Source organism: Solanum pennellii, chromosome 8, assembly GCF_001406875.1.
Source record: "Solanum pennellii chromosome 8, SPENNV200".
NCBI classification, from domain to species: Eukaryota; Viridiplantae; Streptophyta; class Magnoliopsida; order Solanales; family Solanaceae; genus Solanum; species Solanum pennellii.
This window is the reverse complement of record NC_028644.1, coordinates 66,116,032-66,223,287: the sequence shown is the minus strand read 5'-3', so window position 1 is coordinate 66,223,287 and position 107,256 is coordinate 66,116,032. Positions and strand designations below refer to the sequence as shown.

The 107,256-nt window shown below is 33.1% G+C and overlaps 11 protein-coding genes and 2 non-coding genes across 16 annotated transcripts; 5 read left to right on the top strand and 8 right to left on the bottom strand.

Annotated features, from left to right (window-relative positions):
* Positions 1-1,726: 1,726 nt before the first annotated feature.
* Positions 1,727-3,662, top strand: LOC107028663 (light-harvesting complex-like protein 3 isotype 2, chloroplastic). Its single transcript, XM_015229824.2, has 3 exons — positions 1,727-2,286; positions 2,934-3,071; positions 3,180-3,662. The coding sequence occupies exons 1-3, from the start codon at positions 1,875-1,877 to the stop codon at positions 3,428-3,430; spliced, it is 801 nt and encodes a 266-aa protein (XP_015085310.1). The 5' UTR covers positions 1,727-1,874; the 3' UTR covers positions 3,431-3,662.
* A 4,581-nt stretch (positions 3,663-8,243) lies between these two features.
* LOC107029042 lies at positions 8,244-9,625 on the top strand. Its single transcript, XM_015230338.2, has 4 exons — positions 8,244-8,442; positions 8,515-8,775; positions 8,920-9,096; positions 9,401-9,625. The coding sequence occupies exons 1-4, from the start codon at positions 8,428-8,430 to the stop codon at positions 9,461-9,463; spliced, it is 516 nt and encodes a 171-aa protein (XP_015085824.1). The 5' UTR covers positions 8,244-8,427; the 3' UTR covers positions 9,464-9,625.
* LOC107027861 (subtilisin-like protease SBT2.6) lies at positions 9,617-14,620 on the bottom strand. The gene is made up of 9 exons (XM_027919170.1): positions 13,824-14,620; positions 13,580-13,730; positions 13,062-13,474; positions 12,799-12,894; positions 12,635-12,704; positions 12,239-12,521; positions 11,528-11,862; positions 10,984-11,251; positions 9,617-10,411 (listed from the first exon to the last, which is right to left on the bottom strand). Exons 1-9 carry the CDS (start codon positions 13,970-13,972, stop codon positions 9,720-9,722), a joined length of 2,457 nt encoding a protein of 818 aa, XP_027774971.1. The 5' UTR covers positions 13,973-14,620; the 3' UTR covers positions 9,617-9,719.
* An 85-nt stretch (positions 14,621-14,705) lies between these two features.
* LOC107029041 lies at positions 14,706-45,513 on the bottom strand. 2 transcript variants are annotated; one of them, XM_027919169.1, is made up of 35 exons: positions 45,361-45,513; positions 44,284-44,377; positions 43,232-43,326; positions 42,579-43,099; positions 42,267-42,477; positions 41,862-42,167; positions 41,130-41,283; positions 40,884-41,021; positions 38,585-38,666; positions 37,547-37,797; positions 37,348-37,461; positions 36,803-37,065; positions 34,858-35,106; positions 34,620-34,775; positions 33,736-33,876; positions 33,392-33,631; positions 32,328-32,455; positions 31,442-31,565; positions 27,100-27,261; positions 26,826-26,973; positions 26,584-26,684; positions 25,729-25,881; positions 25,273-25,320; positions 24,793-24,900; positions 23,856-23,930; positions 22,558-22,608; positions 21,552-21,695; positions 21,330-21,457; positions 18,580-18,667; positions 18,050-18,109; positions 17,728-17,980; positions 16,789-16,940; positions 16,611-16,681; positions 15,750-15,906; positions 14,706-15,241 (listed from the first exon to the last, which is right to left on the bottom strand). In XM_027919169.1, exons 1-35 carry the CDS (start codon positions 45,511-45,513, stop codon positions 15,071-15,073), a joined length of 5,490 nt encoding a protein of 1,829 aa, XP_027774970.1. In that variant the 3' UTR covers positions 14,706-15,070. The 2 variants fall into 2 exon arrangements, with proteins under 2 accessions (XP_027774970.1, XP_015085822.1); XM_015230336.2 differs by having other exon boundaries at positions 44,284-44,367; positions 45,361-45,481.
* An 873-nt stretch (positions 45,514-46,386) lies between these two features.
* On the top strand, positions 46,387-51,955 carry LOC107026852 ((S)-ureidoglycine aminohydrolase). Its single transcript, XM_015227947.2, has 13 exons — positions 46,387-46,659; positions 46,748-46,876; positions 48,105-48,192; positions 48,278-48,354; positions 49,090-49,129; positions 49,326-49,392; positions 50,035-50,120; positions 50,280-50,361; positions 50,582-50,638; positions 50,952-50,990; positions 51,267-51,337; positions 51,526-51,579; positions 51,657-51,955. Exons 1-13 carry the CDS (start codon positions 46,602-46,604, stop codon positions 51,724-51,726), a joined length of 918 nt encoding a protein of 305 aa, XP_015083433.1. The 5' UTR covers positions 46,387-46,601; the 3' UTR covers positions 51,727-51,955.
* Positions 51,956-52,205: 250 nt separating this feature from the next.
* Positions 52,206-54,221, bottom strand: LOC107026805 (deoxyhypusine hydroxylase). 2 transcript variants are annotated; one of them, XM_015227893.2, is made up of 2 exons: positions 54,039-54,221; positions 52,206-53,638 (listed from the first exon to the last, which is right to left on the bottom strand). In XM_015227893.2, the coding sequence occupies exon 2, from the start codon at positions 53,481-53,483 to the stop codon at positions 52,479-52,481; it is 1,005 nt and encodes a 334-aa protein (XP_015083379.1). In that variant the 5' UTR covers positions 53,484-53,638; positions 54,039-54,221; the 3' UTR covers positions 52,206-52,478. The 2 variants fall into 2 exon arrangements, with proteins under 2 accessions (XP_015083379.1, XP_015083381.1); XM_015227895.2 differs by having other exon boundaries at positions 52,206-53,543.
* Positions 54,222-64,443: 10,222 nt separating this feature from the next.
* Positions 64,444-67,137, top strand: LOC107028122 (cationic amino acid transporter 6, chloroplastic-like). Its single transcript, XM_015229172.1, has 5 exons — positions 64,444-64,801; positions 65,081-65,303; positions 65,427-65,757; positions 65,885-66,113; positions 66,533-67,137. The coding sequence occupies exons 1-5, from the start codon at positions 64,444-64,446 to the stop codon at positions 67,105-67,107; spliced, it is 1,716 nt and encodes a 571-aa protein (XP_015084658.1). The 3' UTR covers positions 67,108-67,137.
* Positions 67,138-68,212: 1,075 nt separating this feature from the next.
* LOC107027860 (cationic amino acid transporter 6, chloroplastic-like) lies at positions 68,213-71,432 on the bottom strand. The gene is made up of 5 exons (XM_015228909.2): positions 71,075-71,432; positions 70,573-70,795; positions 70,118-70,448; positions 69,762-69,990; positions 68,213-68,867 (listed from the first exon to the last, which is right to left on the bottom strand). Exons 1-5 carry the CDS (start codon positions 71,430-71,432, stop codon positions 68,296-68,298), a joined length of 1,713 nt encoding a protein of 570 aa, XP_015084395.1. The 3' UTR covers positions 68,213-68,295.
* A 7,120-nt stretch (positions 71,433-78,552) lies between these two features.
* Positions 78,553-78,624, top strand: TRNAW-CCA. Its single transcript has one exon. It is a non-coding gene; the product is annotated as a tRNA-Trp (tRNA).
* A 930-nt stretch (positions 78,625-79,554) lies between these two features.
* On the bottom strand, positions 79,555-86,179 carry LOC107026862 (DNA repair endonuclease UVH1). Its single transcript, XM_015227968.2, has 11 exons — positions 85,529-86,179; positions 85,026-85,330; positions 84,020-84,234; positions 83,560-83,636; positions 83,175-83,339; positions 82,533-82,881; positions 82,089-82,456; positions 80,828-80,938; positions 80,486-80,746; positions 80,176-80,399; positions 79,555-80,072 (listed from the first exon to the last, which is right to left on the bottom strand). The coding sequence occupies exons 1-11, from the start codon at positions 86,102-86,104 to the stop codon at positions 79,862-79,864; spliced, it is 2,862 nt and encodes a 953-aa protein (XP_015083454.1). The 5' UTR covers positions 86,105-86,179; the 3' UTR covers positions 79,555-79,861.
* Positions 86,180-86,620: 441 nt separating this feature from the next.
* LOC107026709 lies at positions 86,621-91,746 on the bottom strand. The gene is made up of 5 exons (XM_015227783.2): positions 91,184-91,746; positions 90,151-90,249; positions 89,745-89,789; positions 88,206-88,343; positions 86,621-87,164 (listed from the first exon to the last, which is right to left on the bottom strand). The coding sequence occupies exons 1-5, from the start codon at positions 91,577-91,579 to the stop codon at positions 86,811-86,813; spliced, it is 1,032 nt and encodes a 343-aa protein (XP_015083269.1). The 5' UTR covers positions 91,580-91,746; the 3' UTR covers positions 86,621-86,810.
* Positions 91,747-96,340: 4,594 nt separating this feature from the next.
* Positions 96,341-96,412, bottom strand: TRNAG-UCC. Its single transcript has one exon. It is a non-coding gene; the product is annotated as a tRNA-Gly (tRNA).
* A 3,174-nt stretch (positions 96,413-99,586) lies between these two features.
* Positions 99,587-103,398, bottom strand: LOC107026625 (serine/threonine-protein kinase SAPK3-like). Of its 2 annotated transcripts, XM_015227666.2 has the most exons (9): positions 102,587-103,394; positions 102,007-102,081; positions 101,160-101,261; positions 101,005-101,058; positions 100,831-100,923; positions 100,654-100,746; positions 100,386-100,490; positions 100,172-100,270; positions 99,587-100,062 (listed from the first exon to the last, which is right to left on the bottom strand). In XM_015227666.2, exons 1-9 carry the CDS (start codon positions 102,707-102,709, stop codon positions 99,787-99,789), a joined length of 1,020 nt encoding a protein of 339 aa, XP_015083152.1. In that variant the 5' UTR covers positions 102,710-103,394; the 3' UTR covers positions 99,587-99,786. The 2 variants fall into 2 exon arrangements, with proteins under 2 accessions (XP_015083152.1, XP_027775063.1); XM_027919262.1 differs by lacking the exon at positions 100,654-100,746 and having other exon boundaries at positions 102,587-103,398.
* Positions 103,399-107,256: the final 3,858 nt, after the last annotated feature.

Below are 107,256 nucleotides of genomic sequence, written 5' to 3'. Positions count from 1 at the left end.
ATGATTATAATATAACATAATAATCAGAGATCTAATGAGAGTAAATAATATACATTGGCATTACTTAATATTAGAGTCGTCAATATCGGCTAGTCCACCTCATTTAATATTAGAGTCGTCAATATCGGCTAGTCCACCTCATCCGGGTTAATTTATACAGACTTCGATATTTTACAGGTCAGGCCGAGCTAGCCTATTTTTTGTGTGCGCCAGAAAACGGCCAACCCAACCCACAAGTACGTGGGCTACAGGCTTGTCGGGTCAGTCCATTTTATTTAAAAATTATATTATATTTAGAATTATTAAATTAAACTATAAATTATAATTTAAAAATATTATCATAAATATCGACAAGACAATATTGCATGATGCTAATGTTACTACTTTTTAATCAAATCCACAAATAAAATTATCTTTGTAATATTTATTAACTCTTTTTTTTTAAGAAAAGTATATATATCTAAATAGAAATATTAGCTTATTTGTTTTGAGTTTATACTCTCTTTAATTTTAAATTTTAATATTATGTTATATTTTTTAATTAATTTTATTGGCCCACGGGCCGGCCCTTCAGATATTTCTCAAGCCCTACAAATCAACAGGCTTATTCAGGCCGAGCTAAAAACCCACTTTCTCAAATGGACTCCAAAATCGTAGCTCAACCCTATTAAATCCCGAGCTAGACCAGACCGACCCATCAGACCTAATCCATATTAACGGCTCTACTTAAGCATTAGTATGGTTGTTGATTAGCATAACAAGATAGGTTAATAATAGACACCGATGACTGAGTTCAAGTCATATATTAATAATGTAAATGATCTTAGTAATATTTTTATAATTCGATTAACCATAGTAGATTATTTTAGGGTTTAAAATTTTTTTCATCAGACATGATGTTAAGAGTTAGACGATGTACGTTAACTTTAACTTGATTAGTATAATAAAATTATACATGTTAAGTGACAAAATTTAGACTTAAATTTTATTTAGCAACACAAAGTTAGTCTTCAAGGCAAATGTAAGTCACAAATAGGTTAAGAAAAGTATAAAACTACAAATTAAATAAGTAATCTACAACAACATCAATATATTTCGAGTAATTCTACAAGGAATGTTGAAAAAAGGGAGTGTTTACATAACCTTACTCTTTATCTTATAAAAGTTGAGAAATTGTTTTCGATATATCCTAGAAAAAATAACACTAAAACAACCATGTTAAGCATAATGGAGACGATAACATTAACAATAAATAACTAATCTAAAAGACATAGTACACAGATATGTTGTTTAATTTAGCATTAACTATCCGTTATGTTAATCAACTTTGGAGGTGCATTTATGTAGAAATGAACAATTATGTGATATAACGTAGTACACAAATTGTCACACAAAATTCATATATCTACTATTTCCTCTGTCTATTTTTATTTGTCATATTGCGTTTTTCGAAAGTTAATTTGACCAATTTTCAAAATTAAATTAGATTATATGAATTTGATATTTTAATCAAAAATTTAGATGATAAAAAACTATATGAAAAGTACTACAAATTGTATTTTTTTTTTATATCAATATAATGACTCAAAATGTTAGTTAAAGTTTTTTTTAAATTGACTCTATAAATAGAAATTATGACAATTAAAAGCAGATAGGGAGAATAATATGTATAAAATTCGAGGTGAAGTTAATGAACATGTTTATGTATTACTACATCATTTTGGAATGTTTAATTTAAGACTTTTTTATATGTAAGTAACAGCCAAGAAATCATTTGCTTATTTCTGCGGCTAAGGATTGTTGAAAGATCATTTTGCCATGACCTGAAAGCTCTTATTTTTCATTGCTTAAGCTTTCTTCAATCAGCCACAAGAATGTCAATGGCCTTATTCTCATCTCCCCCACTTCACTTCCCTACTCTTACCCCTTCAAAACATCACTTAACCCCCAAACCTTATCCTTCTATAAGTTTCAAGAAACCCCATCTCTCTTTCTTGGTTTCTCCGAAGGCCACTGATAATGGGTCAGGTGGTGTAGTTTCCTCTTCTTCTGTTACTGTAGAGCAGGAAGTACCTGAAGAAAAAGCTCAGGATGGTGCTGTGGAAGTTGAGGAGTCAAATGAGGCTTCTGTAGGCTCTAATGGGTCACCGCCGGTGGCTTCCACCGGAGCTCCGGTACCGGAGACTGTGAAGATGTTTCAAGATACGAGATGGGTTGGTGGGACTTGGGATTTGAAGCAATTTCAGAAAGATGGAGAAACCCATTGGGATTCTGTTATTGATGCTGGTAATTGATTAAACCTTTTTTCCACTAATTTTGATTTGTGTTCTTTTGATATGCTTCTCTTTTACCTCAATTATGTGATTTATGATTAACAAATTGTACTTCAGTTTGGCTATACAAAGAAGAAAAATGCATTGTTAAGAAGGGGTTGCTGTAGTTTTGTCTAAGTCCATAAGCAGGGGGAGCTGATGAACATTGGAAAAAACTCGGAGGAACCTAGAGATAAAGCTCTCTATTCCCTCCGTCCCAATTTAAGTGTCTTAATTTGAATGGCTATAGAGTTTACGAAATAAATAAAGACTTTTGAATCTTGTGGTGTTAAATTAGAGACGTGTGTATGAATTAAGCCAGCAAACTATGGTTACATATTGCTGTTTTTCCTTGCATTTCAATTTGAATTGAGGTGTTATGGTCTTATGGTCAGGCAGCAGTTAACATTCGACTCAAAAGCTGTAATACACCGTAAAGCTTTCAACTTTTTGTTCCTTCTTCCTCGTTTCAAGTTATAATAGAGGTGTCTCCTAATCATACATCGTGTTAGCTCGAGTGGAAAACATCAGCCGTATGACCTACTCTAGGCATCTTTTTTGGGGCATTATTCATATGATATTGCTTGATTTAATAACGATCGAATTACTATTCATTTGCAGAGGTTAGGAGAAGGAAATGGTTGGAAGATAACCCAGAGTCATCAAGTAATGAAGAACCTGTGCTTTTCGACACTTCCATTATTCCTTGGTGGGCATGGATGAAGAGATTCCATCTCCCTGAAGCTGAACTTCTCAATGGTTTGCTCATACCCTATTTCCAGAAGTTTTTTTCCAGTTCTCAAATACATACCTCTAGATACATCTTTACTGAACTGAACTAATAAAGCATGTGTAAATCTTATGCAGGTCGTGCTGCAATGGTTGGTTTCTTTATGGCCTATTTTGTGGATAGCTTGACTGGGGTAGGCCTTGTTGACCAAATGGGGAACTTCTTTTGCAAAACACTGTTGTTTGTAGCTGTGGCCGGTGTGCTTCTGATACGGAAGAATGAGGATATAGAAACACTCAAAAAGTTGGTGGACGAGTCTACTTTTTATGACAAGCAATGGAAAGCGTCTTGGCAAGACGAGAACTCAAGTAGTTCAAAGGACTCTTGAACACATTTTCTCACTTAAGCTTTGATTTTCATATATTTGGAAGATTGCGATTAGGTGATGACACAATGCTAGTCAAAAGAGAGCCTAAAATCTGTATTCACCATTTTGTTTAGTTCTAATTGTATCTTCTTTCCTTTCTTATTTTGTTGTTTGACAGTAAAATCGGTTCTGTTTTTTTCTGTAGTAAACAATCTCTTAGCTGATCTATGATATTATTTTGTCAGATTGCTTAGTCATGCTTCAAACTGGAGCCTTTTAGTAGATACTGTAACTCTATTCTTCTTATTGTTTGAGGCATTACTCAGGTTCGGAACAAGATAGGTTCATATTTGCAAAAGGTAAGTCTGCAGTTGACTCTCCCAAGCACTAGCAATTGCTTTAGAATCATCTTCTTCATCAATTAAAACTGGCTTTGTTGTATGGATGGAGTGTTGGCCAATCAATAACTCTTGGGTTCAAAAGATGCAAGTGGCAGAAATGAGGATGGTGAGATGAACGTGTTGGCATACTAGGACTGATGGGATTAGGAATGAGGATATTCAGAACAAAGGTGAGAGTGACCTCTGTGGTGGACAAGTTGAAGGAAGGAAGACTGAGATGGTTTGTGAATGTGAAGAGGAGATGTGCGGATGCCCTAATGAGGAAGTGTGAGATGTTGGATATAGTGGGGTCGAGGAGAGGCAGAGGTAGGCTGGAGAAGTATTGGGGGAAGTGATTAAAACCGACTTTGTTGTATGGATGTAGTGTTGGTCAATCAATAACTCGGGTTCAAAAGATGCAAGTGGCAGAAATCAGGATGGTGAGATGAACGTGTTGACATACTAGGACTGATGGAATTAGGAATAAGGATATCCGAAACAAAGGTGAGAGTGACCTTTGTGGTGGACAAGTTGAAGGAAGGAAGACTGAGATGGTTTGTGAATGTGAAAAGGAGATGTACGGATACCCCAATGAGGAGGTGTGAGATGTTGGATATAGTGGGGTCGAGGAGAGGCAGAGGTAGGCTGGAGAAGTATTGGGGGAAGTGATTAGACACGATATGGTGCATCTTTAGTTTATCGAGGACATGACTTTAGATAAAGAGGGTATGACAGTCAAAGAATAACATAGAAGGTTAATAGATAGTTAAGAGTTGTCCTATTACCAACTTATTCATATGAATTTGGCTGGTTATAGTAACTAGCACCATGTTGGTGCACTATTAGCCTAATCATGTAGTCTTTGATCAATATCATCAATGGTTTACTATGAATTATAGAATACGAAAATTTGTGAAATCTGAGTTTATCTACTTTAGTGCTTGTTTGAACTTGAAAATATCTTTAATTTTTTTTGGGACGAACTGAGTCCATGCTAAAGTCTTAGCGGACGTCCACTAAAATTTTGGTCATTTTGTTTTGAAATTTCGGATCATAAAAAATTCATAGACTATAGCACATGAAAATCAACAAAATCTATGTTTACCTGCTTTGAGGTTTGTTTGAATTTGAAAATGCCTCCATTTTCCCTCAGGACGAACGTGATCCATTGCTAAGGTCTTAACTGACGTCCATACAAAAATTGATCATTTTATTTCGGGAATTTCAGATCATTAAAAAATCCATGGATAATTGCACACGAAAATCGATAAAATCTGCATTTACCTGCTTTGAAACTCGTTTGAACTTAAAAATGCCCCAATTTTTCCCGCAGAACGAACTAGATCCATTGCTAAGGTCTTAATAGATGTCCATGAAAAATTTCCGTCATTTTGTTTTGGAACTTATGGATCACAAAAATCTATGGAATATAGCACACAAAAATCGACAAAATCTGCGTTTACCTACTTTGGAACTCGTTTGAGATGAATTTAATCCATTGCTAAGGTCTTAACAAACGTCCATAAAAAAATTTGGCCATTTTATTTTAGAATTTCCGGATTACAAAAAAAATCATAGATTATAGTACACAAAAATTGGAAAAATCCGCATTTTACTTGTTTTGGAGCTCATTTAAACTTGAAAATGCCCCTGTTTTCCTCGCAGGATCAACTATGTCAATTGCTAAGGTCTTAACAGGCATCAATGAAAAATTTTGACCATTTTATTTCAAAAATACGAATCACAAAAAATTCATGTTAATATCACGCAAAAATCGGTAAAATCTGTGTTTACCTGCTTTGGGCTTGTTTGAACTTGGAAATGCCCCGATTTTCCCTTTAAGACAACTGGATCTATTACTAAGGTCTTAACGGACGTCCAAAGGAAAATTCGACCATTTTGTTCGAAATTTTGGATCACAAAAAATTCATGGACTATAGCAGATGAAAATCAATAAAATCTGTTTACCTACTTTGAAGCTCGTTTGAACTTGAAAATACCTTCATTTTTTCCACGAGATGAACTGGGTCCATTGCTAAGATCTTAATGGACGTATATGAAAATTTCCGGCCATTATGTTTTAGATATTCCGAAGCTCAAAAATTTATGAACGATAGCACATGAAAATCGGAAAAATTTGTATTTACCTACTTTAGAGCTTGTTTGAATTTAAAAATACTCCTATTTAACCCCGCGGGACGAACTGGTCCATTGCTAATGTCTTAACAGACGTCTATTAAAAATTTCAGTCATTTTGTTTCAGGAATTTCGAATAACAAAAATCCATGGACTGCACACAAAAATCGGCAAAATATGCATTTTTCTGTTTTGGGGTTCGTTTGAATTTGAAAATGTTTTGTCTACCCACAGGACAAACTGGGTCCATTGCTAATGTCTTAGCGGACGTCCATGAAAATTTTTGGCCATTTTATTTTGGAAATTTAGGATCACAAAAAATCCATAGATTATAGATCACGAAAATCAATAAAGTATGCGTTTACCTGCTTTATGACTCATTTGAACTTGAAAATGCCCTCATTTTCCATGGGACAAACTAGAACCATTGCTAAGGTCTGAGCGGACGTGCAAAGAAAATTTTGACCATTTTTTTGGGAATTCTGGATTACAAAAAATTCATGGACTATAGCACATGATAATTTCGGCAAAATCTGCGATTACCTGCTTTGGAGCTCGTTTGAACTTGAAAATGCCTCATTTTCCCCGCGGGACGAATTGAGTCTGTTGCTAAGGTCTTAACGGCCATCCATGAAAATTTTTGGCCATTTTGTTTCGAAAATTTTGAATCACAAAAAATCTATAGCACACGAAAATTAACAAAATCTGCGTCTACTTACTTTGGGGCTCGTTTGAACTTGAAAATACCCCATTTTCTCCGCGGGATGAACTAGGTCCCTTGCTAAGGTTTTAACGAACGTCCATGAAAAATTTCAGACATTTTTTTTCGAAAATTCTTGATCATAAAAAATCCATGAACTATAGCACACAAAAATCAACAAAATCTGCGTTTACTTGCTTTGGGGCTCGTTTGAACTTGAAAATGCCTTTGTTTTCCTTGCGGGATGAACTGGATCCATAGCTAAGGTCTTAACGGACATCAATACAAAATTTCGACCATTTTCTTTCGGAAATTCCAAATCACAAAAATCCATGGAGTATAGCACATGATTCTTCGTGCAACCTTTTTTCCATTTCATTACTTTGATTTGCTTGAGCCGTTGGTCTTTCGAAAAAATTCCCCTACCTCATTGAGATAGTGATAAAGACTGCTTGCATTATATCTTTTTCAAATCCCATTTTATAGAATTTCATTGAATACGCTCCTGTTATTTCTTCATCAATTATAAATCACAAGTTTGGATGCTGATAAAGATTTTGATGGCTAAGTTAACATTTGAGGAAGTTGGTAATATATAAAAGGATGTTCAACGGATATAAATTCTCTATAAAGGAAATGATTGTACCGGTGGTATCCATTTCAAGTTAATGTATCGGAACATCAAATCAATTTCAATATTATATCAATACATGACAATCGATCCCAATTAGCCTGTCGAAATGCAAACACCCTATTCTTAGCACTCTATAGAAGATTGCTCACCAACCATAGGCTGGTATAGTGGGGTCTAATAGATGACCAAAGTTTCCCTATTTGTGTTTTGCTGCAAATGAGGTCTGTTTGCAATAAATTACTAACAAATTTTAAAGTTAGGAAATTGATTGCCGTCACAAACAAAATATAATTAAATAGAGATTTTATTGATAAAAAATATTAGTGAGTATAACTTTGTTATCTATTTACTCTTTCACTCCTACATTTTATTTGTAATTCAAGAGATATTAATAACGTATATCTTGAAGGTATAATAATATGGAGGAACTTGTGAAATAATTTGTGAATATTCAATTTTTTATGAGAAATTTGATTAATTATCCACTTCTCAAGTTACCTGTCCATGTTCATTGTAGATTGTTACCTATAATTACCTGTTAATTATCATTCGACAAAATTTTAACTAATTTTTTTTATTTTGTTGCTATATGCTACATCGGAGTTCGTATTGAAACTCAAATTATATTTGAATCGCGTATTATATAGTGACTCCCATGTGATTCATCAAATTTAACGATTTAAATGTCCCTATTAACTAACCATATAGACACCATTTTCTACTTTATCATCAACCAAATGATAAAGACAAATGAAGAAAGAAAAAGTAAACATAAAGCAATAACAAAATTGTAGTACATCCTTTTCAAAATAGAATTCATTGTTTACTTCTTAAAATTATGTATCTTAATCATAATTTAGATTTCATATTTGGAAGGACCTTTCCTTAATTATTTTAATATTATTCGGTTACGATATTAACAATGAATTAAGACTTAATTATCTTTTTTTCTTTAGGCCTGCATTTCACTTTCTATATAAACTATCAACCAACATTTTTTCCTTTTCCATTTTTCTACCTTTTATTCCAAATTTTTTCACCTATACTTCTTTCACTCCCCTCGATATCCGGAGATGTGGAGAGAGCAGCTGTGAGAATCGGAGAAACAATTACTCGTGGAGGAAAAAGACCCCTTGATTCTGACAAACGATATCAATAAAAACGAAAAATGCCAACAAGAATGGTTAGTGCTATGATCATCCTTAGTTTTTTGTTGAAAAAATGATCTTAATACTTTCTTTTTGGATTGTTTTAGGTAACATATATGAGAGAAAGGACTGTATATGTAGCTGTTCTTGTAGAGGGGCCAACAAGAAAGAGAAGCAATTCAACAAACAACAAATTTCATCACTTTCAACATCAACATCTTCATGTTAAACATGTTGCAAATGGTAGAGGATACAATAGAAAAGCTCAACTTCTTGATTACTCGAGAAATCTTCGAGCTTCGAATCATCATCAATCAAAGCCATCAACACCATCAGTTCCACAGCAAGTCCAAAGACAGAATTCTCAGGTTCTAAGTTTCTTATCTTACTAATATATATATGCATTCGCTATAGGATTTAACTAATATACACTGACAACATAAAGAATTTTAACGTGTTGTCCATGATAAAAGTATTCTTACTGTCCTCAGAATTATTATTATTTTTTTCAGATTGTTGCAGTGAAAAACAAGCCAAAATATGTTAGTGTACCAGCTTGTATGGGGAACTGGAAATTTGTTATGCCAAGGTTCCTTAGATCATTCATGACTCAGAATAAGAAATCCAAGAAAAAGAAGAATATGGCTTCTAAAACAAATAAAATAAAAGCCATGGTGAAAAGTTTTCAGGTAATTCACTTACTGTAAAGTTAGTTATACTCCTTCCGTTTCAATCTGTTTGTCTAGTTTTGATGACTTGGCACGATGTTTAAACTAAAGATACGTAGAATGTACTAAATAAAATGTTTTTTAATCTTATGGTCTTAAACATGCTACGTGGAAAGTTAAAGTTAAAGAGTTATCAAAAAGGGAAAGAGAACGGAATAAAAAGGAAAGTAAGACAAACAAATTGAAACGTTGAGAAGTAATATACAACTCTGGCTTTTCCAGACATCACTGTTTTATAAGAAAACACTTACTTTTTTTCTCTCAGGTTCAAAGAAAGCCTGGCCTATTCTCCAAAGTTTTTGCTACACTACGGAAGAGTCATCGATGAACAAAGGATCACACCTGAGTCTAAGAATCAAGGCATTCGAAGGTTAATCGATTAAACAAACTGAAGATTTGATAATTGCTATCAAATCTTACTTTCATGTCTCCTTTGATCACTTCTTTTTCTTTCACCGATTTATTGGAGCTTAGAAGAAGGTTACCTGAATGAGTTTCTCTTATTTAAGTAAACTGCATTACAGTCTGATTACAGTGTATGCTAGAAGGCAAAACTTTATTTTATGAAGATATATACAAGAGCATCATGAATGTAAAGTGCTGCTTACAAACACAGCCAAAGGCACTCGAACAGTATGGTTTTGGTTACCTTGGAACACGATTTCACCAAATGAGTAAGTGTTGGTTGTTTGAGTTGCATTTAGGACAAAGGTAATATGTTTTGAAGCCTTTGCAATGATGTTAAACACTCGTGGCCTTACAGTAACACTCACGCCCAGAGGCTCTTGCACGAGCACTTGGTACGTTTCATCTACACCAGCGACATTAGTCACCCTCCTGATCACATTTCTTGAGCCTACCAAGTTTGAAATTGTCACACTTGGCGTGTTTAAATCCGAGCACCATGCTTTTTTCTTACTCGGGCATCCAACTCCAACTGCTCGTCTTACAGACATTTCATCGACTCCTGGAACTGAACATAAAAACAGCACATAGTGTTTAAAACTTGCCTTAAAAATAAGTCCAGGGTCAATGGCTCGAGATGGATTGACAAGCCCAGATCCAAAATCAAAAGGAGTAGCAGGAGTTAGCTGGTTTGTTTGTTGAGCTAAAATAGGGGTACTAGAGTAGCCATTCGTTACGTCTGCAGTTGTCATCATCGCAGACGTAATGGCTGCAGGACTCCACCCAGGGTGCTTCTGTTTTATTAGAGCAGCAATTCCAGCAATGTGTGGAGTAGCCATGCTTGTTCCAGATAAAAGTGCAAAATTCTGTCCTGGAAACAGGATGTCTTTTCAAATTACAATTCTTGTAATAAGAAATAATAACAACAAACAACAACATACCCAATGTAATCCCACTAGTGGGGTCTGGGGAGTGGGGAGGATAGAGTGTGCAAACCTTACCCTACCTCGTGGAAGTAGAAGGATTGTTCTCGAAAGACCCTCGGCTCAAGTGCAACAAATCAAAGTAGTTATGAAAAAGGAGATGTAGCAGTGGATAAAACAGGTCAAATAATACGGAAAGCAGTACATGGCATCCAGAAAAAGAACAGTAACAATAACGAAATAATGTGGTAATTGAAACACAAAAGACAGCAGATGGTAACAACTATCAAAAGCAAGAAACTACATGTATAAGGTTAATACTACGACATACACGATGCTTCCAGACTCCCACCAAACGTAATCCCGCTGAAAAACGAGACAAAACTCAATTACCTACCAACTTTCTACCCTAATCCTTAACCTCCATACCTTCAGATACCAAAATATAAGGTTGATGTTGGATAATTCATGAGTAGCCTTGTTCAAGTGTGTAAAATAAGCTGAATTTGTATAATCATACCTTTGATGTGTTGATCTCCTTCACTATTAGGGCTCCAAGATGCCCATATCGAGGATCCTGGAGCCATGATGTTTGGTTTAAGGACATCAGCAGTGTCTAAGAGTGCATTGTTCACATCAGGACCTCTAGATGAATACGATGCCACAAACGGATCCTGACTGTTATAACTAGCTTGTCTCCCGTCTAAAATTTTTGCTGTAGCTCTGAAAGTAATAGCCCTTCCACTTCTACTTCTTAGTGTGTTCGAGTTATAGTATTCGCGCAAAGCCTGCACCAGACAACAAGGAATATCAGGATTAGTAGACAATTGACAGCCTTATCAAGATATATTCTAGGCCCTTGAAAACTATTGCTTTGAATATCTATAGATTAAGTTGAACTTCTCAAAGTCGTGGAGTTCTTGCAGATTGAACCAAGAAATGTACAGTATTTACTATTTATGGTTTCAGATGAAACCAGTTTTGTGACATCACAATTTCTATTTTTCATCCATAAAGAGAACCATTCATGGTGATCCTGGTGGTTACGGATATGAGATTAATACCGTAGAGGCTTCCATGCTGTTCAGGATTAGACCAGGTACTGTCAAAGTCATTGTAGCTCCCTTAATTTTTTCAGAACTAATATCAGGGTCCATTGTCAGTACAAAGCCAGCTGCCCCGACTTTTTGTATTGTATCAGCAACAGTGGCTATGCTTGCTGCCTCTGATTCAAAATCAAATGTATATGTGCATATTACTATCTTCCCCTGCACTAATGTTCGAATGAATGGTTCTGTCTCCTGGCAGCTCTCAACTGTCAATAGAGCAGAAGAAGTGTTCCCTTTACAAACATCAGATGCAGCAGCAAGTGGGAAATGCACTTCCGAAAGGGTTGGGGCTGCAAAATAAGATGTCAAGGCCACATTTTCACGCGACGAAAAAAAGAGAAGCAGTCACTATAATATAGATAATGCAGACATCAACTGTTATTTGTTAATAAAGTAATGTGTTAATGATTAAAAACACACATCAACTATCAATTGTTCCCTTTTCTACCTGAAATATCACCATCACTTGGGTAGAAAAAAGGAACAAGTGACAGTTGAGATGTGTTTTGATAAATAGCTGGTGATAGTTATGGTAGGAAGCTCGACTTGCACACCTGATGGTTAAGGTTCAAATTGAAATACCTGGATACTTTTGGTGTGTTTTGACCCTTCGCTCTAAAGAAAATAACTGAAATTTAACAGCAAGAAAGAGGTAAGGGACTTAACGCGAAAGTCCACTGCCAGAGAAGCTTTGTCCATTGCCTAGAACAATTGAATTATTATATCTACGATCCGTAGTGGAGGCAGCAACACTTGTGATCCAGGGACTGAAGGAAAGAATGGAAGTTGAAGAAGGACCGCCATTTCCAGCAGCTTGAACAACCAACACACCAGCTCTTGTTGCAAATAAAAGCTGCATTTCCAGAACATTGAGGAAAGCAGAAGGGCCAGTAGGAACACTTGCTGGCCCTACAGAAAGGCTAAGTATATCCACTCCATCTTCTACTGCCTAAATGATAAAAATATTGCCAAGATAACCTTTGAGTATTAGCTACTTTAACAAGTAAAAAGCTTTAAAAAAGGGAAAGATGCATAAATATGTAATCTACTATAATTTCCAACCTGATCTACTGCAGCCACAACATCTGACATAAAACCTCCGAAAGAATACATGGCCTTATACACTGCAATCCTGTTAGAAGACGCAGCACGGTTTTTCTTAATCAAGATCAAACTTCACATGTAGAATTCTTGATAAAAAGAGAGAAAAATAATATTCATATTACCCTGCTCCTGGAGCCATACCACTTGCGTAACCATAGTTGAAATGGTTGACAATGACAGGAACCAGATGATTTCCTGCTGCAGTTGATGCTGTATGGCTGCTATGTCGAAACATCTTTCATAGATTATGAACATGTAATATCATACAAAAATACTAAATGAAACAAAATAATAATAGTCAAAAAGGTCAATCATAATTCAGTTTCAGTGGTTACTAAACAATACTGCCAAGTATGTTTTTCATACTAAATATTAAGTCACTTACCTTCCATGTCCATCAGCATCAAAAGGGGAAGCATAGTCACGAGAGGCATTAAATTCGCCAGCAGCAGTTGCAGCTCTTGCAAAATATTGTGCTCCAACTATCTTGCTATTGCAGGCTGTTTCGGGGAATCTATCTCCAGTCACACACTTCCCTTTGAATTTTCCACTTTTCACAATTGTACCACGGCCAGCACCATTTGATGCTTGAGCCAAAAAGCTAGGATGGAACGGATTGATTCCAGTATCAATCATACCAATCACAACGCCTGCCCCTGAAGTCGTAGGGCCACCTAACTTAGGCCAGACATCAACAGGAAGTCCTAAAAAGTCAGGTGTATGCGTTGTCAGCTTCTTCATCTTTACATCTTCATAAATGGCTCTAACACCTTCTACATTCCGCAGAACATCAAGGGCCTGCAGCAATATAATACTTACAATTCTTTCAGCATTTAGCTAGTCAACAGAAAAAAAATACTAAAATCTTTGCAGATATCAGTACTGATGAAGTCAAATGCCTACCTCATCAGATGTCAAATGAATGGCAAATCCATTTATCAAATGAGTATAGCTGTAAACTTTGGTATAAACACTTTTTTCTAGAAGAGATCCTAGAAGCATGTCATGTTGTCTTCTCATCCTCTCTTTGTAGATATCAACATCTTCAAAATTCCTGCAAAATAGATTAGCACAATAACAATAATAAATCAGAGTGCATGCTTAATGGCTAACTAAATCAGGTTAAGGAAGAGGCAAGTGTTTTTACTTTGATTCTGTAGATACAAAAGGGTCATCTTTCATTAGAACCATGAAGATTTTTGCATTTGCCAGTAAGGGCACCCATGTAGTCATAAAAGAGAGGGCAATGAAGGTTAAAATGGTTGCCATTACTAGAATATATGGTGTATTAGACATTTGAAAGAGAGGTAAAGTAGTCACTTTTAAAAGACTTGTTTTGCATGCATGATTTTTTCATTTCCAAACCACTCCCCTGTCCATTTGGTTTTGCATCCCTTCTTCATGCTTTGATTGGGTTATGATTTGGGATTTCTCTACTTTTATCTTTATTTTCTGGCATCATGCACACATGGGGTAAGGGGGTTGCACTTTCTATCAAAGATGACTCTGTTTGGGATATCCAAACCCGAGACCACTGATTAAAGTGACATTATTTCTTCCAACTTTCATATCTTTCTTTGTTTGGCTTGTCTAAACCTTTTGCCTTTTTTGTCTTGCACTCAGTTGCTTTCCTATCTTTTTTATTTCATACAACGTTCTCACACCAATCTTCTTTCTAAGACTCGACTTCATTCTTCATGGAGACATTCAATTCCTCTTTTGTGCTCGGCTGCTCGCTAGTCGCTATGCCCTTGTACCTATAGTTGGAGTATAGGTAGTCACATTTGCCTGAAGTAGACTTTGCTCAAGTCACTTGCAAACTTGACCCCAAAGACCATAGGTAAACATAAATATGAACATGAGAAATCAGGTAGATTGAGTAATCTCTTAAATAGAGTAGACAATTATCTCCAGTAAGTGGTAACAAAATTAAAGGACTAACAAGAGACCTGCTCTTGTTTTATGGTGGCTGTACAGTGTACAGAGAGAAACAAAGGAAGAAATTTCGAATCATCAGCCCTAACCATACTTCAAAACAAGAAGCAAGTACTTGCAAATTTCATTGAATTATCAAAACTTTTAGTAGTAAATTGTATAAAACCTGCTGGAGAAATAAACACAACACAACTCAATGAGGGAAAAATCTAATCCTAATACTCAATAAGAAACACAAGGATGATGGATTGTTCCCTCAACTTCAGATCACTTGCAGAGATCTTCTATAACACAAAATTGGAGCCCCTCAAGAACAATATCACCACATACAGAGGGGTACATGTACGTGTATTTGCTAATATAACATATGTGACCTGTAATTATACAGTAAATATGAGGATGATAGAAACAATTAGCTATCTTGCACTCCAAAGGAAAGCAGGGAGTTTGTAGTGAAATTCAGCAGCTACTGGATCTTTGCTGCCTAGTGTATTCCCAAAGTGCAATGGCACCACTGACATGAACGTTGAGTGATCGAACTATTCCCAACTGTGGGATTTCTATGCAAGCATCTAAGATGTGAATGATGTCCACAGGTATACCCTCTTTTTCTCGGCCAAGGACTAAGACCTACAAATATTCAATCAATAATCAGACTAATTTCAAAAGAAATCATGAATAACATCAATATATCAATTTATTTTACAAATCATGAATAACATCAATAACAATTTAATTTACGAATCATGATAAAAAAAAACAGTAATAAAATCATTTCGTGAAAGAGAATTTTCAAAAAGTAGAGTTGTGCCTTCACTAAAGATTGGTATGATTGTCAACCTAGTGATACACACACGTTTCCAAGTTTGGGCATTAGGACACTTTTTTCCTAACCATAAATTATATAAACCAAATGGTAAGCATATTATAAACATTAGAAAATATTGATATTTGGTATAGACAGTTCAAATAAACAGAAAATAGAAGGATCCATTAATTCGCAAGTCCTCCTATTTATGCACATGGCACATGGCCATTCATTTGCAACAAGAGTGAAGATCTACAATCAAACTGGTGTAGATATAATAATTTTCACTCAAGGAAAGAAGAAACACCATGTTGACCGTATGAAACTCACCGTCCTCTTAGGGAACTCGTATTGGTCAAGAGAAATGCTGTTTGCTGTTTGCTCCAGACCTAAGATGGAGAAACCTTCGTGCTTCTTCCTCTCCAAGAAAACTTTCATACTAATAACTGGGACTTCAATAATGGGGACCCATTTCTCTGCAGTTACACTACACATACAACAAATACTTCCAGTCAACTACAAAGGGGGCCATAATCAAGATAATCTATTTAACACCAAGCATTTCCTCTCCAACTTAGAAAAAACACTCTCTCTATCCAGGTACTTTCCCATTCATTCGTAATGCTGATCTAAAATTCCTATTCACAAAAACAAAATTTTACATCGAGGATTTGCAAGTTGTGAAATCCTAACCCCCTTAAAGTTCACTAAAATCACCTTTGGTGTAAATATGCAGCAACTTTCACTAAAATCATAAGTCAAAGTGCGCAGGCACATTCCAGTAAATTTTGCACAAAGAAGCAAAATATTAAGAGACTTCAAAAGAATTTGTGGGTTAGTTCATTATATCAGGCAATGCAGTTATTCTTTCAAACCACATCATCTTTATTCTATTTGAGGATGTCATCAGATCCTCATTATATTTATCCATGATTTGTTTGTTTAATTTATTGCTCATCCCAAAAACCCTATTTCTTAATTCTAGTTCATTTTAAATCCAGCCAAAAATAGGATTTTTATTTTCTATTTAAAAATGTTATGTCATAACATGAATGAGATAGGAAATTTATAAATTTCCCTGCAACCTGGCTTGCTTCAGATTTATTTGCATCTGCAATGTGAAAAATCAAAGCAAAGCCCAAGCACATGCAATTTAAACAAAGCAAAAGATGAATGTAATACTATCAAAACCTGATCAATTGGAATTGCTTGTCTTTCACTACGTTTTTGTCTGCAATGGCCAGTGCAGATGCTCTAAATACCTGTTACAAGTCAATCAGAAAGAACAATAAACCTTCTGAAACTAAAAAACATGCACACACTAACACCCAAATCCACAAGGCATAGAAACAACAGCGTGATTGTACACCTCACAAGTACGTGCCAATCCTGCAAGATTAGGTATCCGATCAATTAGTGATGCTACGAGGATAATATCCTGTTGACTTGCATTCGACTTCTCAAAAGCTACAGTTTTCGAGTACAACACTCTCTCAAGAAGCTGATCTTCCTTCTCTATGTCTGCATTGACAGAGAAGCACCAAGTAGGACAATCAATGAAATAAAAATCTTGAAAATACATGAGATACAAATTATGGAAAGCGATGGAAATACCCTTCTCATAAATTTCACCACATGACTACTATATCATACAAGTTCATATAGTTACTCAACCTATTACTGCGGCACATCACTCCTGAAGTCGATAGCATCACATCCAATTTAAGGTGAACTTGCATCTATATAATTATTCAAAGACTAGCAATAGAGTTTGAACTTTATTTGTTAGTGACAAGCAGATACAAGAGATAAAAATGGCATTAAGACAGCCTTTCTGTGACATCAATAGGAGCAGATAAATTTTACATAAAGGTGCGGCCTAGTGGTCATTGAAAATGTTGAGAATCATGAGTCCCAGCGGAGACAAAAAACACGAGGTGATTATTCCTTGGACAGAGTTATCTGGTGCCTAATGTTGGTGGGATGTATCCCGTGGAATTAGTCGAGGTACGTGAAAGCCGGCCAAAACACCACACTCATCAATTTTTTAAATTTTTTTACATAAACAGAAACTAGTGAAGATATAAAAATGCTTTTCCTCGAGAGAATGGATGGGGATCCGGGGGAAATTCCAGGCTAGCACATTACGTACATGATGCAAGTCACAAGCAATTATTCTGGCAATGAACTTATTGGTCTAACGAATTATTTGCACGGACAGTTTATATAATGCTTCCTCTGTGTAATTCACCTTCTCATACCAAATTGTGATGCAAATCATTACGAAATCAGTATTTTATTCAGTTACCTAGTAATGAATTTAATTGTCCTTCATTCTCCAACAAGACGGCAGAAGAAAAACTTTGCATTTCATGTTTGGAAACAGTAATCTTCCTCTGAAAATCTAGTGATATATCTTGCACCGGCAGAACTACTGTTTGCCCTTCAGTAAGATTTTCAGACTTCTCTTTGCCCTTTCCATCATTGTCAACAAGCAAGCTCTCATTCTTGATAGCTGCTGCATCTTTGGCCATTGAGCATCTGAGATCCTCCCTAGTCTCCTGGAAATAAAGGGAAGTGAGCAACAAAACCACGAAATACAACAAAATAGTGAAAGTGAGCAGACTTACATTTAGAAAATTAGTTACTTGGTCCATGAGGGTTGCTGGTACACATTCGAATTCAAGTTCCTACATATATCACCAGTGAGATAAGGACATGTTTTCAGAAATTAGAAATAGTATGTGGGCAAAGACAACTGGGAAATAAGGTCACTATGCCTGACTTGGCATACTTGCTTTCACTGAGCTAAAGTGTGAAACGTATGTTTGACAACAGTTAATAAAAGGGATTATTTTATTATTGTTATGATTAAGCTTTGTAAGGAACTACACCAATTTTATGCTCATATTAGCAGTTGTACCACAAGGATCAACAAATTTAAGTTCCAGTGCTTCTGAAACTGCAAGGGTAAAATACATATGGTTCACATTAAGAAGTTAGGAAGGCAATCAAAGGGACAACTTTCCTAGCATAAAGATATTAGTTGACATCAAGCTATTAGGCAATAATAAATTAAAAAAAAAATCTTCCTAATGTTACAATGCATCTGCCGAAGGATAGAATATTCTAAGACTAGCTCAATCTGCAAATCCTTCACCTCAACTCGAGTACTGAAAATTCCAGCCGGTGTGACTGACTTCTTTGGATCAAAAGCATCAAGGTAACCTTCCATTGATGCTCTTAACCTGTGGCAGAAAGAAACAAATGATTAGTTCAAGTCTATGCACATTCTAACCATAGTCTATGCACATTATATAGATACACTACATTTTCTGCACAGGGGTAATGCCATAAATCATAATTATATTAATTTATAACTTGATGTAGGCATGACACAAATTCGTGATATTGGAAACTTCCATCTTAACATCAAGATTTGGAGTGCTTTAGAAAAGTTGAACCTCTCTAGAATTCTTCAAGTTAAAAATTCCATGTATCAGTTCAATTCGTCTTCCTCCTTGGTTTGATTTCTATTAGTTGTACTTGGTTTGTAATTAATAGGTCTACATGTACTTTTTTAGGTTGACTAATTACATCTTTTTATTTTGGGATACTACATATTCTTTTTTTTTCTTTGGAACTGGTAGCATTTAGAACTATGCTGGAGACACCTCCAAAAAGCATTGCAATTAAAAATTACAGAAGTACTTAGAAGAACCTATAAAATTGACTAATTGGATTTCCTCTTCTGTATTTTGTTCTTTACACCAAAAGCCTAAGGAAGTAATAACTTTTCCACTTAATATTCTGTATTGTACACTCTTTCGCTTAAAACACCCTTAGATTTTTTTCCTTCCAATACATATTCTCCCCACCCCCAAACTTGTCCAGTTTTACCAAAAGAACACTTAAACTTTGCAGGGATCATGTGAACCCCAGTAACTGTCCGAAATGGTAGAAATACCACCTTTTGTGACCAACACCAGTTTTAACAGCAGCAGTGTATGCCATGAACCAATCATTTTTGTCACACAGTTTATATTTTTTTAATACTATTTTACTTCCATTTTTCAATTTTTACGACATCTCTTTTATTGATTATATATTTTTCTACTTTTTAGTTTTTTTCATCTTGTTTTCTATTCTTCCTAACTTATATACCTTCTTACTAGTAAAGATGAATATTTCAACGACTAAACAAGCATCTCAGCGGAAAATAGAAAAGTTAAACATCCTCAAACAAAATAGCCAAGAAATGACACTTTGGAAAGAATCCATCTTGAAAACATACTCCTCTTATCAACTCCAACTCAGTTCTTTTAGCCCTATTTAGATTCGCACTCAAAGCAATTTTGCTTCAAACTCTTGAAGAAGCTGTCAGCTGCTCAGCAAGCATATTATCATTTGGATTCAGAAAATGAAGCTCTTAACGTGATTTAGATCCCAAAATTCTTTCACATATTCATTGCAAAATCAATTAATCAAGGGAGAATTGATGCAAGATTATATGTATCGCTTTAATTAATTTTAGAGAACATCTTTGTACTACTTATGCAAACAGAGAACCACAAGAACCCCCAAATCCTTCTGTCTCACTGGAAAACTACAAAAATATTACTGCTGACGTTGTGGTGTATCAGTGAAAATAGTTGTTCTCAATTATGAAAATCATACATTCTTTTTTGTTTTTCAAAAATGAACAGAAAAATGGAGAAGAATTTGTGGAGATGGAGGTGGATGGAACTGGGTTGGAGAAAATATCAGTTGGTTTAAATGAAGAAGATGAGAAAAGAAAGAAAAATATATAGGAAAATAAGAAAAAAGCAGAAATGGAAAAATATTTAAATTTGAGCAGATAGTCTAGTGACCGTCTTTCCTATAAATAGTAACCTGTTCTATTGTGCCATTCTTCCATTGAGTGATTACATGTAACATTACGTTTCAGTTTGGTGATAAAGGATGAGATTCTACTGATTTGATGGTGATGAATAGTTAAGCCCATACTTCTGTTTTGTTCCGTGTTTGATATATACTTCTTTCTCAACCCTTGTTAGCCCATACTTCTGTTTTGCTCCGTGTTTGATATATACTTCTTTCTAAACCCTTTTTTGTCATAATATTTGTACATAAAATACTTTTGTGAGACGGGTTTTTTTTGGTCTCTGCTAGAAGGAACACTAAGGCCTCATTTGTTTCCATTAAGATTAAGAGGTCTGAATCTGAATACACATCTGAATACTAAGATTTGCATTAAGATTTGGGTGTTTTGATCTGAATACACATCTGAATATTAAGATGTGGTCTCTAAATCAGAACACTAAATAATTAATGTTGTTTGTTTTCAATATTCGAATGTGAAAGTGAAAGTGAACATTAAATTAATAAAATATTATAAAATTTTCATTTCAACAAAATATATCACTTTTGTTAAAAAAACAAGTTTTAAAAGTTTTAAATAATCATGATTTGGAGTACTATTTTTTTATTCAAAAACCTTGATAAACAATAGACACCAAAAATATTATTGCAACCATTGTTCTTGACACACAAGACAAGAAAATTATTAATATAAAAAGAAATACTTAAAAGGATTTGTGAAAACTTACCGATTGGGGAAAAATGGTTTTTGATTGAAAAAAGTGAGAAAAAAAGTTTTTAGTTAAGAGATGAAAACACACGCCCAAAGCAGAAAAGTTATGATTTATTATTTGATAATTTATCGAATGAGTCTGAATGTTGTTAAGAGTCTCCTGCAGATCTGATTCGTGCAGACCTCTTCAGAACCATTAAGAGGTTTTTAAAAAATAAAACAAATGAATTTAATGGGCTGAATCTGAATGATTCAGAAAGGTAAAAAACAAAAGAAAAGAAATATTATCTTAGACAAGCCCATACAATAAAACTTACCGTGCACAGTCAGGGTTATCTTGCAAATACGATCTCAAATCTTGAAAGCACTTTTCCTCTAAAGTCATGGTTGCATAGAAACTAGAATGTGATGGCAACAATTTTTGCAGAATCTGATGCACTAATAACTACAAAGGAAAAACAAAACATCCCACTTAAAAAAACAGTGACAATCAATATGCTCAGCGAAGACCACAAAGTCCACAACACAAAGGAACTAACCTGGGTGAAACCACGTAGAGTATGATGGTGTGAGGTCAACAAGGGAATTATACAAGGTAGTAGTTCTCTCAGATGTCTGGACTTGTATTCTTCAGTTGAGTGAAGGATGATATTTGCAGCTATAAACACATAGGAAGATAAAGCCTGCAACCGTAAGAAAACATAAGGTGATGTTTTCCGTCATCGCTAGTGGATAGGCAACAATTTAATTAGAACAATTGAAGGTAGTAGTAAACTACATATCTTATCATTTGGTCAGTAGTCACATGATAACAAAGTAAAATTAATATTCTTTGACTTCTACCTCAGTCTACTAAAAGAAGATAACTATAGTTGACCTCCCCTACCAAAAAATGGACATGCATGACAATTTGACAAATCATTTAGTCAGTGCATTTTCAAATCCCTTACCCTATGAGGGCAGAGTACTTCTTTCACATTAAATTAAAGTGATTTGAAGTTGTGCTAATTTATCAAAATAAGCAAACAAAAATATTAACATGCTGGTCCCCTCCACTGCCTCTATAACTTTTCACATCAGTACAATTTGGATATAAAGTTTGCACTAACTTTCATTGTTAGTTTATTGAAGAAAAAAAAATCCTGTTTTGAAGAACAGTCACAATGAATGTTGTAGCAGCACTATACATTATATTCTCCAGTGGAAGAATGAAGAACTCTGATGTCCAGCAGAGATAAGCATTTGCAATTTTGATGTCTTGTTGCCTAATCAAAGGATGTTGTAACTTGTACTCCCTTCTAAGTACAAGCTTTTCCAAATTTGACCACAAAAGACAGATTAAAAATCAATAATTGTGACGGCATTTTTTAAGTGACGAAAGTCATAAGGGGGAGGCTAAAAATGTGACGATTTATCTATTATTCTTCAGTGTATTTCATCCTTGTGTGGGTATCATACTAGCCTATGCTGTACCATTCTAATTTATTTGTAAGTATGAAGTATTAACATCTTATATGTTAGAAAGTAGAATGAGAAAAAGCTCACCTGAGGTCGCATATTATAATCTCGCAGCAATGGTACTAATTCTTGCCCAACCTGCAAAAGAAAAATGCATAATACTGAAACACTCATCTATCAAATAAAGGAAAGATTCTTGGTAACGAGAAAAGGAAAACTCATGTAGGATAGTTAAGTAGTTAACAACTTGCTTAGTATTCGCGACAAGGCTTTTCATATAGGATTTTGGGGGTACATAAACTAAGTTTCTCAATTCTTGGATTCCTAATTATTATGACATAATCAGTAAGAATATTATACACAATATTCTTTCTGATTTTCTTTACTTTCAACAATAACATAATCATTATGAATTTGTTCTACAGAAACAATCATCGGTAACTCGGGAAACAACTCCTTAGTATATAGAGATGGATAATGCTATAGAGGTATCAAAGACTTGTGGAAAGCTCATCTCATACTAAATCCATACTGCATGTGCAGCAAAAGTCCAAACTCATATATTGATTTTGTGGTCATCTCATCAACTCATGAGCGCGCTTGATGTTTTTCATATGCCCAACAAGTGAAAATTCTTTTTGATTATGAGTGAACATAATAGAGGGTGGACACATCACATGGGAGCCCTCACATTAGGGAAACCAAGAGTAGAGTGAAACTTACTCTGGGACCATTTTGAATTGTGTGACCAGTCATCTGATAGCATCCATGGTGGCATCTTTATCGAAGGACTTGAATGACGTTTGGAAGTTAAGGAGATGCAAGATGTTGAGCTTCAATGGGAGATCAAGACGATGCTTATCATGGAAGAAGAGCCTACGAATTAGCTCAGGAATTGTTGCGATGAGTGGGCCAAGGGTTATACATATTTCATGGTCCAAGGTCAAGCCAGAGAGGAGGAAGATTGGGGCCCACATGGAGCCCCAAAGAGCTTATTTTCATGCCCAAAGTGCTGAAAAATCAAGCCCCAAAAGGATGAAATTCATGCCCAAAAGATGGCTGAATTGCACGCCCACACAATGTATTGGCACTTACTTTTCCTTGCACTTGTATATAAATAGGAACATTTGAAGCATTAGCATAACTATTCTACCAGGACATTCACACATATTCAGAACGTCACAGATGTGGAAAGAGAAAAACCAGAAACAAAAACATGAAGGGAACACACACAAATGGACTGGAGGAAAAAGGTGAATATCGCATAATAAGGAAAATAATCTAATGTCACACAAGATATCATAATGTCAAATGGCACAACATGGAAAAGTCCAATCTTACGAATAGAACAACCTAAAAAATGAATTTCTCAGAGAATTCCATACCAGCAAAGGGAAGTTCAAGTAGATATTGATCGCAAATGTTTCCAAATACTGTCGAACCGAAGGGAAATTGTTCCTCTACATGGAAAAGAACAGTAAGAGTCATTAGAATCAGCAATAGAGCTGCTTGATATAGGAGACCAATCATTTGAGCACATATGGACACTAATATTGACTTTCATGTACAAACAAACATGCACATAACTGCATATATTGCATGAAGCAGCAGATGCTAATGAAATTCTTGAGAATTTTGAACCAAAACTACCTAAATCAAATTACCTGTTCTTCTATAGTTTTCACCCCTTTTCGTGGGGGTAAGGGGATAGGGGGGGGGGGCTTGGGGAGGGCGAATTCTCTGTTAATTAACAACTTGAATCACTTCTTTGTTCTTCGAAGCATTTCCTATATACTCCACACAACACTTAATCGGATAGTCATCCAAATCTTCTTATAAAATTTACCATCATAGCTTGACTTCCAGCACCCTATTAATAATGTATATATTGCAAAATATTATTACCAAGAACAATTGTCATTATTATTATTCATCTGGTAGCTATACCACAATGTTGGTATCCGGTGGCAGTTTGTCTATTTCTTAATATAAGATGTGCATAAAATTCAGGAAATACCCCGAAAAATGAAATGTCCAAGACAAAGTAGGATAGAACCATGAAGAATAGCTAGCAAATCCCAAATTTTCAGCGGAACAGAAACAGTTGCAATTAGAAAGGGCAACAGAAGAACTCTATGAATAATATCTAGCACAAACATCTCCAAACCTAGTGTTAAAAAATCCAGTAATATTCTTATCTTAAGACAGGTCAGCAAAATTGGGCTCCTTTTTTTCCTTTCTTCTTTCGGGAGGCAATAACAGTCGATCAGGATTCAAATATATAAAAGAGCAATAAATAGATTGTCAAGCAGAAGTTCTTACATAGAGAGATACATGCAAGTTATGGGTAACTTGCTGGACTATATCTTGATCAATAAACTGTGACAAAATGCATACCATCTGCCATGCACGAACTTTGCGCCTATGAATCTGCCCAGGAAGACGAAAGATAAGGGCTAAACTTTCTGACAGAAAGATAATAGCATTATAGTAACAACACTAAGGAAGTTCTGGAATAATTACATATTTGAGCAAAAACCAAAAAAGGATAAGGGCTAATATTCAAAACTGGTAAAGAAAAGCTTGCAAATTTAGAGATGGAAACAGAATTAAGGTGCAGTTTGCATATTTGTTACTCTCAGATTTACTGAAAAGCATCCACTAACTCAGATAAATATCAATAGAGCGTTTAGTGAACTCCTTGAACTAGAAATCTTTATTACCAGAGGGGCAGAACACACGCATCCAAGAAAAATCACAAGAACTAGAATAGTGATAGGAAAAAACAAAAGAAGTACTTACTGCACTGTACTTTTTACACAACTCTTTAGCAAGATCTTTGTCGTTCACCTGCATAAACAATCTAGAAGTTGGTACCTCCACAGATAAGCTACGTGAAGCATAGTCAACAATCAATGTACGAAATTCACGTGCACTTGCTAGTTGCGTACATTGTTGTGTAGTATTAAACATGACATATTTAAGCATAAATGTGTAATTTCTTATCTATTTAACGATATGCAAGTACACGAGCGGTTACCGTCTATAAGTTGACATATACTCGAATTAGGTATGTCATTGCAAGTTTATACACTAACCAAAAAAATAGTGTAACAGTAGCTAAAAAAAATAATACCCAAAATTTTAAACCCAAACAATTTCTGGAAGTTTGCTTCTTTTTCCCTTTATTGTATTGACTATTGAGTTGGGAGTTGGAAGTTGGAGTTCAAGAAGGATGACGAGAGAAGAATTCAATACCACATAATTGAGAAGTTCGAGTAGGAACATCTTGCCAGATACTAGAGCATCACTACCGTTTCTATCTTCATTGTGAGTACTGGCTATTTCTGCAAGTCTGGAGAACATAACTGCCACTGAGACACGTGCATACAGCTCTGTGTTGATAAATTCCTGGTACAAAGCCAGTACAGGATCACTCCCATCAGAAACTAGTTGAATGTTAGGACAATTTCCAGGTGCAGGGTGGGCGGGGGAGCCAAAATTAACTAAACATTATTTACTGTTCACAGAAGCCAAAGAAGAATAACTTTGGAATAAACTATACTACTTTTTATCCAACAGATTGAGCTAAGAAAAGAAAACATAGATAGAAATAAAATGGAAAGCATGAAGCGCTAGTCGCTTATAAAATGCATTTGATTAACAACTTACTGAAACCATGAGGTTCTCCAATTTAAAAAGATTTAGTCGACTAAATTTTATCTTCATATGCAAAAAGAAACTTGAAATAGAAAATTAAGGAATAATTTGTATAAAAGCCTTTTGTTAATTTGTCAAAGAAACTCCAAGTCCATAAACTGCATTTCTCATTCATAACATGGCTTGCCTAAAAGCACAGCAAGAATGCTGATCAAACAGAAATGGTAACGCATTGGAGCTCAGTTTAATTTTGGTTAAAATAAAGATGGCTGGTGCCATAACAATGATCAAAATATCAGCAGACCTGACAAAATTAGGGGCAATAAGGTCAGCTTTCTTCTAGCGTTTAAGAACAATATAATGACATCAATCAGTGAGCTGCCTTCATTCTTTTGTACCAGAGAGGTTCATGCATGTAGAGGGTGATCTCAAAATAGAGATGGTATGACTTACTTCAGTCAGCTCAGGATCTGGGCTTTTAGCCAGAACTGATACTTCAATTTTGGCATCACGATTTTCAGACAATTCTGCTTCAAAATCCTCATCAAATGCAACTGAAGAGGGATGAAGTTGCACGTGCAAAAAAGAACAAGTTCACTGTCATCGGAAGATACTGAAATGACATTAAGGAAACTACTCTACATATTTACAGTCAATAATATGATAACTGACATAATATGACATTAAGGACATACCTGAACCATATTGTGTTAATAACTTCAGTTCTTTCATATAGAACTTTATAATACTTGGATAAGCATGCCAAAGTCCAGTTAAATGCAAGGCGGCTAACCGAATGGTTCGTGGACTTTTAGTGCCCTCCTCAAGTATTTTCTCCACAAACTGCAGAAGTGGAGAATGTAGTTACTTTTCCAAAAAAATCTGGTAAGCAAATGAGCTAAGTAATTTATCAGCACAGAATCACTAAAAACATAGCACAAACACATAGAAGGGAGGGAGACTACCCACCCACTTCAAAGGTCCAGGTGCATTCTCATATTTATGCATCTTCTCATTGCCAAAAACAGAATAGTGCATCACAGAAGACATAAGTGCAGCAATTGGAGCAATTCTCCTTTTTTTGCAGCTGACATGTAAAATCCAAGAAGAGCGCACCAGCTTCCACATCATCTGCGTAGAGACCATAGTTAGTGAATATTCAACAGGTGATTCACCTGACATCACATGAAATGCCCACCTTCTATTAACAGAAAGTCAACTGATTTATCATTTTGGAAAGGGGCAAGGGGTAAGGATAAGGGACGAGCAAAATGAAAATTTATCTAGTTCCCTGTTCCAACAACAAAATTGAATGATATAAAGGATCACAATGAATCTTATTATAAAGTCTTGACACAATAGTTATCTCCATAAACACCACACCCAGTTCAATATCTCTTTTAATACAAAAATACCTAATCTGTCACAACAACACTTACACTCAGACACAAACAAGTCAGGGTTGGCTACATGAATCTCCACTTCTCCTTTGATAGAAGTTCTCTACCATGTCTAAAACCTATCGAGCCCTATCTTTAGCTAAGTCTGCATTGATATGAAGAAATATTATTTTATGTCATTAGAAAGATCCGTACAGGTCTGCCAACAAACATACGTTGGTGTAGATTGCATCTGGAAAATTGTCTACCCCAGCTGTTACGACTATCCTACTAGTCAGAAATCAGTGGCGCTCAAATTGTATCTTTAAAACTCAAGCAGCTAGATTCAGTCTACACTTAACGACAAGTTCTATGGCTTGGTGGTTAGACCAACAATGTTATATGGGATGGAGTGTTGGTCAGTCAAAAACTCTCATGTTCATAATATGAAAGTAAATGAGGATGTTCGGTGGATATGTGGGCATACTAGGAGTGATAGAATCAGAAATGAAGACATAGGTGAAAAGGTAGGGGTAGCTGCGTTGGAAGACAAGATGCGGAGGGGAGACTGAGCTGGTTTGGGCGTGTGACGAGGAGAGACACAATGTCCCAGTGTGGAGGTGTGAGAAGTTGACTATGGAAGGGTTCAGGAGAGGTAGAGGTAGGCTAAAGAAGTATTCGAGAAATGTGATTAGACAAGACATGATGCAATTGCAGCTTACCGAGGACATGAACTAAGATAGGAGGTTGTGAAGGACAAGAATTAAGGTAGAAGGCTGGTAGGTAGTGGAGTGTTACCTTGCTTATCCTCCCATACCAGTAGTAGTAGTAGTAGTATTTCCCGTGTAGGTTCTTGTCCTTCGATTTTTATTACTATCTACTATCTCTTGTACTTCAATTATCACATTATTATGAAATCTGGAATAGTGTGGTTGAGAAATGTGAAATGAAGTTAGCAAGATGGAAATCACAATATCTCTCCAGGGGTGGTAGGTTAACCTTGATTAATTTTGTGCTTGATTCCCTACCAACCTATGTGATGTCAGTATTCCCAATTCCCGAAAGTGTAATCACTAGGTCAGATAAAATCAGAAGAAATTTTTTTGGCAAGAAAACAGTGAGAGGAAAGGCTACAACTTGGTTAGATGGGATGTTGTGATAGTGGGAAAGAAGCATGGAGGTCGTGGAATAAGGAATTTGATGAATCAAAGCAAAGCCCTAATGATGAAATGGTTGTGGAAGTTCAATAATGAAGAGCAGCCCTACTGGAAGGAAGTCATTAAAGCAAAATACGAAGAGGAAGATAACTGAATGACCAAAGAAGTGACTACACCATATAAGGTTAGTGTATGGATATCCATTAGATCTCTGTGGTCTGAGTTTAAGGCTAACACAAAGATAAAAGTGAGGAATGGAGAGAAAAAAAGAATTTTGAAAAGATGCTTGACATGAGGCAGGTAGGCTAGAGGTCTTGTATCCTAATATATATTCTCCAGTATCTCACCAACAGAAGACCATAGTAGATCACTGGACTCCTCAAGGGTGAAAGATCTTTAGAAGACAATTAAATGATCGAGAGATTCAAAGGATAGCAGATTTTTTCAACACCATTAGGCAATTTAATGGACTGGAAGGAGGTCAAGACATTTTGTGGTGGAAAGGCAATCGAAAGGGAAACTTTAAGGTGGGTTGTGCATACAACTGATTGACCAAACTAATCAACCTCATAGTCACTGGCGATGGAGAGTAATCTGGAAGTCAAAAATTCCGCTCAACGTGGTATGTGTTGTCTGGTTGTTAGCCAAGGAGGTTGTACTGACTCATGACAATTTAAAGAGAAGGGGATGCCATTATGTTCTAGATGTTTCTTTTGTAGGGAAAATGCTGAGACAGTTAATCATGGCTTTCTACACTGCAAGATCACTGGCCAACTATGGTGGTTATTCCTGAATCTTAAGGGTATGTCATAGACCATGCCTGCCAAGATCACAGAAGCAATCCCGAGTTAGGAGGAAGTAGGAAAGCAATCCAAGAATAGAGACAGATGGAGAATTGTCTCAGCTAGTATATAGTGGGCAATATGGAAGAAAGAAATTCCAGAGCTTCTGATAGTGTTGAGAATAGTTTGCAAAAAATCAAACTAAATTGTCTTATGCTACTATGTTTTTGTGTAATCAATTATACTCGAATGATACTATCCATAATTGATGTACTAGACTCACTTTAGTAAAAGAAAGTAGGATTTGAAGTACATGTTGTAAATACTGACCAGTACAGTTTTAGTACTGACTTTTAAGGAATAGACAAACTTACCAATTTCAAAAAAAAACTATCACATATTATGATATAGTTATAGTTCCTTCTTTTTCTAAAATCCTTCCTTTATTTTTTTTTTTTTTTTTGAGATTGTTCTTTTCCAAAAAAGCTTTGTCAAGCTTCCTGTAGTATTTGCCATGATTTCTTCACTTCCATTATTTCTTTTAGAGAAAACACATAAAATTCCCCCTAAACTTGGCAGCAAAATTTACTTTTAATACTTTAGCTTTCCATATAATTATTTACCCCCCTATTAATTTTTAATCCACCCTTCGTTTATAAGACCAGTCTCACAATGGCAAGAGCATCCCACACGCGTCATGTCATCGACACATCAGTACGACGCCACTGCCACATTGATAATTATTTAAATTTTGAGTTTTTTATTCCTTTTTTAGTTTCTTAATTCACAATTTTAGAAAGAAAAAAAGAAAAAGAGCCCAAGATTATAAAAAAGGAAAATAAAAAGTAAAAAATTCTCAAAAAAGATCAAACTCCACGGATCCAAAATTCTCAAAACCATTTTCACAAAAAACATCAAGCGTTAAGGCACATTACCAAAGTAAATACATAGTTACAACTAAAATTTAATTTGAGATGAAAAAATTATGAACTTTCAAATCAAGAAACACCTTCATAAGTAGTGATCTTGAAGTAAGAATAAGTTGCTGATTTTTTTTATTTTTTTTGTTGTTCATCACATCTAAGAATAAGTGAGAATAATTTGAAATTATTCTCATTTAGTGATAGAAAAGAAATAAGGTTATGAGTGTACCGAAGAAGGAGAAAGAGGTTCATCGAAGATGAATAAGAAGAAAGGTATGAGGTAGATGGTTGCTGAGACAAAGGAGTTCGAAAAAAGGAGAAAGAAGGGTGCGCATGGAGGGTTCGAGGAAGGAGAAGTAGGATGAGGGTGAAGGATTTCGAAGAAAAAAAAAAAGAAAAAGGGGAATTCTAAAAAGAAAATACGGAAGTAGTGCAGGTGGTGGCTGAGGGCGGCAAGGGGTGGTGGGGTGTGAGGAAGAAAAGGGGCTAGGGTTGTTGGTGGATAGGGGTGGTGGGGTGTGAGGAAGATGAAGGAAAAAAATCTTATTTGTCACATCAGTCATTAAGGGGGTATTTAATTCACTTGAAAGTTGTTTAGGGGGTATTTGAATGCCCGTATAGTTGAAGTATTAAAGTAAGTTTCACAGCCAAGTTCGGAGGAATTTGATGTATTACCTCTTTCTTTTTTTATTTGTACTAATATGCTTTTCCTTAAGCCGAGGGTCTACTGGAAACAACGTCTCCACCTCCCAAGGAAGAGGTAAGGTCCGTACACACTACCCTCCCTAGACCCCCACTTGAGGAATTACGCTGGGGTTGTTATCGAATTCAAACTCTGGTCTCAATATCTTCCCTCCAGTTTCCTAAACTGCCAGGTTAGGCGCACATTTGGCATATATCATTAAACGACTAAGAGACTAGAACTCATTTAACTTATTCTCTGTCTTGAAGAGATTTATGTTGATTAATGAGTTGCACAACATGAATAAATTAACTTTAATTGATGAGTAAAAACAACATACAACTTGAAAAAAAGGAAAGTACAATATCAAAACCACAGTTAAGCATACCTGGATGTCAATCCCATGACAAGCAGAAACCATTGAACCTTCCGTTCCCAAAGCTAACCGCTCCATGATTAATCTGACAGATCTCAGCATGGGTAAAACAGAAGCGTCTCCAGCATTCTCAAGGCTGCAACCATATCAATCAGACCTTACTAGCAGTAATTGTATGAAGCTGATACAAGCAAAATATTTAGTAATGGGCTCTGATCCTAGATCTCGGTTAAAAATTTAATGACAATTTCAATATGTTGACGGATTCTAAAGAAGCTCAAAAATTACACTTCGTGTTTAATAAATTTTTCGGCTACTAAGCTTTACAATCAAAACCGTACAAATAAACCTACAATTTCGCAACCAAAATGAATCAAACTCTAATTATTCTTACCAAAAACAAAAAGAGTCAAGGTTTCCCACAGTAGCCTAGTTTAAACTTCAACACTAAAGGAAAAAAAATACTACAAGGTCCTGCAGGTGGGGAGGCTGGTGCATGTAGGTTGGATTAGATGAATAAAAATATTGACATGGGTTGACAATTAGCAGAAGGAGGACATAATAACTGTAAGGCTAGGGAGCAGGATACACGAGGGACTAGGAATACTGAAGGATGTCAAAAGCTTTGGTTACTGAATTAATGAGGTCGGCACAAAAGTTTTATTGGCAATTGAAAATTTTATTATTACGGGAAATCTTAATGCAAAGGGTCGCACAACTCATCTTATTTATAGTTTAGATAATAACTAACCTCACCATTTCAATCTGTTTGTGGTAGAAGTAGACTCTGATAAGGAAGAGAATTATGAATACAAAACTCATAATTAAAAGGCAAAGTAGAATTAACCCAAATAATTTCTACTAAGTGATTGCTAAGCAGATACATATTGTTGCATACCTGTCAACAAGATCATCAAAAGTCCATATAAGTGTTGCATCTGAGAAGTAAGAATTATGTTTTCTCAAATGCACTCCACTCTTAAGTGCATGATTGGGAATTGATAGTAGCAACTCGATGCATATCCACTGAAATCATAAAAGAAGACCACATTATCATGGAAGCACATCAATTTCAACAACCACGAGTGTAATCCCTAGAATAAAAGAGCAATGCTGGTTAGTCAAACCAGAACAAGTAAAAGAAGAAAAAACTCTAACAAAGTTACAGATCCTCTAAAATAATAAATAGAATCAAAGCAAGTACTGGGACTAAAAGTTATACTTAACATCTCAATGGAGAAAATTATACCTAACAATTACCTGCTTATATTACTATACTCAAACTGCTTGCCAAAACAAACAATCTTTCTCTTTTCTTTTGACATCCCAATATTTCAAACAAAAGGTAGTAAACTAAAATTATTTTAAGCCTTTTTTTATAGGTTATTATTTCTCCTCTTTGTCGTAATCCATACCTCAACCAATACAACTTGATCCACTTGAAACTTGCATCTTAGGTAGCAAAATGAACACAGATAATATTCAAGATAGTTATCTGTAATACATTAGTTATTAATTCTCTGTGCACTTTGCCTATTTTCTCCTAGCCTCAAATTTAAGACATCTGTTCTGCTTTGTGTATTCCAATTGAAACACCGATATACCAGCTTTTCCAGATGTGCTATATCATTCTTTATCTCTACCATGGGTTTTCATTTGACTACTTCTAGAGGCAATGCAAAAGCTAGCTTGCAAGCTCGAGCTACAGGGAGATGTTTAGGACAATTAAATGTTCTTTACTTTCATTTTCAGGTGATGAAGCATCAGAGATGTTAAATATTACTAGTGCTTCTATACCATGATCTATTTTAAACAACCCTTTTGCACAATGAGATCACCACCCTCCCTTCAGTCTTTTGCAAACATTATTAAAATGAATTTTACACGTGCAATACACAAGATATAATCTCCTTGTTAATATATACCTTTATGCATGTACCAAGTAAAGGCAAAGAAGATCACCTTCCAGTTCAATAGAACTGCTCGTCGAGCTCGTGCCAAATTTCCCACTGCAATTATGTTGTTGATGTTCTGTAGCAATGTCCTGAGTAAGGAATCCAAGACTGGTTTACCATCAGCTTTTAATGAAGTTAACTCGTCATCTTCTGTGACATGATGTAACAGCAGATGGAACATGGACAGTAATCCTTCCAAAGCACCTGCTGCTGCTTCATATGCTGCTAAGAATATTTCTGCCTCGAGCTGGTTTAGGAATCAAAAAAGGACAATGGAAGCAAGATATTCAAATCAATTGGCTATTATATCTTAATGTATGCCTAAGCACATCCAGGATTTCCAAATCTTACCTCTGAACTACATGCCGGAGATGTACTACTAATCTTCCAGCAAAAGTTCCACAGATAGGTAACAACAGACGCAAGTGAAGCATCAGTGCCAAACTGTGCGGACCAACTGGAGATGGAAGCAACCGCTTTTATAGACGTCACCTATCCAAAGGTTTGTTAGAACACAAAGTCAGTCGCTTACAAATCTGATAGCTGAAAAGAAAAGATACACAAACTAGGCAAATATGGAATAAGGAGAAAGGATTGGTTGATCCTTCACATGTTTATGGAGAAGCAATAAGAAACGTGTCTTTATGTGAAGAAACATATTGAGCCATTTATAGCAACAATTTCACATACACCCTATTTATCAAAAGATCAAACACTTGGGATGTTTAACAGAGAGAATTATGTAACCCCCATATCTAACAAAGAATTAAAAGACAACAATTATGAATATACCTGAGAGAGAGAAATGAATATATCCCCGAGAAATTTCAAATTAAGTTTTATGACGAACTACATTACAAAACAATAGAAAAGAATTCTGAAAGAAGATTGAGGATTAAGAAAACAAAGGTTAAGAAGAGAGCAGATCATGCAATATCCTTATATAAATACGGTACATTTCAATTCAAATGGTTGTCTTCTTCATTAGTGAATGCATCTAAAGAGTCTGACCAGAAAATATTACTGATTTCCATCATGACTACAGACACTAATAGCTCCATATCTCACATACATATCAAAAAGTTAGATACTGAGACCCTAACTGCTAGAGGTTATTAGTTTAATAAGATATATTTAATTCAAAATATAAATATGATAGAGATTCCACATCAACATCAAAGGTCTGCATGAATGCAGTATACATGCCCATAACAGTATGTCATAAAGGATCATACAGCCTGCAAAACTGAACTGGTCAATGAAGACGACAACCGACGCTGACTTGGACCCCCCAGTCTGCCTCGGATGGAGCCAGAAAAATCTCCACCCTCGTCCATGTGTTTTGACCAAAAAATGCTGCATGACATTCCAGCATATGAGACTAGAGCATCCTGTAGGCATGCAGCTCAGGATTTGAGAGAAATCTTATAAAGGCCATTAATGAAATAACAGAGAAGATTCCTGGTAACTAACCAATATAGAGAAAAATAATTTAGAGAACACCAAAAAAATGGTCGAGCTTTTCATCATTGAATATTGGTCAACTTTGTCAGAAATGCTAAGGCTTGTCTTCGAACTTCCTGTTTTCAAGCAGTCAACCAGTCTCCCTTGGAGTACTTGTAACTCATGGATGAAGCTCAAAAGAAGGATGAGCAATTTTACTGGTACACACTTCAAATTGTGGCTACGATCACATACATTAGCAGCATGATCTTGAATAAACTGCACATGTTGCTACAAGTATTACAAGCCTGTAACTGGGACTAATACTATAACATAATTCAAAGGTCAAATACTCTTTTTCAAAAAAAAATACAAATACAATCTACACATCAAACAGGCACCTATGCAGCTATGCTAACATGGCAAATTTAGAGAAAGACATCACAGGATCAAATCTCATTTACTTGGTAATTCCTGTGAATTTCTCAAAAACGATTAGACACTTCAAAACAACTGACACGCATTTACTTGGTAAATCCTGTGAATTTCTCAAAAACAATCACACACTTCAAAACAACTGATACAATGTATTACGGTGAAACAGATGAAATATGTTTAGGTCACAGCTAGATAAGGCTTGCAGGAAGCCTAGAGTGAAAGAAGAAAAGAAGAAATTAAAATGGGATCTCCTAAACCAAAATTCCAACTCTCAATTTTCCTCAACTGTTTCTTTATCCACCATCCCATTTCATTTCCTAAAAGGATAAAGACAAGCAAGCAAATGACCACAACATATTAGCAAGTTTTGAAATAAAAATATGCTATTAGTGATCTACCGTTACTCAAGTTTACAACCCTATAACAACTTGGAACATAAACTATTACACAATTCACAGGCCAATAAGCTCGACACATCTTACAGGAACTTATGGATAAGCCAACAAATTTAGAGAACGCCATCACAAGACCAACTTTCATTTACTTGGTCATCTCTAAGAATACTCTTAACACAACTAACACTTTTTTTGGTTGAGTTCTAACACAACCAGACACTTAACACCAACTGATGCAATGTTATATGATGAAAGAGAACAGACCTGCTTAGGACACATCTAGATAAGGTGAAAAAGCAGTCTAGAATGAATGAAAACAGAAAAGTAGAAATAGGATATCCTCAACCACAACTCCAGCTCCCAGTTTTCCATCCCTGAACTTTTTGTTTACTTCCCATCCAAATACTCTCCCAAAAAAAAGAAGAAGATAAAGACGGGAACGCACATGAACACACAAAAAAGCAAGCATTGAGTTGAATTATGATATAAGCCATTTACAGTTACTGTTGCATTTCACAAAAGAAGATAGGATCATAAATCAAATTCGACGACGGTACAAGTTAAAACATAAATGATAAATGAGAGAAGGTCGCCTCAAACTGCTTGCCATATCATAGATAAACCAGCAAACGCAACGATTACACACTGATGATAGGAGGTGTTAGAAGAGTACCGAGTACGAGGTAAAATCGCATAAAAGGCAGTTTGTGTCAAAACATTTACAATCTCTTGAATCCATGTGAACTAACAAAGAACAAAACATAAATGAAGCAAATGATCTATATAGAGATACTAACAAATTGGAATTGAAGTTCAGTCGTATTGGTACACTTGTACAAGTCAGGTGTTTCACAAGATTCCTTTAGTTAGTGCAGAGATTTATATCAGCAGTGAAGACAAAGTGAACCTTCAGTATTAGAGAAAAGTCAATGTCTATTTAAAAGACATATAATTGAGTACTGCGATTAAACTAGTCCAAATGAATCAGAATGGCGTAGAGGATTCAGATAAAACCCAAGTAATTTGCAATTGAGGCTTAATTGTTGTTGTGTGTTTCATAATCCGCCAAAATAGTGCAAAGAACTGTAAATTATTATGGAGTTGCCTGGTCATTGTTTCTAGGAAGCAAAGAAAAAGCAAACCTTGAATATTGGATTCAAGTCTTCCTCTTCCTTGATAACAAGAAAAAGCACCCTTGTCCATCTTTTTGCCTCAGCTTCCCAAGAATCCAAATCTTCGTCATCATAGTTAACAAAAATATCAATTGCATGACAGGAACTAATCAACTTTCTTTGGTAACCAATGAGAGATTCCAAAAGCTTGAGATTTGTTTGTAGACAGTCAGATGTAGAAGGTTTCTTTACGCTCATCCCAAGCCATTCTTGTACCTTTAATCTCAAAGAACCTATAATTGGCAAAGGACAAGAACCCTTCTTATCAATATATGCATTTGGAAAAAAAGGATTTTTTTTATCAATATCTGCAAATAGATGAACCACAGGTAAGCTTGAAAAAGGTAAGGTAAGGCTTGGCTCATTGCATGTAATTCTCCATTAAATTTATTCATTAATAAAAGGTCACTCAGGGTAAATACCTGAGTGATATTAGCTTAATAAAGAAAGATGAACCAAAAATATTCATAAAGAGATAACAGCATGCTAAAAGGATGTGAGTGTCATTGGCAAACCTCCATTATCAGTAATTTCTCGCGGCAAGCTTGAAATGAAAAGTAAAAGTGTTTCAAGAGGAACATCGGTAGGAATCACCACAGAAACAGCAGCAGCTAGAATGTTCTCACAAACTGAAAGAAACAAGATGGATTTCCATAACTGTGAATTCAAATACTGATGTTGAAATGTTCAGTATTACAAGAAATCTATATGTACCTTGGTGCCGATAAGAGGGATTGAAATGTTGTTTACAGCTTTCAATAATATATCGGAGAGTGTCAAGCAAGTCTACTTTATCACTTGGGTAAGACTCCTTATCTTGCAAAATGACTGGTGATATATCGCTGCATTGTCCAATACCACAAGCCGCTGAAGAAATGCACTTTGTAAGACACATTAATCCAGCTCGTCCAAAAGACTGCCTCTTAGCAACGGAAGCCAAACGTTTCAAAAAAGCAACCCCATTCCTGCCATCAAATGGAACTTCAATATTAAATTGCCTTAATAAAACCAGTCCAATGATGGTTTTCTCAATAAAAATCAAGTGGAAGTCTATGTAGCTCGGTGATGTAGATTTAGAAGAGATGTGATTCGGCCATTGAAATTAAGAAAACATGAACTTCTATATCCAAGGCTGGTCATTTTGTATATAGTGTAGATACACATACAACACCATCCCAGTGTATTCCCACAAAGTGGGGTCTGAGAAGGGTGGAGTGTACGCAAACCTTATCTCTACCTTAGAGATGAGGTCGAGAGGTTGTTTACGATAAACCCTCGGGCCTTGGCTCAAGACAAAAACAGACTAAAGAAGATGTAATGGAAGTACAAGAGACTATAAATACCTACAGATATTTTTTTATTTAGAAAAATGAAATGGAATTGAACCCTATGTGAACTAAGTAGCCTACAGATATTGCGAACTGGCTGAACTCTTTTATCCCCTTTATAGTCTCTTTCATAAGTAATCCCATATGTTTTGATCACCTCGTCAAGACACCATCCATGGAGACTTTCCTATACTTCACTTTAGTTACTTGCACAAAGTATTCTCCTCAACTGAAAACTTCCATTACTATTTCCCTAGAAGGTTTAGTTTAAAAGTTGGCTGTCATACAAGCAATCCCTTTAATAAGACTGACTCTCTTCCAACTCATTAACTAGCATTCTATCGCCACTAGATCCATCTCAATAAAACTTATAGGATACTAATACGTATAATTCTAAGTAAGAACGTATCAATATGTAGCATACCTTTCATCCAGATAACTACTGTACCGGGAAAAAAATTGGCCAGCAGCCTCAATTGTCCAGGTAGAATAAACTCCTCTTATACCTATGAAACATATGCACAAATAGAAGAATCAGCACATTCATGATACATGTATTCCAGCATTGTGTGTGTGAAAGGCTATAGAATGTTGTTAAATCTTCATTTAAGATAATGAAATAAATTAATTATCCACGCACCAAAAGAAAAGAAACATAGGACTTCTCGCCTTTCTTTTTTCTCAAGGAGCTTAGGAAGTCCATCACTATGTCAGGTACGATTACATCAATGAATATGTTGATCTTCTTCATCAGAAGTTAGGCTTCAACTCATTGACTAGTTTCCATCTAGGGCATGAACTGATGGTTAGCCATAGGTTTGGTTTTGGACTCTTGGCATCTGCTTTTCTCTTTGGGATGAGGGCAATGAATGTGCATTGAAGGACTTCGCCATATGACAGTTGTGATAAAAGTGATTGAGTGCACCAAGAGCCTCAGGTTTGACATTGTCCTAATTATTTTTTGATAGAAGGTCATTGTGAAACCAGCTGGGTCAGGTGCTTCATCAGGGGTACAAGATGTGATTACAGCTAGCACTTCTTCTTCACTGAAGGTAGTTTCCTCACCCTCCTTTCCATCAATAGCTAACACCCTCCTCCCCTTGAAGCTTGTTGTAGGTCTCCAAATTTTCATCCTCTCTGTAAAGGTTTTGATAGAAAGTAAGAACTTCTTCCTTAATGAGCTATTTATCTACAATAATCTCCTTCTAGTTTATTGACGTTTTTCTATCACAAGTTTGAGTTAACAAGCTTCTGGAAGAATTTAGTATTTCTGTCCCTGCTTTAAACCACAAGCATCTAGACTTTTGCCTCCATATTATATCTTTTGATCTAAGCTGCTGGAATGGCATCTCCTTTTTGGCATGACATTCTGTTATGTTTGGGAATGTGATACTCAATCTGTTCTCCACACTTAAGTCCTCGAGAACTTGCCCTATTCCCATCATCCACCTTGAATGATGCATTCTCATTAAACTCTTCCCTTCATGATATTTTCTCCATGATCTGCACTTGTAAGGAAGTGTAGTATTTTGAGTCCTCCATCCACCTTCCAGGACCCCTTATTATTCCAAGATCAGCCCCACCACATGAAGTATAAACTAATGATAAGTGCCTTTGTTTCATTTTGGTACATAAAAAATGGACAGTTTGAGTATTAATTTTCTAGGAGAGAAAGGAGTAGCCTGACTCAAATATTTTCCTTCATACATCAAAACCAGAGGCTCGCCAATAGTTATTCATTTAAAAGCTTTTGATATGCCAGTTTCATACTACTAAGCTTTAGCCCAAATATGTCAAAAAATTCCAAAATCAGGCAACCCAAATCCAAGGTAGCAGAGGTCATTTGTCTTCCATTTGCATCAGGGTGGAGCTTTTTTGAAAGAGGGGGGGAGGGGGGCACTATCCACCAAGTCTAGAAGGTTGTGATTGGTCCAAAGAGCGAAGGGTCACAGACAGATTTCTCGGTTATTAAAAAAAGAAAAAACATTCAGCAGCTCTAAAGGGGAGAAGGTCACGGGGGATTATAGATCAAAAAACTCAGGTTACATTTCTCGGGCTCTAAATGAAGGAAATTTCCATCTGTCCATGTCTAGAAGACTTCAACTATCCGTCGAATAGCATTGAATTGGGAATATGTGCGTACATTGGTAACATTATGGCTTAGGGAGGCTAGTTGGTGCAACTTTATTAGCCTCCCTAAAGCAATGCTGAGTAGAGATTCTATGTATGACAATTAAATCCTTGATCTCTTTGACAACATCTTCGATCCTCCAAGGAGTAGCCCAAATATCATTTATCGAGTTCTGAAGGAGCAATGAATCTACCTCAAGTATAGTGTAGAACCCATTGTCCGTGCACCATTCAAATCAAAAAGTAGTGCCTCTGCCTCAGCTTGGTCACTTGTTACCTGACCCAGAGGTATGCTAAAAAACATGATGACTTTACCATGCATCAGGGCAGAGCTTGCATGGAAAGTAAGGATTTCAGAAGAACCCATTAGCTTTGGTTCAAACCTTGTATATGTGTTAAAATTCACTTAATATGAACATATAATAAATTTCAGAACTCATAAACATCAAATTCAGAACCCATAAACTTTGAATCCTGAATTTTCTATTATTTGCTTCATACCCCCACACTTGTAAAACGCCACTTTAGCAACAAACGAAAATATGGACCACATAGACCTACATGTGCTATAAGTGATATAGAGATAAACATACCAAAATCTTTGTTGTGCACAGGATCATTCAATCCTTCTACAAGTGAACCAGTTAAGAAATTTTGTGGAACCAACTTCGCACAGTGGTTGTACTTTGTCCACTCTGTACTCAGAAACGACTGCATGACCAAGCACCGAACTACAATGAAAAAGAAAGGAACAAAAAATGTATCAGAATATTAAAGGCAAATCCTTACATGATCTAGTCTCTACCAAATATATCAGTCTATTAGTTTTTCCCCCCTACCTTGAGGATTATCATGACAAAAACCACGTTCCCACAATACAGCTAACCACTCAAAAATTTCTTGCGAACTATCCATCCAAGTGCGGTACACATTTCCATTGATAGTGTTTACTGAATTTTCTGGAGACGAAGAAGAATGAAGCAACAAGGTCATCTGCAGGGAAAAATAATCATACAGTACAGTGTCTGTTAGTATGTGATAGTCATGGTACATCCCATATGACTGGAATTGATAAAGCTCAGCAGCAAAGCAAATTACACAAAAAAGGAAACCTATAAGGAAATGCATAAAGTCAAAAGGAAAAATGATCTGGAATAGTAATGCACGTAAGACCATCTACTGACCTATATTCAGATTTCCCAAATCACAAACTTTTTACTTTATCGGTTTGAGTTTTTAAAATCTCAAAACTCTAGGCAAGAGAAACACCTAAAATTAATTCCTTTATTTCTAGTCAATAAATTAATAAAGCAATCTAACATGAGAGTTCAAGGAAATTCCTTCATCACAGTATCGTATACAAAATACATTGCTAACTGCTTTTTGATGACCAACATTCTAGTCAAGCAAGACACCTACAATTAATTCCTTTATTTCTTATCAATAAATTAATGAAGAACCCTAACATGAGCGTTCAGGGAAATTTCTTTACATTAATTGTTTTTTGATAACCAAAGGATGTTTCACAGGTAGCAAAGAGGGTGAAAGTATTTGACACATATGATCAAAACCTGGTGATTCCATGCTGCTTCGACCAAGTGAGTGCCATACTCTTCGAGCATTTCATAAAGAAGAAAAAATGCCTCCCATTTCTGGTAGCAACTGGAGAGGAAATCACTTGTCTTGCAAATTTTCCCAACCCCCAGGGACATAGCTTCCTCCTCAGCCCACCTTTCCCTTTTAGTCATACCACGATGGGCTAAACTTCTCTCGTCTATGGTTTTAACACTACTTTGATACTGGTTTTTCTCGTCTAAATTTATGGTTCTCTTCAAAATATATAAAGATTGCTTCCTCACCGAGCTCTCCTTATCAACCTAAGAAGATAACAGATATTAGACAACAGAAAACAAGATATTTGTAGCAAGTGCTACTATCAAACAATGGAAACACATTATAGTAGATACACAACATACCAAGCCTTTTTTCATTTCATCCCAGAATTGTTTCTCAGCTCTCAAATTAAATATTTCTGTCGTGCTACTCATATAACTATATTGGCATTCATCAGTATAAGTAAAGAAAGACAGGTACAGAGAAAGTATAGCATACGCATCTCTTCTCTCCAGGGGCCCCAAAGAAAACAATGTCTTGCAACTCTTCCATAGCTCCTCTAAAATACTTTTCCTAAAACAACAATTAACCTAGTGGCGTAAGTCCAGAATTCAGACACTTATACGTCAACCAGTAATCATCATTTCATGTCAATGGAAAAGCAAGAATCTTACCGAGAAAGTATATAGTTCTGTCCATTAATTGAGACTTCAAAAGCAGAATGAAAATCAAGTGCTCTGAATATGGAGGGAAGGAAAAAAGTAATTGCAGAAGATCGATGCTCCACGCTTTGTGGAAGCATTTTAATGGTAATATTGCAAAGATCCCAGACCAACTTTGCAGAAAATTTATCTGTGCAGCATTCATCTACGAAATCTGATCGAGATACTGATCTCACTGTATATAAACTTTGCTGAGAAGCATCTAGTATCAATGTTAAAATATGACAAGAAACAGGCAGCGGGAAATAATCAGGATTGCATTGCACAAGGTTGTTATGCAGTGTGCACTGTGGCTCCAAATGCTGGTCTTCTAAATTTTTAGAATTCAGGCACAACTTATAAGCATCCAACTCTTCGCTTTGAATCTCACCCATAGATAGTCCGACCAATCTTAACAAAAACGGGATAATGGTTCCTTCAACAACCCCCCAACTATTTGTATCAGCGACAACACTGAAGGTCATACCTGCAACCTAGATCCATCGTCACGTTTTATGGGAGAACATCAGACCAAAATTTTCGCAAAAATAAATCACGTCACACATAATATAAAGTCCACAGATTTTTAAAACTGCATCCTCATTCAATTGAATAAACATATTTACCTTGTTAAATAATTCACGGTCATTGGAATGAACCAGCTTCATCAGGGGAAGAAATATTTTCCAAATCAACAACTCCATATATCTAGTCTCAGCTCCTGTAGAAAAAGTATAAAGGCAGTAAAAAGTTTTGGGCCAAATGAAAATATTTGAAGCCTATAACTAGAACACAACAAAAGATATCTGGCTGACAAACTAAAATTTCCAAGCCTCACAGACCACAATATTAAAAGATCAGGAGGAACGAATATGATCCTTAGATAGGCAAGCTCCATAATGATGTGACATATATGAACAGCCAAAAGCAAATCCTAAATTTCTGTATGGCAAGCCCAAGTAGACATTTTAAATAATTTTATTTTGATATGCATTATGTTTTATATGTAAATGATTCAAGTGCAGCAGTATTTAAAGTGGTTAACTAATGACCACTCAGCTAAGGTGAATTTACCAAGCTGACTAAGGGTCAATAATGCTTGTCAGTTGTCCCACTAGTCCACTACTATCTAGCACTTGAAGTTTGACAATTGTAAGCTTCTTGAGCGTGTGCCTAACCCATTAACTATTTCCTATATTCAAATGGATTTAGTTAAATAGTGTCAAACCAAAGTCTGTCTGACATGGAACAATGTGACACGACGAATCCCATATTATTTATGAAAGGAACCAAAATGTATGCAAAAGAAAGCCATACATTTTAATCGGGAAAGGGAAAAACGAAATGAAATGAAATGTCAAAGTAGCTATTCAATTATACTTGTCCACATGATCTCTTTCGCTGTTTTTCTTTTTTTAATAAATCCGGTTTATTTTTTTTATTTCTTCAATCTTATATTGAAAGAAATTTAAATTTAAAGCATCAAGTAAGAAATAGTTATAATTCAATTTTTGAATAGGGACAGATTAGTGAGAAATATGGGGTTCAGATTAGAATTATTAAAAGTGGGGGTAAAAAATTGCTGAATTATAACTATTTCTTACTTAAACGGAAGTGATCACTAAAGTAGAGTGATGAATAAGTCTGATGCAAAACAAAATTGAGGAATGTGACTGACCTGACTTCTTCAGAAGATGACAGGTTGCACTAACAAACGAAACAATACAATTGCGCTGTTCAAAACCCAAATCTTTGCTCCCATCTATTATACCCTACACCAAAAGCAGCAAACACTAAAGAATACTTAACAATCAAAATATTTCTCACTCCAAATCCCACATCAATGTAAATAAAGTACACAGAAAAAGAATGAGAAAATGATATCAAAACTTCACGTCTCAATGGTCAAAGATAACAATAAAGCCTTTTTTTTTTATATAAATGTAACAGAACAATAAAGCATATTTTAAACAATGATAAAGGATTTATTTCCAAGAAAAAAGGATATGCTAATCTGATTCTAGTGAAGCTTTAAGATTGATATATTTCTAACAAAGCATATAGAAGATATGTGAATCTTTCCTTATCGCAGAGATAAGATTCACATTCCTTTTTTCCTCTTTTTAACATTTTTACATTATGATACGAGAACAATTTACTAAACAAAAAACTATTTCTTAAAAGAAACAATCCAAACGGGGGATGCACAAAGCGGATGCAAGTCCAATTCAACCTCTCTATGTATTTTCTTTAGATAATAAAAATTCACACCAAGTTCATCCATACTATTACAAAGGAGAATTGGGTTCTGCACCCACAAATTTAAAATCCTGCAACTGCCTCTGTTAGTTTTTCTAAAATATTGTGCAGCAAAATAGCTAGTATAATATATAATATACGTATAATCCATGTATAGTATATGCATAACCTTGCATAATGAACGTATAATTTTTTTGAAACAGGTAACTTCATATATTACTACAATAATACATAGGCAACACTGAACCATATTTACACAACCTATAATTATGTATACTGATGAGGAAAAGCAAACAGTGAATCCAGGTGGCTATTTGTGTAAAAATCCCTACTTTCATTCTACCATCTTTGTTTAAGCTCAGTTTATATCAGAATTCTCTATAGACAGTCTAAAAATGAAAGCTTTATCACATAAAACAAGAAGACTATAAAAAAAAATATTCCTTTTTAGCCAATTACAAGCTAAAATAATAGTGTCGCAAAAGAACCAGCATACCTTGCTGAAACTGGGGAAATTTTCCAGTAGACTAGAGAAAATTGATGACGGAGCAGAGTTTGTTGAAGCCAATATACAGTCCAGCATCGCCGGAATTGCTGCCGGAGGTACTTGCCGGAAACTTCTTAGCAGTGAATCAACTATTGGGTCCATTGAGTTTAATCGGCGAGTCCAATTCCGGCGAACGGAATTTTAACGGCTAACTTTTTTCGTGACTATAAACCCTAAACCCAGAAGAGCGCCAGCAGCAGGGGTTTAGGAAGACGTTTTGAATTTTTGAAATGTGTCCTCCTACTATTTTGTATTTGCATATGTATGCTATAACTTTAGGAAAATGTCCAAATATACCTCAAGGTTTGTAAATTGTCATATATATACGTCATCTTTTTACTTTTTTTCTCAGAAGAACCCCTACTTTTATTTTTATCTCAAATATGCCTCTTCTTTAAATATTTTCTACCTTGGAGAAATTGGACAAGTCAATATAATATTAGCGTGTAGATACAAATTATCTTTTATAAAAGTTTCAAAAATGATTAAGGAAAGTAGATATTTAGATAATAAGACTTATCTCAAATTTTATCACGAGTTATTGAGCATTACACGAGAGTTATAATTAACTAAAACAATTGAATATAAAGAAGTAGAAGTAGAAATGAAATTGTCTACTAATATCAAACTTCTTAAATAAGACGACGTATAATTTCATTCTATAAAGATACTTACAGAAGATTGTAGATATTTATTGAAAGTTAACAATATATAGATAAAGTGTGCGTTTTTAAATAAAAAAAAGGTTATAGATTATTTCTTTTACTTGATCACACAATTTCATATCCATTTATTTCAACTACATTAAATGATCATACAGTGTAGCTTATGTTCTTAGAATTTCTTAGTAATTGTATTCATTGTATCAAAATTAATTAAAAAATGAAGATAAGAGAATTAAATCATTTCATTAAAAAGGAATAAGATAGAGGGACCTTTTGTGAATTTTATGAGTATCACATGTAGCTTGTAAAGATTCAGTATATTCCCAAAAAAAATTGAAACTTTTTTGGGATTAAATAGTAGTTGGCAGCTTATTCATCTTGACACGAGCCACCAATCAAGTTTTGAGAAACCCCATAAACATAATCAGAGCTGAAACAAGAAGAAGACAAAATCCAAAACAATCAATAAGAACCCTTCAAAATCTGGATTTGTTGAGTCTACTTTGGGCAGTAATAGTATCAAAGATGCAATCTTTTTCACCATTTTCATATCTTTCGTTCTTCTTTCTCTTTACAGCTCTGAGTAATCCCATTTTTCACTCTTATTTTGGCATTTTAGGTGATTAAAGTTCAGTATGCTTATGTTTCTCTATATGTTAATGTTCTTTCAGGTTTTGTAAAAACTGTCTTGACCCAAGATGGGTTTTGCTCTGCACCATTAAGAATTGATGCTGATTCCAATTCTCAGCCGCTTTACTGGAAAGTTACTAACCCCACACTTTCCCCTTCTCATCTTCAAGGTCAGTTGCCTTGGTTTGGCTCTATCATATAGTATTGAAACAAGAGAAAAATGACTAAAGACATGAAGTTCATTTCTTTTGATTGTTGAGTGTCATCAAGTTCATGTCTTTTAACCATTAGCATTTTTTAAAATATTGTTCTTTCGTACTAGTAGTCGTAGTTTTACTCTGGGAGTTTCTTGTTATTCCATTTCTATTACTATTTAATGTTTCTTGCACTTTGATTGTGGTATTATTTTGTTGTAGTGACGGTTACTTATTAGTATGCTTTGTCATTCTTTCTTTAGCATTTTGTCTTGGCTTCTTCACTCCCATTTTCTTTTTTATCTAACGGCTTTGTAATGCTTTTACTTGTGATGGGGTCTATCTGAAACAGCCTCTCTACCCCTAAGGTAGGGGTAAGGTTTGCGTATGCACTACTCTTCCTTGACCTCACATGTGGGACTCCACTAGGTATGTAGTTGTTGTTGTATTTCTTGAAATATTGGATAGGTGCTTATTTCTTATAAACTGAACAATATCTAGTCATTCGAAAGCTGATTACAAGTTGCTTATATTAGACTAATGTGGATCTTATTTATCAAGTTCATGTCTTGTAACCATAGCATTTCTTGAAAAACTGAATAAGTATTTAATGCTTATACAATGATTAATATGAAGCTAGTTACTGCCCCCAGGGCACTGATGTAGTGGTAAGAGTGCAATTCTTATACACTCAACAGTATCAAGTTACTTACTTCCTCGGGGTTTTGGTCTAGTGACAAGAGTGCAACTTGTGATGTGTGGGTTAGGCGCATCTCGTGGGTTTAAACCCTGCTGCAGACAAAAACATGTTATTTGAATGGAGAAGGGTAGAGGAGCAAGCTCATTTTGCATCGAGCTTCAAATACATTAGCCACTAATCCTAGGGATTTCTCAGTTATTAAAAATAAAATAAACATGTTATCAGAATAGGCCATGTGAAGGTTCCTATATTGAATGATAACTTTTTGGGAAATATGTCAATGTATATAACTAAATTTTATTTGCTAATGGTGTGCCAGGAAGAGGTTGTTGGATGCTATTACTCTGCTTGTTGATTTGGACCATGCTGTTCTATTCTCTTAGCAACCACACAATATATTTTCAAGTAGTGCTCTTGCAAATGTTATTGTGACGATGATGGTGTAGATGAAACTGAATTTGGTCTGTTGATTTTGTTATTCATTTATTCGTTGTTTGCTTGCAGACTTGCCGGGTTTTACTCGAAGTGTGTATAAGAAGGACCATGCTTTCATTACTCCTGAAAGCCAAGTATTTAGCCCTCTACCTGATTGGTATGCTCGACTAACCATGTCCATTATCTGGTTGATAGACTGATAAATCTTTGGTTGATTGCTCATCTAAAAAATGATGTGGCAGGACAAATACTTTAGGCGCCTATCTAATCACACCAGCTATGGGCTCGCATTTTGTCATGTACTTGGCAAAGATGCAAGGTACTTCTTAATGCTCCAATGTTGCAGTCATCTAAGCTTTAATGCCATGTATATATGTTATTCAGTGATTTGCTTTCCGATTAAGTCCAAAAGAGTCTGTGAGGATGGTGGGTGCTTCTCTATTTTTTACCTTCTTAAAATGAAAGGAGTTTTATGGAGGGGCTGAGCGAAAAAAATTAAAAGGGGAACTAGGAATTTGAGTGCATCCATATTGTCCAATTGTCGAGTAGGGGAATCCTAAAAGGGATTAAAAAGTATGCAAGACTGCCACACCTAGGTTTTGTAGTTGTGATCTAAAGCAACTTTTGGGTCCCCATTATGACTTCATTTATATATATATATATGTGTGTGTGTGTGTGTGTGTGTGTGTGTGTGTGTGTGTGTGTGTGTGTGTGTGTGTGTGTGTGTGTACAGGTTCAACCTTCAATGAACTTAGCATCACCGGACACCGCTATTATTCCCCTAACTTAAGAGAAGTGACAATTCAAAAGAAAAGGAAAATAAATAATCAGAGGAAGTGCTATGAAGACCAAAACAAGGGCTTCTAAAGTCTATTATATCCTTTTAAAACTAACAAGAGTGCAAAGAATCTATAGGCACATCATGCTACAAACAGTAGTCTCTATCCTGAGCTCCAATGCCAAAATATGATAGCCATAAAAATTTGCATGGTGCATTCTGTAATCGCTCTATGAATGGTTGGTTGTAACTATTTGCAATTTTCCCTCCTTGCAGAAAATTCTAAATCAGGGCTCCCTCCTAGAGATGTTGAAAGGTGGGAAGATTTTGATGATTGTTTCTCTTTCCCAAAATTTCTTGATGCAGAGTTCATCTCAATTTGATGCATGTTTTTTCCAATTACAGCATCTTGTGCAACATTTTTCTAATTACTCTACTGTTTCTAGAATGACAAGGAAACAAAAAATTCTAGTACTTCCATTATATAGTATTTCTAACTCATGCAAAATCAGGTTCATATTTGTGGTCCAGGGAAGTGAAGTTCTCACCAACATATCTGGGAGTGTCCACAAAATGAAAGTACGCCAGCTATACTTTTGGCCTGCAATTTCTTTTATACTGTAAGGAAGTTTGTGAAGCTGCTGTTATGGATAACTGGTGTCATATTTTGGTCAGAGCATAGATTCTTAAGTACCAAAGTAGGTGGAGAACCTGAGTTAATGTGTCAATTAGGATGTCATCTATATTTTAGAATTTCGTCTATTGAAGTTGAGACATGGTGATTTGTCGATTAGGAGCCTATCTTAAGATAATGAGTTCCTTCAATAAAGGACATATAAGCTGTTATCTCCTTCTTGCTCTTACTCCTAGCATTCACATGGTACCAAAGTCAATCTTTAACAATCCCATTGTCAAACTCATAAGACCCTATTAAATCACAAGTTTAAGCATCAACTCTAGAATGAGGTTACACGTGTGGGAAGATGTTGAGTTCAATGGTCTTCCAGTTCGGGCGCATAAGGACATTCGAAAAAGAATTTAATATAGGTCTTGGTCTACTCTAATCATTATTTAAGATTTTAGGTTGGTATTCGGATTCTTCAAAACTTCATTATTCTATCTCACCTTGACATCCTGATTGACCTGCCTCTTCCTCCCTGAGACATCTTGAGTGAAACTTGTATACTTCTTAATTCGTAAGCTTTCTAACTCTAAATGCAGGTCGATTCATATGCTTATCTGCCTCCCAATTTGGATCACTCAGTGGAAACTGATGCAGCTGCTACTCTTATTGTATTTGAAAGGAGGTCAGTCTTTTATTTCATGGTACCTCATGTTGGTATCATTCTGTGCACTCGAATTGACTTGTGGCGTCGTGACAACATACATTATTTTTACAACATCTAATTTTGATTAACAAGTTTCATGTCTATTTAAATTTTAAAGCTCAAAGTCTTTGTTTTAAGGTATTCTGGCTTGGAAAATCATGTTCCTGAGCAAATTGTCGGTTCAACAGACAAGCAGCCCCTTCTTGAAACTCCTGGCGAGGTACAGTTTTCCTCAACTCTACTTCTCTAAAATACAAATTGTTTCCCTTATTTGAACTATATAGTTCTGTTTCTTTTTCCTCACTATTCAAATTTCTTAAGTCAAATCCCTTACGGAGAGAAATGAGGTTTCCTTTTCCTTAGTGATTTAAAGTTTTGGTTTTCACTTGACATAGAATATAATAACATCCTTTATGTTTCCATTTTCTTGTCTGTGCCAGATTTTTGAGCTAAGGAAGCTTCTTCCAACGTCTTTAGCTTATGATTTCAATATACACGTGAGTTCTACCACTTGTCTGTGGCTATTTACTCCCATTATCTATCTAATGTATTCTACTCTGATATATGAGCTTGTTTAGAGTTGGTAGATTGGCTAATATAAAACTTCTGCAAACGAATGAAGATTTTGCTTAAATGTCAATGAAGTTCCTTGAAGCTGACCGAAAGTGTATACTTAGTAATTTTTAACTCGCAGGCAAACTAATATATATAGAACTAAAGGTATATAGTAGTCTAACTTTGATGTTCTTGTGTATTTTCCTAAATTCTTCTTTCCCTTTTATTTCTGACACATACTTCTGGCTGCGGAAGATCATGGACTTTCAACCAGGAGAATTCCTCAATGTCAAGGTATGTTTCCACTAGTATTGCGTCTATTGCTTTCATTGATTCTCCTAGTTCAGTACCAAGGACTTGATCTGTGTTAAATTTAAGGCATTAAGAGTGCCTATCACAACATTCTCCATTACCATTCTCTCTCGAATTTTTTAAAACAATATTCTGCGGCATTAGTCATTAGTTTAGATGATTAACTGGCATCTGCTTGTTCTTCACAATATACTTGAGAACGGAATTGTTTTTCACCTGCAATTACTTCAAGTTTGTATATTACTGGCTGGATTGCAGGAAGTTCATTATAACCAGCATGGTTTGCTGCTGTTGGAGGGGCAAGGCATATATCGATTAAGTGATAGCTGGTATGAATCAAACTCTATAAATTGAGCTGAATTTCATAATATGTCCTGGAATCGTATACTTGTGTGCCTTGCACTATGGCTCATAGAAGATAAAAATGTGTAGACAAAGCATTTTTTAAATTCATAACACTTCATAGGCCTTCCAAAATCATGTTCTAAGATTCTCTCATTTTTCTTTTGGATTATAGGTACCCAATTCAAACTGGTGATGCTATTTGGATGGCACCATTTGTACCTCAATGGTAAGTTAGAGATGGGGATCCTTGTGCAGCAACTATGTGAAAAAATATCTTAGTGATATCTTTGTTCTTTATTTCAGGTATGCTGCTCTGGGCAAGACGCGTTCACGCTACTTGTTATATAAAGATGTAAATAGGAATCCACTGTAGTGACATTCAACTGTTCTGAGTATGGTTCAAACAGAACAATTTCAACAATGTCACATTTTCTCCTTTAAACCCCCACCCCACCCCATCACAAGGCCAATCTATGTCCATTTTGTGAATGGTTGGTAGAAAACAAAATAAAACATTACCAGAGCTGTTATTCTTGACTGCCTTATTATGCTTACATGTTACATTTGGTATGAAAAGGGCAACTTTGAGAATGATACTTGCATCTTTTTTCCCATTTCTATAACAGATGCTACCTCAATTTCAATCTGGGTCCTGGTTCAGAATACGAGAGTTAAACTATCTAATTTTTTATGTGAATTTGGAACATAGAATCTTTGATATTTTTGAAATAAAATTCAGACCTAAAACTACACAAAAAGTAGTATAAGTCACAATAGTTAACACCTCAAAATATATATTAAGTGTTTGAACTCTCCAAATATCAAAAGCATTCAATCCCTACAGAATACAAGTAAACAACAAAATCAGCAGTTTAATAGATCTAATTCAACATTACTTGTTTAATGGTTCACGTATAAAGAGTCCACAAAGTAGCTCAAGTTAAGTGATATAATGTATGTTTAGTAGTCCAAATGACCTTATGATAAACTTAATTATGTAATCCAACCAAATGTTCTAAGTAATGAAACCAGTTACAATTAGATCAATGATAATTGCACAGGAACTAAAATGTCTTCTGAAACCAGCTGACATGACAAGCATTCGAGTGTCTGGTTACACTCTTGCTATGAGACCTGCTCGGCGTGAGGCATCTGCATGAAGAGAAACTCGAAGGATTTCCCTGATTTTTCAAACTCAAGCATGCTAAGAGCAACTTCACAACTTTGTGAGACAATAGGCTCGGGATCCTTGGCAAAATCCACAAGAAGAGCAAGACATTCGGCATCTGCTATAGAACCAAGAGCTTCAGCTGCTTCATGTCTAACCATTGGATGCTCATTGACATCTTTAAGAGTCATAGACAGGGCATCTGAAGCCCTTTTGTTCTGCAATTGACCCAATACATAAGCAACCTCATGCCTTAGTAGAGCACTCTTTGAACCTAGAGATTCAATAATTGCAGAAATAGCTTCCTCTCCTCCGTTGTTTCTTAGAGCGAAAAGAGCAGCATAGCGTTCATACATGCCCTTTGCTTCACTCAAAAGAACATCCTTCAAGTCCTCAACAGAGGAATAAGAAGCAGGAGCAGCAGGGTCGACTGAAAGGAAGGGTGACGGTGCCATTGTTGACGAGCCATCATCACTTCCTACATTCTTCAGCTCTTTGATTCGACTAAGAGCCAGTTCACATGTCTCTCGGACCTCCTGGGCTGGATCTGAAGCCAAACTTCTTTCTAAAAGTAAAATATTACTTTCTTTGCCAATTGCGCCAAGAGCTTCTGCAGCCTCATGTCGAACAATTGGATGCAAGGAGAAATCAAATAGAACTTCTTCTAGAGCAGGAATCGCATCAGCATCTTGCATTTGACCCAACGCAAATGCAGCCTCATGTGCCAAGAGATTTGAGGGATCCCTTGTTGCACTGATAAGAGCATTTCGTGGACCTGATCCCCGAAGGTTCCTTAGAGAGAAAAGAGCTCTAAAACGCTCTGAAATTGGCTGTTCTTGGTCCAGCAATCTGTGACATAGAAACTTCTCCATTTCCTGAGAGACTTTAAATGAACTTATTGGAAGATCGTCTTGGTCCTCCACTCCAACTACATCTCCAATCTCACCTACTCTGACCTCCATGTATAGCCAAATTCAGCGTTGGAGAATTTCACCGAATAACGTTGGCACTTGACCTAACTTCTGGAAAGTGCAGGGAAGTGATTACTAAACCAAATTTAGATCTTGAATCTATTTCTTTTATCACTCTGATACCAACATTAACATGACCTAAATCCCTGCCATTGAAACAAATGCATCAAGACAAAATGAAACTATGCTGTTGTATCTGTTGCATAAGTATACCTGTGTGTATATATTACATAGATATTCCACACAGACTGTTTCAACTTTCAATTCAACAATCTACTCAACTTTCTCAACCAAGCTTATCAAGTCACCAACATCAAGACCTAGACTGATATACTAACAAAACAGACAACAATTATACAAATATGAAATCAATCTAAATATTTCCATGAGAAGAAACATCCAAAGTCTGACTGTGCTACTTGAACTGAGGATCTACCTCCTCGCTAGACTCCACTAACTGTTTCTACTAGGTTTTACTTAAAGTACACAAATCTCATACAGAAAATAAAGCACAAAACTGTGAATGAGAAAAAAGAGAAGACAGACCTTCGATATCATCAGCTCTTCCGGCGAACCGTACGTCGGAAATTGGAGAGCTAGGGTTTGATTTTGGGGAAGAAGAAGTAGAGACGGCGTGTTTTCTTTTTGCTTGGAATGGAAGCACGTGAAAAACACGTGATTAGATTCTGTTACATTTAACGCCGTCTCAGTTAGAGTTGGGCTGTTTTTAGTCATTTTGACATAAAAGGACTATTTTGAGCCCTTTTTGAATAAGGATGATTTTGCTTGAGAGGCCTAAAAATAAATCGCGTAATTTCTATAAATTGATCTCGTCTAAAATGAATTTTGAAAATGGAAAGATTGTACATAGTGTTCCTCCAACTCCCTACGAAGGCCTTTAAGATTTCACAAAAATATCATTCGAAATTCATATCATTAAGAAAATCGTTTAATTATTATAAATTGGCCCCCTAAATTCCTAAAGTGAACTCTGAAAATAGTGAGATTGTATGTACTGCTCTCCCAACTTTCTACGGAGGGTTTCGTAAAGATTGATATTTCCACTTCAAATTTTGGAAAAACTTACACATGCATTCTAAGTGCTCATTCTAGTAGATAAAATTGGTCATATAACATATGTTATCATCTCCTTTAATTATATACATTAACTTTATAAAATTAAAAAAAAAACTATTTTGAACACTTTTTTCTTTAAAAACTACACAAAAATATTGTAATTCACGACAAATAATATCAAGAAAACTTTTTTATATTTCAAAATCTAAAAAATATCACATAAATTCCACTTACAAAAACATTCTTCAAAAGCTTATTCCCAAAAATTGTTAAACGGCTCCAAGAAGTTTCAAAAGCCAAAATATGAAGTTAGGGTTTTATTCTTTTTTTTTCCGAATGTCCTAGAACTTCTTGCTAATATGTATAGATTTTCCATTTTAATTTGTTTAGTTGATTTTAATTTGATACAGATAGAAAATTATTTAAATATTATAATATTAAATTAAAGATATATCGAAATATCAAAAAAAAAATTAATCTTATAAATAAATATATTTTTATAATTTAAAATTAAAGAGAACATTTTTTTCTATTTGAATCTACATTTTTGGGGAATTATGCTAACTTTAGAATCAATTCAATGGAAAAAAATGTGCTTTTCATAATAATTTTTTTTTCTCCATAATAAAATTATATTTGTGTTTGCACTTTCTATAAGTAGTAGGAAGGTATTATATTATATGGTTGTTAAAATTCCACGTGGCAACCATCTAGCCCATGAGTGAATCAATCGTGTCCGCGAATAACGGGGAATATTATTTTTTACCCTCCTTTGAAGTCATTATAATATTGTTTGGGAATATTTGTTATTTGAAAATATTATCTGCTATTTTAAAAAGGATTTAAATAATTTAAAATGACTTTTATATTAATCTAGATAATTACTTTTCGTTTTCATAAATACTCGATATTTATATATTTACTTTAGAATTTTGATTTATTTGAAGGAAATAATCTAAATATATCATTGAACTTTCAGAAAAAAACACTCATTTATTTTATCAGTTGAACATTTGGTTCATCTATGTCATTGTTTTCAAAGAAAAGACTTATTCATCTCTTTTTTTAACTTTGTTTTTGTAAAATCATTTTTTATACTCTAAATAACTTTTATCACTTTTCAATTGAAATTTTTGAATCAAATATACAATTTATTTATTTTTTTGCTTCTTCTTTCTTGAAAATGCCAAAAACATATAAAAAAACATTAACAATTTTCAATTTTCAATTCTTCACTAAATCACCTTAAACATCAAAATTCAAGAGTAATAATAGATTCAGATGATGTAAATGATATAAATATAAATTTCACTCCGTGTATTATTTCACCACGATAAAATACAGGTATTAATTTTATATAAATATTTTTTTAAAATCTTAAATGAGATAACTAGCTTTAAAAAGGTCAATTACCCTATGAATGGAGGGAAAGTTTGATGATAGTAATACTCCCTCCTTTTCAATTTACGCACCATTTTACTTGATATAAAGTTTAAGAAAAAATAGTTAATTTTTTAAATTTGTAAAGCTAAAATACTTTTTGATAATTTCTGTAGCTATAATAATCATATTAAGAGTAAAATGAAAATTGTAAAAAATAAAATTATTTTAACCATAAAATATTGATGGTTTTATAGGATAAATAAAAAGAAAAATGTGCGACAAAAATATTATTTTACAGTTACAAATTCAATTGTCAATTTTCTAGATTCCTAGTTGAGGAAGAAGACAATTTTCTAGATTTGATTTCAAGATTTGTCAATTTTGTACTATTTCAAGCAAAATAATGGATTATGTAATCATGATGATAAACTTTAGTCAACTAATTTTTGTCCTTAATTAATACTCATATCCCACAAAAGATATAGGAAGAAAAAAGATATTTTAATTTTTCGTTCGATATTTGATTTTACGTTGACGGAGAAATATTTTTTATCTCGAAATCTTTAATTAAAAATAAAAGAATCATACAGTCCTTCGAAAATATATATTACACAACAAAAAAAATCAAATCTGCTAAAACTTAAAGAAAAGGACTTCCGCCCCAAACTTTAGGTATCCATTTAGGTATAGTTTTGGTTCGTGAGATAAATATAATTTACTAAAATCATGAATTAGTATCTCATAAAAAATAAAATAAAATAATCTCATTAAATATTTCATTACGATGTCATGATCTAAATAAAAATATTTTATCATGTACAAGTACAACAAGGGCCCAATTTTATTTTCTTGGCCTCAACTGACTCTTATATAAGTGGAATGCTCTTAGCTGTGAGTTTGATGTTATAATTGTAAAAAGTTGAATTTTTTTAATTAGGAAAATGTTAAGAAAGTTTTATGCAGTCAGTTAAAGTGAAACTCTCTTTTGAAAGATGTGATGTGATGTTAACTCTCACTTAACTCCCAATTTGGCTTAAGCTTTTTACTTCTTGTTTTATATTATATGATTCGTGTTTATCCGACATATTTCTTAAGAAAAGTCTTAGTTTCAAATATATGAGGTTAAAATTATGTGTATTTTATTTTAAATTCATTATATCTAAATTCATATGTATCTGCCTTTTTTGTCTCTCTCCTCCTCTCGCTCTCGACTTTCTCCCTATGAATCTGTATTTCAAAATGTATATAGAATATATATATATATATATATGGTATCCCAAATACCTAAACTATCTTGATCACCTATCTCCTATCTCACTCTCCTCTCTCCTTCTCTTGATCGCTTCTCACCCTTTTAATGTATCTAGTGGCACAATGACATGTATCGAACTTGAAAAATTGTTATAAAATTATATTAATTAGTGAGACAATATGTAATTTTTTTCAAAATTATAGAGAGAATTAGTAAATACAGTAAAGATATCTATATAATTAAGTAGTTTTTCCATAATATTGTTCATATGAATTTTTTTTATAACATATAAATCTTTTAAATTGAAGTTTAAAAAATAAATATAAAATTTAGAAAATTATTAGCAAAGTTAGAGTATAGTCAAATGTTTTTTTTATCAATATAATATAATAGAGTACTATATGTAAAAATATTAGATCTGAATCTAACGTTAATCTATATAAAGATCTAAAAAGGGAGTTAGATTTATCTAAAATCATCCCCTCTTTTTTTCCTCTCTATCCAAGCAACATGTCATAGTTGAATACAATTTTGTAAAGTAATCCATGAAGATCACAAAATATATATTTTTGAAAAATTAGGTGTGATTTTTATATCAAGAAATATACTTTATATATGTTAATTGTAGTTTTGTTAGTAATATGTGGGTCATATAAATTTTACCAAATTTTTATCCTATTTGTCTTCTTATTACAACTAATATGTTTCCTTTTAGTTAATGGCAGACCATTGCATCCTATTAGGTTAAGTTTCCTTTTTGTCTTCTTAAATATATTTGCTTAGAGGTGAGGTATTGTGTATTTGACATAAATCCACTTTTAATTCCATCTCACATCTTTGTGATCATACCACTAATTCTATATTGCTATAATTTTAAGAAATTAAAATAAATTAGGTTTCACATGACCTACTTGTACTTGCAAATATAACTAGTTTAATAGTTTAGAAGGACAAGTGAGAATTTCTTTACACAAAAATAAATCTTTTTGACACATTTTTTTTTCATTTCAATATAAATATTTTTCATAACGAAAAAAGAATCGTCAAGCTATCATATCGAAATGAAAGAAAAAAAATAAGGAGTGATATAAATATGAATTCAAGATTGAACTATAGAGACATGGTTTCAGTTAATGTCGATGAAAAATAATAAAAATCTTGAGTTAGGCAAAGCAATTGAATTGAAACGAACTATATATATATATCTTGATAGTTAAACCCAACTATTTTAGATGCTATCAAAATTACACGTCTTTTAATACGATAATTAGAAAAATCTCAATAATTAAATAGTGCAAAGAATGGTAAAAAAAGAATGATGGTGAGTATAGCATCTCATGAACGACTAGCTATTGGATTTGAAAAGTTCACTTTAGATCCAATTGCACCATGAATATTGGCTTTTCTATTTATTATTAAACAAACACAATTTGTGAACAAAATGAAGTTATAATTATTAAATTAACTCTATTTATATATTATGAAAAAAAATATATTTAAAATATCTCCAACTATTTGAAATAGATTAACTTTATTACATTTTTCAATCATATTTTTGGCTCCAAAAATTCTTATAGATTAATTTGGTTACATTTACATCATATTTTTGGCTCCAAAAATTCTTTCAGAGTAAGTCAACTTGCTAAAAAGTGCTCTCTAACTAGATAAACATTTTTTCAAAAAAAGGATAATTGTTAAATGATCAAAAAATTTAGTCAGAAATTTAAAAAAACCTATTTTATTTTTTTATTTTAAAATAAATTGATTTTTTTTTCATTTTGTAATTAACAGGTATTAAAGTTAAAAGGGTAAAACTATTCAAAAATATCATTTTGGCCAAAAGGATTTTTCCTTTTAAAAAATACCCTTTTAGCTAGAGATTATTTTATGATAAAATTGTCCAATTTTATTATTTCCAAGCAACATGTTCTGTTTGAATTAAAAAAAATAATTGTAGTGTTGGAGTTAATTTATATATTCATGATTAATATTTGCCTTTATCGAGTATACATATGGATAGATTAATTCTATCCATTAAGGTTTACACAGATAAAAAAAATCATCTAGTATTTTTATCTTTGCTAATTACATTCAAATCTAAAATCTTATTATTTCGATTCATTCTATTAACCTCTAAACCACATCTTTAAATGCGTATTAGTAAGAATATATTATCAATTTCTAGATATATATATATAATGTACTAGCTTTTTACCAAATTTATATATTTGTCTTCTTGTTACAATTGGATCATGATATAGTATGTTCCTTTTGGTTGATGGCAGACCATATCTTAATTAATCAAAGATCAATATCTTTGTAATTTTCCCCCCCCTTTATAATTTGTAAATGATGGATTATTTGTAAAAGCAATATTACAAAACATGACAAAAACTTAAATACTGTAACCTATTAGGTATATATAAATGCACTTTTTGTTTTCTTTGCTTACAGGTGAGGTCTTGTGTTTGACATAAATCCACTTTTAGCTCCATGTCACTTGTTTGTGTTTTTCATTGCTATATATTGGTTTGTGATCACACACCTAACCTTTATTCATTTTACGGAAAATGGTAAAAATATCTTTAATATTTGTGATTAGAAAGCGTTAACGTTATCTAAAAATTTAAATATGCTTCAAAGCAGACAATACCTCGAGAGTTACGATTAAAAATAGGTCACTTTGACACTTCAATCATATATATATTTATTATTGTAAACATAAATATTCTTTGCAATAGAAGGTGACCATTTTCATTGTATGGTGGTAATGTTGCTTAGCTAATCCAACTTTTGATATATAATGCACCATGAATATTGGCTTTTTTCTATTAAACAAAAACAATTGTATGGACAATGAAGTAATAATCATTTCCTATCCAAATTCTATGATCTTATTCCATATTATATTCAACCATGACATCCATGTGACTTCCCTCCCCGCTCTCGAGACGAATTCAGGATTTAAAGTTATAAATTTTCATAATAATCATAAGTTGATATATATAATAATAACGAAGTTCACAGTTAAATATTTATATATAATAACTTGATTTCTTAACAAAAAAAAAACGTAAATAGAAGCTATTGATTTCAAGTGAATTCAGATGAGGCTAGATACACCTTGACCCACTCAATCTCATGACTTCCTAAAAAGTAAAAAAGAACAAACTAAATCATGTTGTGAGTGATCCTTGCACTTATCACATATAATACTTGGATAGGCATGGAATTATTTTATCTAATTCATCAAACTAAGGGAACCCTAGTTATTACTTTTGTTTTTAATTTACGTGAATTTCTATTTGATATGACACGAAATTTAAGAAGAAAAAAAAGTTTTGAGAAAGGTAGGTATTTAGCTTGCTTGCAAACTTTTTTAGTAGGGCGCTATAGGATAGAGATGTCATTCCTCACGTTTATCGTTGTTCCTAGACTTCACTTTTCGATAGTTGTTGTATAGTTTTAATGACACTGCTCCTATCTCCGAGTGTATAATTCATCGATTTACTGAGTGATTTTTTCTTACACAGCTACTGTTTGGAGTTCTTATCTTTTAAAGCCCTATCCGTCTTTCCTGCTTTGCTTATTAAAAAAAGAATTTAATATGGAGAAATTTTTGTTGAAACTGCTTCACCCTTAATTAGAGGTCTCGGTTCGGTTCTGCGTATGGAGAAAATTCTGTTGGAAGCACCACCTCCAAATAGGCCTACAGTCCGCGATCCGAATTTAGTCGGGGCTCCAAACACCAGGTGAAAAAAAAGGAGCCTAATTAATATGACTTCAAACAAGCGAGAAATGTCCTTTTAATGATCTCAAACATATCTCAGAGACGAATCTAAGATTTAAAGTTTATGAAATTTTCTATAATAATCCCACTTATTTAGTGTATAATACAAATTGTGTTTGCATTCAAACATAATCACATAAATTGAAATGAGATTAAAGAATTAAAAATGTTAAGCATATGATGTGTCACTATTAGTTTAGGAGTATCTATCTTATTAAAGCTATAGATACTAAGGCTAATTGATCACTAATATAATTAATAAGCTAAAACATTAGGAGAGGTGAGGAATGAGGTCAATGAAAAATTAATTAAATTCCTAGTTATATAGTGCCCCCACTTTGTTGAAATAATAATAATAATTAATTAGTAAAAGGCTATTAATATATTCTCCTTGAGTGCAACTTAATTAATAATCACCAATAAGATTGAAAAGCTCAACAAAAAATTCCACTTCCCCTTAATTCTTTTCTTTAAAATAGTTAACAGTGTATATGCTTTCCCACTGTGTCAAATCTTATTATAATGCAAATCTTAATTAATGGAAATTTAATTCTTGGTCTCAATCATCAGAGTTTTTTAAATTAATTTAATCCAATTTTTTGTATGATCCTAAATGAAAATGGAAATTTGGACTTATCTAGAAATTGGAAATGTTAAAAGGGCCATTTACCACCCCTTATTTGTGGTCTAAGAATCAAAATTCAGGTAGGATTGGGAAAATGCATCAGTACACTCTTAATCTATGCTCGAAATTCAAAAGATATACTTATATTATATTAAGGTTTTATTATTCTCCTAAACTTATTTTATAAGTAATTTTCTACCCCTTTTCAACATACGTGTCACTAGTTTGAAAAAAAAGTCAATCAGCGTTGGGCCCACAAGATAGTGCCACGTAGATCGAAAAGGGATAGAGAAATTATTTTAAAAAATAAGTTAGGGGGTAATAGGACTTTAGTATAATATAAGTATGTCTCTGAGATTTCGGGCATAGGTTGAGGGGATACTTGTGCATTATCCCGATAGGATTCAGAGGTTCATCCGAATTTTATTTTTTGAAAAATATAAAATTTTATATAATTAATTTTTTTTTTATGTATGTAGGAGAAATTGAACCCCCTTTTAACTTCTTTGATGGTGTGTTTACTTTTTCATATTTTAAATTTCTTAATGAAAATTCTGGCTCCATCGCTAATTAATCATCACCTAGTTGCTAGAAATTAATTTGTTGTATTAATTCATAATTTATATTTAGTGACTATACATATGATCATGGTTGAATTATAAATTATAATTGGTTTAAAACAAGTTGCTCGATCACTTTCAATATTTTTCTTATGTTGCCTCTTGACGTTAAATCTTGTTAAGAATGACATCATGGGATTTAGAGGGCTCCTATGAGATAATTATTTCTTCGTTTTCATAAGAGGAGTTGCTTGAGCGGTAATTAGTATTTTTTAATGTTAATCTTAAAATTATGAATTTGATTTATCGAGAAAATAAAAAAGCAAAAGCTCCTCTGAAGAGTTATAAGAAAATAAAGTAATCTATCTATAAATAATTTCTCTGAAATCTATACTTGTAGTTTGAACTTCGATAAAAATTTGGAATTTTTGGAGAAATTATTTATAAAAAAAGAATTATAGTTGAGTACTACTTAGGTTTTTTCATTGGCTAATACTTAGTTATGACAAGGATAAAAAATAAATTAACATAATCTTCTTTTGTCATGTGATCGACGATTGCATTTTGTAATTAAAAAAAAAAACTTTAGATTTGGAAATCTATTAGTAATTAGTACTCAATTATGTGATTAGTACACTTCTTGGATTTTATTCTTGAAAAAAGAAGTGTCTTTTTGACTTTTTTTTTTAATTATTATTAATTAAACTTAGAAGATGAAAGTGAAAGAACAAAGAGAAATAATATAGCAAAAGCCGGTGCCAATGTATAATTTTCAACTGTCTTTTAATCTTAGAATAAATAAAAGTTTAAGTTATATGAATTGATGTTTGATAGTGTGAGTATATATTTTTATATATATAATTAAGAACGTAATCGATTATTTAATATCACAAAGAAATGTTAACACAATCAGACTATTTGAAAGATAGTTGTATGTAATAATAATGATATAAAAGTTATTCTCTTTAGCTAGATGTCTCATAAAAGGAAATACTAGTAATCAATGCGATAAGATTTTAAGTTAGAATTACGAGGATTCATGTTCAAATTTCCCACTCTCCCTCCCTCCCCTACCTTGCCCTTTAAAATTATACGTTGTGATTCAATTTTACACGTCCTTAAAGATAACTTTAATCATTATGGTTCTTTGACTATTTTTTTTTATCTAAGTCTTAAGGTATAATCTTTCTATTTAGGCTATGTAATCTGATTAAAAATATTTTAATCTTTAAAATCACGATAAATAGTTTGTGACGAATATCGAAGTAAGAAGGCTAGAAAGATCCCTTTGGATTTGGAGTGAATGACCTTAAATGTCAACATGATTTTCATTTAAGTCAGTGACATCTCACCTAATTGTAGAAATTAATTATGTGATTAGCCCTCAATGCAGGAGGTATATTCCCTATAGAGCTACAATATATATTGTAGACTTTAAAATGGCTACATTCCAATTCTAGCTAGCTAGGCTAGGCTAACTAAGTAGTATGATGAAAAGAAATTCTACAACTTGGATATGGATTAAACACATTTTACTTGTTGATTTGATTCTAATTAGTGGTAATCTAAAAAGCATTATCCTCAATTATCTACTAAGAAGATTAAAATAACCTTAGATAGCAATAATAATCTATTATTGGACACATTCTGCGTATATCTTATTATTTTCGAACTTCATTACGCTGAATATGTAAAAAATAAAAATTAAGGGTCCGAGTCCAGTTATTCTCGATGAAAAAGAAATGTTTATATTATTATTGCTTTTACAAAGAATGGATGCTAGTCACACCTTTTCAAATTCCTAAAAGTATAGGTCAAACACCCTCAATCTTTTGTTTTATGATTCCTCTTACTAGCTTAGAATGGACCCTTTTTCCACCTTTCTTTTAATATCTTTTTGAGTCTTGGTGCTCTAAAAAAGCTGAGGAAAGGATAAAGAATTAATCATAAGGGTATAATGGTCATCCTAAAAATAATCAAAGGATAAAATTGTACTTTCAAACAAATCAACGCGACATGTGATGAGATGGACGAGATTCTTTCAACATCAATTAAAGTTTTTCGCTTTGATTCTTACGATAAATGGAGAGAAAAAAAATTCTAATAGGAAACACTTCCTCTTTTAGTTGGTCCTACAGGATATTGTAACTATTTCGTCAAACCAGTAAGTTTCGGATATATAGTAGATGTTATTCCCATTGCTTATATAAAACCTTGTTATTGAAACACAAAAGAAACCACATTACACTCTTTAACCAAAAACAATGTTTTTGTTCACTTACCTTAATTCTCTGTCCAAAACACCTCAAAAGTTAAAGAAAAGAATGTTAGCAACATGGACACCAGACCAAGAACTGAACAAAGTGAGACTAAGGTCTGGTGCTGACATGAAGAGGAAACTTACATGGTATGATTTAGTAGCTCTTGGTGTTGGAGGAATGCTTGGTGTTGGAGTTTTTGTTACTACTGGCCCCGTTGCTCGAAAAACCTCTGGCCCTTCTGTTTTCATATCTTATATAGTTGCTGCTGTATCTGCTCTTCTATCTTCCTTGTGTTATACTGAGTTCTCTGTTGATGTTCCTGTTGCTGGTGGAGCTTTTAGTTATCTCCGAGTTACTTTTGGTAAGGATTTAACTTATATATACTGACTGACACGTCATATAAAAGATAACTGCCCTTGTAAACTAGGTAGGGTTTGTTTTGTCAGACTGTAATTTAACTAATAGTTATTATCTCAGAAAGTCACGATTCTAATTTTTTTCAACAAAAGTGACTTTAAGAGAAAAATGACAATGACTGTTAGTTGAGTGACTATCTGAGAAAATAACTCGATGAATTAATGTAGCTTGGCGAGTTTATGTACTAGTCTATGTTGCTAATGATTAAATAAAATGGATGCAGGGGAATTTGTGGGATACTTTGCAGGAGCAAATATATTAATGGAATATGTGTTATCAAATGCTGCTGTTTCAAGAAGTTTTACAGAGTATTTGTCATGTGCTTTTGGTAGGAATGATCCAAATTCATGGAGAATTCATGTACATGGTTTAATGCAAGGTTACAACATGTTGGATTTCCCTGCAGTCGCGTTGATTATTGTCCTCACTATTTGTTTGTGTCATAGGTATGTTCGCTATACAGTCAAATCTCTTTATAACAACGTGATCATTTGTTTGTTATAGAGACGTCTGACTATACGAGTAATTTGACTACTTTTTTGATAGTGAATATATCTTATTTTTTGCAGCACTAAAGAGAGTTCAATGTTGAACCTAATAATGACAGCATTCCATGTGGTGTTTTTTGGATTTATCATCATAGCTGGATTTTGCAATGGGAAGGTTGATAACTTAGTAAAGCCAGGAGGGATAGCTCCATATGGTGTTAGAGGGATTCTTGATGGAGCAGCCATTGTTTACTTTAGTTATATTGGATATGACACAGTCTCAACCATGGCTGAAGAAATTAAAAACCCTTCAAAGACTCTACCTTTGGGAATTGTTGGCTCTGTCCTCATTGTCTCTGCTCTCTATTGTCTCATGGCTCTATCTTTATGCCTTTTGCTACCTTATAACATGGTATGTACGTCGTTCAACTCACTTATATACACTGACAGAGTGACAGTATAAAGAAGATTTTACTTATTATTATATGTATCAGATTGTTTAGTGTATAGAAGTTTAATTCGCTTACAAATATTTGTAGATCCCAGAAGGAGCATCATTTTCCGCGGCTTTCGAGTTGATGGGGTGGAAGTGGGCAAGCAATGTAGTAGGGGCAGGTGCAAGTTTAGGGATTGTGGCATCTCTATTAGTAGCTATGCTTGGACAAGCAAGGTACCTTTGTGTTATTGGGAGGGCTAGACTTGTACCTTCTTGGTTTGCCAAAGTACATCCTACTACCGGTACTCCGCTAAATGCTACTATCGTCTTAGGTAAGTAACAGTACTAAAGATTTGTCGTATCATGTCATCTAAAAATTTAAATTATGAAAAAAAAAATACACTTCTAATTGATTGAATCAATTAATTAACAATAACCTTTTTGTGTGTTTGTATGTTTGTGGTTGTTGTATTTTTCTCAATTTTTTATTCATTTGTTTTCCTTAGTGATGATTAAAGTAGATTAGTTAGTTAACTTTATATTATCTTCAAAATATATTTGGAAGAATAAATTACCTTTTTGAGCAAAGCTTATATCACAAGAAAGTCTCCCTCCTTTTTTCTTCTCATTTATTTAACAAACTAATGTATAATATATGCACCAAAGAATAACTTTTATTCCCTTCGTTTCAATTTTACTTGTCTGATTCTGACTTGATACGAAGTTTAATTATTGTTTCTATTTTTTCCAGGTATATGTCAAGCATCCATTGCATTATTCACAGAGCTTGATATTGTAATAGAGATGATCTCCATTGGCACATTACTAGTATTTTACTTAGTATCAAATGCACTTATATTTCGTCGATATGTTATACTTAGCAAAAATCCACCACTTCACACTCTCTTATTCCTCTTCCTTCTTTCATCCACCTCTTTTGCATTCTCATTATCATGGAAATTCAAACTACATTGGTGGAATCTCACGTTATTCGCGGGACTTACATTTTTCACGACAGTTATTTTTCAGTATTTTGTTCCTATGGTCGTTATGCAACGACAAGAGAGTTGGTTGGTCCCGTTCATGCCATGGCCCGCTACGATATCGATTTTTCTAAATGTTTTTCTCATGACAACATTGAAAATGGTGGCATATAAAAGATTTGGGATTTGGACTTGTGTTATAACAATATTTTATGTACTATATGGTGTCCACTCAACATATCATGCTGAAGAAATATTGGAAATGGTTGTTGTTGTTGATAATGTGAATGTCAATTCTTCCACTCAACAACAAATTACTAAGGTTGATATTCAACTTGTATAATATATAGTACAAAATTTCACTGCCTAGACATGTTACTGCTCTATATATATATATATACAGTAAAAGTTAAAAAAAAAATGAAATTTTTACTGGACAAGGGTAAGGTGGAATGTCCCCCCTTGTCATGTATATATATATATATATTTGATTATGATATAAAGGAAGATGCCACCGGAAGGTGTAGTTAATTTCTCAAAGAATCACTCAACAGTCAGAATTTCCGTTAATTTTATTTTGCAACACAAAAATCACTTATGTCGAAACAATAATTTTGCCTAGACTTGTATATACTATATAACTAGTTTTATTAGTTTGAAAGAAACCTAATCTTCATCATTTTTATCACTCCTCATATATGTTTTGTCTATCACATATTTGATCTTTAGTGTATAATAACATAATTATTAGATCGCAAAGTAGATTAATAGAAAAATATCATCCGGAGACGTTGGAAATTCAGATCGATTTAGAGAATCATTTTCGCTATATAGCCTGATATTATTCCAAAATACTTATAATCATATAAAATTAAGAATGATTCAGATCGTAAATCCAAAAAAGAAAAATCATTTCTTTCTTTTAACTTCAACTTTGTAAATTTCAAACTACATATAAATTGAAATATGGTAATACGTACTATATCCAACTTATCAATGCATGTGTATTTTAATTTTTTTTTTAACATAAAGTAGTATAATAATTTTTTGTGTAATTAATTAAAGCCACATCATTTAACTTATCGGAAGAAACTTGGAAGTTTTCGTCATCTTTTTTCCCAACAATATTTTATAGTTATAAACCTAATTCCTTTAGTGTTTTCTTTCACCTTGATTATTTTACTATTTTATTTTTTGTCATTATTTTATTTTTTTGAAAAAAAAAAATCATCTCAACTTCTTTACTCTCTTTTTTTTCAAATTCATTTTTTAAAATATTTTTCTGAGCTCACGGTTTATCAAAATAATCTTTTTATTCAAGTAAAATCCGTGTACATACCATCAAGAGCGGATAGTAATTAGAAATGACGTTCACCAGAATTCCATCTTCCTTTATATCATCACCAAATATATATACATGATGATAATCAACTTTTTTTTTACCCCTATCCAGTAAAAATTTCATTATTTACTTGTACTCTATATATATAGAGCACCAACATGCCTAGACAATGAAATCTTGTACTATATATTAAACAAGTTGAATATCAACCTTAGTAATTATTTGTTGAGTGGAAGAATTGACATTCACATTATCAACAACAATCATCTCCAATATTTCTTCAGCATGATATGTTGAGTGGACACCATATAGTACATAAAATATTGTTATAACACAAGTCCATATACCAAATCTTTTATATGCCACCATTTTCAACGTTGTCATGAGAAAAACATTTAGAAAAATCGATATCGTAGCTGGCCATGGCATGAACGGGACCAACCAACTCTCTTGTCGTTGCATAACGACCATAGGGACAAAATACTGAAAAATAACTGTCGTGAAAAACGTAAGTCCCGCGAATAAGCCGAGATTCCACCAATGTAGTTTGAATTTCCATGAGAATGAGAATGCAAAAGAGGTGGATGAAAGAAGGAAAAGGAATAAAAGAGTGTGAAGTGGTGGATTTTTGCTAAGTATAACATATCGACGAAATATAAGTGCATTTGATACTAAGTAAAATACTAGTAATGTGCCAATGGAGATCATCTCTATTACAATATCAAGCTCTGTGAATAATGCAATGGATGCTTGGCATATACCTGAAAAATAGAAACAAAATTATTGTACCATGATAAGAATTAAGTTTAACATGTTTTGTTACGTTACGTGCATAGAGACAGATGCAGGATTTATGAGTACAATGTTTAAGATTCTTAGTATTAAACTTACTATAGTCAAGGGCGGAGCTAGGTAGACCGTCCGAAACTACATTCGACGATGAAAAATTATAAACATGCATGATTAACATTATATTGTGTATGTATAATAGATGTTGAACAATTTCAAATTCTTTATCTATTTACTTATTTATATTTTGAATCACCTTAGTGAAAATTCTGATCGCGACGTTTGGCTATATTAAAAAAAAAAAACTATGAGATGATAAGTGTTGAAAATTTTCTTCTTGTTTTAGAGTTCAAATAAAGTTATTCTTTGATGCCTCTAAATACTAGCAAAATAGACTATAAATATTCAAAAAGGGGGAATCTAGGAAAAGGAGGGATACTTTTTTTTTTCTTTCAATATATATATATATATATATATATGTTGTAGGATTCTACTTTTTTTAATTAGCTTGACTTAATTGGCTCTTGGAGGTTTCTTGTGATATAAGCTTTCCCAAAAAAGGTGTTTTAATTAATAGGATTATACGATTATCACTAAGAAAAAACAATGAATAAAAAAAATTAGAAATAAATAGCCACCACGAACATACAAAGTTACAAAATAAAATAAAAAATAAAAATATATAACTTCTCTTTTTAATTTTGACAAGTGGCTAGTATAAATTATTTTTATATCACGTGGGAACTATTAAAAGTTGTTAACAACTTGACGAATCAAAATTCTGTTATGTTACGATGGTAGTTGATTCAATTCGTTAAAAGTATGAACTTTTTTATAATAGCTTTCAACGTAACGATACTACTTACCTAAGACGATAGTAGCATTTAGTGGCGTGCCGGTAGTAGGATGTACTTTGGCAAACCAAGAAGGTACAAGTCTAGCCCTTCCAATGACACAAAGGTACCTTGCTTGTCCAAGCATAGCTACTAATAGAGAAGCCACAATCCCTAGACTTGCACCTGCCCCTACTACATTGCTTGCCCACTTCCACCCCATCAACTCGAAAGCCGCGGAAAATGATGCTCCTTCTGGGATCTACAAATATTTGTAAACGAATTAAACTTCTATACACTAAACAATTTGATACATATAATAACAAGTAAAATCTTCTTTATACCGTCACTCTGTCAGTGTATATAAGTGAGTTGAACGACGTACATACCATGTTATAAGGTAGCAAAAGGCATAAAGATAGAGCCATGAGGCAATAGAGAGCAGAGACAATGAGGACAGAGCCAACAATTCCCAAAGGTAGAGTCTTTGAAGGGTTTTTAATTTCTTCAGCCATGGTTGAGACTGTGTCATATCCAATATAACTAAAGTAAACAATGGCTGCTCCATCAAGAATCCCTCTAACACCATATGGAGCTATCCCTCCTGGCTTTACTAAGTTATCAACCTTCCCATTGCAAAATCCAGCTATGATTATAAATCCAAAAAACACCACATGGAATGCTGTCATTATTAGGTTCAACATTGAACTCTCTTTAGTGCTGCAAAAATAAGATATATTCACTATCAAAAAAAAAGTAGTCAAATTATCATATAGTCAGACGTCTCTATAACAGACAAATGATCACGTTGTTATAAAGAGATTTGACTGTATAGCGAACATACCTATGACACAAGCAAATAGTGAGGACAATAATCAACGCGACTGCGGGGAAATCCAACATGTTGTAACCTTGCATTAAACCATGTACATGAATTCTCCATGAATTTGGATCATTCCTACCAAAAGCACATGACAAATACTCTGTAAAACTTCTTGAAACAGCAGCATTTGATAACACATATTCCATTAATATATTTGCTCCTGCAAAGTATCCCACAAATTCCCCTGCATCCATTTTATTTAATCATTAGCAACATAGACTAGTACATAAACTCGCCAAGCTACATTAATTCATCGAGTTATTTTCTCAGATAGTCACTCAACTAACAGTCATTGTCATTTTTCTCTTAAAGTCACTTTTGTTGAAAAAAATTAGAATCGTGACTTTCTGAGATAATAACTATTAGTTAAATTACAGTCTGACAAAACAAACCCTACCTAGTTTACAAGGGCAGTTATCTTTTATATGACGTGTCAGTCAGTATATATAAGTTAAATCCTTACCAAAAGTAACTCGGAGATAACTAAAAGCTCCACCAGCAACAGGAACATCAACAGAGAACTCAGTATAACACAAGGAAGATAGAAGAGCAGATACAGCAGCAACTATATAAGATATGAAAACAGAAGGGCCAGAGGTTTTTCGAGCAACGGGGCCAGTAGTAACAAAAACTCCAACACCAAGCATTCCTCCAACACCAAGAGCTACTAAATCATACCATGTAAGTTTCCTCTTCATGTCAGCACCAGACCTTAGTCTCACTTTGTTCAGTTCTTGGTCTGGTGTCCATGTTGCTAACATTCTTTTCTTTAACTTTTGAGGTGTTTTGGACAAAGAATTAAGGTAAGTGGATAAAACCATTGTTTTTGTTTAGAGTGTAATGTGGTTTCTTTTGTGTTTCAATAACAATGTTTTATATAAGCAATGGGAATATATATAAAATCTTTTTTTCTTTCAAAGCATTTTGTTATATATTCGAGATATACTGATCCGATTATGTCTTCATGTTCAGACACAACTTTAACTACTATTTTCATTTTAAAAATAAAATATAATTATTATTTTTTTTAAAATTTCACAATTTTTACGTTCAAACATATCTGACGAGAGGAATCATTAAACAAAAGGAAGAGGGAGTTTGACCTATTCTTTTTTGAATTTGAAAAAGGTGTGACTAGCATCCATTCTTTGTTAAAAGCAATATTATTATTATTATTAAAAATAATGAAAAGATTTCTTTCATTGAGAATAATTGGACTTAGAACCTCCCTATTAATTTTTTCTTAATTTTAACTGTCACACTCATCAATTATGCTTCCTCGTTAATGTTTTTTTGTATTATATATTTGTACAGGTTTATGATAATACTAGTAATTAAGTGTAAGACAATTTTTTTTACGATTTTCATAATTATTTTTGAGTATTTCAATGAAAAATTTATTTATACTAGACATTTTTTTTCAATAAATTTGATGAGGACGGAGTGAAAATTTTATATTTTATAACATAAAATTCTATTGATTCGAATAGAAAAAAACATTTCTATACGTAATATTAGTAGATAATTGAGGATACTACCTCAACATCACCACTTATTGGAGAATTAAAAATTAAATCATAACAAGTGAAAATTTGTGTTTAAGCATATCCATAATTCCATATTTAATATATACGAAGGGAAAAGACATAAATTTCTTCTTAAACTTGTCCCGAAAAGTTAGTTACACGCTTAGACTATCATAGTGATTTATTACACACCTATACTATTCAAAAGTGAGTTTTCTAACCCCCTAAAAATCTGACGTGGCAAAAAAATAAAACAAAAATAAAAAATAGGCTCGTCAGTTTGGAAAAAAAGTAAAAAAAAAAATTTATAATCTTCTTTTCTACCCCCACTGTCACACCTCTTCTTCTTCACACCCCACTCATTGTCTTCTTCATCTTCATTCTTTATTTTATCACATTTCTTTATTTTTTTATCACAATCTAAAAGCATAATTTTTTTTATTCGCGATTAGTTTAATTTTCATAGATTTGTTAGTGAATAATTGTATGTTATCTAGAAAAATTTTGGTTGATTGTTTCTATCTTTTTCATTTTTTGACTTTGTTAAAGAAATTTTGGTTGTTAATCAATTTTTCGGTTTGGTGATAGAAACTTTATGGGTTTGGTGGTGATGGGTGGCAGGTGGCAAAAAATTAAAATAGGTATAATTGAAGATGGTGAAGAAGAAAAAATTGATATTGACGAAGGTGGTGATGATATTTGGTGTTGGGTGACAAAGAAGAAGAAGAATTGAAGGCGATAGTGGTGGTGAAGAACATAATCAATAGTGAAGCTGGGTTCCGATATGATTTTCCGATGAAATGAGATTTAAAATGGGTGAGATTTAGTGATGAAGAAGATAGAATTACTAAAGAATTAAAATAATCAATTTGGAATTAATTAGAGTAAAATATAGTTTATAAAAGAAAAGTTAATCAATAAATAAAATAAAATAAAATAATAAATATAATTTATGACATGGCGCTGATGTGGCAGCGAGTGTAATACACCACATAATGTGAGAGTGGTGTTACACGTTTCAGGATGGTAATACATTCACTTTTGAATAGTATAGATATGTAATAATTTAAGCGTATAACTGACTTTTCGATATAAATTTAAGAAAAAATTTATATCTTTTCCCTATATATGAACCATATATTAACAAGTGTTGTAGAATTTTCCATCACATAACTTATTTAAACCTAGCTAGATATCTTCTAAAAAGTACCCTTCATAAAGTCTACTACTTTGTAGTAGCTCTGTATATAGGGATATAACATGTCATGAAGCATTATACCAAAAACTTATAATCTAAATTGTATTTATCGTGGAGCAGTAAGTACTCCTTCATTTTCAATTAGAGATTTCGAAATTCAAATGTCCTCAAATATGATATTATCTTTGTTAAAGAAAACGTTTAAATATTCCTAATATATTTTTTGACATAAATTTAAATTTAATCAGACGTATCAGATATCGAATAGGTAACACTTTCTTATTAGATGACGGAAAGAGAGTCAAAAAATCACTTTGGAGAATAAAATCTAAGAACTGTACAAGTAATGTAATTGAGAATTGCCAATTGGCTAATATCTCTTACCAAATCTAAAGTTTTATAATTATAAAAAAAAAAGTTATGGCACCAATCACAACACAAAATTAAAGAAGATTATGTTAATATCTAACCTTGGATTCCTTTTCTTTTTTCACCACTCCTTTTTTTTTTGTGAATTTCTTTAAAGTTATAGATAAGTTAGTTAATATGGTTATTTAGAATGAGGGTGTGTTTGGTATTAGATAAAATATTTTTTCAGAAAATATTTTCAAATTTTTCATATTTAGTTGGTCGAAATTTTGAAAAATATAATCTGAAAAAAAAATTATAATTTATAAAATTAAAAAATTGACTTTCATGGTATTATTTTAGAAAACAAGCATTTGTCTTGTTCACACCATCCACATAACCTCCATCCTCACCCTTATAAAGTTTATATATAAAAATATTTTTAGAATAACGTTTTCGAAATTATTAAAAAATATCAAAAGAATACCCTAATTTTCATGAAAATCCCAAATTGTATCATTAAACCATATACACCATTTTTCCTAATATCATGATGTCATTCTGAACAATAATTAACGTCAAGAGGCAACATAAAAAATTACTATTGAAAATGAGCAATTAGTATTAAACCAATTATTATACGTTAACCATGATCACTCATAGTCACTAAATATATAGACTTTGAATTAACACAACAAAGCAACTAGGCCATGATTTACCACACTACTAAAAACAAATCACTATTTTTCAATTGCGAAACGTTCAATCGCTATTCTCAAAGATACTTTGATTGAATTAGCGAGAAAAAAAAGTGTTTTTACATGGAAAAATTAAATCAAGAAGTTTTTTAGTATTTCAGCGAAAACTTATTTCCCACATCCATGTCATTTTCCAGTGAGTTGATTCGGTGAGATATATATGAAAAAAACCATATTTCATAGTATTGATTCGTGAAGGGAAAAATGTATATTTCAAGCGGTGTCACATACTATAAGAAAATTGCAAATTTATTAATTCCCAAAAAAATCTCCATATAATTTATCGTTTTTTTAAGTGACAATATATATCCCTCTTCGACTAACAAATAATAAGTAAGTAGTGGCAAAATGGCACTTTCCACATTTCCAATTTCCAGAAAAGACAAATTTCATTTAGCATTATACAAAACAATTGCATAAGATCAGTAATGACAAAACTTTGATGATTAAGACCAAGAATTAAACTTCCATTAATTAAGATTAGCATTATAATAAGATTTGACACAGTGGGTAAGCATATTCACTGTTAACTATTATAAAGAAAAGAATTAAAGGTAAGTGGAATTTTTTGTTAAGCTTTTTAATCTTATTGGTGATTAATTAAGTTGCACTCAAGGAGAATATATGAATTAGTAGTCGTAGACATCAAATGTAGCCTTTTATTAATTAATTATTATTATTTTAAAAAAAAAGTGGGGGCACTATAACTAGGAATTTAATTTCTCATTGGAATCATAATTAGAATAATAATTTATTTTAAAAAATATATTTCTTTCTAGAGCAAAAAACCTAGCATAGGGTATGAAATCCTCGTTGATCCTTCTCTCCTCTTACTCGACGAATCAACTTCACGCCTTGATTCGACACATGCAAGGTCGAACCTTGGTTTTCGGATTTCGAAAGGGGAAGAAGTGGGGTGGAGGAATTGGTCAACTCATCAGGTTGATTAATTAAATTGTATTCAATTAAACATGTTCACATAAATTGAAATATAAAGAATAGTAACTATTGTTCCTTTAGTTAGAGGAATTTCATAAAATAGGTTGGAATGAAAGATTGTGATGAATTGGTAAGTACGTTTTAATGATTAATTAGAAAACTTGAGCTGAAATCCTAATAATGATATTATCTATAGGAATTTTTACCACCAATGTTGACCTCTCTGGTATGAATATGGATTAATCAAATTTTAAAGTAAATATTAGAATAGTATTGTGGAGATCGTGAATAAGAGTAGAAAGTTATAAGTAGGTAGTCGAGCATCGTCTTAGTATTAACCTATTTTTATAGTCTTTAACTTAGTGGTAGTCTAGAGAATCATGTATATCTTAATATTAACCTATTCATTCATGTAGTTTTTGGCTTATAGTATCTGGATCATATTTGTTGTTTATTATGTTTAGACGATCGCACTTTGTGTTAGGACCGAAAATAAGAAGGTGTAAATGCGGAAGCTAGCAAAGCAAACCTCGAAAGATCATGAGTAAGAAGACAACGAGAAATATACCAAAAGACACAAAGATTTAACGTGGTTCGGTCAATCGACCTACGTCCACAAAGGAGATGAGCAATCCACTATAAATATGAGAGTACAAATACATAGGGAAACAACCTCAACCAAATTCACTCAGAATACATGGGAGGTTCACACAAGTGATAACGTATCAGCTTGTGACCCACAATTTCTCCCCCTAACCAAAACTCTCAAAGCCTTTAAGACTACGTCGTGAATGTTGATTAAGTTAGAAGGAACATTCCTCTATTTATAGAGTCCTAAACCTTTTCCTACCAGAAAAAGGATTAGTCAATCCAAAACCTTTTCCTAAAAGGAAAACCTATTTATGGTAAGAAATTTAGGGCAAATAAAACCCAACACTTTGCTGATAATGTTATATACGGTGCCTTGCATATATGCTCCGCATTGCTTTCCAGTTACTTTTCACGTTTTTCTTTACCGATCATTTTTCCTTTGCATTAAACCATTACTGCTTTGATTTGCTTCACTTAAGTTAAAAATATTTCAGAAACAGCCAGACCTCCGTCTCTAAGAGATAAATATAAAATTTATGTACGCTCTATTTCTTTTACGCAGATCTCACTTTATAAGATCTCGCCGAATATGTTTGTATTGTTTGATGATGAATAGGAAGACCAAAACAAAAAGAAAGTGATAAAGAACAAAAGATGATGGATCATTCACAGCAAGTATTCTTTTTTTCAAGTAGCTAGTCATTTACACATGAAATCATAAAGGACTTATAAACCTTCTGAATATTATTACCACATGCATTGATATTTTATTGGGCCAATAAAACATATATAATGGCATCCAGCATAGCATATGATATTGGTGTTTTATTGTTGTTGTTTTCCCCTTTTGTGGGAGAGGTAGGAAAAAGAGTGGATAGGGGAAATTCACATTACCCAACGATAATATATAGTAACATATTTAGTATAATCGTCATATATTTAATATAATTATAAATAAGATCTGAGAAAATAATATACATATAAACGTTACTTTCAATATCGATACTCAGCTGAAGAAAAACATAAAATGATATATATAGGAAATGATTATATATCTTCATTATTGATCCAATTATTTTTGTTTGATATTAGACATTAAAGCCAATATTTTATGGTGCAAATGGTATCAAAAATTGGATTGTTAGCTCATTAATTAATTAATTCCCACCATACAATATACTTGTCACCCTCTAGATAGTTCTATTGCAAGGAATATCTATGTGACAATAATTATGACTATGAAGAACAATTATGGGTAATAAAAAGGACTAAAAGTAATTGCCAAATAAATATATATAAGCATTATATCATGGTCTAAGCACAATTTTCGGGGTATTGTCTAATTTGATTTAATATTCTGAAATTATCTCAATTTTTTTGGGCCTAACAATTTTATCGTATTGCTTAAATTCAAAAGGCATTTTTATGGTGACTCATGAACTCACGCTTATATGACATTAAGTACCTTATGAATAAACTAATTAAAATGTATGTACGAATTGGCCCTGAAACCACGATTATTAACTAAAAAGACTGATCTTTCATAACTAAACCATCAATTGTTATTACTCCCTCAAATTCTTAGTTTGTTTAAATGAAAAATGGTAATTGCTTTATATGCCTTAGTAACTCACCCGTCAAGATATGTTTAAAATCACAAAATTCAAAAAATATTTTATTACATTATGCATATTTTTAATTTAATTCACATTTAAAAAAAGAATTACTATTTTAAACTTTGTATCGAGTCAACTAAACTACTGCGGTCAAATTCCTAAACAACTCTGTCCAAGAAAATAAATAGGAGCGCTTTTTGTGCATAAAATCTTGCTATTCGGATCATAGATATATTACTATCAAGAACTGCTGTAGTGGATGTGATTGATTCTTTCTTAATCAGAAATTTCCAGTTCGAATTTTGGATATAAAAAAACTTTTGATAGAGAATGTTTTTCTCCGGTGAGACTTTACACGATGCGAATCCAGATCAATCGAAATTTAAAAGGAAAAAACAAAACAAAAAAGGTAATAGACATCTTGAAGTATTGAGTTGAAAAATCCTTTTTTATTGTACTATGAGATTTGATTTTTTCCAATAGCATTTGTCCTTTTACTGGTTAACAGCATTTCAAGAACATGCATGCTTTTTACTTTTGTGATCAAAAATCAAAATCCTAAAATTTATCTTGTTTTATAAAATAAAAAAAATAGGATTTAATTATTTGAAATTAAATGAGATTAAGAACTCTATTTCTTTTAGCATGTTAATGTTTAATTAACTCTGTTCGATGCTCCATAAATATTATCGTGATGATCGATGTATGTTAATTTTACATAGTATTCTATTAATTTAGCTTGTATTTATAGGGAATGATATAACTTGTATAGATCAAATCATTGTTCATAAACAAGATATTAAAATATCATAAGACGTCATGTTAATAAATCAGATATTTATATGTTCATGGTATCCAATCATAATTCTAATAGGGAAAAATTGAAAAAACAAAAAAGAGAGGAATATCATGATCATATTTTAACTTTATTACTTATTAATTATATGTTCGTAATTCAACATCTCGGATCCGTGGCGCAATGGTAGCGCGTCTGACTCCAGATCAGAAGGTTGCGTGTTCGATTCACGTCGGGTTCAATCCCCCGATCCATACGGGTTCCTCCTTTTTGTTGTTCATTCTTTTTTTGGATATTAACGCAGACTCGGGTGAACACCTCATTCGTATTTTTTTATTTTTAGGTATTAACACGGATTCGGGTGAACACCTCATTCGTCTTTTTTTTTGGGTATTAGCGCGGACTCGGGTGAACACATCACTCCTTTCTAGATTCATTGGGTTTCCTTCTTTTTGTTGTCATTTTTTGGGGTATTAATGCGGACTCGGGTGAACACCTCACTCCTTTCTAGGTTCGCTTTAGTGTAGTATTTTTTTTTTCCAACAAGACTGGCGAACGCCTCACTCCTTTCTAGATCCACCCATGAATGATATGATTCCACCAAACATCAAACATAATTTTTTTATATTAGCGCAAACTCGGGTGAACACCTCACTCTTTCTAGATCCGCCTTTAGTATTTCCTTTTTATCGATGGGACTCGAGTGAACACCTTACTCCTTTCTAGATCTGCCCATGAATGATAATATTCCACCAAACATCAACAAGATTTTCCTGAGAATCCCCCTTAAAAAACAAAAAAATTCTCATTTTTGACCCAAAACCTAAGCAGTGCTATAACTATCCAAGAAAACACTCAAAACTAATCTTCACCTATGGAAAATTTTCTTCCATTGAGTCATAATTTTTGCTCCATTGACTTCTTTATTTCATGTGATTCTAGGAGGTAAAGTGAACTTCTAAGTAAATGTACATTTGAGTAAAAATCATATTGAAAAGATTACCAAAGATACTAGAGTCCGAAACTCAAAGGGTAGAAAATATTAACAAAAATTCCAAAACGGTATATAAAATTTTATATACCGTTTTGGAATTTTTGTTAATATTTTCTACCCTTTGAGTTTCGGACTCAAAGATAGTACAAGCAGACAAACCATAACATAAGACACATCTTGGGTTCACACCTTTTGATTCCATTGCACATTGAACAAATCTTTCAGAAAGAATAATGCCAGAGAAAGTCTCTTTAAAATTGCAAAGCTCACAAATTGCAGTGACAGCTAACTTCTAATAAATAAATGAACAAAGCAATAAAGATCATGTAACCTAAGAACTACATGATGGAAATTGATGGCCATGAGAACTTTTTTCCATCTCCTCTCAGCAGGTAAGATCTAAGGACGTGCCGATGATGATACAACAGTATAGCTAGGTCTTTTCCTAGAACAATCGCATTAAGTAATCCAATGGGGAGGGGAGCTACAGCAAGGTTGGGTATTTTGCATCGAGGAATTCCCTTAACATTTTCGCAGCCTTCTGACCACCCATCAGTTCTGCTAATCTCTCCATTGGAAGCATGGCAAGTTCCGCTAAGCTTTTACAACCATCCATTATTGCCCTGTAGTTGGAATCTGTCACGCCTGGCAGCCGTCTTAACATCTCTACTGCAGATGTATTGTAATTTTCAGCTCTACGAAAAAGTGAAAAGACGAATGTTGTCAAGCTGCTAAACATCAGGATAAAATTATAGATTTTTCAACCTGTAGCAAGCAGAATATACTTTTAGAACTAACCTAACATCATTTTCAACAACACCCTCTTCTGATGGTACACCAACTCTAATGGCCTTGACCTCATCGGGTTCATCTTGGTTTGATTTAAGAGAAGCAAATATTTCAGCTGTTGCATGCAGACTACGAGACCAGATAATGCGAAGCCGAGGAAAATGGAGAACAAGCAAGGAAAGCTTTGAGATAATGCTATTTGGGGCTACATCATCACCAATTTCACTAGCAGACTACAAAGGAAACGAGAACTTATCAAGAAAAACAACTATTAAAACACAGATAAACCCAAAGCAGAATATATACGCAGCACAATTACCTGAAATGAAAAGCTTTTATCCTGTGAAAACTCAATAAGAAGAACAGGAATCCGGTAATAACGTGACATCATTTCCACCTGGTGGTAAAGTCGGCCGGATGCAAAACTGACAAATAGATCAGAGATACTCTTCCTTTCTGCGCATATCAATGGGGAAAGTATGTAATCACCAACTTCCAAGGTCACTGGTATAATGCGCATGCCTTTCTGGTGAAGCACATTAGGAAGAGTACTCATGAACTCTCTCATATCAACAATGACCTGGTTAAAAAGAAAGTCTGTGTTGGGATGACATCGTGCAACTATGTAATTATCAACAGAACAAAACTTGGAATAACGTACTTGCATTTCCTTTTCTGCTTCTCTTCTTCCACCAGCTTTTCTAGTTACATGATTTTGAGATATAACAGACTGAGGCTCATTGGAGGAATCCAGTCCCAGACAACGTCCATCCTGATGATTATCCACAATTAAATCCCAAAAGAGGAGCATTTATTAGTACAAAAGTTGGATTCTCCCAAAGGAATGCAAATTTGTGGATACAATTACCAAAATCGGGAAGAAAAGAGCTCAGATTACAGAACTGCATTTATGCAGCTACTGAACAACTACTTTCATTTTAGATTTGTTTGCAGATTAAAGGGAATTTTCATTCTACACCTGATTATCAACTATGGACTCGAGATTCAAGTTACTCACTGATGAAACATTAATGCACATTGAGTATCTAATTCTTAAGATTCTTTAAATTTTTGTGCAAGGACTCCACATCATAGGCAGATCACTCTTACATGTACAAATAATGCTTCTTTACTTTACCATATCATATTGCACCCTCAAAATCTGTATTAATAAATATCTTTCAGTTATAAATGAAAAACTATCTTTTTTTTTCTTTACTTTACAATATCATATTGCACCCTCAAAATCTGTATGAATAAATATCTTTCAGTTATAAATGAAAACCTATCTTTTTTTTTGATAACATATAAATGAAAAACTATCTTTAATAGTTTGTTTGGCAAAGCTTTTGGGAAACCAAAAGTGCTTATTTTAGACCGCTGAGGTGTTTGACCAAGCTTTTAGGGGAAAAAATTGTTTTTGAGTAGTATCTTAGTTATTGATCAGAAGTTGAAAAAAGTTATCTTTTCTCCATAAAAATGCTCTAGAATCTTGGTGAAGCACAAAATGATGCTCTAATATTGCCAAAAATACTTTCGAGAAGCACAAACTACAATTCCCGAAAATTATTTAATTGAAAAGCAATTCTGACAAAAAAAAAACACTTCAAAATAAGCAGATTTCAGAAGCTCGGCCAAACAGACGACGAAGTTACCAGCAACCAAATAATGACATTGTTATTATGTCATGCATAGTCAGTGAAACAAGAAAAAAAAATGTACTGAAATGGGAAGACGAAAACCAAACAAATTAGAACTTGTCAAAGCTCAAGCATGAGTGATGAGACTACACCCCACCCCAACCCCAACCCCGCTAGACAGTGCAAATTGAGATTTCTTTAGACAGGCATAAAATGCTAAACTAATAGTAGCAATGTAGCATACTGTGATGAGTGGATCTTTACAAGTAGAAAAGAGCTAACCTGATCTACTGGGATCATCATCAATGATTTCTGTCTTATAAGGGACTCAAATGCTCCATTTTCTCTACGCACACTTGCCTCGAACTTTTGCACCTCAGTAGACTCTTCATAGAAGAGAAAGTACACCTTAACCTTTCGTGAAGGGTTCTCAGCTTTATACATTTCAACCTCTCTCACAAATGCAATATCAGGATGGTAAGCAATAATGATGGAGGGCTTCAAAATATCAAGAATTTTTTTATCACTCTCCAAGGCATAGAAAACAACTGGTGGGAGCTTCTTAGTTTCTCTTGAAGACTCAGCATCCAGACCTAGGTCGTGCTTTCGAAGAAACACTTCATTCAAACATCCGCCTTCCATTGCATCATCTGGGAAAATACCAGGAACGCAAGCTTTCATTCATTTGTTTTTATCTGTTGTAAGAGGAAATAGTATCAGATTTACCTTCAGGTGCCACATCATTGTTGCTGTTTTCACCAGCTGACCCTTTCTTTTTCTTCCATTTACCCTTTCTTTTTACAGAACCTCCAACATCCACATGTTTCTGATTATCATCTTCACCAACAATATCCTTGTTGATTCTTTTGCTAACTGCCGATGCAGCTGCCAGCAGTGCATCATGCTCCTGCTTGCTTATGCTACTAACTTCTGCTTTCTTTCCAGGTGATAATGCAACAACACCATCAAGTACCCCAAACCCTTTAGGCTCTTTAGCTTTCTTGGCATTGCGTTTTGGCAATGCTTGCAGCTGTACCTTGCTCAACAGATACTTTTCCCACTCTTCACGCATGACCTATCCAATGTACAAATGTATTAAGATACCAATTGTGCATAGCACAGTAAAACATGATCAATATATATCCATTTTTTGTGTTACAACTTACAATAAAGAAAAGATTAGATTGGTTCAAATAACCCTTAAGTATAATTTTGCAGTCCATTCTTTTTCTTGTACTGAAGCAGATATACCTTCCCTTATCCCCTAAAATGTATAAATAAATATATATATAGCCCAAAAAGGAAGATAAACTGAGCAAATGAAGAAAATAGGAGTGCAGCTTGGTAAAGATAAAAAATCAGAAAAACCTTTTGTGAGCCATTTGTAATGCAATCTTCGAGTTGCATGCATGAGTATTCATCTTTGCAAGCAACTAAAACAATCCCATTATCATCCCCATCACCCAGATGATCCTTCTCTTCTCCAGACGATGCTTGTTTATCTCTTTCCTCTTGTATCTCCATTAGGACATCCTGTGAAACAATTAAGCCCATAAAATCCTAGTTAACAAAAATTATCTAGGATTAAAACCCAAGAAAGCAATAAATTTATTTGCTTGGGCAGAAGCCAGCAACCCAAATTGAAACCAATAGTATTAATAAGTCAACGTGAATGTTATATAGTACTGAAAGATGATTGTTCAACTGCCAAAGGTTACATTAACAATTGAGAAAATGGAAGTCACTCACTCACAAGTAAGACCTTCCACTTTGGTGGCTCCTCCAAGACTTCCTCCAAAACAACCATGGTCTCTGTACTTGTTGACTGATCTATGAGACATACAAAAACAAGAGGAACTATGTCATGCTTTACAGCTCTACACTGTTGTGCTACTATTGAATGATCAACAGGAAGATTCAGATTAAAAAGTTTACACAACCTATTTTGACTGTATATGTCCTTTTTCAAATTCCACAACTGTACAACTTCATAAGTGCTTCCTTTTGCCCTTTTTTGATTTCTTTTTTTTTTTTTTTGGGGGGGGGGGGGGGAGAGGGGGGTAGAAAGTGAGGAATTTGGCACAGGGTTAACTTCATTTTGAGATTGGTATGATTACCTCGCTTTCAAGTTATTTAAATTAGTCTATCATTAATCAAGTAAATAAACTAAGAAACCAATTGGCAAAGAAAGTGCCAGCACTGCTAATACACACCTTCATCCTTCTTGTTGTCATTAAGCTTTCTCTTCTTGGTTGATACAGTCTTGCTCAGGCCCAGTTTTCCACTATCTGTCCTCCCAAAATGATAAACTCGTTTTTTAGCATACTCAAAGATCTTGTAACTGGACTCTGCAAATATCCAGACGGACCGGAAACTCTCTGATGCTCTAAGTGAGTCTAGATACTTCAAGTAAGTTACAGCATCATACCTACTCATGTAAAAATTAGATCAAGTTATACTACAAATACACGAACCATAAGCAAAAAAGAAACTGAAGCAGACCTCAGAGACAGCACCAGTACCCTCCTCCTACACTAGGATAAACATTGGATTCAGACTAGCGACCAAGTAGATCCATCCTATTATATCCTCCATCCAGAATATGGAATAAACTTCTATTAAGAAGAGTGAAAGTGGGTCTAAGAAAACTTATTATAGTCCTGGAAACGCACTAATACATTCCATTAAATGAAAGTGGACAAGATTTTAAGACAACCTGAAAAAGAGAGGTGGGCAACTTATTTAAGGCAAGAGATTACCATTTGATACTTTCACCTATTTGAGCAGAAAACTGTCTAAAAACCAGTAAAACATACAAGTCATACAATTGTTTATATTTGTGGTAGTATTCCAAATTAAAAACTTGATCTTTTCATACTTCTAATGACATATGATTGCGCGCTGGGATTTTTATCTAATTGACACCCGACAAATATGCACTTGGAATCAACAGAGTAAAAATATTGCATGAGCCGTAACCAGATGCAGAAATAATCAAGAGTATAAATACCAAATATCAAATAATATCATCTTTACCAATGAACAACAAAGACAATGTCACATAAAAGAACAAACAATTAAAAACCCTCTTGCTCAATAAATTTAGTGCCATCAACTAGCTTTCTTATAGATAGACAATTAATATCTCACAGACATCTAATGCCAACAAGATAGTGAGTAAAAGAAAAGCATGGTGAAAGAAAACACCAATTTCCATACCTAACAAGGTAATCCAACAGCTTCCTTAATGTCTTCAAGTCCGATACAAGCTGCTTCGTTCTCTTCCCTAAGGTATGCCAGATGGGATCTAGCTGCCTTTTCACTATCTCATCGAACGACTTAAACAAACCGTTCTCCACTGTCAAGTCTTCTACATCAACCTTATTAGTCTTTCTCATTTCCTTCAAACATGCATCCATCACCTCAATCACTGCTTTCTGAATCCCAATCATATATGTTGACATCGGTACCCTTATATCCACAACCTCTGGTGGATCCCTCTCTAAATCCTGTGATACATAAACCTGAAACAGCAAGAACAAACCATTTTACACCAAGTTCAGATTTTTTTTCCCCACTCCCCCAGTTCATAGACTGGCCCTTCAAATAGTCCAACTAAACTGGCCCTTAAAATAACTACTGGACAACCATGAAGTTATTGGTTCATTACCCTTCATACCAAACACCTATATATTTTCATAATTGAGTTATATAGGAATTACCTGGAATCGAGGCCAAAGATGAAGCTTTCTAAGGAAAAGGCATTTAAGCGTTCTCTCAGCTTTAGCAAAACCAGAAACCATAGAATGAGGACGATCGGAAAATGCACGAACATAAAGAGAACGATTCGTTGACCGCAAAATACGTACAATAAACGCTTCTGTTGACGTATCCGAAAGCGAATGAGCATTGAGAATAACAAGTCCCGCAACAGCAGTCGTCGGGAGACGATGAGTCAACAGGTCAACAATAAGAATCCGGGTAGTGATGAATAAAATCCCTCCGGAAGTGTACAGTGCCAGCCGCTGGTTCGCCGGCAAGTCGAAAGTGATCTCCGATGGTAAATTCGGAACTTCACCGGAGATTTGAGATTGAATGTCATTTTCGTAATTTCGTAAGATTGAGCTTTTCTGAGGAGGAGTGGCGGAGAGGACAAGTAAACAGCCTTGAGAGTGGTGGTGAAGAATGAAAAGGGAGGATATGAGCTTATGAAGACCGAGGCCTGAGGAAGTAACCACTAAACCACCATTGGTATCTTCTAGAAGCTCTGTGATTATATGCTCGTGAAATTGGACCATATTTAGAAATCTAGGGTTCCGCCTTATGCGGTGGCGATCATGGCGTGGATGATGGTGGCGCGAAGGTAGCTGTGGAGTTTGTTGGAAAAATTCAAAGTGATCATATATATATACCAAAATATTTGCAACAATTGGGGTTTAGCCAAATCTTAAATCTGAGTTTAGCCCCTACAGTTTAAAAATGTATTGCTTTTGCTACCCATACTTTCGTTTTTGTCACTTGAGCAACCTTTCAACATTTTTATGTACCCATCTAGAAATTTAATCAGTCTCTTTACCTCCTCCCGTCCTCCACGAGGTATTGATAAGATCTAAATACATTCTACGTTTCCAAAACTCGAGTAATGATAAAATTACATACATTATACGCTTTCAAAGCCCATTTTGTGGAATTTTACACACATTTGAACAAAATCAATCGCTTTATAGTAGTGTCATTTGATGACTGCTATAATAAAATATTGTTATACAAAAATTAATTGCGAAAAATATTTGTCGTACCGGAACATACAGTAATAGGAAATTCACTGAGAGCCAGCAAAATTGAAGGTGTTATTTCTTCTTTCTAAATAATGAACACATGCTCTGCAAAATTGATTACAACATGGGTATATAGAAGTGTGCATAGAACAGTTTCAAAACTAAAATTTCAATATACAAAGTAGCAGTATTGTGCTAATTTGCAAATCATACAGATCCTTAAGTGCTAACTACTGAGGCTCAGATCATCATTGCTGGACTTGATTCGTCGTACATTCAACGGTACAGGTTTCTCCAAGACTGTCACGTTAACTCCGGTCCAGATATCTGATTTCGTGGGGAGCTGAGCTATTTTCTCTACGATTTCCATGTCCTCCGGCAGCACATAGCCAAAAACAGTGTACGCGTTTTTCCATTCTTGATGGTTTGCTAAGCTTATAAAGAATTCAGGGCCAGAACCAACCCATGCAACTGAACCCCGTCTTATTTCAGGACAGAATTCACTGGGAACTGTCTCAACTGGTATTCCTTCAGCACCAAGAGTTCCTTGTAACAAACCATATGGAGGGCCAAAAGAAGCCTGAAATTTTGTAAAGCAGATGCAAAGAACTCGGAAAAGTTAGAAGTTTTTAGCGGAAAGATAGCATATGAGTGAACAAAGATCAGCACAGAATGACTAATGCACTTGAGGAAATCTCTTACACGAGGCGAATACTAGATGAAAATTCATCTACACTATCTATCTTCAACCACAGGAAGCAGTAAGCAAAATGCTATTAGCAGCGACTGATTTTTCATGTCATGCTTCCAAGAGCTTTGACAAGCTATATCAGATGGGAAGGAAGTTGAATTGTAGAATGCCACTACATACAAAACGTGTAATACATAGCTATATGAACAAAGAAATGGGACACAATTATGGGGTCCAAAGAGGAAGGAGTCAAAACATTTTTAGCAACGGACGATATACATACATAACCTTACTCTCACTTGCCATGTTTTTCCAGATCTACGTATATTACAAAGTCAAAACAGTACTCCAGCCATTCCATTTTATGTAAACACTATTTGACTAGACATGGCATGTAGGAATACTAATTTGATATGTATATTACTTCCTCCACCCCGAAATGCCGGAGTTTGTTAAAATTTCTAAATTTCAGCATAAATTCAGATATTTATTCTTCAAATTTATGAAATAAAATTTATATAGTCAGAATTCACATAAATCACATTTTTTACATAAAAAGTATTCAAAAGAATGTTTGAAGTAATCGTTGAAAAAGTATTTCCTTATTAGTAATAGTTAACACAAAATGTGACATGGAGAGAATTTACATAGTAGTGGAAAAAAACTTAAAATAGAAACTTAAAAAGTTGCTTAGAAGAAAATGTATCAATCGAATTTAAAGAAAACTTCAACAAAAAGAGTGCCATAAAAATTGGGATGGGCGGGAGTTTGAAACTGATAACATGAACACTTGTTCTTAATCCTCCACTTAGTCAAAGTAGCCAAATTGAGACAAATAACTATAATTCATCTTACTCATGTAATCAAAATGGATCTGTTAGGATTAGAAGTCACATGTTATTAATAGTGTAGAAGAGAGATAACATTTACATCTTTTATGTGATCTCCACGTGCATCCCAAACTTGTCCGCGAGTTTCTGCACGAAAAAATTGGCAACCAGCACAGTGTCGAAACCTCAACAACTCCAGAATATTAAAAACAGAGCGTGGGGAACATTCTGGCAAAAGCTGAGGAAAAAAGAAAATACAGACATGAATGTCAACAGAAATTAGAAAATCCTTGTTAAGGGAAAGGACTATGATAACTAAGCCTAGTGACTCTGAAAAGTGATACAGTGTTGAAGACATCTTATGGATGAAAAATTTCGATATCAAAAAGTTATGCTGTATACCCTCCCATACAAAACAAAGCTTACCCTATACCTTAAACAAATACATAGACTTGAAAAAGGCATAGTTCTCACTAGTAGTGGTCATATTTAAGGAGATAGAAACTTATAAAATGCACAAGACGTTCCTCGTGTTTTGACAAACAAGATCATTTGAAATCTATGGAAGTATGTGCCTCGGGTCCTCAGCTCTCAGATTTCTCTCTTTTCTTCTACTTTCCTTCTGCTTCTTCCCTTCCCTTACCTAGTAAGTGCTATTTTGTTTTAAAGCAAAGGAGATGCATGAAGAAAGAGCAGAATTCTAGACAGTTGAGTAGTTTCTTTATCAAGGATTAGCTGTAGAGATAAGCCTACAACAACTACAAGATACCCCAGCTGGCAAACCATAAATGGATAATTAGGGGACGCTGATCTTACCATGCTTTATCTTGATTAATTTTCTGAAGGGAAAGGGTACTGATTCATTAGTGTCACCGCAAGAATCAACTTCTTTATATATTTTTGATAAATCACATGGAATCAATAGCATCCTACCATATTCGCAAGCAATAACGGTATTACAATTCTTGTTGGTCATGAACTTTCTTATTGATCCAGAAACCATGATCACCTAACAGATTTTCACCCCTTATTTTCAATTTTGCAGATGCTTCTAAGCATGGTCTTACAAGTATAACAGCATGATGCAGTAGTCAAACAATCCAAGCCTCAATGATTTTAATCAGCATGAGCAACAAATCAACTCCTTAAGCAAGAACTTCCAGAAACTATTGCTTTTATTTACTTATGCTACTTCTTGTAATGTTATTTTATTAATTTTTCAAAAGACATCTCAATGTTGGCGGAGATACGCTTACTCCTTCTATTGAAGTTAAACCTTAAAGACTACTGTTCGTTGCCTGGATTATATCGAAATCTTTTCACCATACACTTGTATGGTATCCCATATCCGTCGAGTCAGAAAACAATATAGCTTATTGAAGTAGCCCATACTATTTTGGAAATGTATGCACTCTTACAAGCTAATTTCCATCCAGATATATGCATATTTATTTTTATGTTAGAGAAATCAGTGGCAGACACTGAAAATGTGTCCAAGTACAATTATTCAAAATGCACTCCAAAGACTGATCTACATAGTTAGAATGAGTTGCAATTTCACAGCATTTGTTTAGAGATGCTGGCATTTCTCTGTGGCAAGATATATAGAAGTAGGCATTCATCAAGAAACAGAACATACCTTAACGTGAATAGCACCAAATTCTGTTTCCAAGGCGACAATTCCCTAAAAAGAAGCATGATTGGAAAAGAGAAATTTTCATAGTTAGTACATTAAATTTCGAGCATTATAAGGATGTAGTGATATGATTTCTCCACAAATGAGAGTTTTATGGTTTTTCCGATGTAGCAAGAAAAAATAGAAGGAAACATTAGAATCAACAGAACAGAAAAGCTACCAAGGAAAAGAAATTCTTCAAAGATACATTACGTCCCAAAAATCTAAAAAGCTACCTTTTAATAATCAGCATTCAATCATTATAAACTTGACGATATATAAGTAACATACAAAGTTGTAAATCTTAAGGCTAATCTACAAAAATGTCATAAGAAGTTGTACATTTTAGGTTGTTGAGAAAGCTGTATACCTCTCCTTTCCCGAAAACTATGCCAGACGTCCAAATACTATTGTCTCCATCATCCTTTTTGTCAGGAGCCAAAGTATCTTTCTGCTTCTTCAACCAGCACTGCAGCGTGAAGCAAAACATGCCAGACCAAACAGTCAAACTTCCATTTACATTGTGTAAATACCAAAAGTTAATCATACAACGACGTTATCTAAAATTAATGCGGAAATAATAGATGTCAAATTTAAGTACATGCGGACTTTTCTCAAACTGGGGTATGCTTCACTATTATAACGGGCAATAGTTTTTTTAACTGTCCGAACTTCAGTAAACTGTTTTAACCTCGAAAAACTTATTCTGGAAGCCCGGTTGGTTTGTTTTGGAACCTTAGCAGTTGGAACTCCTATTCTTGAATATTCAATAGGAGAAAAAAGATTAATTCTGGCAATTTCTCATTTAATTCTCCAGATTGTCAAGGAAAATGACAGGTTCGTGTGGTTGTTTGATTCTGTTCCTTGAACTATTTCAGAAATTATGGTCAGCCGAAAAACAAAATACCTATTTTACATAAATGTTGAAATTAAATCTATACGCCACATTTACACACACCATACAACATCTGAGGAGAGCATTTATAGTTAATCAGAAGCAAAATACCACTCACCAAAATTCACAAAAAACTCCAATTTTCAAATATCATTTTTCACTTTGAAAACAAAAACTACTTTTTTTTTCAAATACTCACAATTTTCATGACCAAATGTATATAAAACAACATCACATTTCACAAACTCATATTCTTTCTTATTACATTATGATTGTACCATCATTCATAATTAAAGGTCCAAATCTGCATGGTTTTGTCAAGATTGGACATAAACGCACAATCTATGACACTATGTAAATCATTTCGAACTGCCAACAACTTACAACTACAAATACTACAACAACATGCCTAGCGAAATCTCACACGCGAGGTCTGGGGAGGGTAAAATATACGCAGATCGTGAAAAAGTAAAATGACAAAAATAACAAAAGAAATTCCCAAGCTCACCTCACCAAATTTGTCACCACAAGCTTTTTCATCTCCACAAAAAACCCATGTATCACAAAGACAAGGCCCATGATTACCAGTACACATATCTTTACAAGCTTTACAACATTCCTTAGAACTTTTAACCTTAAAATCAGAACCCCACTTCACTGCAGCTCCCCAAAGCTCAAAACTTTCGATCCCATTACAACACCCACCACCTTCCACTCCACCACCACCACCACCGCTGCCAAATTCACCGTCATCCGCCGCCAACCTCTCAACAGCCGAATTTCCGGTGGGTTTCATCACCGCCGACATGAAAATGTACACGACAGTACACGAAAAAAGACCCATCAAGAGAAGGATCATAGTAGCACAACGAGTGGGTTCGGAATCATTTGGCTTCCGACCCATTTGAGATTGATGAGTGAAGATGAAAACCCAGAAACGGATTTGGCTGATTCGATTTGGTTTCTGAGATTTTTGTATGATTTGGTTTAGTGGTATCGTTGACCTTGAAGATACTGAAGCAGAGTATGAAATTGAGGTAATTTTATTATATTATAAGATAAATTATAAAAATTTGGATGAGATTATGGAAATGAATTAATACTGTCATTTTATATCAATTAGTTTAACTATGTAAGAAAGAAAAGATGATTTTAAAATTTATTACCTAAAATAAATATTTATACAATTATAAAATTATTACGAATAAAATTAAATATTTTAAAATTTTAAATTTTTTTATATATTAAAATCATATAAATTGAGATATAAGAAATTGTTACAATGGCAAATAGTCCAGCACAGTGTTGTAGTAGTAGTACAATGAGGAATCTCTCGTGGGTTTGATAGAGGTCGAAATTTTCTTTATATTAAACTTATTGCCTAGCTCGAAATATTATATTGTTTTTGATAGAATATAAAGTTTAAATATTATTTTTTTTGCTTTAATTTTGGTGGCGTTGATAGTTTTAGATTTTTATATTTGGACAAGTTTATTGTATAAGTAAATTTTTATACTATTTGAATTATTAGTTATTATGATTTATGATATTTTTTTCCATAATTTATAAATATATCTATAAATTTATTTAAAATATCAAAGATTTTGTAAATAAATTTTTAATTAAACTTAAATGAGTTCTCTCAAAAGAAAAATAATGACCACATAAATTAGAACAAAAGGAGTGATTAATTATTATATTCCTTCCATTATCATTTAGGATTATTAATTATAATATAATTGAGTTTAAGAATTTCATTCATTTATTACTATATACATTTAAAACTAACTTTATATAGTGTGTTTGATGATATTAAATTTTGTCATTGATATTCGATATTAAATGGAGTATCATGAAATATTTATTTGATATAAATTAGATATTTGCTTAGAGTTAATTTAAATTTTAATCAATTGTATCGTTAAATTCATTCTTAAGTAACTATCAAAAGTATTATTTTGTATAACGATGATTTAGTGTGATTTTTATATTGTTATCTTCTTTCTCTTTTTTTTTTCTCATTTTATCTTTATTTATGTTTAACAATCTTTATATTGTTATCTTCTTTCTCTTTTTTTTTTCTCTTTTATGATTCATAGATTATACATCCCATCTATTTATAGGACTTAATAAGTAGTGGGTAGTTGTGCAGAGTCAGACCTTGTATTAAGTGTGTTTAGAATATGACGAAATGGAGTTTTTAGGATGATTAAAAAAATACATATTCTATCTGTCTCAGTTTATGTAACAGGCTAACAACATTTGACTTGATTAGAAAAAAAGATTTTAAACCTAGCGATTTAAAAAAGTTATAAATATTTGTGTAATTATAAAATAAAACGGACTCGAATAAAAATTAGAATCTCTTTGGCCCTACGCGCAACTTCCTCTTAATTTCTTATTGACTAATGACTTTTTTTTTTAATCATAGGAATCAAGTCGTCCACTTTGGGTAGAATTTTTGGACCCAAAGTTATCAAACTTCTATTATTTTTTTATTCTTTTATGTTATATTTTCTTCAAAATCATACTCGATATTTTTTTAAAATAAATGTATAACATATTATTTTTAAAAAAAAAGAGAGGACTTTTAAATTTTCAGGCCTAGGCGGTTGCTTTTTTTTTTTTCAAATGTGTAGAGCCGCCACTAATATGTTATTCGTATTATAATTAATTATGTAGGATTATGAGAAAAAATATTTAATTTTAATCTCTTTTGTCGGTAGAGAATTTATTTAAGTGTTAAATAAATTGCTAAATTATTTTTGAAAAAAATTCCGCTGTTAAGCAAATCTATAGTACTTAATTATTCAGTATATTGTAGTTTGCTATAATTATTACTCACGACTAACATTATACATTAATTATGTGGACTGACTTTGAGTTTGTATAATTAGTCACATTTGTATATGTATAATTTGCCAGAATATACAAATACATATGTATAATATACAATTATTCAATCAATATACATATACGATGCATCTCTCTTCACTCTCTGACCTTTCTCGCTCGCCTCTCTCCTTCCTCTCTCAATCTCGCCTCTCTCCTCTCTCTCCCTATCTCGCTTGTTTTTTTATATAAATGCATATGTATAATATACAATTATCTAACCAATATACCTCCCACTCTCTGTCCTCTCTCGTTCACTCTCTCCTCCCTCTCCTAATATCGATCGCCTCTCTCCCCTCTCTCAAACTCGCTTGTCATATATGCAAATATATATGTGTAATATACAATTATATAACCAATATACATATACAATTTACCTCTCTCCCACTTTTTGCCCCCTCTCTCTCTCCTCTCTCCTCTCTCTCCCAGTCTAGCTCATGTCTCTCCTCCCTATAACATGTAGCTACAAATTGTAATTATCAAATTATAACTATGGAGAATAATTAGGCTATTGTGGCTATATGTGAAATAAGTTAGTTAATTTTAATTTTATATGTATCACAAAAAAAAAAGTTAATACGAGGGAATAAAAGAGACGTTTTATAATATGAGATTTTATATATATCTAGCAAAAGTGATATTTTTGTTACAAAAATATCTAATATTTTTATAATTATCTTTGCCATATAAAAAAAATAATTTTTTTATTAACTATCAACACTACAATTGTTTATAACTATAAACACTATAATTGTTTATATATATACTATTTAATAAATGACAAGAATATATATATATATATATATATATATATGCATTACTTTTTTAATAAAGGTATATTTACTCTAAATTAAATCTCAATATCGATGGATATATTTGTCCTTCTGGAGCGTTCTTTTAATAAATATAAAATTTGAATATCATTACTTACTATGTTTAAGCAATTATCACTATCAACACAAATACACAACTATTACTACTATGTATTTGAGTTTTCATAATTTTATATGTTTGCTTATCAATTTATATCTTTGTGTATTTAAAATCAAAATCATATAAATTGAAATTATATATATATTTAAAATTGAAATTTTAATCATATATAAATAATATAATTTTTTCTTCTAAAAAAAATTTAAATCTATATATCCTTACCTTGCTCTCGATGGGTAGGGAAGCACGTAACTTTCTTTAAATTTCTATTTGACTAATTATATGACTTTGTACTTTATCATTGGAATCAAGTCTCCCTCTTTGTAGACATTTTTAATGGGAAAAAAATAATGAAGTGCCACAATATTATTAATTTTGATTCGATTTTGAACCGTTATTATTATCCATATTGATTTATAGCCACATTGGCCAATATTTTTCGATATTCACACATTGTCGATCTTGTTATAAATAATGAAATATAGATTTACATTGACTTTTAGAATTTAGACATGACTTGTTATCGAGGATTAAGACAGACAATCTCAAACAACTTTTGCAACCCCTTAATTACTACACTAAACCTTCAACTTATGTCAAAATATGTCAATAGTTGTATATATATTCATTAGATTAAATTTTGACTTAGAAACATCATATAATTTTTTTGTCGACACCCTTTACGTTAATAGAACTTCGTGGCAATAAATTATATACATTCCTTTTATCGATAGAAATTAAATTGAATACATTGAAAGGAAAACAATTCTATTTCTCTTTTTGATGTTATTTAACTGCTTATATATTTATTGGAAAAAGATCAAAATTGTCCCTGAACTATGTGAAATAAATTATTTATACGCTTCATTACAATTTGGGGTTAAAAATCCCTCCCGTCGTTATCCTAGGAGATCACAAATACTCTCAAGAGTTAACACCCCAATTTTTTAGTGATGTGGCGTGCCACATGGGACTAATCCCTCCACCTAAGGGTTGTCAACTAAGATTTACTACAAAAGAACTTGACCTTTAGTGGCGACAAAGTTGCCATAAAATTCCAAAATATTGTCACTAAAGGGTATGAGTGATTTTTAGTGACAACTAAAACTCCAACAACCATTCGCTAGTAAAACCTACTTTTTCAACAAAAAAAATATGATAATTAGTTTTCAGTTGCAACCTAATTTTCTAAAACAAATAAATTACAATATCAATATTAAAAACACCCAATATTATTACGAAAAATTATGAAAATTACTTCTCGATTCACATCTCCTACTATATGATGCATCATTCTACATTTTATATATTTACATATAACATAAAAATAAAATATAGTGTCTTTGAACTCCTACTTAATCAATATCATTTTTTTAAAATAATGAAGAAGAAAACACAAAATTAGAATTTAATGTTAAAAACTTTTAGTGACGAATTTTGAATTTTTGTGGCGACTATTGTCGCAGCTAAAGATTTGGGTTCTTTTGCAATGAATCCTAATTGGCAATGCTTAGGTGGAAGGATTAGTCCCACGTGACTTGCCAAGTCAATAAAAATATGGGGAGTTAACTCTTGAGGATATATGTGGTCTCTTAGGATAACAACTGAAATATTTTTTATTCCAAAATATAACAAAGGATACAAGTGATTTATTCGCATATTATAACAGTTGAATTTTGTTTCATTTGATTTATATTTTAACGAGTTTATTCTATATCTAGAAAATCTTTTTATTTTATGATTTTCTGTTTGTTTTTTTGTTTTTTTACCTTACAAAAAGGAATAATGGGACAATATATTTGAAATTAATAAATAGGGAGAATTTTTTTTAAAAATAAAATGCGTCTGCCGGGAGTCGAACCCGGGTCTATTGCTTGGAAGGCAATTATCCTAACCGTTGGACTACAAACGCTGATGTTTGATATTATCGCTATTAATATCTTTTCATGTTTACTACACGTTTTGAGTCCCGACTAATTTGAACTCGCGTTAGAAAATCTATATTTGAAGGTAAAACGTTTTTTGTCAAAGACAATTCAAATATTCATGTCTTGAAAGTTGAACTTGAGATTTTTTTTATTAAGAATGAAGAAATACTTGTCACTTTATACAACTTTTAATAATAATATTACGTTTGATTATTTTACATATATTAAGCCGATTTTTCCAATAAATAGAGTAGTCTTTGTACATTTTCCGGACAAAACGAAAGGTGACCTTTGGGAACGGAAATTGTTATGTGTTAGTACTCCCTCTGTCCCATATTATAAGTCACCTTTTATGTTTTGAGAGTCAAACAATTTAAGTTTGACCGGAATTTTGCGCATGAAAGCTTCAATTTTTTTGGAATGAAATTTATATATTTGTAAATTACGTAAAAATTCTATGAGTCACAATAATTGATAATTCAAAATGTTTAAAAGATCTATGAAATATTTTCGATCAAAAATAGAATTGTTTAACTCTTGAAATTCGAAAAGTGACGTATAATATGAAACGGATGGAGTACTTCTTTAGATGTATTTATATATCTTCTCAAGTTGCTATCATTATGTTTCTTTTTCTTTCTTATGCGTCTTGATATTTTGTTTTATTTCTTGTAATATGTGTTGTCATGAATTTCTTTTCTTGTAACTGTGCTTCAAGCTTTTTCTTCTTTTTTAAATTGAAAGTCTATCGAAAGTAAATTTTCTACGATACATTCTATTATTCATAAATCTCACTTATACGTGGTGCAAAAGGCAAAGAACTCAAGAATTCATTTTCAACCTTAATAATTAACTTGGAGTAAGTGCATTGACTTCTCCTTGACTAAGACTGGGCAACGGATAAGAATGGGATCACCGGATCGACACGAATCAATATCGGACGAGACGAGTTGACCAGTTCGTTGATCGGTATTGAGATGAATCGAATCAAAATTACTAGGACAAATACTAGGTTCCGTCCCGTTTCACTATATACCGGGATGGAACCGAAACGGACCGAAATGAAACGGGATGTGATAAACGGGATGACACATCTAGTTATTTCAAAAAATGATTTTTTTGAATTACAAAAATATGAATATTTTTTTAAGTTAAAATCAATAGTTTTTAAATTTATAATGTAATTTTTTACTTAAGTTATTTTCAAGATATTTTTTTTAAAAAAATTATTTATTAAGTTTGTAAGTTAAGTCTAATAAAGTTTTCAAGATTTAAATCTTTTGAAATTTATAAGTTATTACTTATTGTTTATTAATATGTTATAATTTATAAGTAATATTTATAACTTGTGATTTAAATAAATTAAATTTGTAATTTTAAAAAATTAAATAAAAATAAGGATAAAACAATTACACAAATTAAAAAATATAAATTTAATTTATTTAAATTTGTATTGTAAATTACAATTTCAATTTACAACTACTAGTAGAGTGCATAGTTTACACAACCACTTTAAAGAGTTCTGTTTCAACTAAGTTTCGAATGTAATACTAATGTAACACTAATAGGGGGTAGTTGAGTTACTTGAATAGTATTTATTATTTAGTATAGAATATAAATTATAATTTATAAATATATAATATAAATTAATTAATAAATATTAATTAATCAGAACCGGACCGGATCGAAATCGAAATAAATCGGGATAAATTGGTACCGATACACCGATACCAAACCTCGATTCCGTTCCGTTCCATTCCGTGTCCCAATTCGGGATGTCCCGTTCCGTCCCGTAGGCAACCGAGCTGGACCGGTAGCGGTACATCCCGTTCCGTTGCCCAGCCTTATCCTTGACTATCAAAGACCCATAGAAAAGTCCTCCTAATATATACTCTCTGTGTCCACTTTTATTTGTCATATTATAATTGTCAAAAATTAATTTAATTAATTTTCAAAATTAAATATATTAATTCGATAGTTTAAACAATAAAATTTAGATATTTAAAAACTACATGAAAATTACTATAAATTATAATTTTTAGCATATCAATATGATGAAAAAATACATTTTTATAATGTTATTCAAAGTTCTTATAATTTAACTCTAAAAATAGAAACTATGACAATTAAATATTAACAGAGGGAATATTATTTTTACAAAATTTTCAATGAAACAGAATTTACGTTGACAATGATTTTATGGGGTGAGGCATCCCATGAAATTAAAGTTTTTATTTTAACTTTAATATAAGATAGTTAATTCAATTATACACACGTACTCTCTTCGTTTAAAAAAGAATGATTGTTTTTCTTTTTCAGTAATACTTTAACTTTAACTTTTCACGTGACATATTTAAGATCATAAAATTAAAGAGATATTTTAATAGTCATTACTTTAATTTAAAATTATAAAATTAAAAAATCATCTTTTTTTTTAAATTTTATTCCAAATCAAACGAGGTCATTTTTTTAAAAACACAACGAGTAATATTTTAGTTTTAAATAGGTTTCGGTAGTAAAGTTGCACTTACATCAATAATAGAGGATATCAATATTATATTATTCTTTTTATTTCTTCAATAAATTGCAATTTATTGTATTGGTGGCAATCTTTATTTTATGGCGGCTAGATTTCATGTACATTATGTAATAAAATAAGAATTAATGATGTAGTCAATTAGTTTGGCATCATAAATTAATTTGTTTTTAATATCCATTAATATAAACTATAAAAGCGGTGTTAATGATGTCTTAATAGTCCTGAAAATAATAGACTAGAAAATGAGGAAGTTATTTTCAAAATGTTATGCAATCTTATGATTGATTACGAAAATTTCATCTTTTAATTTATTTATTATCATTATTCCTTATAAATTTTTTTATTTTTTTATTTTTAAGCATCACATTAATGTATTTCGCGTAACACATTAGTGTATCTCGCGTATCATATTAGTGTATTATGTATGAAACGTACCTCGCGCATCAGATTAGTGTATCTCGCACATTATATTAGTGTATCTCGCGTATCAAGTTAGTGTATCTCGCGCATTAAATTAATGTATCAGCGCTTGTATATATCATTGTACTTGCTTTGAGAGATTTTTGTAATTATAATCGAGACCACTTTACCCCCACTTGATGGGCTTACACAACGTGAATCCGAATTAGACAGATACCAAATGGTTAAAACTTAAAAAGTTACATAATCTGTTTGTTGCAACATTACATGAAATGCACACTCAGTAAATAGCTCTGTGCATAACTCATCTATACAAGCCATGATTTTAACAATACAAAGAGTTACATATTAAATTTTTTTTTTCTCTTATAAGTTCAAATTGATCATAAAATTTCATCCTCAGACATAAACAGCAAAGTCATTGCTGCTGTCGATTTCCGATTCGAGGTCTTCCTCTAAATCATCTTGTTCTGCTGTCCCTGCAGGATCTTTCCCTTCAGATTTTGACACTACTCCAGGTATTTTAGCTTCTTGTATCATCTTCATGATTTCTTCAACACTTTGTTGTAGTTGCTCTGAAGCTTCTTCGAATCTCGCGTGCTCAACATCCATCAGCTCTTTTGGTAGATTCTTTAAGAACCAAGGATGTTTCTTTATCTCAGGAATAGTTATCCTCTGAATAGGGGATTCGAACGTTTAATGCACAAATCAGAGTCAACAACAATAACATATCGCGATACATGTTATGTTAATGAACGAACCATAGTTAAGTCATGAGCTTTACCTTAGAGGGATTTGCAACAAAGATTCGCGAAAGGAGGTTCTTGCAATCTGGTGTGACTCGTACATAATCGGGTATGGAGTGTTGCGCGCTCATTATTCTCTGAACACAAATAAAAGATTCTTTAAGTCTCTAATTGAGACTACGGGTTGCAAATACCAACACACAACACACTTGTACTAAGTTCAAACAACGAAAGGAAGTGTACACAACTCACCCCAATGGTTTTCCTGAAGTTTTTCGGATCTTCAGGATCCTCAAAAGGGTATGCTCCTACTAACATTACATATAGTGTCACTCCACATGACCACACGTCTGCGATCTGAAAAATGCATAAAGATAACATGAGCATAGTATTCAAGTGAAACAACACGAGAAGAATACGATCATGTAACTAATTATTATGAATATATAAATATATTATCGTCGTGTTAAATGTAATAACCAGTGACAAAACTAAAGCAATGTCCGAGAAGAGAGCTTGCCTTCCCATCATATTCCTTTCGTGACAGGACCTCAGGGGCAATGTAAGCAGGAGTTCCCACAGTCGACTTTGGTTGTGAATGCAGTAAACCAGACTAATGATAAAGTAATGTACAAGTAAGTTAACATCATGTTAGATGTAACATATCAAACATCACGACTAGAAGTCAAAAACAAACCTTGGAATAACCAAAATCGCATATTTTTAGACGCGGTGAAGGACTTCCATCAAGAAGAGTGTTTTCAAGTTTCAAGTCCCTGTGACAAATTTCCTACGAGAAAGTAAAAACATGACTTCAGAATGACTAGAAAGATGAGCATTTAACAAGATGTTTATGTATTTTCAAATTTACCATGGTATGACAGTAGCTGACACCAGATATAAGCTGTTGGAAGAAGAAGCGAGCCTGTTGTTTGTTGACACAAAAATGAAGTTAATTAGTACAACTAGATCGTTCTCATCAATCACAGAACAATACGTGAAATTAGAGATATATATCTGCTAAACCTCGTCTTCACTAAATCTGCCAGCACTGCATATTCTACCAAAAAGTTCTCCACCTGCTGCGTACTCCATAACAATTGCCAAATGCGACGGAGTGACCAGGACCTACAAAAAAGGGAGTATGCCATGTAACTGTGAATGTGAAATGGTTAACTGAGTACATTGTATTAAATATATGTGCCAAGTAGTCTAATGGACAAGTATCAACAGCAAAACGAGGAGAATAATAGAACAGTCTAGAAGTTGATAGGTGTATTAGATCACATTGCAGAGTCTCAGCAATCTAAAAGCATAGACAAGTGTGCACAAGAAAGAGATGAAGAAAACAATCAATCCATTGGCGAACTACAACAAAAATTGGGTCGATCAAATATCTCTAACTAAAGTTTCATCCTCATGAACTCATCGTTAGCATTCCACAAAAATCCATCTTTAACACTCAATATTACAGTTGCTCAAGAGGGGATTATGTAATTGCTATGCATAAAAATATACTTCTATTTCCAACAACAACTACCCCTCCGTCCCCAAAAAGTTAGGGTCGGCTAAATACTCAATATACACTCTGCTAACAAAAGAGAACTAATACAATTCATCTCTATTTCCACTTAATCTGGGGAGTCATCTCAATATGACAACCTTATCTATCCAGGTTCGACAAAAGCATAATGATCGCTATGATCTCTAAACTGGCAAGCTAAGCTCTACCAAGCCTTTTGTTTCAGAAAGGGTAATAATGTTGCTTACAACGTGATTATAAAAAGGCCAAAAAAGAACATATACAGTAAACAACAGATAGATATATGCAATTTTCAGGTTCATAACAAATTGATATAAAGGAAGTGTTTACCTCTTTAAACCTGACAATGTTCGGATGCCTCAACGATCTATGATTTATAATTTCTCTCTGCACATTCTCATCAATCTGGAACAAGAATAACGCAACTTTTACATCAGGCTAACAGAATCAAAGGAGAAAACACAACCTACTGTAACAATAACTATTACATCAGGCTGAAAGCATTTGACACAACTTAGTAAATGAAGAGAAAAATATTGTACTTAAAAAAGCTTTTGCAATGGGCCAAAATTGCTCCTTTTTACTTTGGCTTATAGTTGAATCAGTAACAAAATAATGTCAACTACATTTCAAACCCAAATCAGTTTTTAATCCTTCTTTTTTCAAGATTTCAACTCAGGCAAACACTCTTTGCAAACAACCTCAAAAGCTGACTTTGCAAACTCAAAGTTCCAAATCCTCAAAACAAACACAAATTCTAAAGTAGAACCAGTAAAGGAGTTGAGTAGAAAAATCAACCAAATAAGCAAGTCCAACACAATCTTTAACCTAACAAAGGTGAAATATCATGACAGTATCTAGAAACAGAAGTACCAAAACAAACTTTTGTGATAACAAAAAAAACACTTACCTTTTTCCCTCTTTCTATATATTTGACAGCTAAAAGCTCCTTTGTCTTCTTATCCTTAACTAACCTTGCTACTCCAAAATTCCCAGCACCAAGTTCCTTCAAAAGCTCATATTTTTCCTCCATTCTATCCAATCCAAAATCACTAAATCACACACCCACAAGCTCTTAAATCTCAAACTCAAAGGAACACAAATACCCAAATCAAGAATAACAAAAAGACTCAATCTTTTTCACTTTTAAGAAATACCCAAATCAAGAAAGACAAAAAAAACTCAATCTTTTTCACTTGAAAGAAATACCCAAGTCAAGAATAACAAAAAGACTCAAATCTTTTTCACTTAAAAGAAATACCCAAATCAACAATAACAAAAAAAAACTCAATCTTTTTCCCTTATAAGAAATACCCAAATCAAGAATAACAAAAAGACTCAATCTTTTTCCTTTAAAAGAGAAACTCAAATCAACAACAACAACAAAAAGACTCAATCTTTTTTCCAACCAAATCAAGAAAGACAAAAAACCTCAACCTTTTAACAACCAAAAGTTCAGTTTCTAACAAATCCTTGTTCTAAACAACTCTCAGTTATACCACAAATTTATAGTATATGATGACAACATGCAAAAATCAGTTGAAGTATGTACATAAAACAATAGGAGAATCTAATGTTCCATTGGTTAAACTAAAGAACACGTATAATATTTAACTAATTTAATATTTGAGGGGTTGGCTTCAAAGTTCAATAAGTGTTGAATTGATTGATTATCTGACACTTGGTTTATGGCTGAGGTGGATGAATTATTTAAGCTTGTAAAATGGACATGGGATAAACTTTTGAATTCAATGTACCAAAAAAAATTAAAGTCATTTTTAAATTCAACTTTTATTTTAATAAACGTGGGCTAAGAATAGGACCCTTGTTTTTTGGGTTCACATTCAGTATCGAGAAAAGACTCGAAATAGTCCTTCACCTTTAGATTAAGGCTCAAAGTGATTCTTGAATTTTTATATAGAGTACTAATAATTTTTCATGTTTTCAATATTGGTGTACTTTTGATTATATCCTAAAATTTTATCTATTTTTTAACACTAATTTTGTTCAAATTTTATATAATGAATGTTCAATCGTCGTTTTATATATAATAGAAATAATAACTCTAACAGAGAGAATGTGATAAGAAAAACACCTTGTTCTATTCACTAAAAATTTTACTGCAACTAAACCAAAAGCATCTTAACATATGACTTTGCGGGAATAGAAAAAGTTGTACAATTGCACGTGAAAATATCATGATAAACCTCTCGACTTTACCTGCAATACGATTTCTACTAAACAAAACAAAGTGTTTTTCTTATCGCATTTTTTCATATGGAGTTGTTATTTCTACTAAATATATAAAATGATGATTGAATATCCAATACATAGGTTATGGATAAAATCAATGCTAAAAAATAGGTAAAATTTTGGAGGAGGACCAAAAGTGCACCAGTATTGCAAACATGAGGGACTATTAGTGCTCCATGTGAAAATTTAAGGATCACTTTGAGCCTTAACGCAAAGAAAAGGGACTATTTTGATCCTTTCCTCTTCAGTATTTGGTGTCTACGTTATAGCTTCAATTCAATTTAAAAGCATATTACATGATCCATTAGAGAGTAACAATTTCAACAAAAAAAAAAATTCATACTTAAAGCTCAAACTTAAAATTTTTAATTAAGAATGAAGCAGTCTCACTATATTACGTATTTGCTCATAAACGAGAATGGGGCCCTTGTTTGTGACATTTGGGGTGGCATTGAAGAATATATTATCCAATCATAAGCCACTCTTATATTTAAGTCTGCCGACTTTTATGAGAGTTATTAAAAAATAATACTATGGTTTTATACATTATTTTTCAAGTTATTTAAAAAAAAAATTACATATTAGTTAAAGATCTCTACATAAGCAAATGTACCAAAGATATTGATATTTGATAACATTGGTACCAAAAAAATAATACAATACAAATTATATTTATATGTCACTGTTAGGTTTTACGTTAGAAATTAAGTTTATCATTATATTCTTAGTTTAGTTTGTATTTTCTTAAAGTTAAGTTGTCAATAAATGAACATAAATTCATTTGTTTTGATTAATTAATTTGATCAAAGAATATGAATAAATAAATTATTTAGTGTTCTTATGTTGATCAAATTCATATTTTCAAGACTAATAACTCTCAAGGGTGAAATAAGAAAAATAATATTATTTATACATTATTTTTTATGAAATAATAAATATTACGAAAGGTGTATTTTTAATAAAGACAATACAAATAGTAAGAGATGGAAGTATATTTTTGTTTGAGTATATGATGTAAAGGCGTGCATTCGATTTCTCGATTTGGTTTTACACTATTCGGTTTGAAACTTTTGGTTTTTCATTATGTAAAGTGTAAACCATAATTCGATCCAAAATAAATTTAGTTTGGTTTGATTTTTCTCTATTCGTTTTGGTTATTCGGTTATGTCAATAATTAATAACATAACTAAAGTAATAATATTGAATCCCTTAAATATACTTTCTAATATAAATCAAACAAAAAACTTAAAACACAATACTTATAATTATACTACCAATTATAGATGTTCAAGCATAAGACATAAATGTAATCATTATGAAATCCAATTACAAAAAAGAGACAAAAGTGAAAACTTCAACTTAATCTAAACCTAAACAAAGAGAATTCAATTTTTTTAAAAGAATTCGAAACTAAACCAAAAAATCAAACAAAGTAATTTATTAATTCAAAATTAATTAAAAAACTAATTCAAATGAAAAATTCAATTTTATTTTTATTCGATTTAACCAGAATAGTGCACTCGGGAATGGAAATCATTGAATATATTTGGCAAATAAGTTTATACTATAAGATTTGGATCCTAGCGTTGGTGGTCGGTTGGTAGCTTTCATTTTGTTTTATGATTGCTATATTTGTTTTATGTCCAAATTACATGTACACCTAACCCCAAAACTTTATATATATATATATATATATATATTATTTTTTTATTTTTCTTTAAGAATTTATTATTTGTAATATTATTTTAGAGGGAATGTGGGACAGAGAGAAGGACAAGAAGAAAGAATATTACATGATGAGATTCAATTCTCTATTATAACCAAAGCTCAAGGGTGGCTTTTGCATCCTAGCTAAACACGTTTAGAAATTTGAAAGACTTCGAATACATTAATAAATATATATAGAGAGATTAAATATGAGAAATCTAAAAGCTAGCGAGGTTTTAGCTGGGATTGAACCCTAGTTGAGTGGGTGGATGGCTAGATGCTATAGCTTGTATTAGCGATATCAAGTTTCTTTTATGTTTTTCACGGAGACATTGTTATTTATATTAATTTTTGTCGATTTTTTAAAATAGTTATACATGATTTTTTTCAAAGTTAACATATGGATGTGTATCTCACATTCAATATTTAGAGTTTGTTCTGATAATTTTATGTGAATCGTGTGTTAAATTCTTCATTAATTTTGTTGATCCTTAAAATCATATTATTTAATAAAATTATAAATAATATGTGTTTAGCTATTTGAAGACTTCGAATATAATATATATATAGAGAGAGAGAGAGAGATCAAATATGAGAGTTGTAAAAGCTAACGAGGTTATCGTTGGGATTGAACCCTAGTTGAGTGGGTGGATGGTTGGATGCTATAGCTTGTATTAGCGATATCAAGTTTCTTTTATGCTTTTCATGGAGGTATTATTATTTATATTATTTTTTTGTCAATTTCTCAAAATAAATATATATGATTTTTTTTTCAAAGTTAACATATGGATGTGCACCTCACGCTCAATATTTAGAATCTGTTTTAATAATTTTATGTGAATCATGCGTTAAATTTTTAATTAATCTTGTTGATCCTTAAAATGATTTATTTAATAAAATGATAAAGGTTCCATTAATATATATAAAAATAAAGACTAATTAACTCAAATAACGAGTTATAAGCCTATAACATTGCCAAAATTTATACTTTCACTTGCTATTTGGTCTTCTTATTCTAGTCATATATCTTTAAAATTATTAAATCCATCGCGTACTCTTAAGTAAAATGTCTTACCTCACATTTCTACGTACTTTTTAAAACATCGAACTACATCACAATCGAATATCAAGGATTCTCTACCACGGAAGTGTTGGGCCCAATGAATAGATTACAAGGCCTTCACGAGATAAGAAGGCCCAATAAGAACAATGAGTTTTGTTAAGCCCATGGGCCATGAACCTAAGATAATTCACTACACTAACTAAATCCGAACGAGGAGGAGAACACGTGCAAAATAATAATTCAAAATTTGAATGGAAAAAATCTAATATGAATACTTTGTCATCATATCATATGTTCAGGTACTTAACCGAAACACATCTTAATTCAAATGTCTAAACAAACTTTGTTGACAAATTTGAGGATTATCAATATATTAAACTTTTATTTTTTCAAAACCAACATTTTTCATGCTTTCAAAGTACCAATGGAATAAAATTACATCTTACACCCATAAAAATATTTAAAATCCTTTGACACTATTTAGCTCAACAACTAATTAATTAATGCCATCTTTTTTATTTTTACCTAGTTGCTTAAGACTTAAGAATCATGATACA

What these genes read in the sequence shown, in the direction of transcription:
- LOC107027861 (XM_027919170.1), bottom strand. Translation starts at nt 13,972, where the DNA reads ATGTCTAATACACCATATATTCTAGTAATGGCAACCATTTTAACCTTC. An exon ending in GGTATGGCTCCAGGAGCAGG is followed by an intron (nt 12,705 to 12,798) that starts GTAATATGAATA and finishes GTCTTCTAACAG; the next exon opens with GATTGCAGTGTATAAGGCCA. An exon ending in AGGAGATCAACACATCAAAG is followed by an intron (nt 10,412 to 10,983) that starts GTATGATTATAC and finishes TCCTGTTTCCAG; the next exon opens with GACAGAATTTTGCACTTTTA.
- LOC107026852 (XM_015227947.2), top strand. Translation starts at nt 46,602, where the DNA reads ATGCAATCTTTTTCACCATTTTCATATCTTTCGTTCTTCTTTCTCTTT. An exon ending in GTACTTGGCAAAGATGCAAG is followed by an intron (nt 48,355 to 49,089) that starts GTACTTCTTAAT and finishes CCCTCCTTGCAG; the next exon opens with AAAATTCTAAATCAGGGCTC. An exon ending in TTCTTGAAACTCCTGGCGAG is followed by an intron (nt 50,362 to 50,581) that starts GTACAGTTTTCC and finishes TGTCTGTGCCAG; the next exon opens with ATTTTTGAGCTAAGGAAGCT.
- LOC107026709 (XM_015227783.2), bottom strand. Translation starts at nt 91,579, where the DNA reads ATGGGTCGGAAGCCAAATGATTCCGAACCCACTCGTTGTGCTACTATG. An exon ending in GTGGTGACAAATTTGGTGAG is followed by an intron (nt 90,250 to 91,183) that starts GTGAGCTTGGGA and finishes TTCACGCTGCAG; the next exon opens with TGCTGGTTGAAGAAGCAGAA. An exon ending in GTGGAGATCACATAAAAGAT is followed by an intron (nt 87,165 to 88,205) that starts GTAAATGTTATC and finishes ACAAAATTTCAG; the next exon opens with GCTTCTTTTGGCCCTCCATA.
- LOC107027860 (XM_015228909.2), bottom strand. Translation starts at nt 71,432, where the DNA reads ATGGTTTTATCCACTTACCTTAATTCTTTGTCCAAAACACCTCAAAAG. An exon ending in ACTATTTGCTTGTGTCATAG is followed by an intron (nt 70,449 to 70,572) that starts GTATGTTCGCTA and finishes TTATTTTTGCAG; the next exon opens with CACTAAAGAGAGTTCAATGT. An exon ending in TTTTGCTACCTTATAACATG is followed by an intron (nt 69,991 to 70,117) that starts GTATGTACGTCG and finishes AAATATTTGTAG; the next exon opens with ATCCCAGAAGGAGCATCATT.
- LOC107026862 (XM_015227968.2), bottom strand. Translation starts at nt 86,104, where the DNA reads ATGGTCCAATTTCACGAGCATATAATCACAGAGCTTCTAGAAGATACC. An exon ending in CTGTTGGATTACCTTGTTAG is followed by an intron (nt 84,235 to 85,025) that starts GTATGGAAATTG and finishes TTACATGAGTAG; the next exon opens with GTATGATGCTGTAACTTACT. An exon ending in ATAAAAGCTTTTCATTTCAG is followed by an intron (nt 80,400 to 80,485) that starts GTAATTGTGCTG and finishes TTTCCTTTGTAG; the next exon opens with TCTGCTAGTGAAATTGGTGA.
- LOC107026805 (XM_015227893.2), bottom strand. Translation starts at nt 53,483, where the DNA reads ATGGAGGTCAGAGTAGGTGAGATTGGAGATGTAGTTGGAGTGGAGGAC.
- LOC107029041 (XM_027919169.1), bottom strand. Translation starts at nt 45,513, where the DNA reads ATGGACCCAATAGTTGATTCACTGCTAAGAAGTTTCCGGCAAGTACCT. An exon ending in CAGAACTATATACTTTCTCG is followed by an intron (nt 42,478 to 42,578) that starts GTAAGATTCTTG and finishes TTGTTGTTTTAG; the next exon opens with GAAAAGTATTTTAGAGGAGC. An exon ending in AGAAATTACTGATAATGGAG is followed by an intron (nt 37,066 to 37,347) that starts GTTTGCCAATGA and finishes TGCCAATTATAG; the next exon opens with GTTCTTTGAGATTAAAGGTA.
- LOC107026625 (XM_015227666.2), bottom strand. Translation starts at nt 102,709, where the DNA reads ATGGAGGAAAAATATGAGCTTTTGAAGGAACTTGGTGCTGGGAATTTT. An exon ending in GCAGATTTAGTGAAGACGAG is followed by an intron (nt 101,059 to 101,159) that starts GTTTAGCAGATA and finishes AACAAACAACAG; the next exon opens with GCTCGCTTCTTCTTCCAACA. An exon ending in TTGTTGCAAATCCCTCTAAG is followed by an intron (nt 100,063 to 100,171) that starts GTAAAGCTCATG and finishes TCCCCTATTCAG; the next exon opens with AGGATAACTATTCCTGAGAT.
- LOC107028122 (XM_015229172.1), top strand. Translation starts at nt 64,444, where the DNA reads ATGTTTTTGTTCACTTACCTTAATTCTCTGTCCAAAACACCTCAAAAG. An exon ending in TTTTGCTACCTTATAACATG is followed by an intron (nt 65,758 to 65,884) that starts GTATGTACGTCG and finishes AAATATTTGTAG; the next exon opens with ATCCCAGAAGGAGCATCATT. An exon ending in AAATGCTACTATCGTCTTAG is followed by an intron (nt 66,114 to 66,532) that starts GTAAGTAACAGT and finishes TATTTTTTCCAG; the next exon opens with GTATATGTCAAGCATCCATT.
- LOC107028663 (XM_015229824.2), top strand. Translation starts at nt 1,875, where the DNA reads ATGTCAATGGCCTTATTCTCATCTCCCCCACTTCACTTCCCTACTCTT. An exon ending in GGATTCTGTTATTGATGCTG is followed by an intron (nt 2,287 to 2,933) that starts GTAATTGATTAA and finishes ATTCATTTGCAG; the next exon opens with AGGTTAGGAGAAGGAAATGG. An exon ending in TGAAGCTGAACTTCTCAATG is followed by an intron (nt 3,072 to 3,179) that starts GTTTGCTCATAC and finishes AATCTTATGCAG; the next exon opens with GTCGTGCTGCAATGGTTGGT.
- LOC107029042 (XM_015230338.2), top strand. An exon ending in TCCAAAGACAGAATTCTCAG is followed by an intron (nt 8,776 to 8,919) that starts GTTCTAAGTTTC and finishes TATTTTTTTCAG; the next exon opens with ATTGTTGCAGTGAAAAACAA. An exon ending in CCATGGTGAAAAGTTTTCAG is followed by an intron (nt 9,097 to 9,400) that starts GTAATTCACTTA and finishes TTTTTCTCTCAG; the next exon opens with GTTCAAAGAAAGCCTGGCCT.